At 38.4% G+C, this 144,179-nt stretch overlaps 1 protein-coding gene across 1 annotated transcript; it reads left to right on the top strand.

The window, feature by feature from the left end:
* The first annotated feature begins 38,296 nt into the window (after positions 1 to 38,296).
* On the top strand, positions 38,297 to 86,810 carry LOC131057369 (uncharacterized). The gene is made up of 6 exons (XM_057991519.2): positions 38,297 to 38,679; positions 39,533 to 39,607; positions 64,156 to 64,244; positions 64,475 to 64,559; positions 85,780 to 85,861; positions 86,511 to 86,810. Exons 1-6 carry the CDS (start codon positions 38,524 to 38,526, stop codon positions 86,597 to 86,599), a joined length of 576 nt encoding a protein of 191 aa, XP_057847502.1. The 5' UTR covers positions 38,297 to 38,523; the 3' UTR covers positions 86,600 to 86,810.
* Positions 86,811 to 144,179: the final 57,369 nt, after the last annotated feature.

Raw genomic sequence — 144,179 nt, 5'->3', positions numbered from 1 at the left:
TTTGCGTTTAGATTAGAGAGGAAGACAACCTTCCCTAAATATTTGACCTCATTTTGCAAGGGTCCCACACCTTGAGGTGATTTCCACTATATTGTTGGAATGTTGGACCTAGTTCAATAGGGTGAAATTTCACGTGACAATAGTTTTTTGCATGCCTAGTCAAAACCAGTTAGATAAGCTTCAATTTATCTATTAAGTTATCATGTGAATAGATACAAATTCAAATTTGGGTGACTCTATTGATATGTACTTGTAGTGTTGTAAATTGTACACCCTTGCTAGGGTGGTACAATTTAACACTTAGGTTAGCCCCCGCCTTAGTGTGTTTTGCATCTTGCATTTCTCATTCCCCTTTAATCATTTAATTAATTAATTTAATTAAATCAAAGGTTATATCTCATCACTTTACACATTACAAAGTTGGGCCCTTTACCCTAAGTGTGCCCCTTTTCATATTATTCCTCGAATTGATCATTTAATCATAAACCTTAATTATGTCTTATTTTGACCATTTAGGCCCGATTTCGCATATCAAAACATCTCCAAATTAGTTGTAACTTTGGGATGTGCTCTAATATCCTCATATCTAACGGCCCTGAAAATTTGGTGAAAAGTTGGTCAGATCGTGGCGGGAATGCACATGTTCCATGAATTTTTCCCTAAGATTTTGGGAGCACAATCCTATGATATAATAATGCTTAACCCCAAAATATCAGCAAGAAATTCAAATCCTAGGTCGGCCTAAACATGAAATTAAGATCTAGGGTTTCATACTTAAGAGCTCTCTTTCTTCATTTGAAGGGGTCTTCTAAGGATCTAAGAGCATGTTTTTGGAGTATTAGAGCCTTCTTTGTAGCGAAAGAGTAGATATTTGAAGTTTTCAACAACATTCAAAATTCATCCATCAAACATTCATCGAGAATAATTTTATCAATTGGGGGCTTTTGAAGATGTAGAAGAACAATAGGAGATCACCGACTAACGATTGGCTTGTACCTCTCCCTTGGGGTTGGGTATGGTTTCATGTTGTTTTCAAATCTTTGCATAAGATTCATTTTGATTCATATTCATTCTTTAGATAACTTTTCATTATGGATTTAGAGTATTTACTTTGTCCATTATAAGCAATTAGGGTTTACTCTTTAGGGTTGCTCTAGGTTGTTTACTTTCATTCTTAGGATCTTGCATATATACAAGGTTCTTGCACACACATTTTCACTACATTATCGTCTATGTGCGAAGGTGGAAATCACCAACATGGGGGTTTGACTAAGGAAAAACCCTATATAGCCACCCCAAACCTTCCCTTTTCAGTTGTAGGTGCAGAAACAAGAATCTAGAAGCAGTTACAGGTCTGGAATAGGCATCTACACCACCTATAAACCTTAGAAGTGCAGAAATCTATCAAGGACATGAGCGTGGCACCTTGGTAAGATAGGGGCATGGTGCCTTGGTCCTGCCCTCTGTCAGCAGGACTTGGTAGATCAACAACTTACAGATCTTAGAATCTCTCCTGTCAGTTGCAGCTCCAGAATTGTAGAATCAGGACAGTGGTGTGGCACCTTGGTCCCGAACATTTATGCTCAGATTTTAGACACAGGTGCACCTTGATTTTGCCTTCTGATCTATACTTTTCAGTAGTATATCAGTTGTTCTTTGATCTGCATTCTCAGATTAGGATTTGCTTGTTTATTTGCTTTCTAGGTTAGATTGCATTTTGCATCATTCCTCTCTCTCATTTACAACAGAGGAATAGAAAACCTAAGAGGTAATCCATGACTCTCTCTTTCTCATAATGAGTAGTCGACGTGTGTTACCTCCCTAGGCTCTTTCGTATTCCACAAGTGTATATGAGAGTGGGATTAGGGTTTCCATACTTAGTCTCACTTTTTCCCCTACACATCTTTGGTTAACCTGATGTGAGCACAAATTTTATTTTCATTGCATTGCATTGTTAGATCTAGATCTAGTTTTATTCATTCTCTTTCAAAACAAAACAAAACAAAAGAAAAAGAAAAAATAAAAGAGAAAAAGAAAAAGAAAATATAGGTTTCTTTCATTTTCCTTGCATTGTGTGTTTAAGTTTCCTGCAATTTTCATTTCAAAATGTCATATTTCTATTTGCAAGAAGTTCATGCTTTTGATGATGTATGCAATTTTGTTGATTGTGAGTTTAGTAAGGATGAATTAGATGAATATATAGATGATTTTTTGAACCCTAAGCCTTCTAAACCCTCATTTTGCCAAAAATTAATCAACCTTGTTACTATGCCATTCCGTGGTGACGAGAAAGATAAGTTGAATGATTCATCTCATGGGTTCATTCCTATCAACTCCTCCACTAGATCTAGCAACATAGTTGACTCCCATGATTCTCTCTATGATGTTATGTCTCCTTTTGAGTCTAAAGATAATCCTTTCAATCACTATGACCATGCTTTATTGGATGATGCCCTTGATGACTTTATGTCTTTGCTTGAACTTTTAAACAAGAATAATGCATCTAAAAAGTTAATCAACTTGATTAATGTGAATGAACATAGAAAACCACTTTTTATTGTCCAAGGTGCTTGTCCTTCTCCAACTTCACCTCTTCTTAATCAACCTCTTTTCATGGTTCAAGGTGGATATGGTCATGATTCCTTTATCACTCCAAACAAACCCATCATTACAGTTCAAGGAAGGAATCCCACTGAGAGTCCTTATAGCTATGCTAGACAACTTACTAAGGAGAGTTATAATGTAGTTGCCCATGCCTACAACATGGGAAACAATAGGCAACCTAACCCTCCTCCGGTTGTTCTGACTCCTCTACCTGATCCTCAACTCATTCTTCCTCAAGCACCTCGTATTTCACAAACTCTTGGTAAGGAATATGATCTTGTCGAACAACTTAAAGCTACTCCTGCAAAGATATCCCTTTGGGATTTGAATCAAACTTCGTCAACTCAGCATGGAATGCTACAAGATGCCTTGAAAACATTGAATGTCCCACCCACAGTGACATATAATAATATGGCTTCCTTGATGCACTCTATTACATCACCTAAGGCTCAGATTGTGTTTACACAAGATGAGTTGCCTTCTAGTGAAATTCAACAATAATACGATCCCTTAATAATTATGGTCATCATATATGATAGCGTGATAAGACAAACATCAGTGGATAATGGTTCTAGCCTTAATGTTTGTAGTGTTAACTTGTTGCATAAGATCAATGTTGATACATTTCTTATCAAACCTGATTCTCTCGCTATATGTGGCTTTGATAATGTTGCTAAATCTTCACCAGGTATCATCACCTTGCCTGTTAAGGTGGGTCCTCTTACTTTACCTACTCCTATCCATGTCATGTCTGGAGGGTTGACATACAACTTGTTGCTAGGAAGACCTTGGATTCATATCATGCAAGTTGTCTCCTCTACATTGCATAGGCAAATCAAATTCATTCACAACAATACAACATATACCTTCTTAGGAGACATGAGATTTCAGGCTTGTTTACAAACATCAAGTTCTAAATCCTCTTCAATCAATTCTTCCCCGACTATCTTAGACAATTCCTCTAAAGCTTTTACTCCGATTAGTGTGACCAGTTCATCAAACTTGTCTCATTTATCTGGATCAATCCCCAATACTTCCTCAAATGGACCTAAGGTTCTTGAGGAAGAATCTTCTCAGCCTGACTCTACAATTGAGAACACATTCTCTCCTGAGCAGATTCTTGCAAAAGATGATTGGGGATCCCTTGATTTCAATCCTACTTTCGTAGGGGAATACAAAATTCCCCCTAGAGAACCTAAGGTCGAGAAGAAGAAAGAAGAAGAACCTAAAAAGAAATCTACTTTGTCTGGGCCATTGAGTAATAACTTTGTGGCGGCTTCTCAGATTTCATCTCCCTTATTTTTTGGTCTAGAGGATTTTGATCCTTCACTTTTTGAAAATCCTCCTTCTTCTCCAGAAATGACTAACCTTTATGGTTTTGGTTTTCACATCCTAGCTAGGTGTGGATATAATGCAAATGGGTGTGATGCTCAAGAACAAGGGATCAAAGTTCCCTTGGAAAACAACTTTCGTGATATGACATTTGGGCTTGGTTATGATCCTTTCAAGCACACTAAAGCCTCTAAGAGACCATCTATTAGTGTTAATGTCATTTCTGCTTCTCTCTCATTAAAATATCCAAAATACATTGACTTTGACCCTTCTTGTGTCTTTGCTTTGGATGTTTTTTCTACCAATGATTCCTTAGTTGAATTCTTGGGAGCTTATGACAACCTTCCTCCTTATCACCACAATCGTAGTTTTCCCTATTATTTAAATGTGGAAGCTTACTTTGGGAAGGAAAGAAATAACGATGAGATAGTTAAAGAATTTCATCAATTGAGAGATGGTCCTCAACAAAGTAATCTCCTAACAAATGACACCATTGATATCAAGATGGATCCTTGTGTTGAAGATAAGATCATCAAGACAGGGAAATGTCTTGATGAAGAAGAGCAAAAGCAATATGTTGAGTTGTTACATGATTTTCCTAAGATCTTTGCTTGGATATATTTTAACATGCTTGGCATAGATCCTAAAATTGTCACTCATAACATTGTCCTAGTTCCTAATGCTAAAGTTGTGAAGCAAAAGATTAAAAAGATTCACCCTAAAGTGGCATAACTTGTTAAAGTTGAGATTGAAAAATTGTTGGATGCTGAATTCATTCATCCTATCAATTATTCCCCATGGATTTCAAACATTGTGGTGGTGGCTAAAGCTGAAAACAAGATTAGGATGTGTACTAGTTTTTCATGATTTGAACAAGGCCTCTCTAAAAGATGATTTTCCCCTCCCAAATATTGATATGGTAGTGGATTCGGTAGCAAGGCATGCTTTACTATCCTTTATGGATGGTTTCTCAGGATATAATCAAATTTTTTTCAATCCCCAAGATCAATATAAAACTGCTTTCACAACTCCTAGGGGTACGTTTTGTTGGATTGTGATGCCTTTTGGATTGAAAAACATAGGCGCAACCTATCAGCGTGCTATGACTCTCATTTTCCATGACTATATGAATAAGACCTTAGAAGATTACGTTGATGATATATTAGCCAAATTTGTCCTTCGTATAGACCATGTTAAGATCCTTCATCAAATCTTTGAGAGAGTTCGTAAATACAACATGTGTTTGAATCCCCGAAAAATGTGTTTTTGGTGTGGATAGTGGAAAACTATTAGGATTCATAGTTTCACATTGTGGCGTTGAGGTGGACACGAAAAAGATAGATGCTATTGTTAGCATGCCACCTCCTAAGAATGTTTCTCAACTAAAAATTCTGCAAGGAAAGATCCAAGCTATTTGTAGGTTTGTCTCTCAACTTGTGGATCGTACCTTTCTATTCACACAACTGCTTATAAAGAATATCACTTTCCAATGGAATGAAGATTGTCGTCAAGCATTTGAAGACCTAAAAAATTATTTGGCCAATCCTCCCATTCTTCAACCTGCTAATCCTACTAAGCCTTTTCTTCTATACACCACTGCTTTTGCTCAAGCACAACCTTATTGGCACAATGTGATAAGGATGGTAGAGAATTCCTGGTTTATTACATAAGTTGCACTCTACTCGATTACGAAGTCTGATATTCTATGATAGAGAGAGAGTGCCTTGCTTTAGTCTTTGCAACCTGTTGTCCTCAATTTCAGCATGGCCAAAATCATGAGGCAACCATACGAAATTGGTCCGTTTCGTACCTTATGGTCTCTGGGAGAGTTTAATCGACTTGGTCGGTTATTTCGTTTCGTTCTTTGCTTTTCATTTTTATTGTTTTCCTTATTTCTTAAGTTTGCAATTTTACCTGCAGTTCGGACTTTAAAGTCCAAACTGCAAGGTTCTTTTGGCCAAATACACTTTAGACTTTAAAGTTCGGTGTGTATTTGCAGGCTTTTTTGCCTGTAGTTCGGACTTTAAAGTCCAAACTGCAAGTGGTCTTTTCCTGCAGTTCGGACTTTACAGTCGGAACTATAGGTGGTCTTTGCCTGCAGTTCAGACTTTAAAGTCCGAACTGCGACTGCGAGTTGCATTAATGATGCATTTATTGCTAATTAGGATTTGTTTAAAAAAGCTTTTTAAGTTAATTTTTGCGTTTTTAAGTTTTCATTTCCGTTTGTCTTGCGCGTGCCCTCCTCTGTTTTCTCCATCACAGCTCGGATTTGCTCGCCTTGACTCGATCGAATTGCCCCCTTGTCGAATTTTTCAATCATCTTTCGAAAGAGGTAAGGTTTTATCTTGTCTTTTTCGGGTTTCTTCTTTGGGTTTGTGCTTTGTTTGTTTTCATTTTTTCTTTTCTTTTTCTTTTTGTTTGTCTTTTTTGGTTTTCTATCCGGAGGACAATCGGATTTTGAAGTCTGATTGCCTCCTTTGTTTCGGAGAACAATCAGACTTCAAAACCCGATTGTCCTCCAGATCCCCCTTTCTAAAGCTGCATACCGGACTTTAAAGTCTGGTGTGCAGCTGAAGATTTGTCCCTTTGCATATTAGACTTTAAAGTCCGATATGCGGCATATTAACCTTCGCATATCAGACTTTAAAATCCGATATGCAAAGGGGTATAGGTTGACATGTCGGGTTTTAAAACTCGACATGTCAACCAGTTATCCTTTCCCTTTTAAAAGCACATCAGACTTTAAAGTCCGATGTGCCTGTAATCTTTTCTAGATTGCACATTGGACTTTAAAGTCCGATGTGCTGATGTTTTTCCCAAGTCTGCACATCGGACTTTAAACTTCGGTGTGCAGGTTATTTTTTCTAGATTACACATCAAACTTTAAAGTCTGATGTGCTATTAGCCTGTCCCGAGTCTACACATCAGACTTTAAACTCCGATGTGCAAATTTTTGTTTGTAAAGAAGCAGGTCGAACTTTTTCCGTCGACCTGTTGTTTTTGGCAGTTTTACTCCTAAGCATGTTTTGAGTCCCGTTTTTCAATCTGTTTGAGAAAAATTGATTTTGATTATGATGAATAGCTAATCATCAGTGTTGAATGCAGTCATTGTGCACGAATGTCAAAGCTCTCTCACAACAAGCCTGAGTTTTCCTCAGGACAACCTTCTCCAAGTAAAGCATCATCAAAAAAGATGAAATACAAGTACGACAGGTACTTGAATATGTACCCAGAGAGTTCAGTAGACTCAAATATTAAGGAGATCAGGGACATCAAAATTGGGCATGTTGACATGCAAGAATTTGTTGACCGATTTCAAAAGGCTCCTGCACGTCTAACCAATTTAATCAAATCTAAGCTGCATAAGTATGCATCTTTCCCAGTTGCGGCTCACGATCCTGAATTTGTACTGGAAGTGGCTGATCACTTTGATCCAAGGATAAGGCAAGTAAAAGATGATGATCAGAATGTCATCATGACCCTAGACAGTATATTCTTCAATAGTGTCTTCAAAGGCTCATCAGCTAAAGAAGTAGCTGATATTTCTCAAGAGAGTGCTCAAGAGTACTATGAGAAACATGAGGATAAATGCAAAAAGGTGATCAATACTGTTTATCTCTCTACTACAAGAACTTCCCTCACCTCACGATGGCCTAAATCCTTCCACATGAGTGATTTTAATGAAGAATATAATGACATGGTTACTATGTTATCCAGAGTGAGAGGATTAAAAGACTCTCATTATTTCCAAAGCTGGATGACTTACTACATAAATATAATCTGAAAGGGAGCTGCAAGAATTGATTGGGGATAACAGATCAGTGATGCGCTTTGCACCCAATTGAAAGAGGTCAAGGTAACACTGAAGTTTTATATGACTTCGTACTTGGTTTACGCAGCTGCTTCAATGAGGCAATATCCAAGCTTGTCAACCAAGGGTGATAGAAGAGTGGTGCTCGTTTGGGAGTACTATGACTAGCTAACTATCAAAAATCAAAGTAATCATTACAGGAGGGTTCATGACGCCTTCTTTGTTGTATGGAAGTGCATTTTTGATAAATGCCTACAGAAGAGAAGAATATCAGAGCCTGCTTACAACAGGGTGTCTCGTTTTGGGTGTGTATTTCTACAATTTCCCACATTCACCTATATCCAAATTGGATGCTTCTCAGGTGATCCCTTCATCCTTCCAAGATTCCCTTCAGACAAAATCATCCTTATGGAGCTAAGCAGACAACTAATTAGTGTGCATGAGAAACAATCACAAGCACATAAGACTGGGCTAAAATTCCCAGAGTCAATTGGCAGGTATTCCGTGCTAACCAATCCCAAAGCCAAAAATATGGAGGAGGAAATGCAATGGAACACCATGAGAAGATTCAAGGCTCAGACTGATTTTGATTTTCAGGGTATAAAGAGCAAGCTCAAAAGGACTTACACTCATGTTTATAGGTTTGAGGATGTTTGGGCGTATTGTCAGAACGAGGAGGATATAAGAAGGATGGATTTTAGCTGCCTTACTCTAGAACAAATTGAAAATCTGGATCTAGCTAAGATCCCAATGACTATGGAAGACACGGATGACATAGTGGACCCTATTTATTATGAGAAGAAGATTGCTAACTCCCCACTTCCACTTGTGCAATGGTCAAAGAAGGAAAGCAAGTCCATTACGCAGAGGATCTCTCCCATCTTAGCAAACACCAATGCTTGGTTGCTATAAAAGAATTTTAGGATGAAACAGGTTCCCACTAGTTCAAGAGATGACGACAATAGTGATGGTCCATTGGGCAAGACAACAATAGCTGAAACAAGAGCCAAGAGCAAGGCAGACTCACAAGCACTATCCTCAGCTCCTACGGTACAATCAAAGGGTAAAGGGACCAAAATCAAACTTATAGTTAAAGGGTCAAAGAAGGGTGAATCATCATCCACATTACAAGAAGCACTAACGAAGGAGTCAGAACAACCGCTTGCCAGTGAAGCTGGAAAGGTAAAAGAGGTCGAAGAAGGTGAAATTCCTCAACAAGAGGAAGTACAAGTAGAAGAAGTATCGCGCCCAGCTGAAGTTGATGCCCCGATTACCTCACAAGTAATCATCCACTCTATTGACTCTGACTCTGACTCTGACCAAGAGGATGAAGATTTTCATGAGGATGGAGATCTAAGTATGGGCATGACGCAATCAGAGACTGTTGGTCAATTTTTTACAATAACCAACTTCTCTAGTTTAGATGATATCCCTTCATCTACTTTTGAGTCTACCATGATGGATTTTAATGAAACCTTGCAAGCTGCACTTGCAGAACAAGTTTCGATAGATTTACCCACCACTACTACCACTGTCACAACAATTCCTTTATTGGTAAGTGCTGAAGTTACACTCACGAAACCCTCAACTTTCCCACCTGTAACTGAAGAGGTAGTAGCAATAAATGTTCCACTAGATGCTTCAATATCAACACCATCAGTAACACTCACAACTGCTCCAAGTTCCAGTCAACCTGCTCCTAAATCTTTGATCCCAAGTCAGCAAGGAGCTACTACTCCATCATCCAATCCAGAACTACCCCCTTGGATGGAAGTAGTGGCCCCTGAGAGGAAAAAATAGGTAATATCTCCCGATGAATTTGACTTTGAACTTTTAGTTCCTCCAAAGCCTAAGGGAACGAAAAAGCCAAAGACAGTATCTCGGGTGGTAGTAGACCCAGCTTCCAAGAGAAAATACGTTGAAGTTATGGTGCCATCGTCAGACAAGGACAAAGGCAACATACAAGAGAAAATATGTTGAAGTTATGGTGCCATCGTCAGACAAGGACAAAGGCAACATACAATTAGAATATTATACCATGCAGGTTGTAAAGCTCGGGGTGGAAACACATGAAAGTGTGAAATTAGATTCTCAGACAGCCCTTAATTCTTTGTTGAGAAGATTGGATCAGGAGAGGGATGAGAAAAATATTTTGAAGCAGAAGTGTGAACAGCCAACCAACGTTCTTTTAAAGGTAACACAATCTTCTCAAGAGGTTGAACCTATAGGATCATCAATAGACACTGAAGCTCTCAAAAAGATTGAACAGGTAGGAGCTAAAGGTCAAGTCATGGACGAATGGATCTCGCGGCTAAGGTCAGAAGGCTCTCATCTTCTGAGCTCAACAGTAGAACTATTGTCTAATTATGAAGTGATCCAGAGTCGGATGCAAAGACTCAAAACCTCTTTATCACAGGAAATTGAGGAAGTTGTGAAAAGCACTACCTTGTGGAGTAAAATGGAGGATTTCAGGATAGATGTCGTGGTTGAGAACAAGGTAATTCCCACAAGGGATAAGTACATTCAGATCTTGTCATTATTGTCTCATAAACAAGAGAGAATGAAGTTAATGATTACAGAGCTGGACAGGGAAAAGAAAGAAGGTGATGATGAGGTTGACCTTATTTTTGCTAAAGTTGGTGATCTCCCTTGCTATTTGTATGATGGCGATCAAAATCTCATCACTGCTGAAGTCGTCACACAGGAATTCCTTTCCTTGATGGACCAATGCACGAGACAGGATTTCTCACTTGATACGTTTGATAAACTGTTAGAAATTCAGGTCAGCTTTGAAGTCCTCACATCCATGTTGAAGGATGTTAAAAAGAAATAGGTGAAGATTCAAGATGCAATGTCCTGCATCCAAATCATCACAAGTTCTACCTTGATGCCGAACGAAGCAGAGGTCAAAGCCATCCTTGCTAAGTTCGAAGGTTTCCAAAAATCCAATGAAGAAGAGAATCAAGAATGAAGTACCCCCTTTTGGCACTCTTTCTTCATGCACATGCATCGATAGATGTTGTCAATTTTTGTGCAGCTGCACATTTTCTTTATGTAGTAGTTGTAGTAAAATGGGACTGTGTGGTTGAACAAGTCAACCGTGCCCACCTTTTTCTCAACTTCTTTTCCTATATAAGGAGGACCTTTTTGTAAATATTTTATCTTTTTCATGCTTAGCAAAACTCTATTGGATTTTTATCCCAATTAAGACTTTGGGCTTTTATGGTGAAAATTCAATCAAACAAATAAAGAAAATAGTTTTGTTGATTGCAAACTTTGTGTTGTATCAAGAAAGTTGTTTATATTATTTAATGTTCCTATGTCCATTGAATACATATTACCTTTACTTCTTTGATCTTTAAGATATTGCTACGTGGTTAGAGAGCTCTCAAATCTTGCCAATAGACTTTGTGCTCTTAGCATACTTGAGAAATCAATTGATAAATTAAGTAACTTGTAGTAAGATTTGTATTGCTACGGTTATTAGTAGTTTAATGGATTAGAAATCTATACTTGAAGACTTTGGGCTTTACGTTGAGTTTCTAATTATTTAATTTGTAACAATCAGTGTGAATTAGTGTTACCTTAGGAGACTTTGTGCTGCTTAATAGTAACTCTTGGTGTAGTTTGTTAGATTAATAGTTCTTTTCTTTAAATATCTGAAGAGGTAGAGAAACTGTAACTAGGTGAAGGGAGAATACATAAACTCTGAAAAAGAGAGTTATATGCCCAACACCAACCCACAAATTTAATTTCTTATTAATTAGAGGAGAAATTTCATAGGGAAGCTCCCCTTGATTGGAGGAGAGATTAATTTCTCAGCATAGCGTTGTTTGAATTATATATTTTGTCATTAGTACCCTGGTGACAAAATATTCACCCAACACAACCCAAAAGTTGAGGCATTATCTCTTGAATGTTGAGATCCATGTTATCATTAAATTTGATCCTCTTAAACATATTTTCTCCAAAACTGATCTTTTCAGACGCTTAGCTAAGTGGGTTATAATGTTGACCGAGTTTGATCTTAAGTTTGTCTCACAAAAGGCAATAAAGGGTCAAGTGTTGACTGATCATTTAGTTGATGCTCCTTCATCCTTCTCCCTACCTAATCCATAATCTTTTCTCGATGAATACATTCTTTCCATTGAGGTTGATGAGATTTGGGAATTGTACTTTGACGGCTCTAAGTGTCGTATAGGATTGGAGGCAGGGGTGGTTTTAATTTCTCCTAAAAAAGAATCTTATTCCTTTATCGTATCGTCTCAATTTCTTATGTACCAACAACATTGCTAAATATGAAGCTCTTATAGATGGAATTAAAGTAGCCTTGGCGTTGAGAGTGAAAAATCTACATATTTATGGAGATTCTCAATTAATCATAAGACAAGTGACAGGAGTTTATCAAGCTAAGCAAGACAAACAATCACAATATAAAGATCTAGCTTTATCCTTGTTACAAAAATTTGATTCTTATACCATGGAGCATGTTCCTTGAAAAGATAATCGACATGCTGATGCGATGGCATGCGTTGCTTCTCTTGTGTCTCTAAAGGACCCCATGGCAGATCTTCAATTCACTATTCACAACCTTACTTCCCCGGCTATTGTTGATAACCCTAGTGATGTGACATATTATTGCATTATAGATTCTGACGAATGGTACTCGCATGTCGTAAGATATTTGGGTGATGGTACCTTTCCTGACTCTGCGAATAAGAATACTAGGGCTATGGTTCACAAATTGGCTGCTAGATACATTATCCTTTATAATATTCTCTATAGGAGGGGTTATAAGGGTCTTCTCCTTGGATGCTTAAACAAGGCTGAGGTCCCTATCGCTCTCGAAGAAGCACATTTAAGTTCTTGCGGGGGCCATTTTTGGGGTAGGTCTTTAGTTCAGAGATTTCTTCGAATGGGATATTATTGGCAAACCATGGAAAAAGATTCTTTTACGTTTGTTAAACGATGTCATCAGTGTCAGCAACATAGCAATTTGATCCATGCCTTTGCCCAAGAACTTCGATCATAGGTAGCATCTTGGCCCTTTTCTACATGGAGTTTGGATCTTGTCGGTAAAATATATCCTCCTTCATCTCAAGGACATACTTTCATTATAACTGCCACTGATTACTTTACGAAGTGGGTGGAAGTCGTTCCTCTTCGATCCACTACCGTTGAAGTAATTTGTCAATTCATTTTGGAAAACATTATTTCTCGATTTGGGTTACCTTCCGCCTTAGTTTCAGACAATGGAACGTCATTTAAAAATAAGGATGTGAAGAAGATTCTCAAGAAATGTCATAGTTAACGTAAATTTTCTACACCTTATTATCCTCAATCAATTGGTCAAGTTGAATCTTCTAATAGGATAATTGACCAAATTCTTCGAAAGATTGTAAACAAGCATGATAAGGATTGGCATACTCAATTAACCTATACTTTGTGGGCTTATCGCACAAGTGTATGTGTTTCTACGGGTTGTACCCCTTATAATCTTGTTTATGGTGGTGACGCCATTATGCCTTTGGAGTTAGAAATTCCTTCTTTGAGAGTTTCTCTAAGGGGTATAGTGGATGATGATTCCTATAAAGAGAAAAGACTTCAACAAATTGAGATGCTCGATGAACGGCGTATAAATGCCCTCTAACATATTCAAGCATATCATAAAACATTGCAACGAAGCTACAATGATAAGGGTATTCAATGTTCCTTCTCGATAGGGGATTTAGTCCTTTATGAGAATCAATGCAACGTGAATACCTTACCTGAGGAGAAAGGAAAGTTCAACCCTAATTGGCTTGGACCATACATCATTGTGGAGGTCTATGGATCATGTGCTTACAAGATAGCAAATGTGGAAGGTATGCCTCTCAAGGAACCCATACATGCTATGCACCTTCGTAGATACTATGCCTAGTTCTCTCTCTCTCTCTCTCTTTCTTCAAAATTGGGTAATATGTTAGCACATTTTCATTAAAGTATGTAAGATTAAATGATGTTATATTGTTTGGTCTACATTACTTCATTCTTGACAAGCATGTTTCATTACTGTATTATTCGTCTTGGATTCTTTTTATGTAAATTGTAGTGGATTTACATTTCGTATATGTTAGTATATTATACAATTTCTTATGTGTTAAGTAGAATTATATCATGTTGTGTTTAATTAGAATTAATTAAATCACATTAGTTATATAGTTCATAGGATTAATACATTCTTCTTTTACATCATCAAAGTAGCATTTAATTAAATCACACATGTATCAATTTAATCATGAAGTATTGAGAAATCAATCACATGGAAAATTAAATCAGATATACATGCTCATTACTCAATATGTTACTTGTAATCTAAGCAATGTGTACATTGTTTAAGCATTAAAAATAGCATAATCATGAGTGTCATCATATATACATCAATACATCAAAATCATCTCCTATCCCTGGGACTAGTAGCAGGAGGATGGTGGCTAGATGCCCCCTCTTGATCTAGCCGTGGGGGTGGCCCCATAGGGGTGTATCATGATACAGACCGTGAGTGACTCCACAAGGAGCTCCTGCAATCTCTCTCCATCATGATCCCTCGGTATCTGGCTGCCTCTATCTGCATCACCGCTAGGTTACACTATGTCTGTCATAATCTGTCCTGTAGGACCTCCACCTTCATCCGAATAGGGGAGAAAAGGTCCTCGCATCATCTGGTACTCCTCTGGGATCTGTGTGGAACTCAAAATGTGTGCAGTCACAATAATGTCTGTCACTGCATTTTGAATCAGAGAACAACACTCCTGGACGATAGCTGCAAGATAGAGAAATTTTTCATTAGCAACATTCTATATCATCAAATTTAAAGTAGGTAAGATGCATATGTTAATCAATAACAAAGCACATTACCTCGATCTCCCTCTCGCCAGTGAGGATCGTGGACAACGACTGCCTGAGATTGGGATCCGCTAGGCTCTCCCCGCTCGTACTATCTCCGTATAGTCGGTGTATGCTAATGAGGATAAGGATCAGGACCCCTTATGGGACCCCTTTGCCCATTGTGGAAGGCTCGATGGATCTAAGGATATGGTATCCTCTATGGAGTGATGAATTGTACCTTACTCATCCTCCTCATCCTCGTCCTCATCCTCCTAATCCTCATCCTCATCCTCATCATCATCTCCATCCTGATCTCCCTCTTCGGTATCAGGATCGCCTCCATCTCTGCCTGCCTCCTGCTCCTCTGTGTTGTCACCCTAATCATCTAAATCCCACTCAGATGCATCAGACCCCTCTTTGTTGCCTAACTGTCTCCATGATCCGGGGTTCCCTCTAGGGAAGTCTATCGGGAAAATGGCTCCAAGGTACGTTCTCCTCCACCATGTGATGTATCATCGATGCGTGTCTGAATCATCTCTATAATATACATCGCTATGTCCTGATCTAACCCATTTGAATTTGTGATGTTGATCTCATCACTCGTAGGCCTAGGAAGGGCTCCTAGCCTTGGCATCACTCTCGAGTGTCAGATGTATACATGCACGTCAGTAGGAACACACTGCTCAAACCCAAACTATCACTGAACTCGATTGAAGTAGAAAGGAATGACTATGTGGCTATACCGTTCCTCTAGTAGATGGTTCCTCTGCATGCTGAACATCTGCCTGTGTAGCCCTGCCCACATGGACATCCTGAGGCAAGGTCTCCATATAATCTCTCCCACTGTCAATCTATCCATGCTTAATCTCCAATACAAGAGATCATTGAATCGCCACTCATGGGTAAGAGGATAAGCATATACCCTAGGCTACTATGGGACTAGATCTATGGGGGCTCCACCAGGTCTAGTGCATGTGATATGCTCAAACATCCACACTTGTAGTAGTGTGCATGTCATAATCCTGCATCACTGTCTGAATACATACTTTCCAAGGTCGTGATAGAGATGTGCAAGCATTCTCCGACCCCAAGAGTATACTCTCTTGTGTCTCTCCATAGCTCATATGGCGTAGATGAGTCCTTCATGCATATGTGTGCCACGCCCATTAGGGCACACAACTAATGCAAGGGTCACAATCATGAGTCGTCTCACCAATGGAACCTTACCTGTAGAGTGTAGGAGCCAGCTGACCATAATGCGACCCCTCGTCTCACTATGTATCACTCTCCCCACAACATATACCTTCTCTCTCTGGTAATCCTCCTCTATGCGGTCAGATCGATATCTAACAATCTCTCCTCTAATGGGTAGTCACAAAATGCGGTATACATCCTCTAGGGTAACTGTCATCTCCCCCATAGGTAGTGAGAATGTTGAGGTATCTACATCCCACCTCTCCATCAACACCATTAGCATAGCAGAATGGAATCAGATGCCCGACATGGTCATTGCATCCCACAAATACATGACATGTAGCAAATACCTCTCTCATGTTGTCAGTCTCGGGATCTGCTCCCGAAGGCTCTGAAAGGTGAGACTGGTAGTATGCTCGCGGATGTACGGTAGTGTCTACAAAACACAAAGGAATCTCTCATCAGTAATCAATCTATCATCTATCATCATCTAATCGATGCAATCATTCTATCATTTCTAGCATTCATCACCTGATCTAGTATCGTCGTTGGTCACCCCGAACAGGGACTAGGGCACCCTGTATGGACCAAGGTGCCCTACTAGGGCCATGGCTCCCAGAGGGGACCATGGTGCCCTAGGACCCCTAGGTGTCCAAAGGGTGGGCCCCGAACAATATCAAGCTAGAAATGTTGTTGGTTTTACTTCACATAGCCCTATTACATATTGGTAGTTTCCTAGTGCTTGCCTCCCACCCACCCATTCTTATCCTTCTTGGCATCCTATATATGCTTACCAAGAACCCCAATATACTTATTCTATCTCCATTCAATATTCCCATCCTTCCACTCAACCTCATAACATGAACAACTTGCAAAATATTGGTATCAAATATATACTATTATATTTTGTAGAATAGTTTAAGGCTATTGAGAATGATCAAAACATCACCTATGATATGATATGATTGCTTATCAAGCTCATTTCTAACAACAACAAATGGAGGTACAAAGGAATCAACATGAGGAGTGTCTAACAAGGAAAACTATTATTATCGAGGAACAAAATAGGCAGCTGATAGCTACGGAAAAGCAACTCATGCAAGAGGATAAATCAACCCCTCAGGTCTCTTGCTTCAAAATTTCAAGTTTTTGAAGGTTTTCAATCCCTTGTGTTGGGAAAAAGGTGACTCGACCTTGAATTTACACAAGGTTACTATTTATAGTAATTTTTCATCTGGGCACGAAATGGTGCGAAATTCTCCCCGAAGCTTCTGGTCTCCAATATGAATTGTAATAGTTTTTGAATGAAATAACCAAGGGTTGTCGAGTTCTTCTTGCACATGTGTTGTACTGAGTTATTTTCTATGATTGCTTTTAGTATAAGGGGTAGAGCAAATGCTTTTAGGAAAATAATGAACTTGTTATGGGTTCAAAGGATTTACTAATTATAGTTGCATTGTTGGCTTTAGAAGGTCTTATTATCATAAGGTGATAACAAATAAACTAACTACCACAATGTGTTTAATATTAAGATATAAAATGCATAACACATGACTATGTTGCTCTAGAGTAGGTACCTATCTTTGTCTATAGTATCATAAATTGCAATCCTTTAATAATGGAGTCTAGTTTCACACTCTCCTAGCACTCAATTAAGTATTTCCCATTCCTCCGTGCATTATAGAACCTTTATTGTATTAAATTAATATTCAATTCAATATTATGAGTCCTATTTCACTTTAATATATTGACACTTTATTATTTGGGCCCTTATTTTAAGGTTGTAGCATCCTAAAATTGCGACACTTGCAATTTCGACTGCATTTGGGTCTTCACAATGGCGATGCAACACGGAACCTGAATGGAGACCCCGAAACTTGTTCATGACACCAAAAACTGCATTTCTCAGCACCCTGGCCTAATCCTCCTTGCACCCTGCTGCCCCTGGAGGTGGGAACATGCCGCCCAGCGCCCTAGTCCCTGGCCCTATTTTGGGCCCGGTCTCTTATGGGGCTTCGGGTCTTTAAGTTTGCAAATTGGAAAATAATGTTTCCTCGTCGGCCTAAGGTCGGGAAAATCAGTCTATCAGCCCTAATTGACAAGTATATAAACTACATTTCCTCTCCCATTTTGGTAGATGGAAAAAAGGCAGAAACGATATTCAAACATTCAAACATTCAAGCATTCAAGCATTCAAGCATTCCTTCAAGCAATTGATCATTCTAAGTCTCCATTCAAGGCTAAGTGTTGCATTCAAGACAAGGATTCAACCATTGAAGAGGAGATCACATACAACATACAACATACTACATACATTACACCTTTGCATATAAGAATACAAACATTCTTACAACAAGGTATCAATACTTGTTTACATTACAAACATTTACATTTACAGCATTCTCATTTCTTGGTTAATTCCAAAACTGGGGTTTGACCTAAAGGCAAACCCCTCATCCCTAACCCCCCCAATCGTCCTCTCTTTTCTGTGTGTAGGTTGCAGGTATGCGGCTGTAATTGAAGATCTGGAATCCTTGTGCAGAGACGAACAAATCCCCCTTCGTTTCACGGATTTTTCGGAGGACCGTGTGCACGTCGGGCGCCATCGTCCCGTCAACTTTCGCTCAAATTTGTAGAACAACACCGTCTCGACATTTTACTGCTAATTCCAGGTCCGTAGCTTCATCCCATATCCCTATCGAATATTTCCCACTTCAAATGCATTCCTAGTTCAATCTTTCTATCTACATTCTTTACAAAAGAGGGTATCCTTGATGTCTTAACCCTTGAAACTCATTTAGAATCCAATCTTGCATTGCGTGGGATTGGATCTTGTGGGTTTCAACCCCTCTTTTGAATGTAAAGTCCCTCCTAAGTGAAAACCATCAACCCTAGTGACCTCCCTTCTCATTCCTCGGAGTTGGGGAGGGGAGAACAACTAGGTTCGATTTTTCCGCTTTACATATTGGTGAACCCGACATGAACATCCTCATTCTGATTATTCATGGTTAGATCTGAAAATTTTGCTTCCTTAATTACATTTCCATGTTTGATCTTTTGCAAATTTTAGAGGCTAATTGCATAAAAACCCTAAAATTTTCTTTTTAGTAATTAAACTTGTGAAATGTTTAATTGTTAATGCTTGTTTCAGATCTACCCTTCTATTGCAAATTGTCAATTCATATTTGTGCTTTAATTCTGAAAATTAAGTGGTTAAATGTCAAAACCCTAATTTTTAAGACCTTCTTGATTCAACCTTTGACTGATAATTTCACTAATCAAAACACCTCCAAATTGGCTGTAACTTTGGATTCCGCAATAAAATCACAATATCTTTCATCCCTGAAAATTTGGAAAAAAGTTGCGAGGACCGTGTGCACCCCGAGCGCCATCGTCCCCGACATTTTTTCCGAAATTTCGGGAGCTAGATCTTACTGTATTTTTCTGCTAAAATCCAGAATTTTGGCTGATTTTATCAATTTTAACACCTTCAAAATTAAAGTCAAAGTTGGTCTAGTGATTGCTTGGATTGAGGCTTCTAATCATTCAAAAATCATTGAAATTGAAATTCATATCAAAATTGTGTTTCTTACAGTCCTAAATCTGAAAAGTGTGTTGGCATTCATTCGAAATTTCAGTGTTTTATTCAAATTTTTGCAGTTTGTGACTTTTGAAATTAAGTGTTTAATTGCAACAACCTTGATTTCCACTTTCAAATTCGAATTTTGCATGAAATCGAGTCAACTTACTTGCATTGCTTTTAGCATTCCCTCTAAAATCATAAAATTCAAAATTTCAGTTTCCCTCTCTTTTTCAAAATTCAAATTTTGCATTTTTTCAACAATCTTGGTAGGGTTCAATTTTGAGATTACAACTTTAATTTGGCCTATCTACAGATCGTAAAATCACTCAATTTTTTCAGATTAGCTTTAAAATCATCATAACTTTCATCCCTGAAAATTTCGAAAAAAGTTGCGAGGACCGTGTGCACTCCGTTCGCCACGGTCCCGGACATTTTTTCCGAAATTTCGGGAGATTGTCCTGATTGCATTTAACAGCTTAAATCTAGGAGATTGGCTGGTTTTATTGAAATTTTCTACCTCTAAAATTCAAAATCTTCTCTCTTTCTTTAGTGCATGAGTTTTACAACAATAAGCCCTACTTACACTATTCCCGTTAGACGAAGCCTTAGAATTAGGTCTTTCCAAGGTGTAATTACCGAAGAGATGGAACCTAATTTGAATGGCCTTTTTAACGAGGACATGGGTAATTCCTCTAATCCTCTTAATGATGAAGAAGCTCTCCATGAGGTTTCTGTAGAACAACTTTCAAAATTGGATAACCAATTTGATGATTTTCGACAATGGATGTCTCAAGAATACCCCGATAGTCAAGCTCTCTCATTAATTGAGGGTCTAAAACGTATGGTTCAAAGTGATAAGAATGGAATTGATATTTTGCGTGGTATTGCACACATTGTGGATTTGAATGTGATGCCGATGAAAAGTTGTGCCAAAACCTTAGGTTATACACAACCTCCTACTCAAGTTAATCATTCTATTCCTTTGACAACTCCTATTGCTAGTATACCTACTTTTACATCAAACATAATGACTACTTCAATACAAGACATTCCTCCTATGACCACTAGTCATGGGGGCAATCCCTCTTCTTCAATCAACCCTCTTCCTTCATTCAATCCGACTTCTTCATTCATTCCTTCAATAAGTGTTCCTATTGCATCTCCACAAATAAACATGACACAAGGGGGCAATTCATTTAACCCTTTTGTTCCTCCTTGTAGTGTTCCTCCTTTCCAATCATCTCCTATGACTAACTATCATAGTGTCCCACCACCTTACTTTCTACCTTCTTTCAATAAGATAACACCTCCATCACAATCTAACACGTCTAATATGAACTCTTCGACTGAAGCGACCATTAACAATCTTGCACAAACTGTTTCTTCTTTACAGCAACAAATTGCCTCTATGAATCAATCTAAGTTTAGTGTGCCCACATTTGATGTTGCGAGCCCACTTTCTCTTGACATTGTTCGAGCTATCCCCCCTAAACATGTTGAAATCCTGCATTTGGAGCTTTATAATGGTAAGGGTGATCCTCTAACACATGTTAAGACATTTCAAACAATATGTACTGATTTTGCTTATGACCAAAGGTTGCTTGCAAAACTGTTTACTAGAACATTAAGAGATAAAGCCCTACAATGGTATTGCTCATTGCCTTCCTATTCTATTACTTCTTTCGAACAACTTGCAAATGCTTTTATTCAACAATTTCAAAACAATATAAGTCCTAAAGTTACTCTGATTGATTTAATGCATTGTAAACAAGGTGTTAAAGAAAAAGTGACTGATTTCATTGGTAGATATAAGCATTTGTATGCTCAAATTTCTTTTCCAGTACCCGACAATGATATTCAAAGAATCTTTATTTCTAATTTACAAAAGGATATTAGAGAAAAACTCTTATTTTCTGAGTTTACTTCTTTCCAACAGTTGTGCGCAACTCTTCACAATTATCAACTGACTGTGAGTCAAATGGAACAAGCAAATCCTATGGCTCCGAGTGATAAGGGTGATAGTAGTCAACAACCATTTGGGAAGTTTAAACCGAATAGGGAGTCCATTAAATTCAATGAAAACATCATCAACAACAATGTGAATGCAGCATCAGGTGTGCCTCCTATTTCTAAGTTTTTCAAGAAAGAAAGAAAGTTTACTCCTTTGAATGAATCATTGCATAGTATTATGAATAAGTTATTGGAACAAAATGTGCTTACTCTCCCTCCTATAAAGCAAATTGATCCTGCAAAGATTAATTCGCCCTATTTTGATAACAAATCTTTTTGTCAATTTCATCATCAACCTGGGCATGATACTGAAAAATGTTTTGCTTTAAAGGGTAAAATTCAAGATCTGATTGATAATAATACTATCTCTGTTTCTGGTGTGAATGATAAAGGCAACACATCTGTAGCTCCTCCTAACCAAAATCTTCAGATTTTTACTGGTCCATTACCTTCTCATACCTCTAATGTGATTGATACTACTGATTCCTCTGTCTCACCTGATGATCTGGTGTCCATGACTCCGAATGTGATTAACTTTGTGGAACAGCAGAAAATCCCTAAAGAACCTTCCATCACATTTGATTCCAGTGAAACTATCAGGGCACCTGATGGTCCTTTATATATAGTTGCAAAAGTCAAGAATACACCTTGCCGTGGAGTGCTTATTGATCCTTCTTGTATGGTTAATATCATTACTGAAGAATTTCTTTTTACTTTGCAATTGAATCAAGTGATCTATGATGAAACAGATGTGGTTGTGAAACTATTTGATGCATTTTCTTCTCCTGCAATTGGTTCTATTACATTACCCATTGAGGTCCATAACAAATCCCTTGATGTGGACTTTGCTATTATTCCATCATCTGAACAATTTTGTGTGAAGCTAGGCTATCCTTGGCTATCTTCCATGAACGCTATTGCTTCTCCTATTCATAAGTGTTTGAAATTTCCCCATAATGGTGAAGTTGTTACTGTCAATCATAGTCTCTTTAAACCAGCTGAAAGAACTTCTAGCGTTCCTATTGATTACTTTTGGCCTAAACAATTCCAATCTCTTCCTCCGTGAAGTGATCATCTTTTTAAATCTTATCAAAAGTGGAAGAAAGATATGATCCTATCTCTAAGTGAACCTAGAACACCCAAACTTGACATTCCTATCGTTCTTGAGAAGGAAGTTCTTCCTTTGAAAGATAAAACTAATGTCTTTTCTCAAGAAGATTCCCAACCCATTCCTATGAATGTGACTATGCCTATATCTAATAAACTTCCTAAAAGTAGACCTATCCCTCCTCGTCATGATGGACTTGGTCTCCTTCCTAAACCAAATATTCCTCCCTTATATGGAGCAGTTCCTCCTCCTTCTTTTTATAGAGAGAAGAGACCTTCTTCTTCTCCTATTTTTCAACCTAAGAGACCACAACCTAAACACCCAAGTAAAAAGGATGAGAACATTCCTCCTCCTCAATCTTCTCAACGTCCTACTAAGACTAGACGAAATCGTTCTGCACGTGAACGCCGACGAAAGCGTCGTCTTAAAGCTCAGGTAGCTGCTTCTCAAACTTTGCAATCCCCAACAACACCTTCAACTAGTATTATTCCATTTTCTCCTCAGCCGAAAATTGAGCCAAAATCTCCTAAACATAAGATGCATGATGGTCTTGATCCTGTGCGAGTTAAAGATCCTATTTTTATAAATCTTGATGATGATATAGATGAAAATGTTAGTCATGATGAAAATGTTACTTCTATTCATTCTGATAGTGAATATGAATATGTTGATGTTGATAACCATCTATCTAATGAATTTTCTAAAGCACTTATCCTAGCTCCTAGACAAGAACAACGTGGCTCGGAACATGAACATAGCCCTTGTTTGGATCTTGTGATAGCTCCATCTGCTGTGTTGGATGTTCCTCCTCTAGCGTGTTTCCTACCTTCCCGAAATATTGATCAGCAAGATCGGGGGGTAGATGACGTGCTAGACTAGTTCATTAGCATAGCAGACTCTCTCCTCCTCCTTTTTGTTACTTCTTCTATGTGTTATTCTCATTCTTCTATTTGTTGTCCTTAGTGTTGTCTACTTGAGGATGATGCAAAGCATTGAGATCTCTTTTGGTCTCTCTCATGTTGACTCAAAAGACACATGTGTTCCCTTCTTCTAGGTGACCTTCCTTGACTGGGGAATGAAGAACAATTATGCATACATACATATGATATACATGAATGATCATACAGCATACTGACCCCAAGGAAAGCGAAGTCACCTCGTGCTTTGTGTTTTGTGTCTATTATCCTTGGGCTTATCTCACACTTGGGGGCTAAATCCTTGTGATAACGTGCTCCTTTCCCTTCTCATTTCCTATATGTATCACTACCTTAAAGCAATCACCCCCGGTGAGGCGTGTGCGATCGCTTTAACGTAGGGGGGCATACACCCTATTCATATCTTTTCAAGATACTTGAAAATTTCTTGACAAATTTAGCTTTGCCTTGAAAATTTTTGATATCTTTCTTGCATGACTCATAGTGAGGGAACCTTACTACTGATAGTCATGGTTCTCCCTCATGATCTTCCCTTTTACTTTGTCAATCGAAGTTGTAAGATCCTTAGTCCACTGGGGGCTTGGTTTATCTTGCCTCCTTGACGTGGTGAAAGTTTTTCAATGTTGTTTCCTTGTACTTTACCGAAAGTATTGGCGTACGCTTATACTCTCGCTAAAGTGGGGGCTAAATGTAGCGTCCTAAAATTGTGACACTTGCAATTTCAACTGCATTTGGGTCTTCATGATGGCGATGCAACACGAAACCTGAATGGAGACCCCGAAACTTGTTCATGACACCAAAAACTGCATTTCTCAGCACCCTGGCCTGATCCTCCTTGCACCCTGCTGCCCCTGGAGGTGGGACCATGGCGCCCAGCGCCCTGGTCCTTCAGGACGAGGGCGCCTAGCGCCCCGGTCCCCCAGGACCATGGCGCCCAGCGCCCTGGTCCCTGGCCCTATTTTGGGCCCGGTCTCTTATGGGGCTTCGGGTCTTTAAGTTTGCAAATTGGAAAATAATGTTTCCTCGTCGGCCTAAGGTCGGGAAAATCAGTCTATCAACCCTAATTGACAAGTATATAAACTACATTTCCTCTCCCATTTTGGTAGATGGAAAAAAGGCGGAAACGATATTCAAACATTCAAACATTCAAGCATTCAAGCATTCAAGCATTCCTTCAAGCAATTGATCATTCTAATTCTCCATTCAAGGCTAAGTGTTGCATTCAAGACAAGGATTCAACCATTGAAGAGGAGATCACATACAACATACAACATACAACATACTACATACATTACACCTTTGCATGTAAGAATACAAACATTCTTACAACAAGGTATCAGCACTTGTTTACATTACAAACATTTACATTTATAGCATTCTCATTTCTTGGTTAATTCCAAAACTGGGGTTTGACCTAAAGGCAAACCCCTCATCCCTGACCCCCCAATCGTCCTCTCTTTTCTATGTGTAGGTTGCAGGTATGCGGCTGTAATTGAAGATCTGGAATCCTTGTGCAGAGACGAACAAATCCCCCTTCATTTCATGGATTTTTCGGAGGACCGTGTGCACGCCGGGCACCATCGTCTCATCAACTTTCGCTCAAATTTGCAGAACAGCACCGTCTCGACATTTTACTACTAATTCTAGGTCCGTAGCTTCATCCCATATCCCTATCTCTGTTTATAAGCGAATATTTCCCACTTTACATGCATTCCTAGTTCAATCTTTCTATCTACATTCTTTACAAAAGAGGGTATCCTTGATGTCTTAACCCTTGAAACTCATTTAGAATCTAATCTTGCATTGCGTGGGATTGGATCTTGTGGGTTTCAACCCCTCTTTTGAATGTAAAGTCCCTCCTAAGTGAAAACCATCAACCCTAGTGACTCTCCCTTCTCTCTCCTTGGAGTTGGGGGAGGGGAGAACAACTAGGGTTCGATTTTTCCGCTTTACAAAGGTGTGCCCTTTATCTTATTTCATTTTAGGCTTATATGGGTCCTAGGCCATTTGAAAGTTCAATGCACCTTTTTCCCACTTAAGCATTGTAACTTTTCATATAAACTATAGTTACAAAATTAGGATCCTATAATCTTGCATCCCTAAAAGTTCAAGCCTATTTTGTTCGGACGATGGTGCTCACACACCATTCTCCAACGCTTTTCTGCCAAAATTCCAGGAGATTAAAGAGTCAATCTTTCCATTTCCATAACTATCTCCAATGCAAAAAAATGATTAATCTAAGTTGGCCAAAAGATGAATTAACCTTGAGATCCCTATATAAGACAACACTCCTAATTCATTTTATCATATTCGCGTCTCATTTTCCTACATCATCCTTTCACTTCAAGAGCATATCTGAGAAAAGCAATGCGCTACATCAGAATATCTTCAATTATGATTTCATGATGGATTTTATGATGATTTATCATGTTATTGCATCAACACATGGAGGACTTATCCCAAGAGCATTGCATCATCAATTGAAGGTATAAATATTTCCATTCAAGTATTTGAATTTATTTCTATTTCCAATTCATCATTTCTATATAGGTTTGATTCCCAACCTAGGGTTTGACAAAGGCAAACCCCTATATAACCCTAAAAACCATTTTTCTCCTTTTGTATGCAAATTCAGGTTTAGCTACAGGCTTTCAATAGAGACCAGAGATGGGAAAGTGCTCAAGACCTAGATACTGAGGACCTCTCTAGAGATCATCAAAAGTCATCTGGACAAGGGCATTTTTCTAGATAAGGGTGCTCAAATGCCCTTGTCCCTCTAGTTTTGGTTGAAATTTGGCAAAAAGTAGGCACACAGTCTTAGGGTTTTATATCCAGTTTGATGCTCATAAATTCACTTGTTAGACAATGGCTCTCGAGCACCATTGTACCGCTTTTATGAGTCCAAATTTTAGGCACATGTTTCTCTTTACTTCCCATTTCTAGATTTGTACTTTATGTTTGTGTATCTAATTTGAAACTGTCTATGTATGTTGATTATTATCAATTTTACATCATTAACCCTAGATCTTGCATTCAATTCATATCCTTTTGATTACTCATTTTCAACTCAATCAAGGAGTATTGAATTTACCTTGTGCTCAACCCTTTCCTAATAAGTTTTGGGTTGATCATGTTGAGTTAATTCTTCTTCTAAGTGTGATTGTTTTGAAATACGTTTAATTCCTAGCTTGCATACATAAACTAGTGAGCCCTGTTTCCACACATTACAATTCCAATATTGGAAAGAGCCACCAAAATATTAAAATTGAAGAACCATTTTATGTTTTATATTTTATTTTTGATTTTTGTTTCACTTCATACCAAAGTTTTAATGAGGACCAGAGAAATACTAGTCATGGGTGTAGCCATACAAACCCTTGTTGTTTTGTAAGAAGTTTATTTTTTGGGCATTATATTATACGAGTAGTTGAAAATATACATCTAATATCATTAAGGGTGACCTCCCTAAGGTTTTTTAGATCTTGAAGTGTAGTGGAGAAAGGACTAAAATTAATCTCTCGCTTGTTGGCCACTAATCTAGGGTTCTTGATAATAGGACATGACTAATAGTTAGAGAAATCTTAGCATTTAACAAAATAACACCAACACAATGGTCCAAGATCCTTCCATGTTTCTACTCCCCACTTTTCCTCCATCCTCGAGTTACTGTCATTGATGAGTTTTTATTTCTTTTCATCTTGTTATAGCTTTTGGTTTTGTAAAGACATTTGGACCAATTCCAATGGTTCACGAATGTTTTCTCTTTCCTCCAACCTAAGTTTTTAAATATACATGTTTGTATATGATTGAAAAACTAGGGTTTCTTTCCTATTCATGTGCCCTGTCTTCCTTAGGCACCCAACAAATGAATAAAAATTACTTTAGTGCTCATTGTTGTAGAAGTGGATGATCAACCACAGGAGCCAAGAATCATATGCGAGAAGAACATGTATCACAAAAAAGAGATCAAGCAAAGATTATATGCTCTATAACAACCAGTGAATTTTATATTATTGTACAAAATTTTATTGGAGGTACAATTACAATGAATGAAAGACGCTTTATAGAAAGCAAGAGATGCCTTGATCCTAAAATTAGAAGAACTAAAGCAATACAAATTAGGAGCTAAACTAAGCTCAACTACAAGATATAAAAACTAACTAGAAATGCCTCTAAGTGAACTCAAAGCAAAAAAGTGTAACACCTAGATAAAATAAAGCACCTATGTTTAGCTTAAGTGAAAAATAAATTAAAGGACCTAATTAATAAATAATTAGATAATTATCCTAAAATCACTCCAACAATTGTAAGGGTTCTTTTTTGATTATTTGTACATACATGCAATATTTGTACCTCTATTATTGTAACTTGGCCTATGCTTTTGTATTAATGAAACATATTATTTTCTACCTCAAGTATATGCATGTATATTATGTATTTCTTGTCACCTCTACACATATATAATGTTTGGCATCTTCATTAGAGCATACATGTTGTGTTAATTTGATGCAGGTGTCAATTGTGTGTTATTTATGCTCCTTTTGGTGTCTTATAGGACCTAACCTTCATGTTTAGTTTTATTAAGATTGTAAAATAGATGGTTGTGTATATCTTTTTAGTATTTTTATTGATTCTTTATATAAGAATAAGTAGAAATAAACACATTATGATCTTGTATCAACACCCCTTTATTTTTCAGCATTCTATCTTCCTTTTCTTTTGCAAGTTGATAAATTAGGATTAGCTACAAGGTTATAGGTGTTGAGTTGGATCAAAACCTCTACATCCAGATTAGAGAGGAATCCAAACTTCCATAGAGACTTGACCTCATTTCACAAGGGTCCCATGAATTGAGGTAATTTCCATTATGTCATTGAAATGATGGACCTAGTTCAACAAGCTGTAATTTTATGTGACAACAATATATTTTCCTCACAATTTTAAAATGCCTAAATATGACAAGTACAAAGGAAAAGGTGATCCACGAGAACATATTAGGAAATTTTATAAAGACTTTCTTGAGGTTTCTTACAATGACACATACTTAATGCACCTCTTCCCTCAAAGATTGGTAGGCCAAGTTATCAAATCTTTCCACGAGTTAGCTAAAAAATTGATTGCTCACTTTTCATACAACATCAAGCTTGAAATTATTATGGATGATCTAAAAAATACCATTTAACAAAGAACATGAATTATTACGATGATACAAATTGACAAGCAAATGCTCAGGGCCTATTCTTAGAAAACAACTTGCACAAATCATTGTTGAAGATCTAAATCACAAAGTGAGCTTCCACTTATAAATCCAATGTGTTAACACATTTGATGAAATCATTAAAAAATAATAACTATCAAAAAGGCTTTCATTGTTAAGGGTATTGTTAAAATTTGCAAAGAGAACAAAGACAATGGTATGTAATCTAATGACAAACCCTACTTTTGGGCAAATAATAAGAACATTATCGATGTTGGTGTGATAGATACAAAATTTGTTTAGAACATTAAACTATCCTTAAACATATAACCATCACTAAACATCCAATTGAATAATAAAACATGACCATTATTTGAGGACCACCAAGACAACATCAAGAAGAAAACACACTCCTCTGGAAGAACCAATTGAATTTTGTTTGATAAGATTGGTCCAATCTAACCTCATCACATTACTTGAGATTAGACATTAAAACCTCAGTTCACACCCTCTTGGTAGAACGAAAATGAATATTGTGAATACCATAAGCCCAAAGGACACGAGACTCCCGATTGCATGAAACTGAAAAACCTTATTTAGGATCTTGTAGCGTCCTAAAATTGCGACACTTGCAATTTCGACTGTATTTCGGTCTTCACGATGGCGACGCAACATGCAACCTGAATGGAGACCCCGAAACCTGATTATGACACTGAAAACTGCTTTTTCTTGCACCCTGGCCTGAACCTCCTTTGCACCCTACTGTCCCGAGAGGTGGGACCAGAGCGCCCAGCGCCCTGGTCCTTCAGGACTAGGGCGCCCAACGCCCTAGTCCCCAAGACCATGGCGCCCAGCGCCCTGGTCCTTGGGTCCTATTTTGGGCCCGGTCTCTTTTGGACTTCGGGTCTTTATGTTTGCAAATTGGAAAATTATCTTTCCTGGTCGGCCTAAGGTCGGGAAAATCAGTCTATCAGCCCTAATTGACAAGTATATAAACTACATTTTCCTCTCCCATTTGGGTAAGAAGGTCATATGGGTACAAGCGTGGAAACTATACTCAAGCATTCAAACATTCAAGCATTCTTTCAAGCAATTGATCATTCTAAGTCTCCATTCAAGGCTAAGTGTTGCATTCAAGACAAGGATTCAACCATTGAAGAGGAGATCACATACTACATGCTACATACAACATACAACATACAAACATACAACAAACAACAACATCTATACCTTCGCACATAAGGATACAAACATCCTTACAACAAGGTATTAGTACTTGTTTTACATTACATTTACAGCATTGCTCATTTCTTGGTTAATTCCAAAACTGGGGTTTGACCTAAAGGCAAACCCCTAATCCCTAACCCCCAATCGTCTTCGCTTTTCTGTGTGTAGGTTGCAGGTACGCGGCTGAAATTGAAGATCTGGAATCCTTGTGCAGAGACGAACAGATCCCCCTTCGTTTCGCGGATTTTTTGGAGGACCGTGGCGCTGGGCGCCATTGTCCCGACAACTTTTGCTCAAATTTGCAGGACAGCGCCGTATTGACATTTTACTGCTAATTCCAGGTCCGCAGCTTCATCCTATATCCCTATCTCAGTTTATAAGCGAACTTTGTCACTTTCTATGCATTCCTAGCTTAATTCTTCTATGCACATTCTTTACAAAAGAGGGTAGCCTTGCTTTCTTAACCCTTGAAACACATTTAGCATCCAATCTTGCATTGCGTGGGATTGGATCTTGTGGGTTTCAACCCCTCTTTTGAATGTAAAGTCTCTCCCCTAAGTGAAAACCATCAACCCTAGTGAATCTCCCTTCTCTCTCCTCGGAGTTGGAAGAGGGGAGAGCAACTAGGGTTCGATCGCGATTTTCCGCTTTATAGATCTTATCGATTGAGGCATTATTTATGTTAAATATTTCCCCAACTTATCCAATAATGACCTTAAGATATGAACGAATCCAATCCTTAACCATGGTAAAGGGAACACCTCTACTAAAGGTAATAGCTCAAAAAATACCAATTATACATCTTTTTCATATAAGTATATAGTGGCTCAAATAGAAGACACCAATAATTAAATTTCTACTATATCTATTAGAGGTAGAACTCAAGAATGCATCGCAACAACTTATCAAATAAAGGTGAACTTCCAAGGAACACAATCTACACCCTTTCCTTATTCATAATATAGCTTCCTAGATCATTTAGTAAAAACACTCACATGCATCTCCATCCTATAACTATTTCATATATCACCTATGCATAAATCAATTCTTGAGAAAGCACTTCAAGGGTATAATTTTGTACCAACAAACATAAATATTGATCAATTCCAAGCTAGGATTGGACACCTTACCTCTACTCACCACCTGCTATTTATTGAAAAAACCTTTGATCCACCAACATATCTCATAAGGATGCTTTGCACCTAGAAGTTTTCATCCATAAGTATAAAACTAAAAGAGTATTGGTAGATGGTGGAGTAGGCTTGAACATTTGTAGTTTCAAATTAATAACACAACTGGGATAATTTGATGATGTTATCAATTCACACAAAAGCATCACCATAAAGACATGATGAGGTTGAGAATGAATCAAAGGGAAAAGTGAAACTCCCCATACAAGTTGGTCCTGCTATAATGGATACTATATGTCAAAATTATTGGACCTAAATCTCCCACATAACATTCTTCTTGGTAGCCCGTTAATACATGTCATGAAATTCTTACCATCCATGTATTGCTAGTGCTTAAAATTCCCCTACAATGGTACTCAAAAACCATCTTTGGAGATCCTCACCCTTTCTAGTATTGTTGCAACATGGAAGAAAGATATCAATAATCTAACCAGATACCTATTAATTATTAAGCCCCATCTTTCTCATCTCATTTAGACCCATCCACCTAAGGTACACCATCCACTTATGACACCACCATTCTCAATATTAAGGTCTAAGTCCTTGATAAGGGTTGTAGATAGTATAACATGAAATGATCCTTCTATGTAGGACAACTTCTAGTTTCACCAAGATCTTATAGGAAACTCCAACCTAACCAAGCTACATCTACAATTGTAATCAAAGGTTAAGACCACCACATTGTCATTTTGGAGGGATTGAATATAGAAACTATAGAAGAAGACATCTCTACATGTTTATACAAAGTCATGGAAGAAGAACTATTCACATTACTAATTAAGAAGTATATGAAGGCTCTTTGTACAATCAACAATAAGAGCTACAAAGGTCAAGGTGGTCTTGGTCATCAAGAAATAATAATAATAGAGTCTATATATGCAACAAAGAGACAAAAGTATCTAGGGCTTGGGTATGAGACACAAGAAACTATGTCTCCAAAATATGATTTTATCTTTAATTAGGTAGCCAAGCTTTTTCTCATTGTGGAAACCTCTAATTAGGGTACCTATGATGACTCCTCTATGCATATCATTGAACTATTTCACGAACACTCCATTTTCACCTTTTCATCCACATCAAACTATCAAGACCTTCTCATCATTTATCCCCAACTCATAAATTGGGACCAAGAAGGATCACTAGTTCTAGGCACATTTCAAAATGATGAAGCTATCACACAGTTTATGGGACTTTGAGAGCATATAACATTAGGAGATCATATAGCTAGTTTTTTCATATAACTTGATGATGGGGCATACTTTGGTGAGAAGGCCAAATCCTCCAGTTACAAAATGTAGAGAAAAATAATAGTAAAATGATCTCCCAATGAAAATCACAGCATGGCACTATTAGACCAAGAAAAAGTTTTTAGAAAGCATGTATCCAAAGGTGAACCTCTTTGAGGTGCCCAAGGATGGAGGATTTGACCTTTCCACCCTTTCCAAATATCAAGATAGATCTCTACCATTGGTAGAATAACCACATGAAATAAACGTTGGTATAAAACAAAGTCTTGAGATCATATTTTACAACACTATTATCACCCCCCAAAAATAAAAATTCACTACATTTTGTTAGAATAGACTTATGAACTTTGCATGGTTTTATGTGGACATGCCTGGGCTTGATCCTTTGTTAGTGGTTCATCACTTAACAAATTTTCTAGATGCAAAACCAATCAAGCAGAAAATTCATAAGATCCATCCCCAAATTGTATTGATTATCCAGAGTGCGTATCTAATCTCATTCCTATTGCCAAGTGCACTAGGGAATGTACGTATGTAGTAACTTCGAAGATTTGTACAAAGTTTATCCCAAAGACTACTTCCCACTACCGAATACATGGACACGATTGTTGACTTGGCAATTAGACATGAAATTATTTCCTTAATGTATGTTTTTTTAAGGATACAATCAAATATGTCTTTCCCATGAAAATCAGCACAAGACAACCTTCGCATGTCCTTGGGTAAAATTCTACTTGACCATAATGCCTTTTAGTCAAAACAATGTTGGAGATATACATCAAAAAGAAATAACCATAATATTTTGTGACCTATTTCATACCATCATGGAAGAATATGTTGATGACCTAGTAGAAAATTCAATCATAAAAGAAGATCACCTAGATGTGTTTGATCAAATTTATGATAGGCTAGAAAAATACCAAGCGAGACTAAACCTAAAGAAGTGTGTCTTTGGTGTAACATCAAGAAAGTTCTTGGGACACATTGTTTCTCGTAGAGACATCAAAGTAGATCCAATCAAAGTGAAAGCAATAGTATAGATGCCTACACCCACAAATCTAAAATAGTTGTGAAGTATCTGAGGTAAACTACAAGAAATCGAGTGTTTCGTTACATGGTTGGTAGATAAGTGTCATCCCATCACTCACCTTCTACACAAGAATGTCACATTCAATGGGATGAAAACTGTTAACAAGCATTCCAACAGTTGAAGGATTATCTAACTTTGCATTTGGTATTGATGCCACCAATCCAAGGAAAACTATTGCTACTATTCATCTCTACCACTTTAGTTGCATTAGGATCCCTTCCTCCACATCGTAATGACACACAGAAAGAAAGAACAACCTACTATATTAGCAACAAATTGGTAGATATGAGCTCAACTACATTCTAATTTATAGGCATGCTTGGTTATCATTTTTACCTCATAGAAACTATAACACTACATGCTTAATCACTAAACAAAGCTCGTATCAAAGGTTGATCCATTAAAATACCTCTTGTCTAAGGCCACACTCACAAGATGTATGATGAAATGGGTCATGATATTGAGTAAATTTGACATAGAATTTGTGGATTGCAAGGCTATAATGAACAATTCATTGCTAATCAATTAGCGAACACACCAACAAATGTACATCATCATCTTCTTCCAAGATTCCAGATGAAACAATATTCATAGTCAATCCAAAACACCAATGAAAATTATAATTTGATGTTTTATACACCCAACATGGTTCGAAAGTAGGAATCCTTTTGTCACTTCACAAGTAAATTATATACCCAAAACATATCAACTAGCTTTCCCATGCACAAAAAAGCATTGTAAAATATGAAGCTCTAAACACAAGACTAAGGATGGATTTTCAATGGTATATTAAGGAGCTTCAAATCTACGGAGACTCGCAACTAGTCATATGTAAATGATGGCTACCAAACAAAAAAATGAGAAATTACTCCCTTACATTAGAATGGTTGATAGCTTTAAACATTACTTCTCAACTATCTTTTTTTAATAGATATTGACGTTGAGTAATAAAGCTACTGATACCATGGCCACTATCGGGTCTCTCTCAACACAATGTTAATAAGGGGTTATACCCTCATAACATTTATGTATTGTTTTAATATAAGGTTATAAAACCTTATGCTATAAATCACACACCATTTAATAATTAATAGCACAATAACCATTGCATTATTAATTTTTTTATGAATGGTTGCTTTGAACAAGTGTGACTAATACCCGTTAAGATATTTTGCTACCCTTTCTCCTATATCTAAGAAGGTTCTCTCTCATTTGTAAGTGTGTGAATTTGGATATTTTATTGTGAATTATATCACTATGCACAAAACATATTATTGACCATGTGAAAGTATGTGGAGAAGCCTCCCTAGATTTAGTCTATTTTTTATAAGTGTTTTAATAAAATGGTGCTTTATGAGATTTTTTACTTGAAAGGGTTTTTCTCATGTATATCTTATGTAATGTGTATAATCTATGCTTGTATGATTTTAATTTTTTTTTTTTTAATCTCTAATGATTACTATCTTAAGATCCTAATTTATAACATAATAGATTATCCCCACAAAGAGAAGAAGGCGCCCCTAAAGAACAGAGATAAAACCCCCTCCCAAAATATATAGAGAGAAAAGAACACCCAAGCAGAGAGAGTGAGCTATATACCCACCCCACCCCCAAAGATTGGGAAGGATAAAATCCCATGTGAGAATAAACTCCCTCCTAGAAGAGATAGAAGAAGAGAGACCATGCAACTCCCCCCGAAGGTGTACGAGCAACATTATTCAATATGAGGCAGAACTAATGGGGCTATGTAGTCTATACAACATGGTCATATGAAATGGTATGAGAGCATGGCCAAATTAAGGCAATATCACTTATAAAACTTACAATGGTCAGAGTGTTGTGGACTACGTTATTTGCTCACAAGACCACATCTTGAGAATGTTGGAGTTAGGGATAGGAGACTGCCCGATAGAACTAAAATCTGATCATAATCCAATATTTATTAAGTTGGCCATCAAGATCGACATGCAACAAAAGGAACAAAGCCAAACAAATAAGAAGAATGCATCTTCGCAGGGCAGAATTCTCATGACTCATGAAAATCAAAAACTCTTTAATGCTACTCTCAAACAAAATATTAAGGAACATGAGTATAGTTTGGGTTCTACAGAAAATCATTTTATAAATGAAGTTATGCTGGTCCACCTAATACACAAGGCTCTAGATGAATGCAAGAGGTCCAAACCTAGAAGAGAGACTAAAAATACTTTTTTGGCAAATCCTTGGTTTGACGAAGAATGCAAAATGGCAAAGAGAAAACTATGGGAAGGTGGGACAACCAAAGAAAATAAGAAAGCATACAAAAAACTGATAAGGGGTAAAAAAGAAAAATATGTGAACACTAGAAGAATGGAGTTGATAGCTCTTGGAAAGCAGAATCCAAAGAGATTTTGGAAAGAATTACAACAAAAGAGAGGACAAGTAGAAAACAACATCACAAATTGTCAGTGGCTTGAGTATGCAAAGTTGTTATATGAGCCTAATTAGGATAAACATAGCCCCCCAGTAGTCAAATAAGATACTAAACTTTTTACCATTGAGGATATCAATCAAGAAATAAAAAGGATGGCAGGTGGAAAAGCTCATGATATTGATGGGTTGCCAGCTGAGTACCTAAAATGGGGTAGAGTTGGTCTTGCACCTGATATAAAAAAAATCTTTAATAAGGTCAATCAAAGAAGGCTTCCCAAAAAATTGGACAACTAGTGTGGTGATTCCTCTTCATAAAAGCGATGATATCAATAACCCATCAAACTATCGCACCATAATGGTTAATCCTCTAATGGAGAAACTCTCTGGAAGCATGGTTGAACACAAGATTAGTAGTTGGGCAGAAAGAGAAGGAAAGAGAGCTAAAGGGCAAGCGGGTTTCAGACCAAAACACTCCACTATTGACCACAATGTCACTCTTAGATTCTTAGTCAAAAAATTATGGAACACCCAAGGTGGTGAAGCCTTTTGCTGTTTGTAGACTTTAGAAAGCTTTTGACACAGTATTCGTGACAAACTATGGAATAGAATGGAAGAATTGGGAGTGCCTAATGTGCTTAGAGCTACAGTGCATATACTATATGAGCAGGTAAAGGCTAAGATCAGAGCTGTAGAGGGAATGTCAGAATGTTTTGGTAGCGATATAGGTGTCAAACAAGGCTGCTCGCTCTCTCCAACCCTGCTTCGGTTATACATTGATAAGTTAGAAGAATGGTTAAATAAGACCAGCGGGGAAGGAATTTAGTTGGCTAGCTATGTAATAAAGTTATTGCTCTATGCTGATGATCTCATCCTAATTGCTAAGATTGCCCATGGCTTAAGGGAACACTTGAGGGAACTTGAAACCTTTTGTCATGACGTTGGGATACAAGTTAACACTTCCAAAACCAAAGTGATGATATTTTCTTTATGAAGAAATAACACGATACAAAACCAATTTCTTTTTGAAGGCAATTCGCTGGAGGTTGTGAATGAATACAAATATCTTGGGCTTGATTTCCACACCAAGCTTAATTGGGAAACATGTAGAGCTAAAAGAATCCAAGGGGGATGGAAAAATTTGTATTCACTACAAAATAGATGTAGGAATGCTGAACTATGGGATTGGAGAAACAAGAAACTGTTTTTTGGTTTGTTGGTCACCTCAGTGATCTTATATGGGGCAATAGCATGTCAAATAAAAAATGGAGGCAAGTAGAAAGAATTCAAAAACATCTTATCATAAGCAGCCTCAAAATTGAAATTGCAGTTCCATATGAAATCTTATTAGTTGAAACTGGCTTCTTCCCTTTGGAAGCATCAACAATGATTCGATTAGTAAGTTATTCAAGGAAAATTCAAAATATGGAAACGCACCGTTGGCCGAAGATGGTTGTAGAAGAAAAGCTAACCAGAAGGAAGAAGACATGGATGAAACAAAATGTCAAATGGATGAAGAAATGAGACATTAGCATGATAAAATGTCCAATCACTAATAAGGAAATAAAAAAAATATGTGATAGAAAAATTCAGACATGGTATATGGAATGAAGAAAACAGGGGAAAAAAAGATCATTATATCAAAGAATTCAACCCAATGAGAGATCACGAGGAAAAAGGCTACATAGGAGCCAATATCAAATGTAAAGCAAAAATGTTGATAGCCCAATTAAGGACAAGTTCTCGCTGCTTGAGATGTGAAACATGCGTATGGATGATACCTAAAGAGGAGTGGGGAAAAAGGTTATGTCTTTTTTTGCAATGTAGAAGTAGTTGAGACAAAATGGCATTTTATTATGGAATGCTCAACGTATAGCGATATTCGCATGAACTATGAAGACACCTTGAAAATTAACAAATTAAGCACATTATTTGAAAATGCCAGGTTGGAAAACACTGCAAATCTGTTGATTAACATCCACCATCAAAGAATTGATCTGGAAAAGAAGCTACAATTGCTTAACAACACTATGCCCTAGTGATGGGTCTTTGTCTTTCTACTGTTCGTGGGTTCCATAGGCTGCTTGGGCCTCGTGGACGTTATTAAAATATTTCATTCATTCATTCATTGCATTGATGGTGGATGACACTAAATACTAAAGGTGGTCTAGGATCATTCTCAAAAGGAATATAAGAAAAGAAAAATCAAATGATACAAAGAATAATTGTAGATTCATCTTCATCAAAAAGGGAGATAAAGCTCTCAAAGATATCATCTAGATCTAAGAAATGATAGATATTGAGAATAAATTATAAGAAAATATGAATTGAAATTACATATCAATAAAAATATGCCACTTGACCACACAAAATTTCAACTCTACTTTTATATTTCCCTCTAAATTGAACTTCCAAAATTTGTCTCATTGACATATCTGAATTAAAAAATAAATTATATAACTGAAAAATAATTACTTTTATTTCTTTAAAATAAGAAATACGAACAGTAATAGAGCCTGCTGCAAAAAAATGCCTAAAAACTTTGAGTAGTGATCGCTTACCAGTCGTTTGGGAACTTGCACTTGGGAAGGCAAAATATTAGCTCTATGCTAAGGCGGTGACATGATTTCCTGCGAATCCCAGCCATCTGTAAATAAGCTACATATAAACTTTTCCATTTGGAGCCAAAGATTTAGTTCGTAAGCACAGTAGTTGAAAAATGTCTACAGCAAACTATAAGACACCGGGAGAGATAGTGGGTAAATCATACGACTACATTGCAGGCCCTGGAACATATCTTAATAACAATACGATCTACGCCTGTGTTGTGGGCATAAGGCGCGTCATTCCCTCGCCACCAAAAGCTGAAGACAAGGTACCCTGCTTATGTTCCTTAGCTATTAATGGCATTTCTCAGTCTATTTGCAAAATTGATTTCTCTGTGGCTTCCACCGTTTAAGCAGTGATCGAGAAGGAACTATTTTTAGTTTTTTGAGAAAAATTGAGCTCTTTAGTTTCGGATTTGTGTTTGTGTCCGAAATTTATGCTTCTTTGGGTTTTCTCGGGCATCCATCATTGAGGTAACCCGGGAAGTAGTATTATTTCTCATTCTCTCTCAAAATTTAATCTATTTTATTTTTGAGTGTCCAAAAGCTATGTAGTTGTGGCGGGTCTTCTGAAAGTACCACTGTTCAGTTGGTGGAAGAGCAATAATACAATTTCTCATTTACTTTCTGACTTTGCATTCATTCTGTTTTTGGATGCCTGAAAAATATGTATTTGTGGGTTTCTTAAGAGACACCAATGAAGCGGTGAAAGAGAAGAATCTTATTTCTCAATTTCTTTGTAAAAAATATTTATATATTCTTATAGTTTTTGATTGTCGAAATTATGTATGTCGTGAAAGAGAAGGAATATTACTTATCATTCTCCTCTCAAAATTGAATTCATTTTGTTTTTAGTGTTTAAGTTATATGTATCTGTGGGTTTGAGCAGACTTATCAATGAAGAGGCGAAAGAGAAAGAAAGAAACTGTTTGTCATTCTATTGGGAAAATTTAATTATTTTTGCTTTCAAGTTTTTCAAACATATGCATTTGTGAGTTTTCAGTGTTCACAGCGATCCACCATTGAAGTGATGAAGAAGGAATACTATTTCTAAATCTTTCTGCAAACTCTAATTTATATATTTTTTGTATTTGATATACATACATCTGTGGATTTGCTCAGAGACCCACTGTTGAAGTAGTGAAAGAGAAGGAGCATGGGCCCGTGCCTGAACCAGGAGCCATTATTACTGCCAGAGTATGGTTCCTATCTGCATCATTTTTATTTTCGTGAAAATTTGATTTTAATTGTAATTTATGTTTTTGGCGCTTGTTAGGTTATGTGATAACTTTATTGTGGTTTGGATAAGTTGGATAACATTCATAAGCTTTGTAAACATGGATCACAGTTGAATGTACCTCCTAATCGCTGTAGAACCTTCACTACATGTCTCTTAGAGTTATTGTTGAAGAGATTTCAACCTGGGTCACTCTATTACAAATGTCGGCAAGAACCATTATCGCACAGCGCAAAAGAATGCGAAAGGTCCAAAATAATATGTTCTAGCAAAAATATTTCAGGGAAAAGACCAGGGAATAAAACATATAGAAATTTGCAAACAAATATCTCAAAGTATGTAATATCTAAATAACTCCAATAATACAGAAATTATATTCAGCCATTAGGACAAGAGAATAGGAAATATATGCTAACCAAAGTTGGAGGTAAAATAGTTCAATCATGCCAATCCACTTTATTTAAAAAAAACAAGGGTTTAAATAAAGGAGAAAAACTGTTTTTTGTGATTTTCTTATAATATTTAGTTTTTTTTTTGGTGCCTCAATGTTACAGCCCCTTGGACAATATATTATTGTTAGAGGCTTCGAGCTTTCACAATCCATAATGTTCAGAACATAGATTTTCCAGAAAAATTATGTACAAGGATTGGATAATTGACATTTAGAAACACACTTTGTGTTTCATCATCTTTAAAATTGTAATTTTTGTTTCACCTGATAATGGGTTTTGTGGGAATAGGTTGAAAAATCTTAAGGAGCTGTAAATGAACATTCAACAGCTGAGGTCATGAGTTTGAATCTCTGTAATGTCTTCGTCCGGATTGACCTTAAAATTTGCCCTAGAATCACAAATGCAATAGAGCGAGAGATGAGTTAGGGTTAGGGTTATATCTTTTCCAAGTAAAATATTCTTTTTAACAAGATGAGCCTTGATTTAAATCTGTTGGTATGAGAAATCTGGATCTGATCTATTACAGGTCCGATCTTTTGCTTGTATCTGCTGTTCAAAATAATCTTCACTTTATTTGGATGATTACTGTAGATGCTTGGTTCTATGGATGTTCTTCTCCAATTGATTTCTTGATCTCTTTCGATGCCCTTGATGCCAACATGGATCTGTCTTATATACCCCTCTATTGCAATGAAGGGTCACGTCTTTTTCCCATGTACGCAACCTTCTCCAAAGGTGTATCTCTTCACATCTGTCTTGCGCTTCTTGTTTAGACTTTGTTAATTTGCTTAAGTCAATGCCTTAACTTGCTTAGACAAATCGCCAATTACATGAAGAGAATTTGCTTGGACAAATTGCTGATTTAATGAAAGAGAAGTCGATTTGATTTGCTGTTCTTTAACCGACGTCTTAGCTGTTAGTTTGCTGATTAAGGGAGCGAATACTTACAGGCTGCTGATTAGAAAATTGTGAAGTTTTATTTAATAGGGCAATTTTCTGAATGTATAGATATATTGCATTTATCTATTATTTATTTGTTTTTATTTAAGGTAGGTTGTCATGGCAGGGGCATGACAGTCCACCCTTCCCAAAATAGTTGAATGATCATGGAGTCTAATTTGTGATCCACCTTTTGCTGCGCTGCTCTTATATTATAGCCAGTTATATTTTAAGACTAGTTTTCTCTCATCTTTCGTTTCTCATCATTTGAAATGTAAAGGCTTGATTTGATTTGACCCAACGTATGCACAATATCTTGGATACCTCTTTGTGTTAACACAAGAACTTAATATATATTAAGATGAGGATTAGAAGCATGACACACATCTATGTAATGTACCCATTTTGAAATAGGATTTAATAATAAATGCTAATAATAAAATAAAAATATAACAGAATAAAAATAAAATTAAAACGAAAATATAAAATAATAAAATTTAGTTTAGTTTAATGAATGGTCAGAAGGCCTGAATTGAAAAGTTGCGACTCCCTCAAACTTGAGATATAAAAGGGAGAAGAGAACTTCATTTGAAGGGGGAGATATGGAGAAAGGAAGAAAGAATGGAACATGTGAATCAAGGAAGGATTAAGGGAAGAAGAAAGGAATGGGAAGTGAGTCTTTCAAAAGGTGCTAATTGTGAAAGGTTGCGACTCTTGCCAAAAGGCAGACATGATGAAAATGTGTGATCTATTATCCGGATCCCTCACATTGGAAGATATAAAGGGGAAGAAGAATCAAATGGAATGGAGGGGAATAAGGTGGATTTAGAGGAGATCTAGAGCAGATTCAGAGCAGAAGTATATAGAGGGGTCTGAAATAAGATTTGAGAAGGGAAGAAGAAAATAGGAATTGCAGATCTAGAAGAAGAAGATATGCATATCTTAAATCTTAATATGCAGATTTGAAAAGCAGTAAAGACAGACTTGAGAAGTGAGAGATAGGTGAAGATTAAATAAGAAGTGAAAGGGCAGCAGTTGTTTCCAAACAGATGTATCTTTTCATAACCAAAGGATGTGACCCTTTTTCTCCATGAAGGGTATAAAGTGAAGGTGACAATATTTGAAGAAGGATGGAACCAATAAGTAGATGAATAGATCCATTCAAGGAAGCATCGAACTTCATAACTGATTTCAGAATAATAAAGAGAGGAAGCCAGCAGACTTGATAATAGTAAGGGCAAGATTTAGGGCATTCCCAAAGGGGACATTACAATCTATGACCTTACATGCAATGCTCTTTTCTAAATAAATTCATATCTTTTTGGAATAGATACACATGGAGGAACACATCAGGTATGAACCAAACACGGAGCATACACATAAAAACATGTAGCATACACATGAATATATGCAGACACGGAGAATACACACAAATAAACTTATTTTTAGATACCCATTGATTTTGTATACTTTGTAGGCTGGCTAGATTAAGGAAGAAATAAAGAAGTATTTGGATTTGGAAAAGGTCAGTGCATTGAAGGGTTTGTTAGGAGCTAGGAAGGGGGCCTAACCCCGCCTTACTACTCCCATGAGCTAGGAAGGGGGCCTAACTCCACCTTGCTGCTTGCAATCTACGTAGAGTCAGAAAGAGAGCTTAACCCCACCTTTCTACTTCCATGAGCTGGGAAGGGGGCCTATCCCCACCTTGGCACTCATAAGCCACTTAGAGCTAGAAAGAGGGCGTAATCCCACCCTTTTGCTTCCATGAGCTAGGAAGGGGACCTATCTCCACCTTGTCGCTTATAAGCCACTTAGAGCCTGAAAGAGGGTCTAACCCCACCCTTCTACTCCCATGAGTCGGGAAGGGGGCCTATCCCCACCTTGCCTCTCATAAGCCACTTAGATCCAAAAAGAGGGCCTAACCCCACCTTTCTGCTCCCACAGAGGTCCTTAATTTGTTGACCATTTGTTCACTCATTTTGGATTTAACCTAGAATTTTGCCCTAGTATTCAATCACACATTAGGATTTGGAGGAGGAAGCATGATAGGTCATCTCGAAGCCATCCCTGCACTAAGCCCAAGAGTGGACACACCCTCTTAGCCCCAATGGCAGACACATTGGACATCTGCTCGGGGTGGTCTACCTAGTGGGGCGCTTGTATCTGCTTTCCCCATTCATGCTTCATCCCTTTAAGTCAATAGTCAATCCTTGTAGAGATGGGAGAGGAGATTGTAATACGGCCCCCGTAATCTACCTATCTAAGCTCAAGAGTGGACTGTCATCCTCTTGGCCCCAACGGCAGGCACATTGGACATACACTGGGGGTGGTCTACCTAGATGGCGATTTTATAATTGCTCCCCTTCCTTACCCCTCCTTCCCTCCCCACAATATTAATTATTAAAGCTATCTATTTGATATAGTGAATCTAGATCCGATTTGTTACAGGTCTGATCCCAGTTTGCCTTTGCTGCTCACAATGATCTTTCCTTGATCTATATTCTCTGTAATGGTCACTGCAGATGCTTCAATCTTCCTTGATCGCTTATATATATTAGCAGTTAATCTGCTCTTGTGAGTGCTGATGGTGATTGGTCTCCTCTGTGTGATAATTTCTGCTCATAAGGTCTGCAATAAGTTACCAATTTGGCTTTGGGTATATGTCAAATTGGGTAGTAGTAGCAACCAAGTCAAGTTGTTTTTCTCTACATTCCAGATTTAAGTTGCCCTTCTTTGTAGTCATTTTTGCAATGCAAGTTGAAATGCACGTAAACTAACTCCTTTGTAGCATATTTATTGTCTTGTGCAAAACTAGTGTTAACAACATCTTTTTGGCATCTCGATCGTATATTCTTTGTGCAGGTTGTATGTAGGTCTGTGTCACCTAGTACGCCCACACTAGCATTCGTCAAGCTTACATTGATTGGTACAAATTATTTTTGACATTTTAAATTTTTATTTTAAATTTTTTATTTCGTTGATGATTATTTGCTAGCCCTTAATCTTGTTTGTCTGCCTTTTATGGTCACTTTGTAAGTGCTTGACTTTTAAGCCTTCAGTGGCATGTGATGCCACTATTGTGCATTGCCCGCCTGTTGCTTGCTTGGTGGCGGGCCCTTTTTAACCATTTGCAAGCAATGTGGTCACATTGTTGGCCAACAACTAGCCCCTAGGGGCCAAAGTTTGCCCCCCAAGAGCCCTAATAGGGCATTTTTTTCTTCAGACCATAACTTCTCATTGCGGTGTTGGTTTTTTGCAAGTGAGATATTGACAAAAAGTTGGTTCCATGTACTTTGCAATGGTGTAGGTCACTTCGCTAGATTTCGCTTTAGGTACCTTTTATTGCTGATTGAAGTCAATTTTACCTTTTGGACCTCCAAGCTCATAAATATTAGCTAGTTTATCTGATTTTCATGATTCCAACACAATTGAAAGGTATTTAGGAGCTCTATAATTTTGTCCATACACTTTTTCCAGATTTAGCCCTAGGTATATTTTATTCAATTTTTGCAACTTTGGCATAATCATTGTTTGCATAGACATATGGTCTCCTAGAGAAGTTTTGTTTTGTGGTTGGGAGGGGGGGGGGGGGCGCTTCATTCTCACTCTCAAAGAGGTTTCACATCAGATTTTTGTCTATTTTGCTCGCTTGGTGCTTGTTGCCCTAATGGTTGAACCAAGGTTTGAGGTCCTTACTCATAATTATCACACATGGAAGTTAAGAATTCAGTGGTTACTTTGGTCTAAGGCTTTGTGGTTTACCTTGGGTGACCATCAAACTGATTTTTCTAGAGAATATGAGAGATTTGCTCATAGGAACAAATTTGATGAGGCTATGGGCTTGATTGCTATGCATGTTTCTGATAGCTTGTTCTTCCACATTGAGTGTACTACACCCAAGCAAGTATGGTATAGGTACAAGGATTTGTTCGGTTCATCTAGTGAGGTTTGTGCTATGATTTTTAAGGCATAATTGGCATTACTTTTGTTGATTCTTTTCCTACCATTGAAGATTGTTAATCTTTAAGATCTCAATTGGCTGGTTGTGGAAAGGATAAAAATGATAAGGAATGTATATTCTTGATTTTTTCTAAGTTGAAAGGTTCATTTGCATACTTCTCTACTTCCTTTCATTCTACCATGGATGGATTAGGTGATTCATTTGTTATGCCTTCTTTTGAGACATTTTGTGATAGATTGACTAGAGAACAAGCTAAGCTTTGTCAACTTGATGCATTTCCAAATAATTAGGCATTAATTGCACAATCACCTAAGGTTAAAGGAAAGAAGAAATCTAAACCTAAGACAAAATCTAGTGATACTCCCACCTCTTCTAAAGGGGACAATCTTAAGAAAGAGAACCTAAGTGTGGACATTGTAATAAACCTGGGCATGGTGAACATAATTGTTATAAGAAACAGTTAGAAGAGATGAAGCAACTCCTCAAGGAGCATAATATTGCATTGCCTTATCAGTCTTCAAGTTCACCCTCTTCTTCACAACCTTCATCTTCCACACACTCAGGATCAGCAGGTCTTGCTAATGGAGATAATAAGATGAAATATCATGCTCTTGTTGTAACTGATGTTGTTCGGTCTATAGGATAGATACTTGACTTTGGTGCTAAAGATCATATGACAGGATTAATTGACCAGCTCTTGTCACTTAGGCCTTCATGGGTAGCTAAGATCTTAATGGCTAATAGTGGTTATGTTGATGTTTATGCTAGGGGGGATATTGATATGGGATGTTGATGATGTTCCTTTCATACCTGATATTTTCCATAATCTTCTTTCATTATGTCAGATAGTTCAGAGTGGTACGTCCATTGAGTTCACTCCAGATTTGGTGTTCATTTGTGATTTGCATAACAAACAACTTGTTGCAATAATCATGATAATCAAATTTACACCTTTTCCCATTTTGTTTATGATGGTGAATGTTCTAAGGTGGATTCTTCTAGATCCAGTGTGGGTAGTTCTTCAAGGGCTGTGTTGGTCATTTTAATCTTGTTCTTCTTCTGTCTTATGATGAAGTTCCATCATTTCCCGCTTCTTTATACTTCAGTGTTGACTTGGTTTTTAGGACTTCAATTAAGCAGGATACTTTTTGTTTTCTAGATTTGGCTTTGTGGGATGGCTACATGGCAAGTATATTAGATTTGTTTTGTCAATCTTCTTTTGCAGATTTGGAGGACATGTTTGAGGGACCTCTCTCCTCTTTGACTACACATCTTCTTTGGAGATTGCTCTTGAGTTTCCACATTTGTTATCCTCTTTATTGATTGGGATAACACCTGATTTTGCTGAGACATACGTGGATGCACTTGATCAGTTTTTAGAGACACTTTTTGAGGCTTCTTCCCTCTTGCTTCTTCCCTCTTGCTTCTTCATGAAGATGGAGTTTCTTTAGCATTCGCTAGTGGATTTCTTTCTTCCCAAGGGGAGACTTGTTGTTTGTAGGCATTGGATTCTCTTTTGTCTTCAAACATTTTTTAGTGGCTTTGGAGACATTGAATTATGGGTGGGGGGTGGGCGCTACGTAGTCTCTATCTTTCCCTCTTATGGGGGGGCTTTTGTATTGCATCTTTGTGATGGATGCAGTTTTTGGGGGTATTGACAAGTCCTCCATACATCTCTCATTCCATCCCATATACATGATTGCTTTTCTGCATTCTCTCTTTTGGAGAGCAGTTTTTTCCCAAGTGGGTTTTCTCTTTTACTCCGTTTGTGAGAGATCTTTTGTACATGGGTATCTAAAATGGCCTTGTAGCCGGGACCCATCTTGCATCAAATGCATTGGTTTCTTTCCTCCCTAAGTTGCACCTAAGGGGGGGTCTATTGTCGGCATAAATTGTCTGTTGTTATGTTTGATAATATTTGTTATCTAACAACGTATTAATTAATTGTATTGAGTGGGTTGTCAGTCTCGGGTAGTTATGTGCGGTTGGTTGACGGTTGTGTACCTCTCGGCAACTGTCGGGTCCTTTAAATATGTCGTGTATTGCCAAGGAAGGGGCATGGTATTGTCGGATCTATTGTAATCTTTGGCCGACCATCTTTGGTCTCTTCTCTATAATAATTGAATGTGCCTATATTTAATTTACTAGTTGTAGCGGTAAACATTTTGGTGCCGTTGCCTTAAAAGAAATCGGGTCAGCCTTGAGTGATTCATGTCCGTAGATCCCATCAAAGGTGAGAAGAGGCCACACGGTGGTCAAGACCAAGTGATTAGGTGATTCGCCGACCCTCGGCCCGACGGAGCACAAAGACGAGTCGACACCTGGAAGTACTCGAAGTGTTGGGGACGTTGAAGGTGGATGTGTAGAGGACGCCTGCGTGGTCGAGAGTGTAGGGAAAGCATTGGAACGTAGCGGTCGAAACAGTTCACCCAGGTCCGGCACACAAGGCGAATACACACCTACCTTCCGAGTGAAAACAATGTTGAACACCCAGGAGAAGCAGAAACTGCCGAAGTTCATGGGAGATGGGTCGGAGGACTTGGTACGGCATTGCAAAACATGCATGACCATTTGGGAGGCAAATGGCCAAGATGACAGGGACTACTGGTTGAAGGCATTTCCCGCCCCCCTTCGGGGGATCGCCATTGACTAGTACATAGACCTCGACGCCCAACACAAGACGAGATGGAGTGATTTGAAGAGGGTATTCTAGGAGGAATTCAAACTCTTGAGGGATGATAATGAGATCATGGCCAAAACCTATAATACTAAGCAAGGGAAAAATGAGAATGTACACGCTTACAACCGTAGGCTCAAAGAACTGTGGAACAAGATGGAGAACCGGCCAGCCGACAAATTGAAGAAGAGGTGGTTCACGGAGGGATTGATACCCTCACTACGCAAGAAGATGAAAGTAGTGCCTTCGTCCTCATACGTCGATGTGTACAATCGAGCGATGGACATCGAGAGTGAAAATAAAACCTCCTCCCGAGAGAAGAGGAAGACCGATGATGATGAGAGCATCGAAGGTGGTAGTGACGAAGAATCCAAAACTGTACGAGCCCTTCGACGGGATATGTTGAGAATGATGAAAGAATTGAAGGCTGAGAAAGGAACTGACAAAGAAGGTAGTGAACTATGGTGTATTGAGTGCAAAAGGGAGGGGCACACGAAAGGTAATTGTCCTAGAAATATGTTTTGTGAAATTTGCCAAGTGCTGGGGCATTCAATCAAGGAGTGCCTGTACAATTTGAAGATGAGAAGTACACAAGTACTCTTCACATAGGGAGAGTCCAGCCCATCGAAATCATATAATCTATCGCCAAGTGGTTATGGAAATCAGCGAGGGTGAAACCAAATACAGTACGACTCCAGAGGATGTCCTATCATACAATGCCGACAATGTAGTGAATGGGGACACTTTGCGAGAGACTGCCATAACAATAAAGGCAACATACAATTATTGTTCAAATGGTGTGGACCGGGTGACCATGAAGACACCAACTGCCCGAATCAGAAGGGTATTGATATGCTGGACGTGGAGGAACAAGAGGCCGCAGTTTTAGCAATCACAAGAGCACAAACAAAGAAGGCGATTTATTCAAACTCCGGTACGGAAAAGGAACGAGACGAAGTAGAACAAGTGTTGGCGAAGGAACGAGTAACTTCCAATGGAACTGCAAGTATGTCATTGCGGGAGTCAGAGAAGAACATAGTTCGGCAGGTGCTACAAACAACCGTACCCATCAAGGTGGTAGACCTTCTTCAAACTATGCCGCAACTGAGAATGGCAATTGCCAATACAGTTAGTGACGACATAGTTACCCAGAAACAATGTAAGCTGCACGAGGAGGAACTGACGAGAAAACCATCACCCGAAGGGAATGAGTCTAGTGATCCAATGTTGCTGACGATGAGCATCGGGAGGAAGCTGGCGGTCGTCGAGATGGAAATAATGGGGAGGAAGTTGACTATTGTCAGGTAATTAAGCAATAAGACATTTAATGTAATTAGAGTTAATGACGGCAGTTAACCCGTCGGTTGTCGACAGTTGACACCGGGTAACTGACCGGTCACCTTTATATATTAGCGAGTCCTTGGTCATGGATACAGAGTTAGTATGGTCATTGTCATTGTACTGACATTATTATGAATCAATGAAGATCCGAGTTTCTTTATATTCTGTCATGATGTATTCTGTCATGTCTATTATTTCTGCAATGCATTGAATTACACTTTATTGGCAAAACATTTGGCGCCGCTGCCTAGACGTACTCGGGAACGGAAGATGCAGATGGCACACGGACACGATGGGCCTACCCGTTGGTGAAATAAACCTAGAGTCCGACGACGCCCAAACAAAACTTTACACAGGAGAAGACACCGTGACGAGAGAATTTTCAATTCTGCTCTAGGTAGCCATCCAGACCTACGTCCGACGAGAGGCGGCTGAGGTGGAAATTCCACCAAGTGCTGTGTGGACAGCGTTGGAGGTGAGCCCGACAGTAAACTGGTTGATGAACCATCTTCCCCGGTTGCTTGCACAGGCATCGCTGGCACAACAAGCTCGCCTGGAGGAGATTGCCTAGGAAGAGCGACGCCAACAAATCCTGCAACAGTACGAGGACAGCAACCGACGGGAAGCGGAACGGGATGGCGCCAGGCCAGGAGGGAATTGAAACTTGAACTTTATATATTTAAATAAAAGTGTCATTGACACAAGATTGTATCCGACAAATGAATTAATAAAGAAGTGTGTTGATTTATGTATTGCGAATTTTGGAAATGTGCGGCAATTAATGCCCAACCTATTGAATAAAGATAGAAATAAAAAAGCAGAAACGAACGAGTGGGAGGCCGCGCAGAGGGCCTTGATTATGGAACAACGTGTAGAACGGAGACGGAGGCTGAGGCAACTTGCAAAAGGACGACCTGCTGAAGGGTTGCTCGAAGGGAACCAAGGAGGTGTCACAGAGGGTGCAGAAGCCGAGGGGAATTTCTACGCGTCGCCAGACCACCGTAGGGTGAGAAGCCACGAAGAGTTTCTGGAGGAAACAAGGTTACGGAGAGATCTAGTCGAGGAGACTCGAGATCGGTTTAGAAACTTATCCCTTACACCACAAAGCGAGGATCACCAAAGGGAGCGAGTAGTGGGCGCAGGTGACAGCGAAGGGGAGGATAACCGTACGGTAGGTGCCACACTCGGCAGGCAAAACACCGTACCTCCAGTCACCCCCGCGGGACACACCACTAGCACCGGAGGGACCGACACAAGGGCGCAGACACAGGCACAGCCAACCCCAGGAAGACAACCAGGGATGGCGAGTAAACAAAAATTGCCAAAGTTCACAGGGGATGGCAAGGAAGACCCTTTACGGCACTACCGTACATGTGAAACCATTTGGTCCGCCAACGGAGTGACAGACTAGGATGACTGGGTACAACAGTTCCCAGCCACGTTACGTGGAGTTGCCATAGATTGGTACTCCGATGTAGATAAGCAAAAAGTGGCCACGTGGGCCAACCTACAGAAGGAATTCACGGAGGAGTTTCGGTTGCTCCGTGATGACAACGAAATTGTAACGAAGATATACAGTACCAAACAAGGTACCAAGGAGACAGTATGGGCATACAACAGGAGACTGAAGGAGCTGCTAGGAAAGATGGAGAACCAGCCCGCAGACGGACTGAAAAAACGGTGGTTCGTGGAAGGTCTGAAGACGTCTCTTAGACGGAAAATGAAGATCGTACCTCCCTCTTCATATATCGACGCCTATAATAGGGCAATGGATTTAGAAAGCGAGCAAAAGACGTCCAAGAAAAAGAAAAAGAAATCCTCGTCAGACGACGATTCCTCTTCTGACAAAAGTAGTAGCAGTGATGACGAGTCTAATTGGAAGGTACGGGCTCTCCAGAAAGATATGGAGCGAATGATGAGAGAGATGAAGGCAACCAAAGGAAGCACAAGCAAAGCCAACGAAGGGGATTTATGGTGCATGGACTGCCGCAGCGACGGACACACCAAGGGGTCTTGTCCGAAGAAAGCATTTTGTGATATTTGTCAGATTGTCAGACACCTTACCAAGGAGTGTCCGTACAATATGAGGACCCGTAACCAACAGGTTCTCTTTACGGAACCGTCTGCGCTAGTCGGCACGTCCTAGCCTGCGATCAACAACGCGTTGTCTGGCGGCTATCGGAACAACAGGTGAGGAGGAAGAGGCAATAATAATAATACTAATAATAAAAGCCGAATCCAATACGACGCTAAAGGGCGGCCGATGATACAATGTCGGGCTTGCAACCAATGGGGGCATTTTGCCAGGGACTGTACGGCGGAGGAAGTGCCACAAAAACTTTGCAAGTGGTGTGGTCCGGGGGACCATGACGATGGCAACTGTCCGAAATTTGGAGTGAATTTGTTGAATGTAGAAACGGAGGATGTGCTCGCCATAACAAGATCCAAGACGAAAGCGGCCACTTACCCAGATCCTCGTACGGAAAAACGAAAGGCACTGGAGGCACGAGTGGAACTGGAGAAGGAGATGTCGACGAACAAGGACGCACACGGGCTTGCAGGTACTTCTCGCTCTGAAGCAGAAACAAATATTATAAACCAACTGCTACAGGTCGAGATACCTGTCAAAATGAAGGATCTCCTGGAAAGTATGCCACACTTGCGGATGACACTTCTTCAATCCGTACTGATAACCCCAGTCAGCCGACCAACACATGGAAGGGACAACCTTGGCGAGACGGTGACAGACCCATTAGCCCTCACGATCAACAATGGTAGACACCTAGCAGTGGTGGAAATGGGTATACTGGGCACCATCTTGACCGACACCATTGTCGACGACGGGTCGGAGTAAATGTCTTGCCAGAGGAAACATGGAAAAAATTGGGCAAACCTACTCTTTGGCTGTCCACCTTTAATTTATTGGGAGCAGACCAACACGGCATCAAGCCGCTTGGCACACTCATGGCGCAGCCAGTGACGATCGGAACACAGCCGTTCGTCTTGAACTTTGTGGTCATCCCATTGAAGAAGAAGGGATATGATGCCATCCTTGGCAGAGGTTGGCTGGTGGTGGCAAAAGCAAACCACAATTGGAAAAAGAACACCTTGTCCATGGAAAAGGCCGGCAGAAGATATATCATTGACCTCAAAACTCAACTAGTCAGTGAAGAGTTGGCACCAGAGTCAGAGTCCGACGGGGACTACGGTACGGACGAAGGGAAGGATGGCAGGGAACCAAATGATGAAGGCATCTTAGGAATTCAAGCCTGTTCTGAGGACAAGACGGATTCTTTGAGAGGGCTCTTCCATTGGCAAATGGAAGACTATGAATTATTGTACGGGTGCAATATGCTGGAGATCAAAGAAGAACCTGACGAGAACGAGTTCCCGCTAGAGTACGGACAATACAAGGAAGGGGATGCCCCTGTGGATGACGCACCAGCGCACCAGTTCGACAAGAGTAAGCCCAGAAGGTACGAGGAATCCGCACTTAAAATTACAAATCTTGGAGAAAATTCAGAACAGAAAAATATTCTGGTTGGCGAGGACTGGAATCGGGTCTTGAAGACGGCGGCGTTCAAAATTTTCACAGAGTACAAGGATGTGTTCGCTTGGACGTATAAAGACCTCAAAGGGGTACCATAAGAACTGTGTGTACACTGGATCCCTCTGGTTCCCGGAGCCGTGCCTGTACGGAAGCGGCCATACAGGATGAACAAAAATTATGCCGCTAGGGTAAATGACGAAATTGACCGCATGCTCGAAGGAGGAATCATCTTCAAGGTCCAGACCAGCGAATGGGTATCACCCATTGTGATATCCTTGAAAAAGGAGGCCGGTCAGATAAGAATTTGTGTAGACTTCAGGTGTTTGAATGCTGTCACAATTAAAGATCCATTTCCCATACCATTCACAGACACCATCCTCGAGGAAGTAGCGGGCCATGAAATTTATTCATTTATGGATGGATTCTCCGGATATAATCAAATTTCCATTGCAGAGGAGGACAAATTGAAGACCACCTTTGTCGTAGAAGATGGCGTCTATGCATACAACCGGATGCCATTTAGGTTGTGCAACGCGCCAGCTACCTTCCAACGGATAATCCTCCATATTTTCGACAAAATGTGCGTAGGAAACTTCAAAGCATTCTTGGATGACTGGTCCATTTACAGCACGGAAGAGGCACATCTCGCCGCACTTGGCGAATGCATGGAAAGATGCCGATGAGCCCGCCTCGCCCTAAATCCCAAGAAATGCAGATTTATGGTGCCTCAAGGCAAGTTACTAGGGCACATCGTCTGCAAGGCCGGACTGAAGACTGACCCTGACAAGGTACGGGTCATTGTGGAGATGGAGGCGCCCGACGATGTCACTGGCGTCAAGTCATTTCTTGGACACATTGGGTATTATAGGCGGTTTATTAAGAACTTTGCCCAAGTATCATACCCACTTGATATGCTGACACGAAGGGGGGAGCCGTACATCTGGGGGACGACCCAAGAAGAGGCTTTCCAGGAGTTAAAGTCACGGTTGGTAGGTGCGCCAATCCTGACATATCCAGACTGGGACAAAGAGTTCCATGTACACGTCGACGCATCCAACTTTGCCATAGGGGCCACACTGGCGCAGGTTGGCAGCCACGGGCTGGACCACCCAGTGTATTTTGCAAGCCGACTCTTGTCAAAAGCAGAGAAGAATTACAGCACGACGGAGTGAGTAGCCCTCGGGATGGTATACTCCGTCCAGAAATTCCGACATTACCTATTGGCGACACCATTCACATTTTATGTGGATCACCAGGTGTTGATGTACCTGTTGAACAAGCCAATCATCCAGGGGCGGATTAGCCGATGGCTGTTGCTATTACAAGAATTTACATTCAACATCATTGTCAGACCTGGCAAGAGCCATGTCATCGCTGACCAGCTATCACGGATCAAGTCTGGAGAGCCGGCCGAAGGTGTTAACGAGGATTTTTCGGAAGCCCATCTCTTCCGCATTGCCATCCTTCCTGCCTGGTACACGAGTGTGGGCAAATACCTGTCAACTTCAAAATTTCCTAAGGAAATGTCATTAGGGGAAAGACGAAAACTTGTGCTAAGAAGCATAACGTTCCAACTTATAAATGGCCTTCTCTACAAGATGGGACCTGACAAGATCCTACGACGATGCGTCTTGGAAGAGGAAGTCCCAGGAGTCCTGAGAGAAGCACATGAAGGGGTCGCAGGGGGACACATGGGACTGGACACGATGGCAAGGAAAGTCTTACTAGCAGGCTTATGGTGGCCGACAGTGCATAATGACGCTAGAGAATGGGTGACAAGTTGTGATACATGTCAACGCGCTGGACGACCGTTAAAGAGGGATTTTATGCCACTCAACCCGTCGAATGCTCAAGAACTGTTCGAAAGATGGGGGTTAGACTTCATTGGTTCGTTGAAACCAAGCCGGGCCCGATGATGTAGATACATTGTCGTGGCGACTGAATACTTGACCAAATGGGTTGAAGCGAGGGCCTTGGCAGACAACTTCGCCGTTAGTACGGCGAGATTCATTTATGAACAGATTATCACCCGGTACGGAATACCTATACAGTTGACAAGTGATAGAGGAGGGCACTTTGTAAACCACATTATTCGGCTGTTGACAACCGAATTCAAAATTTTCCATTCTCTATCAAGTCCGTACTATCCTCGGGCAAACGGCCAGGCTGAGGCGACCAACAAAATCATGGTGTCAGTAATTTATAAGTCCTGCGGGGTTGAGAAGGAAGACTGGGAGGAGCGTCTACTGTCGGTACTTTGGGCGTATCGAACAACTTACAAGGTAACCACTGGGCAGACACCATTCCAATTAATGTATGGCCAAGAGGCTGTGGTGCCAGTGGAATTCATGGTGCCAAGTCTCAGAACTGCCATTGACAACAGGTTAGGCGACATGGAAAGCCTCTGGGAGAGACTATACGCCTTGAATAAGTTGGATGAAAGACGGACGATGGCACAGTGGGCGACAGAGACAGCTCAGCAACGATGGAAAGCCTGGCACGACAAACATTTAAGAAGGATGCAGTTCACCTCGAGGCAATTGGTATTGAAGTTTAATGGTCGAAACGAAATTAAGCCAGGCAAGTTCAGGGTAAAATGGCTAGGTCCCTTTAAGATTCGCGAAGTTGGCGCGAACGGAGCCATCAAACTGTGGACGATGGACGGGATGGAGGTGCCTGATGCTATAAATGGCTCCAAGTTGAAAATCTATCACCAACAGAGGCAAGAGACGAGGTCCGCCCAGGCGGACAAGTAAGTGCGGTCGTATGGAAATGACCGTATGGTAGGTCCGTACGACCCCGTACGGTGCCATAGGAAAAAAAAAATGGAAAATTAAAAAAAAAAATTAAAAAATATATATATATATATATATATATATATATATATATATATATATATATATATATATATATATATATATATATATAAATGCTGTCATACGGAAATAACAGTACAATGGGTTCGTATGGCCGTACGGTACAGAATTTAAAAAAAATTATTTTATAAAAAAAAAATCAGTACGGTCGTACGGAATTGAGTAAAATTTTTTTTTTTAAAAAAATAATTTAAAAAAACAAAAAACAAAACCGTACGGTCCTATGGAAAAGGCCGTACGGAATTGAGTTAAAAAAAGAAAAAAGAAAAAAGAAAAAAGGGACATACAGAAAAAAGTTAAGTTATTTTTTTTTTGTCATTAAGTGTTTTATATGGCATGAATACTCAGGAAATTGCCAAGTTAGAAAATTGTCGGGTGATAGCCGTACAATCAAATCAGCCGTACCACATTAGCAAGGCAAATCCGTACAAAATGAAAGACAGTTAAGACTCGAAACAGTTACAAATCGAACCCCAGACAAGGAATTTTTATTTTATTTTGATTAATGGCGATTGAACCTAGGGGATTGAAAAAGCTAGACTGGAGGAAGAAATTGCAGGAAAGAGAAGAGCAAACCAAGAAGGAAGCCAAAAAGAAACCTGCTGTAGCAATGGGCGACCAAGACAAGGGCAAAGTAATTGCACAGGATGCAGGAAAGGGAAGAGTTACGCAGGTCACCGCAGATACAATTCTATTCGAGGGTTTGGCTGGAACGGTGTGCAGCCAATGGTGGGAAAATGCCACGAGCCCGTCAGATATTGAGGTAAAAATTGAATTAACAAAAGCTAGGGTCCATGATGCTATTCGGATGCCCATTTTTAATATTAAGGAATTCAAACCCTGCCTACGACAAATGATTAAAACATATGATCTTGAACTTCGCACATCGTCATTCAATTTCCAGCACACTGACATCATTGTTTCATTTAACTCTGATGATTTTGAGAGAGTATTTGGCATTCCTGACAAAGGTAAAAAGACTGACAAAAAGGTAACAAAGTTGTCCGAGGAAAGAACCCAGCTATTAAAAGAAATGTGTAGGGACAACTTGACTACAGAAGAATGGAGTCGCATCCTGGATCCGAAGGGAAGAGGTCTGAAGAAGACATTTTTAAAATCTGGCATCTAGCAATGTTTACTTGACGTAGTACAGAGTAGGCTGATTGGCGCCAGCAGAGCGTCGAACGCGGTAGTACCTATGATCGCATTGATGGCAGGACTCAGAAAGGGCACGGTGTATGATTGGGCCAATCTATTGTCAGATAGAACCCATGACTGTATGATGTTGAAACATAAAGTATTTTATATGTCACATCACGCTATCGGATTATTTTTAGATTCCGTGCGGGTACAAGTGCCACCACACCGTAGAGGATGGCAGCCGCGGGATAGCATCGACTCCCTTAAGCCAGCTATATTTTATTGGTCAGAGCTGGATATTTTGACTACCGTCGAGGGACAGACGAGCAGGAAGAGGAGGAGACTGGTCCACGTAGTGGTGTCGGCCAGTGACACGGATTCAGGACGACATAGCACTAGTGAGGAGGAAAGTGAGGGGTCGGATGATTCAGAGGAAGATAGCACCTTCAAGCTTTCATAGATTGAGTAGCTAGTGCCGCCGCAGGAGACCCCCACCACTCAGACAGTATCGTTGGCAAGTGTACCGAGGGGGCATCGTGGAATGCCTGGAGGGGGAGCTGGCAGGACCGGCCAGGTGGTATTTACTCCAGCATTCCTGACCGTCGGAGGAGAGGGAGGACCATTGGCATCATCTGGAGTCACAGTGGGTACCATCTCTACCATCCCCATACCTGGGTTTGGTCAGATGCATCCTCGGCCTCCACCAGTCCAGCCATCGCCAGTCATAGCCAAGATGACGACACCAGCGAGTGCACCAGTACGCATGCCCAAAGGACGGTTGAGGAGAGGTCGGGGGGGGGGGGGGGGGACGATGTTGATTCATGGCTAGATAGATATGCGGCTCTACCTTCATCTCCACGCAGGCAGGCACCACCCACACCTTCCTACCCTTGTATTCCTTCACCTCCGGGGGTTATCGACTTGGACAGTGGCACTAGAAAGTAGGGCGATAGAAAGACACTGCTGGTGGAGGAGGGGGCGGTATCACCGCAGCAGCAGCATCAGGTTGGACGGATTGGAGAGGGGAGACCTACTGCCATGGTGCAGTTCTTAGCCAGGATGGAGGAGGAGGTTCAGTTACTGGTTGCCTCGACGGTAGAGGAGTCTGTCGGACAACTCACTTTGCGGAGACTCCTTGCATTTGCTACATCTGTAGTAGCAGTGGCATTTCAACAGTGTTTTGAGCAGCATGGATGGCCGACGCTTGATCTTCCAGAGATGCGAGTAGAGTGGCAGAGCTAGGAGGTGGCCGGAGGGAGTCAGACACAGTCTGTGGTCAGACGGATTGAGCAGGGTGTACGAGATTGGTATCTCGAGCTTCGAGAGACTCAACTCAGGGCGGATAGGGCTCAGAAGGAGTTGGCCACTCGCATCCCTGCATTGGAGACAGAGTTAGAGCAGCAACGCACCCATGCTAGGAGTATAGATGAGATCCTTGCCACCGTGAGAGGAGAATTGAGTGCCATGAGGGCAGAGTTGGCAGTGCAGTCAAATGAGAGAGCCTTAGCAGAATCGAGAGTTGCTACCCTGGCAGTCGAGTTGGAGGCGAAGCATCAGGAATTGATGGAGGCAGTGTTTCGAGTGAGGAGTTCTCGGGAGCGGTAGTTGCAGGCTGAGCAGGACCTCCGATACTGGACCGACCAGGTGGTATAGCTTCGGGAGCAGTTGGCAGTAGCAGCCCCAGCCCCTCCACCATCAGGGATGCCCCCCTTACCCCCTCAGTAGTCTGTGTGTAGTTGTTATTTTGTGGGGTTTGTAGTTGTTATTTATTGTAGGCATATCATTCCCATTTTGTTGTCTGTCGTCCGGAGACGACATTTCTTTTTGGGGGGGATGATGTTGTCGGGTAATTAAGCAATAAGACATTTAATGTAATTAAAGTTAATGACGGCAGTTAACCCGTTGGTTGTTGACAGTTGACACCGGGTAACTGACCAGTCACCTTTATATATTAGCGAGTCCTTGGTCATGGAGACAGAGTTAGTATGGTCATTGTCATTGTACTGACATTATTATGAATCAATGAAGATCTGAGTTTCTTTATATTCTGTCATGATGTATTCTGTCATGTCCATTATTTTTGCAATGCATTGAATTACACTTTATTGGCAAAACATTGACAAAAACCATTGTCGACGGAGGCTCGGGAGTAAATGTACTACCAAAAGACACGTGGAAATGTTTGGGGAAGCCGAATCTTTGGCCGCCAAGCTTCCACTTGGTAGGTGCCGACTAGCACGACATTCAGCCTTTGGGAACATTGATGGCACAAAAAGTAATGATTGGGACACAAATTTTTTTCTTGGACTTTGTAGTCATCCGGTTACAGAAGAAGGCGTATGATGCACTCCTCGGGAGGGGATGGTTGGTTACTGCCATGGCGAATCATAATTGGAAGCGAAAAACACTCTCGATTGAGAGTGATGGGAGGAAGCACGTCATTGACTTGAGGAACCAGGCGGTGAGTGAAGAACTGGCACCCTCGGACTCTGAGTCTGAGGGTGGAGAGTTAGGTATGGACGGAGGAAGGAAAGGCATGAAACCCAACGATGAAGGGGTGCTCAAACTAGAAGATTGCTTTGAGGATGAGACGAGTTCTCTTAATGGATTATTTCACTGGCAGATGGAGGATTATGAAGTCTTCCACCCCGATTGTAACATGCTACAAATTGGCGAAATTGAGGAAGTACAAAGTCCGTCGTACGATATTCATCTGTGCACATTCGACGTTGGTGTGTCTGGGCTGTACGAACAATTGCCAAGTGAGCCTGTACCGTATGAGTAGAGGCCACCGAGTGGGAATGGAAAAGTATCTAAGGTGTACGAAGAAGATTCACAGGGCGAGGATCTGAAATTGGATGCTGTAGAGCCTGGTGGAGTTGCCCCGAAGAAGTTAATACTATACGCTAAACGGTTCACATCAGCTGAAAGTAATTCAGCCGTATGGTTCAAATCAACCGAGAGCAAGTTGACCATACAACCCATAAGAGCCGAGAGTACATGGAGCGTACGGTCCACAGGAACTAGGAGTGAAGTTGTCGAAGGATTGTCACTGTATGCCAAGAGTAAACTTTTTGAAGAATTGTCATCGTACGTGGAGAGTAAAGTTGCTGAATGATTGACTAAGTCCATATCATACGCCGTACGGTTCAGAGCAGACAAGAGAAAGTTGGCTCCTGAGAGTGCAGGTTGCGTTGACGTGATGAGGTTACCAAACGAAGCTAAGAGCCCCAGCTACACCGTACAAACTAGAGAAGCCGAGTGCTGGAGATTTGTACGGTCAAGGGAGAGCCGGGGAAGTAGACTTGACAGCAGGACAAAATCGAGAGGGGGAATGAACATTCCCTTCTAGCTACAGGAGAAGTCGAATCCGTACGGTGCAGGTGAAGAAGCAGAAATACCGTACAGTGTACGATTGACACATAGGCGTAGAGCAAGGCGAGGAGTCCGTACGACGTACCTCGTTCAATCAACCCGTATGGCGTAGCTCATCCACCCATTCCGTACGGCGTAGTCCATTCATTCGACTTGTACGATGTACGACATAAATTGCATAGAGAACAGGGTATGGTAAAACCGTACGACGGATATCGCATGAGACATCGTACGACATACATGGAAGCCGTACGAACATCGTACATGAGGCATCGTACGGTATACAGGGAAGCAATCAGGGAGAGGTCGTTCGACCACGCTACAGGTACGACAACCAAAGGTGGAGGCCATACGACAACCAAGAGAAATCCGTACGGACCACAGGAGGAATACCGTACGGTCAAGGAAGCAGTATATAAAAAACTTGAAGGCATCGACCTTGAGTTGGATGAAGGGAGTCTCAAGCCACACACCTATGCATCGTACAACCAAGAGAGAAGTACAAACCTGTATGAAAGAACAAGTCTATACGCAAGGAGGATAAGCCCATATGGAAGGAGAACAAGTCAGAAAACACAATACCCGTATGGGAGAATGCACCTTGATCAAAATTTTGACTTCATTGGCCTCGTTCTTGATGTCTTAAAAAAACAGAAAATTGATGCATGCCATGGAGTTCCGTGTGGGTGCTGCCACGGGACCTTGCGAGGGGCGCTGCCCCTCGACCCCGCAAGGGGCTCTGCCCCTTGACCCTGTTGGGGGCGTTGCCCCCAGACTCCCATTGGGGGTGTTGCCCCTTGACCCCGTTGGAGGCGTTGCCCCAAATCCCCATTTGATTTGGTAGGTACACTACAAGTTGGGGGTGTCCAGTTGAAGTCACTATCTGTTGTTAATCTTTCCGAATATCACTTGATGTTTGCTTGTCATCTGGAAGACGACTTTTCTTTTTGGAGGGGATGATGTTGTCGGCATAAATTGCCTGTTGTTATGTTTGATAATATTTGTTATTTGACAACGTATTAATTAATTGTATTGAGTGGGTTGTCAGTCTCGGGTAGTTATGTGTCAATTGGTTGACGGTTGTGTACCTCTCGACAACCGTTGGGTCCTTTAAATATGTCGTGTACTGCCAAGGAAGGGGCATGGTATTGTCGGATCTATTGTAATCCTTGGCCGACTATCTTTGGTCTCTTCTCTGTAATAATTGAATGTGCGAATAAAGATATATTTTACTGCCATGTCTGGTATGCATTGTCATGTACATTATTATTTCCTGTATTTGATTTACCAATTGTAGCGGTAAACAGGGTCTTAGTGTGAATAGGTTGTTCTACCTAATTAATTCCTTAGTGGGGTCCTATTCACATGTTAACTTAGGTCCTAGGTGTGTTTCCAGAAGTCTTACTTGTTTGTGGGATTTTATCTCATTTTATTCTTGTGTCCTAGGTCATTTAGTATTTGTTGGAGTTAGTTGTCTCATGTCATAGGATTACAACATGTCAACATCATGTTTAATCCTATCACTCACGTTGCCTATATAAGCAAGATTATTGTACACTTTGTAATATATCTCATAGATCTTAATATCAAGCAAGGTCATTTCTTGCATACTCTTTTTTGGAAGGCTATCATTGTTTTTGCAAGTGATCCTAAAGTGTTGAGCTAATCTTCAGCTCCTACAGTATGTATTCCAATATTGCTTAGAAGATGAATTGGCAACCTATTAAGGTAAAGTCAAAGAGTTAAGAGATGTAATGTCCCCACTTTGAAATACATTTTAATGGCAAATAATAATAAAATTAAAATTCACAAGAATACAAATAAAATTAAAATTAAAATATAAAAGAATATAATTAAATATAATTAAATTTTAATAAAGTAAATGAATGGTCAAAAGACATCGAATGAAAAGTTGTGACTCCCTCAAACATGAGATATAAAAGGGAGAAGAGTACCTCATTTGAGAGGGAATAGTTTTTGGGAAGCAGAAGTGCAGATCTGATTTAAATAAGTGCAGATCTGATTGTGAAAGGTTGTGTCCTTTTCAAAGCGCAGAAATAATGAAGAGTTGCACTCTTTCAAATGGTGCTAATCGTGAAAGGGTGTGTCTCTTTCCAAAGGGCATACACAATGAAGAGGTGCAACCTCTCCCTCACGTTAAGTGATATAAAGGAAATGAATCAAAAGCCTCCAGCAATATCACCATCGATCAGATCAGATCAGAACTGTTATTAAGTTACAGGCACACACAATAATGTTGTCTAACAATTATTAATGATATTAATTGATTCATATTATTTATATTCTGATTATTTAGTGATCTTTATTATTATTAGTGTATTCACATTAAGACAATTATTAATATTCATGATTTATGAAGGGTTGCTGTGGTTGAGAAAAGCGATGAAAGTGATTTCAAAGGGGTCGCTACCTCTAAAGGACGTGACCATTGATGGTGGTCTTACCACCATGATGGAGGAGGTAATCAAAAGAAAAAAAGGAAGAAGTAAAATAGTGAGACAAAAGCCTAATACCTGCAAAAATATACTCAGCCAGATATCCGAACTGGTATGAATTCCAGGAATTATATATAGCAAACTGTAGATGCATTACATGGTGATTTTTGCATGATAATATCTGTATATTCACAGTATTGATACCCTGCATATTTATGACTGATGCTGATAACTTTCTGCATATTTGATTGTCAATATATTCTTGTTTATGAGTCTGATCTATGATACTGTGGAACATCATCTCTGGAGGGAGAACTGCTATTAAGGCACCCTCTCAGACAGAGGGAGAACCGCTATAAATGCACCCTCTCAGATAGGGGGAGAACCGCCATTAAGGCACCCTCTCAGACAGAAGGAGAACTGTTATTAAGGCACCCTCACAAAATGACTTGATTAGGGAGAACCGTTGCTAAGGCACCCTATCAAGATAATTAGGATTCTTATGGTTATGACCCAGGACTTCTGATCTTTACATTGCAGTGCTGTTTGCAACATTATTTTAGTTTCATCATAGTAATTCTTAAAATTATAGTCTTTCTAATTCACGAATCATAGTTAGTTTTTCTATATCCTATTTCTGTTGTATGGTTCATATGAGGAAGTGAGCAAGAAATTATGTATCCTTCATTTGATTCTCACAACCCATGACTTTAAAAAGCATTGGCCCTTCAGGCATACTACAATCACATTTATGAAGGGCCAATTTTTGGCATCCTTCCGTTGATCAGAAACAATGGACATATCCATCTTGATTCTATCAACCTGACAGGTACTTATCTCCTTAACTAGTTGTATGTTTTTTATCACAAGCTCATAATAGAAATTCAAACTAAATTGCACAATAAGAAATTACCCTCCTAGAATTTTGTCATGGGCTGTCACCTGGATCGGACCTTTTGTTACATTTGTTTTCCACCGTACTCCCTCTTTTCATCTTCTTGAATTGGAAATTGAGCTTTATTCCGTACGACTGAGTTTATGGGATTCTTGCACCCAACTCATTGTTATTTTCACTTTGTTTCCCCATATTCTAAAGTTGTGCAAGTCCTGTTATTTGATAAACTCATCAATCTGTTTTTGGATTTCCCCTCCTCTCCTTGCTGTGATCTATCATCAGTCTCTATAATCTCTTGCTCTAGCACATTCACTCTTTATATCTCTCATCTCTAGTATAGATTACAGTGACAGATCCCATAATAATTACATCTCAGGCACACCAAAAAAACGTAATTCTCTAATCTTCACCATACCCAAACCTGCTATACTAGATGCAGAGATCTCAAAGCACAAAGTGGCAAGAGCTGAAGGAAGGCAATAGATTGGAAAAATATATGATTACCATGAGAGGAGGGCAAGAATGAAATAGGAAACAACATGGCTTTCAGTCAACCAAGATAGCCAATTTCACTGGACTGATAAAGGGCTCTAAAGGTGAATGTGACTGTCGTCTTGTGTTGGTTAAGGGAATGGGAGAATGCTCCTTGCTGGATGGTTGGTGGAGTGATTGATGGATTGAGTAAGTTTAGTTTGACAGGGTCATTTATTCTTAATAATTAGAGTACTTTAAAAGCTTGTTAATCTGCTGAACTGTGTAGTAATCTTGCATGTAAGTTGATGGAAATGCACTCGATATTAATTTTCCACCTTTCAAGTTGAGATTGAACTGAAGCGATGTTGCCAGATTACAAAGGTGATGGTTAGAATGGCTTCAGCGGATGTTATCTGTGTTGGGACAAGGGCAGTCAAAGAAAAGTTTACAGGCATTGTGAGGTCAGTTTTGTCATGCTGTTCACTTCAATTTTAATTAGTATTCTCTTCCTTTTTCTTATATCAGAAGTCTAGAATTTTGTGTGCAGTGACTATCTATCAACTTTATTTGCTTCTAATGTATGTATTTCCTCTTTGTATAACTAAAAACTGGTAAAAATATCAAAAAGGTGCAGTTTAAGCTGTTTCTAAGTAAGGAAATTTGTGTCTAAATTTTTACTGCCCCCTGACAGGCACCAAGATGTACGGGCGACAGAAATTGACAAGGTTGATTTGCATACATCATTTCGCCCAGGGGACATAGTCCGAGCAGAAGTTGTATCCCTTTCATATATCTAGAATGAAAACTTTGCATTTCTTTTCATTATGATTTGTCTTAATAATGCTTCTTGTATTTAAATTAGCAGGTTATCTAATCAACCTCAGATAGTGAATGCCAAGGAAGTTTAATCCTCCTTGCTTTACTACTTCTGTTTGTTCTTCTTAATTCCCCATTGTTATTTGGATCTGGTAGGGAAAATACAATTGTTTTCTTCATAATTTGAAAGTGGTTTCAGACAATGGATATTATAAAACACTCTGCATGTTTTGTGCCATTCTAATATCAATGTAATGGACTTTAAGTTCTAACTGATAGATCCATGTTCCTACAGTCTTTATTACTTTGGTTGAGATCACAATAGGTGGGCAATTGTATATGGTCGTTTTGATAAATACTTAATCTTTTGAAGGACAAATTTTGTTGGCAGGTAAAGAAGGTAAAGCCATCTATATGATGACATTTACCCGATGCAATGCCATGCAATTAAATGACATCCAAGTTGCCTCCATTTTTCTTATGTAGAACAATTTCTCAGTGTAGTTGGGCTATATTCAACAGATTGATCTGAAGATAAGATTTGGATGAACATGGTAGGCTATACATGATATGATATCTACCTGCATGAATAATTAGCCTCTGATGATCAACATCTGCTTCATCATATTAATTGTCATCTAGTCCTGGCTTCTGAAAGTTGTGATAATTTATCATCAGTATCAAGCTAAAGCTTCATTGCATGCTCTTTATTTTTTAGCAAGAAAAAACAGTGTCTAATTCAACACCGAGGGGCAGTTGCACTCTCATTTCTTCTTTAGGTTGTACCAAAGTAAAAGGTGATGGTCATTATTTCCAAGCAGGAAGCACTTTGCCTGAAAAAAAAATCTTTGGCTTGTTAGACTTTCTCAATTGGTGCTGCAGAAATTTTTTTCCCCCACAAAGTAATTTGCATCATCTCTAATGATCGCCTTGGTAAGTCCATCTTCCAGAGTTCATAAGAATTGAAATTTTACTAATGCCTTTCAGATGACCAAAGACAGTCAAAGAGGCTGAAAGACATATCGGCATGTAGAAATGTGACAAATGATGGAGTTCCTATAACATCACCTAAGGTTAATGCCTCATGTAATTATGCTTCAGCCTTCATCTTATTACACAATTTGAATATCCCTAATTACTATCAGGACCATACATCACACGATGGGGCTTGCTTCAGAACTTCATCTTATTACATAATATGAATATCCCTAATTACTATCAGGGCCATACATCACACGATGGGGCTTTTATTGGCATATTATACTATACCCTTATTCGCCCAGAACCACCATGTACTCTAGTTACCTGGAGACTTGTATCTTGACCCCTGATACCTGTCTCCCATCTTGAAAACATGTCCCTATCTTAGACACAATTATGGGGATGTTTCCAGACAACAAAACACCTGAGCTGATGTCTTTAGATGTCTCTTGAAAATCAGGAATCCTCCTACATACAAGATTCTTAAATGTTTTTTAATGCTCTGTTTTGCTTTCTTCTAATAATTTCTTTCAAGAGAATGAAGAAAAAAAAAAATAGTTGTATATTTTGCTTAAAAAAGTACAGGCATATTTTGTATTAGAGAAATTTGTCATGCATGTCCAAAGCGATATTAGTAAGAAGATAAAACAATAAGGGTTAGGATGTCCTTGAATAGAATTTTTATCAAGTGATTGCATTGCAAAATAGCAGTTTCCATGCTAGTTGCTTGCGCTGCTAAACTATATTGCTGGGCAATATGTATTTGCAATTTATTTTAAATAACAAATACAAGATAAAGCATTTTGCAAAAATGCCCCAAAGATAATTCATCCATTTTCAAGGATTTCAAGATTATCCATCTATTGTTGGCAATAAAGGTTAAGTAGGTCTGTCCCATATGACGAAGTGTGGAAGCACATGCTAAATTACTGCTTTGAATAATCATGGGCATATGATCTCTAAAACTATGGATTACAGTTGTCTCTGGAAATTTTGTAGAGAAAGTTTTTTTCTTGATGTTGTTTGAGAGTCATTGATCAACTAGTTTTTTCACTTTTCCCCATTCGTATGTTGGGTTCTCTGGTTTTTAAATTATTTCAAACTTATGAATTTGATTTGTAAATCCTGTAAATATTTTCAGTTTATTAAATTTTATATACATGTAAAAGTTTTGTATTGTGGTGCTTCCCTATAGTGTCCTGTTTTTTGGAAAATGACGCTCCTATGCTTGTATCCTGTACTGGAAGTGTCACCTTCCAAGTGACTATGTTACTTACTGTACACATTTTAGTTTATGAAAGAAAAACTCATTATTTAAGAAAACAAAATAGTTGTGTTTAGGTACACAATATACCCTCTCTTCTTGATCCAAGTGGCATTTATCACCAGCAATACTACCCAGTCCATTTTTATGGACAACAGTGCTACAAACTCATTTTCTGTGGTCTATGGTAATGTACAATGGTACAACCACCTCCCCTGGTTGGTGGTGCCAACACCAATACAATATCACTTCAACCAAATATTATGCCCACAGTTCCAGACTGCAGTTATGCAGCATTCTTGGAAGATTGAATGTAGCACTATCCAAGTGCACGCCAAATCTCATGTGGCACATGCCATTGAGACATCATGATCTCAGCTAACCTTGATTGAAGCTGCTGTGCCCAACTCTACATGTGGTACCATTGAGTGATGACAATGTTACTGTTAAGAACATGTCTTCATTGTCCATGAAAACATGAGAAGAAAACTTTTGGAAAAATTCTGTAGAATATTTCAACATCAACAATGTTACTGTTCCCATCTTTCGTGATGAGCAAGATTTGGCCATTACATTTTGAAGGGGCTCAGTCTAACTAATGTAAGATTAAGAGTCACCTGTGGAAGAGCAACTGTTTCATCTTCCAAAATGGATCTCTGTTTTTTCCAGCATTGTATAGTTATGCTACATATCTACATAGATAGATAGCACAAGAAGACTGAGCTAGAGTAAGACATCCACACATCTCTTCAAGAGTATGTCTTGTGCAGGTTCAGATTAATGCAATTTATGTTACAGTTCTCATAATGTTACTGTGCATTATTCCATGAATGAACAACTCTTCTATTATTTGTTTATGCTTATAGTACATTTAGGTTAAAGCAATTTAGAGTGTTACCCCTTAGATATCAATTGAGATCTGGATTGCTTTTGCGATCATTTGTCTCCAGAGCAAGAGGATCTCACCACTGAACTGTGTGAGAGATTTGAGGTCGGTAGACTGAACTAGAAAGCAGCATAGATGTTGCAAACTTCGCAATATACACCCAAACTACTCAATATCATTGCTCAACATTGAACGACTGAAAAAAGTGCCTGCTAATCTTAACCGAAGGTTGGATTACTGAAAATCTTCCCTGCCTCACCATATGGCCTTCCAACAGCTTTCAACCTCAAATGAATGAAATGCAATAGAGTGATTGATCTGGAGAAAATAGGGTGTGCAGACTGGTCCTGGTATCAGGAATATCTGAGCAAGAATGCTACAGAACCAATAGTCACTCTGGTTCAAATTATAACAACGAGAATGGAGAATATTGGAAGACCAAATCCTGTGTGGACAATCATAGGTATTATTGAATACCTTTAGCGTTTAATTCTTCGAATATTATGAGCTCAAATTATTTTAGAGCTTTCTACTTTTGCCACCACTGAGGAGCTTCTTAAGCAGCTCACAACAAAAGACTGGAAAGTGTTGCTTTCCTATTCTGAACTGTATTCAGGGTAGATATTCTACAGCTTGATTAAACAATTTGAATCCTTTTCTTCCCTAACGTATCTTGATTGCATGGGTTGCTGTTTCTAATGCATAAATAAGAAAAAGCAGTCTCTATAATTGTATCTTAGAGCATAGAATAAGACAATAAGTACATAACTATAAACGGAGAGGATAAACAGCAATAAGAATGATAAAAACTTTCAGTACAAGAGCTGCACATTGTTTTTTGGGTCTTCAAGGATTTCCTCTTTCCTACAATAGCATTGTCTTGCTTGATGTGACTCTCTACTGCTCTCACAAACTCCCTAAATCTACGCTGTACTCTCAAAGACTCATTAGCTGCAAGCAACAGTGCTTTACAACCAGTTTTCTCTAAAAACCACTAATGAGTTGATTTCTTAAAATGACCTCTCTTGGAGGTTTAATAGTAAAAAGAAATATAAATGAGTCAAAGAAGTTCAGTGCCATAGCTACCAAAGGAATCTTTGGACATGTTTCAGAGCTCTCAGACACCATACAGGTTGCTGTTGTCGCATCTTCAATGTGTTCAACTGTGGTCAAACCTGCTTTGCTTGTCTGTTTTTAGACAGGAACAGTTTTGACTGCTATCAGACAAGTTAGATGTGGTCGACTGGGGTCGAAACTGTCAGATTATCTTCATTCTGTCAAGTTCCCTTGTGTGTTCAGGTCCTTTGGTTACTTCTTCCTTTTTGTTTTTCAAACATCGGCTTCTGATTTGACTTATGTGTCATCTTTTTCAGTAATGAGCCTTCATGTTGTGCTAGACATATGGATTAGCCTCAATGAGACTATGAGTGAATAAACTAACTGCTTTGACTAACTTAACTGATTCAGTTTTGGATCATTACCGAGTGTTGTGACCAAATCACACATCGCCCCATTGCAAATGGGGACCCCCACTTTTTTTCTGCTTTCTAGGTTAGTTGTTGAGTCTTTTAGCTATTAGCCTTGCATTTCGGAAGAAGTGTAGTATCTCAGGTGGCTAAGATGTAATCAAGACAAGTCTCTCTCCTCAGGATGAAGTTGAGCACAGCACCTCCTTTGCCCAACCAAGCTACCGACCCAACCAAGCTACTGACCTGCCTCTCCCAGCATTGACAGTGGGTGCCCAAACCTGATCGCTTCCCATCCATCTCCCCTTTTCATTCCACCTCACCTTCTCCTATTCTCAATCTATCTTATATTTCATACTTGCCTCTCCTTCATCTTTTACCCCTTCCCCCATTTCACCTCTTCCATTTCCCTTTCCTACCCTTCTCTACCTTCACTTATCATTATCATCTCACCTATCTCCACTATCTTTTTATCTCCCACTTCCCTCAACCTCCTACCCACCTACCTATCCTCTATTCTATCCTACCTTACTTACACCTCTCACCTACCACTTAGCCCCTTCATTGCCCTTTATCCTACCCGTATCCCTTCCTTCCCCGTGGCACTTTCTTATCACTTCCCCTCACCTTTCCTTGCCACAGCATCTCTTCTACCGTATTTCCTTATAACTCCCTTCTATTACCACGCCATTACTTGGGCCCCACCACAAAATTCAAACATGGAGATTTTAAAAGTTTTTTTTAAAAGCATTATAATTTCCTTTGATTCCTCCACTTACATGGCATTGCCGGCGCCCACTAGCATGGAGAATTAAAAGCTTTTCTAAGAACTTTTTTCTGCTGGACCCAACCAAACTTCTAGCTTGGAAATTTAAATGTTTTTTTTAGGCATTGCAATTGCTTTCCTTCATACCACCGTGGCATGCTGGCCCCACAAGGCATTATGGAGCAGATTGAAAATGTTTTCTAAGGCATTAATAATGCCGCTTCAGCATAGAGTAAGGGTTATTTTAAGTCAAAAATTAAAAAAATAAAATATTTCAAAAAATGAAAAAAATGAAAAAAATGAAAAAAATGAAAAAAATGAAAAAAATGAAAAAAATTCAAAAAAATTCAAAAATTGAAAAAATAATTTTTTTTGGCCAAGGCATGGAAAAAGTTGAGGCGTTCTAAGCCAAGGACCTTGTCCTTTGAACGAACCCCTCGTCCTTTGAACGGACCCCTCGTCCTTTGAACATGACCCTCGTCCCTCGAACAAGAGCCTTGTCCTTTGAATGGGAGCCTCGTCCTTTGAACGGACCCCTCGTCCTTTGAATGGGAGCCTCGTCCTTTGAACATGATCCTCATCCCTTGAACATGAGCTTTGTCGTTTGAACAAGAGCTCCGTCGTTTGAACAAGAGCTCCATCCTTTGACCAAGAGACTCGTCCTTTGACTGTGATGATTTTCCACTTATCAAATTTCCATGATCAAGTTCAAGATCGAATGAGATGAGTTCAAGGTGGCACTGTTTTGATCAACATGATGTAAGCCATTCAATGAACATAGAAAATGAAGAACAAGGCACGTGCAATGCTTAGACAATCAATAATGCTACCTCAAGATTTGGAATCTCCATGATGCCACTCATTCAATGCGAGTTGTAAGTGCAATGAAGAGTTCAAGAGACCGATGCAAGACTATTTGCACTAGGTGCCTCGAGTTGCAAGACTCGAAGCATTTTATCAAACATCATTGAATTGCATTCAATGACAGGCATTTACCTTTAAATGATGATTGGAGGGCGATTAAAATTCAAAAGGCAAAGTTTGGGATTATAATGCAACGTATTTAATCGATGTTATCTTGCCTATTAAAAATTAATTATGAACGAGAGAGTTTGAATTTCCAAGGCACCATGATTTGAAGCATCAAGATTGCAATCGATATTGAATGAAGGTATTATCCCAATCAAAATGCATTTAATGTGAATCGCCAATACCTGTGATGAGGTACCAGCTGAGATCAAATTTGATCATTTCATTTGATCAAATTAAGATTGATATTGCTTCATGTCTGCAATTTAATCTACTGATTACCAGCAAATTAGTAGGACAACGACTTTCAATCTTTGTGGGGTAGGGAATTCATTTCTTGTCACTGCAAAGCTAGGTTATCAGGTTCGCCTCTAGGCCCCCCTGGTACGGGTCTGGGTTCGATCGGGTCCGTGGTACGGGTCCGGTTCGACCAGGGTTCGAAAAACCCACAGTGGGTTCGACCCTGGTCGAACCTGGCGTCGAACCCAGTTGAACCCGGGCGGACCCAGTCGAACCCGGGCGGCTGGGCGGCCCGTAAAGTACAATGCAAATTTAATTTTTTTTTCAATTCCGCCTTGTAAAAAGTGAAAGTTATAACCTAAAAAAGCAGAAAATTAGATGTCTCAAAAAAGCAGAAAATTGATGCACTCCATGGAGTTTCGTGTGGGTTTGAAGGTTGTGATTTGGTGTTGGCAGCGGGGGCGCTGCCCCTTGACCCCGCCCTGTACCGCTACAGGGAGCGCGCCCTGGGCGCTGCCCTGGGGCCCTGCGAGGGGCGTTGCCCCTCAACCCCGCAAGGGGCTCTGCCCCCAGACCCCCGCAAGGGGCGCTGCCCCTTGACCCCATTGGAGGCGTTGCCCCAAACCCCCATTGGGGGCGTTGCCCCAAACCCCCATTAGAGAATCCATTTAATGATCAAACTTTAAATTGTTGAAAGTTGAAACAATGATACTTGAATATTTTATCATTTTGATATTAAACTTGATGTATATGATGCTGTTATGGTATGATCATGATGCTATGATTACAAGTTTATGTTGGTTTTGTTGTTTATATGATGCTATGTGACATGCTAATCTTAATTCATGCTTATAGGCTGCATATATATATAATTTACATGTTTTTGTACTAACGAACCCAAACCCCTTTTCAAAATTTTGCCGTACTGGCGTACTGGGTTCTTCGAACCCGAACCAATGCCCGAACCTGAACCGGTAACTTAGCTGCAAAGTAATTATATTTTGATCTATAGCGACTCATGTTGGCGGCATTATTATACACGGGAATAACATTAGTTAATTATGTGTAATTGTTTTGGTTAGTTGGCAACCGAGGGGTGGAAGTTGCGGTGCGACGGTTGGCGCTCGCACCCCCTCGGTACCCTTTTATACTTCGGAATGTAACTTGTAAAATACACTTATTATGAATAGAACATCTGATATACTTTGTTTGATATTTACGGCATTATTCTGCATTATGTTCTTTATGTCTTAAGTTATTCACCTGAGAGGGCAAACATTTGGCGCCGCTGCCTAGACGAACTCGGGAACGGAAGACATGGATGGCGCACAGACACAATGGGCCTACCTGTTGGTGAAGTAAACCCGGAGGCCGACGACACGCGGACAGAACTTTACACAGGAGAAGACACGACAACGCGAGAATTTTCAATTTTGCTCTAGGTAGCCATTCAGACATACGTTCGACGAGAAGCGGCGGAGGCAGAAATCCCACCAAGTGCCGTGTGGACAACGCTGGAGGTTAGCCCGACAGTAAACCGTTTAATGAACCACCTCCCCCGGCTGCTTGCACATGCATCGTTGGCACAACAGGCCCACCTGGAGGAGATTGCCTAGGAAGAGCGACGACAACAAATCCTGCAACGCTACGAAGAGAATAGCTGACGGGAAACGGAAAGGGATGGCGCCAGGCCAGGAGGGAATTGAACCGTGAACTTCTTATTTTCAAATAAAAGTGTCATTGACACGAGTTGTACTTGAGCAGATGAATTAATAAAGACATGTTTTGATTTAAGAATTGAGAGTTATGGAAATGTGCGACAATTAATGCCAAACCTATTGAATAAAGATAGAAATAAAAAACCAGAAACGAACGAGTGGGAGGCCGTGCAGAGGGCTTTGATTCTGGAGCAGCAAGTAGAACGTAGACGGAGGCTGAGGCTGAGGCAACTTGCCGAAGGATGACTTGCCGAAGGGGGGCCCGAGGGGAACCAAGGAGGTGTCATGGAAGGTGCAGAGGCCGACGGAAATTTCTACGCGTCGCCAGATCATCGTAGGATGCGGAGCCACGAAGAATTTCTAGAAAAAACAAGGTTACGGCGAAATCTAGTCGAGGAGACTCGGGATCAGTTTAGGAACTTATCCCTTACGCCACGGAGTGAAGATCACCAATGGGAAGCAGGAGTAGGAGCGTGTCAGAGCGAAAGGGAGGGCAACAGTACGGGTGTAGGTTCCACACGCGATAGGCAAAACACCGTACCTCCAGGACACACCACCAACGCCACCGGAGGAAGCAGTGCAGGGCCACAGACACAGACACAACTGCCCCCAGGAAGAGGACCAGGGATGGCGAGTAAACAAAAATTGCCAAAGTTCACAGGGGACGACTAGGAAGACCCCTTACGGCACTGCCGTACATGTGAAACCATTTGGTCTGCCAACGGAGTGACAGACCAGAATGACTGGGTACAGCAGTTCCCAACCACGTTACGTGGAGTTGCCATAGATTGGTACTCCAATGTAGATAAGCAAAAAGTGGCCACATGGGCTAACCTACAGAAGGAATTCACGGAGGAGTTTTAGTTGCTTCGTGATGACAACGAAATTGTAACAGAGATATACAGTACCAAGCAAGGTACTAAGGAGACAGTACGGGCATACAGCAGGAGACTAAAGGAATTGTTGGGTAAAATGGAGAGCCAGTCGACTGAGGGCTTAAAAAAACGATGGTTTGTGGAAGGATTGAAATCCTCCCTACAGAAAAAAAAGAAGATTGTAACCTCGACGTCATATGACGACGCCTATAACAGGGCGATGGATCTAGAAAGCGAATACAAAACATCAAGGAAGAAGAAAAGTAATAAATATTCATTTGACGATGATGAAGATTCTGACGGGGAGAGCAGTAGCGGTGGCGAATCGAGTAAAAAGGTACACGCGCTCCAGAAGGACATGGAACGAATGCTGAAAGAATTCAAAGCCATGAAAGGGAGTACAAGTAAGACGGAAGAAAATGAAGTGTGGTGTACAGACTGTAGGAGTGACGGACACACAAAGGGTACTTGCCTGAAGAAGGCATTCTGTGAGATTTGCCAAGTGATGGGACACTCCACCAAGGAGTGCCCATACAACATGAAAACCCGAAGCACGAACCAGGTGCTGTTCACTGAGCAGGCCACAACATCCGCACCAGCGGGTACGGGCCAGCAGACTAACACAACGGCATCATCTGGAGGATACCGGGATAATAGACGCGGCAGCGGAAGAAATAATAACAATAACAACAACAAAAATCGGATCCAGTATGATGCCAAGGGATGGCCAATGATTCAATGTAGGGCCTGCAATCAGTGGGGACACTTCACCCGCGATTGCACGAAGGAAGCCAACCCTCAGCACCTCTGCCGATGGTGCGGGCCAGGAGACCATGAGGACGCAAATTGCCTGAAGCCTGGTGTAAACCTTCTAAACATAGAACCTACGAAGGCAGAAGCGTTGGCAATCAGAAGGGCACAGGCTAAAAAGATTGCCTACCCAAATCCCCACACGGAGATCGAGAGAGTGTGGGAGGCCAGAGACGAGATCACAAAGGAAATGGCCGCACAAGGACAGAACAGTCACCAGACAGCAAGTCCACCACGAACGAAGGGAGAAGAGGAAATCTTACGGCAAATATTGTAGGTAGAGGTACCCGTGAGAATTCAAGACCTCCTGGAGACTATGTTGCAGCTAAAAACGGCTATTTTAAACTCTGTAGCCCCACAAGTAAAAACGAGGGAGGTCGTGAGCCCCGTGGTCGACCCCATGTTGTTGGTAGTCAACAGTGGACGCCACCCGGCGGTGGTAGAAATGGGTATACTAGGGACTACCTTAATAGACACTATTGTGGACGGAGGGTCAGGAGTAAATGTACTCCCAGAAGCGACATGGAAAAAATTGGGAAAGCCTACGTTGTGGCCCCCTACGTTCAACTTGCTAGGGGCAGACCAACATGGAATTAAACCCCTTGGTACCCTCATGGGCCAGCAGGTGATGGTCGGCACGCAGCCATTCTTGCTGGATTTTGTGGTAATCCCCTTGAAGCAGAAAGGATATGACGCCATCCTTGGGCGGGGGTGGCTCATTGCAACAAAAGCGAACCATAACTGGAAGCGGAATACCGTTTCTTTGGAAAACGTCGAGAGGAAGTACGTAATCGATCTCCGTACGCAGATGGTGAGTGAGGAGTTAGCCTCCTCCTCCGACTTGGAATCTGAGGGAGTCCAGTTAGCGGAGGGTGGAAATGGATGCTGCATGGAGCCTAGTGACGAAGGGGTGTTAGAACTGGAGGCATGCTCAGGGGACGATGGGGACTCCTTGAATGGCCTCTTCCATTGGCAAATGGGAGATTATGAACTATTTACACCCTCGTGCAACATATTGAGCATCGAAGAAGAACCAGATATATTTCCCCCAGAATATGGCGAGTATAAGGAAGGGGAGGCAACAGTGAATGAGACGCCGGCACACCAATTCCTGAAGGGGGAGCCCATTAAGTATCAGGAAGCCAAGTTAAAGGAAACGAATCTCGGGGAGACAAGTGACCCCAAGATCATCCTAGTCGGAGATGACTGGAATCCAGTGTTGAAGGCCGCAGCCTTCAAAATTTTCCTTGAATACAAGGATGTCTTTGCATGGACATACAAGGACTTGAAGGGCGTGCCCCCAGAGTTATGTGTGCACCGAATAACATTGGTACCGGGAGCCCAGCCAGTGAGGAAGCGGCCGTACCGAATGAACAAAAATTATGCTGTACGAGTGAATGACGAAATTGAGCGGATGTTGGAAGCGGGCATAATCTTCAGAGTGTAGACAAGCGAATGGGTGTCCCCCATTGTGATTTCCCTCAAGAAAGAGGCCAATCAGATCCGGATTTGTGTAGACTTCCGGTGCTTGAATGCGGTCACTATTAAAGACCCGTTTCCCATACCCTTCACCAACAACATCTTGGAGGAAGTAGCTGGACATGAAATCTATTCCTTCATGGATGGGTTCTCTGGTTACAACCAGATATGCATCGCGGAGGAAGATAAGCTGAAAACAACCTTCGTGGTGGAGGACGGTGTGTACGCATACAACCGAATGCCCTTCGGTCTATGCAATGCGCCTGCCACCTTTCAGCGCATCATCTTGCACATCTTCGACAAGATGTCGGTGGGGAACTTCAAAGCATTCCTGGATGATTGGTTTATTTACAGCGAACGGGACATCCACTTAAAAACTCTCGGGGAGTGCCTAGAGAGGTGTCAGAGGGCACGGTTGGCCCTCAACCCGAAGAAATGTAGATTCATGGTACCACAGGGAAGATTGCTGGGACACATTGTGTGTAAAGAGGGATTGAAAATGGACTCGGACAAGATTCGGGTAATAGTAGAAATGGAACCTCCTACGGACGTCACGGGGATAAAGTCCTTCCTTGGTCATGTGGGGTACTACAGGAGGTTCATCAAGAACTTCGCTGAGGTGTCCCACCCGTTGGATAAGTTAACAAGGAAAGGGGAACCATACATTTGGGTAGAGCCACAGAGCAAGGCCTTTGAAGAGTTGAAGACAAGGTTGATGGGAGTGCCCATACTGGCATACCCGAATTAGGATAAGGAATTCCACGTTCACGTGGATGCCTCAAACTATGCCATCGGGGCTATGTTAGCCCAAGTAGGAGGACACGGGCTGGACCACCCCGTTTATTTTGCTAGCAGGTTGCTCTCGAAGGCAGAAAAGAACTACAGTACCACAGAACGTGAAGCACTCGGTATGGTCTATGCCGTATAGAAATTCCGTCATTACCTCTTGGCCACACCATTCACATTTTACGTAGACCACCAGGCACTCATGTATTTAGTAAACAAGCCCATTATCCAGGGGAGGATAAGTCGTTGGCTATTGCTACTACAGGAGTTCACATTTTTAATTGTGGTAAGACCAGGGCGAAGCCATGTCATAGCCGACCAGCTGTCCCGGATTAAGTCGGGGGAACCTCCAGAGGGAGTAAATGATGATTTTTCGGATGCACACTTGTTCCAAATAGCCGTACTCCCTTCGTGGTACAGGAAGATTGGAGAGTACCTATCGACGTCCCGATTTCCGAAGGGTATGCCTCCAGGGGAACGAAGAAAGCTCGTATCAAGGAGCAGGACTTTTTCGCTCATCAACAGGTTACTCTACAAAATGGGGCCGGACCAGATATTAAGGCGTTATGTCATGGAGGAAGAAGTCTCGAGTGTATTAAGGGAGGCACACGAAGGGCCCGCAGGTGGACATATGGGCCTAGACACTATAGCCGGCAAGGTGCTTCTCGCAGGACTATGGTGGCCAATGGTACATCACGACGCCAGGGAGTGGGTCGTGGGGTGCAACACTTGCCAATGGACGGGCAAACCTCTGAAGCGGGACTTCATGCCCCTCAACCCGTCGCATGCACAAGAACTCTTTGAATGATGGGGACTCGACTTTGTGGGTCCTCTTAAGGCCAGCCGCACACGACGGTGCCGGTACATTATAGTTGCGACAGAATACTTGACCAAGTGGGTGGAGGCAAGGGCTCTCCAGGATAATTCGGCAATAAGCACAGCGAAATTTATTTATGAACAAATCATTACGTGATATGGTATACCTATTCAGTTGACCAGTGACCGGGGAGGCCACTTCGTGAACCATGTCATACGGCGGTTGACATCAGACTTCAAGATTTTTCACTCATTATCAAGCCCGTACTACCCACGTGCCAATGGCCAGGCGGAGGCCACAAATAAAATAATAATGTCGGTGATATATAAGTCTTGCGGAGTGGAGAAGGATGACTGGGAGGAGCGCCTACCGTCAGTACTTTGGGCATACCGAACAACTTACAAGGTAACTATTGGACAGACTCCCTTCCAGCTAATGTATGGACAAGAAGCCGTGGTGCCAGTTGAATTCATGGTGTCGAGTCTACGGATTGCCATCGATAATCGCCTTGGCGACATGGAAAGCCTGAGGGAGAGGCTGTACGCTTTGAACAAATTGGACGAACGAAGGATGATGGCTCAGTGGGTGATAGAAACAGCCCAGCAAAGACGGAAGGTGTGGCACGACAAGCATCTCCGGCGAATGAAGTTTACTCCCGAACAACTGGTGTTAAAATTCAACGGGAAGAACGAAATTAAACCTGGGAAATTCAAAGTCCGATGGTTAGGGCCCTTCCGGATATGTGAGGTCAATACGAACGGGGCGATAAAGTTGTGGACGTTGGATGGGAAGGAGATACCAGACGCAGTCAACGGGTCGAAATTAAAGATCTATCACGAACGGAGGGAACCAGGACCCTCCAGTCAATTAGTCCGCTAAATTATTAAATTAAAAAAAAAAGAAAAAAAAAGAAGAGAGGCCACCGTACGATGGGACCACCAAGGTGACAACACAAAAAAAAAAGAAGAAAAAAAGAGGAAAATGGCCACCGTGCAGTGGGAGCCATCGAAGGTTGTTGCCGCGACATGAACCCACCGCACACCGCACCGAACAAACCCTTTCGCGCCTTGGCAATAAAACCCCTCGCGGAGGAAGAAGACGCCACACACCGCACAGCCCGACCACCATGCCACCATGCGACGCGAAGGATAAAGGAAGAGGAAGACGCACCGCACAGTCCGACCACCACACAACGCACAACCTGACCATCGCGTAACGCCTAGCAAGGAAAAAAAAAAAAAAAGCATGCCGCACAACAAGGGAAGAGAAACACGCTGTAAAAAGACACCACATAGGCCACGCACAGGGGATAAAAAGAAGAAGCAGCCGCACAGCGGCAGCCAAAAAAAAAGAGGGCCATTACGAAGGTGTACGGTTTAAAAAAACAAAACAAAACAGGCAATCAGTTACACGGAGATTGATGGATTCAGCAGGGAAAAGGAGTTGGAAGAAACAGCTGCACGCTTCTTCCAGTAGCAGCCAGAGGGATAGGGATAGCAATATCAAGGTTTAGCATCGGGAGTACGTGTTGCAGGCGGCACCATGGATGCCAGCGCCCGACAAAAACAAAAACAGAAGGCACCACACGCTGCCATAAGTGCGAAAAACATAGTGATGCCACGGAATGTTACTTTTGAAGGCCTGAATGGATTGGAATGCCGAAAATGGTGGCAGGACACCCCCGATAATGACCTGGTAAAGCAAAACCTCCGTAAGGCACAAGTAGAGTGGGCTATTCGGATGCCCGTGTTCCCTATCCGGGAGTACAAGGGTGCCCTACGCTTCATGGTGGACACCTTCGACAGGCATACATGCACCAACACGTTTGAATACCTCCGGAGGGATGTCACTATATCCTTCAAAGCAAGGGATTTCACGAGGGTATTCGACATTCCGGGCAGCCAGGGCAAGAAAATAGACTTGAAGGCCAAAAAGATGACACGGGAGGAGAAGGAGCGGTGGATTAAATTAGCTTCCTGGAACTTGACGACAGCGGAGTTGGACAGCGTGGCTAGAGCCACGAAGGGTCGCGGAATCCGTAAGACCTTTGTTGCAGAGGGCCACTGGAGATGCATTATGGATGTCATCAAGAGCAGATTGACAGGGTCGGGAAGGGCGTCGGACATTGCCCTCCCTCAGATTATGCTGATGAATGGGCTGATGAATGGCATCGTATATGACTGGGCCGCGTTACTGGTAGAGCGTATGTATGAGTTTTTGACGCTCCAGCATCGCACATTCTATATGCCTCATTACGCTATAGGGTTATTCCTGGAGGCCACGCGGGAAGCAGTGCTGGAGGACGAGTTGGAGGTACGGCCGCAGGGACCGTTGACAGCAGGAGAGGCTCCAATAATGTATTGGAGGCACTTGGACATTGGGCACTCTTCCGCGAAGCGGAAACGGGCGGTAGATAGGGCCTCGGCCTCAGGGGAGCCTGACAGCGAGAGGGATTCCAGCAGCGCGGAGGATTCGGAGGCGGAAGATGAGGAGGACGATAGCAGTCAGGCAACGGAGGAGCCTGTACGAGTCCGGTTTGCCCCACCTCTGTTATCGATGGGCACACCTGTGCCAGCATCTGGAGTAGGCGGCACCTGTATTCCGGCCTTCGGGCAGAGCCATACGCCTGTTACACTTGGTCCCCTCCAGCACGAGCACCTGGGAGCACCGTCGGGCCCAACCACAGCGGCACTTACCGAGGACATGGCAGAGTCTGGGACGGAGGAGTCACCGCATCGGGTAGTGGTTGTTGAGGAGCAGGGGCTGACGGAGGTGGAGGATACCGAGCCTCACGTGTGGTTGGACGTCGTGGGTAGTGACGCTGTGGTGACTGTTTCTGCTTCGTTGTTGGAGGAGCCGACGACAGCGAACCATCCCCCGGTCACGGAGATGCGTGCTGACCTCGAGGCTATGCAGAGCTAGCTCACACAATGGTTTCAGATGACACTGGCACAGCTGGAGGGAGCTGTTGTATTCTCACCGTGTCGAGAGACTAGAGCGGAGGTAGTCGACTTGGATGACTCGTCAGGGGAGGCACATGGACTCACAGTTGGGAACGAGGCGGGGGAGGTCGCCTCTGTTGGGCAGGCACCAAGAGATGGTGCACCTTCAGTGGCAGAGGCAGTACCTTCATAGCAGGATACAGTAGTGACCGTTCCACCAGGGACTTCACAGCCTTTGGCACAGACAGGGGAGGATGTTGAGACCTATCTAGCTGACATGGCTGATATGGTGACGAGGGGTAGGCGGGTGGTGGCCGCTGCCTAGACGCAAGCATTGCAGCAGGTGGTGGTGGAGCTAGAGTAGGTCTTACAGTTTATGCGGGTGGGCTGCCTGATAGCCTTTGCTACTTGCTTTGAGTCTCAGGGGTGGCCGACTGCGGAGACAGAGGAGATGCTCCAGGCTTGGAGGCTGCGTCAGCCCGTTGTGGAGAGTCGGGTGACGGCAGTTGTTCGTGAGATCGAGCAGGTCTATCGAGATGCCTATTATACATTGAGGCGAACACAACAGGAGTCTGCAATCAGGGAGGCTGCCCGAGTAGCGTTGGAGAAGGAGGTGGCTAGTCAGCAGGCCTCATGGGCAGCCGAGAGGGCGTAGTTGTTGGCACAACTAGAGATGGCCCGCACAGAGACGGCTGAGACCCGGGCAGCGAAGGCCGAGGTAGAGACTCGTCTGGTAGCCGAGTAGACTCGGTTGGTCTGTGCAACGGAGGCAGTGGATACAAAAGAGGAGGAGTTGCTGGAAGCAGCACACATGGTGAAGACAGCTTTAGAGAAGGTATTGGTGGCGGAACGGGATGTGGCTGCACGTACTCAGCAGGTGTATGAGCTCCGCGCCCGCTTGGCGGCCCAGACACCGACATCTCACACTTCTGCTTCAGGGACGCTTTCTCAGCCCCCTCCCTAGTCTTTCAGATATATTGTATAGGTTGCATTATCCCCATTTTTGTAAGTCGCCTGGAGACGACTTTTCTTTTTTGGGGGGATGATGTTGGCGGCATTATTATACACGGGAATAACATTAGTTAATTATGTGTAATTGTTTTGGTTAGTTGGCAACCGAGTGGTGGAAGTTGCGGTGCGACGGTTGGCGCTCGCACCCCCTTGGTACCCTTTTATACTTCGGAATGTAACTTGTAAAATACACTTATTATGAATAGAACATCTGATATACTTTGTCTGATATTTACGGCATTATTTTGCGTTATGTTCTTTATGTCTTAAGTTATTCACCCGAGAGGGCAAACAACTCACAACAATCAATTTGAGATGCCACGAATTACATCTGATTTGGGACAGTGAATTTCTTCACAACTTTCGATTTGATTATCAGACTTGAGGGGAGACCGATCTGATTTGATGTCTTCAGTGATCAGTGTGATCAGCGACTTCCCTGCGAACTTTTCACCAGCAAATTTGGCTTTCCTTGGTGGCGAACTGGTCATTGTGCGAATTCATTTATACACTGAGATTCTCCTCAAGGTGGTGGCATTGAACCACAGTGATTTCAAAAACAAAAAAAAGAAGACACAGGCTAATTTGATGTTCAAAAAGTTGACTGTGATTAGCAAGTTTGGAAGGCTACTGCTGCGTCCTCAGCAAGTCCATTTGATCAGCAAATATACCACAGCAAACTCCCTTTGATTAGTGAAATAGCATTTTGGGGTGGTGATTTAGATTTTGTTACTGTGCCACAGTGAATCGCATGCACAACGACTTCATTTAGAGAAGGCAGATTCAAGCCTTTTTGCAAATGATTTCATCTTTCATCACAGTGAAATGATTACACTTTGATCAGCGACTCCACCTTACTAATGCCAGTTCATCAAGGGTGTCGATTTGTGTCTAAGGCAGTATTTAAAGAGTGAAGTCAATAATCACAACAACAATTTCATCTCAACAGCAATATAAGATCATCACTTCCAACTTACAGTGATTACATCTTGAGCAATAGCAAAACTGCGAATTTGTATCTATTTTGATCACTGTGTTTGATCAAAATATTCAAAGTGGGCAGCCAAATCAGTATATTTGCTTACTTTGGAGAGGATCATGGGCCTGAGATAGGTTTGTTCAATCATTTGTGACAGAGGATTAGATTATGTCTCGTGCTGGTTATGTTATGACTTGACCAATTTCATATGATCATTGATTGTGAGAGCTTTCTTTATTATATTCTGATCATCTTAGAGGCTTTTGTAAGCAATTATTGTTAGCTTAAAGAGATCATGCTCAACGAAGGGTTAGAAAGTGTAACCTAGGGTTTCAAGCTTTGTTCTAAGATTAGGGCTCCCTAGCCTAGATGATTGATTTCTTGTTTGCTAGCAATCAACTATCATTTCCCAAAACTAATTTGAACATCTCTCGCAGGTGAAGGATGGCAGTGAATGCAAGGTGCATGCTGGTACACCTCAATGCTTTGGGTCTCAAGAACACACAAGGAGAAGTAGGATCATCATCAAGGCGTCCAAGGCAGTGACACAATTTGTCCAAGGCAATAACATCATCCGTCCTAAGCAAAGAAAAGGACCAAGAGCGTGATCAGCATGATGATTCATTGCAACACTTCAAGTCTTAGAAGGATACAACGTAGCTGATAGCAATCAACATCAAGCATTCAAGGATGAAATTTTCACAATCTTGAATTTCCTTTGGAAATCCAAGAATCATTGCTAGTATAGTCAGATGAAAGCTCAGGGATGCAAGTGATCAAGATGAGATGTTTCAGAAGAGTTAATCAAAGTTAGAAGATCAAATTGAGCAAAGTCATCATCACATCAGGAGCCTCGACATGTTGAGTATCAAGTGATATGCCTCATACATTCACACACTTGTGATGAGTTACAAAGAGCGAGATGAGGTGGCACCTAGTCATCATTTATCCAATCATATCATTTCATGATAAGGCATCCAGATTCAATGAACCTAATTCATCCTACAAAGAAGATAACTACCACATGGGCAGAGAGTTCGATGTACCTACCATCACCATCTATTGGTTGAATTTTCAAAGGACATGTGTCCCATCAAATGTAATTGTATCTTTGGTCAAGCATTAAATGCTTTGCAATAGGTTTCTATATTTCGATCTTGGCCATTGATCTCAAATCAATTTGAGCCACTAAATTGTAATGAGAGCACTATATAAGGTCTCACTTCTTCATTTGTAAAGTTAATAGTGAATAGTGAATAGAGAATAGTAGTAGTTCAAGAAAGTAGATAGTAAATAGTTAAAGTAGGGAGAGAAGGCGAAGATTGTTGCCAAGATATTGTTGCAAAAGACATGTAAACTTCATTGAAGATATGGTGAAATTGATATGTTAATTCAACAATTTGCATGGCCTCTACTTCTCAATTTGATTTCATGTTGTTTAAATGAATGGAAGACTTTGTGTATGATCAATGGTGAAATTCTTATATCCACATTACTAACACCTTGCCGATGGTAAAGTGCCTTGTGTGGTCAACTGAAATCATTCAGCTAAAGCTTAACTTCAATTATCACTTCATTGATATGCATCAACTTGATGGTGTCTATGCTTGTAGTGATGATTTGAAAATCATAATGCTATCCTTAGAAGATCGCACTAGCCTTGTGGAGATGTTCGCTGCATGTCAAAGCAAGACTTAGTTGAATTTTACCAAAGATTGTCCATTGCTCTTATGTTCCTAGGAGTAGATTAGCTTCTAAACCCTATCCTTTTTCCTTTTTTAAATCAAGTTAATCCTACATTCCAACATCATTCGAGCATTCAGGCATTCAACGTAAGTCCACCTTTTGATACCGACAAAATCACATCATACACCATTGAAGCTATCCAACAAGTCAAGACCTGACATAAAAGAACCTTGAAGTCATCTCAAGTGATCCTTATGCGAATCTTCAGCATTTGAGAGTCTTTACTCAAGAGAGGATAGAGTATTCAATACTTTATTTTGTGGTCGATAGTGCATCAAAATACCATCAACACCGAGAAACAAAATCTTCAAAATAAGTTCTTAAAAGTAAGGACTTTATTTATTCATGCAGAAGATTAATTTCATTCCTCAGATGACAAGAAAGTAATGTTTACACAGTCTATATTGGGAAGAATAGTGATACTCGTTGCAATATGGTGCTTGCATCCGTTCCTTTGCATCCCTGCTAGGGTCATGAATGGTACTTGGATGCATTATTTATTTATTATATCTAGTTTTTTTTTTTTTTTAAAGAGGGGTAAATGCTTTTATGACCCAGAGCTATGAACCGCTGAGGTCACAAATGGTGGGCCTCATACCCAATATAACCATTCAACAATTACACCCTAATGGGGTTTGAACCTTGGTGGCAAGAACAACAACACTACAACTTAACCATCACACCATGCCGATATCGGCTATTAATTATATCTAGTTTAATTTCTACATTTTCTTTACATTTTATTTTTATTGGATGCAATTTGCCACACCTCATACCTGTGCACTCAGATTTCAGAATTACAGCACTTGGTGACTGCAACCGCAACCCCATTGAAAATGTGCCCACACCCTTAAAACCCATTTACTCTGTTTACAAATTGCAATAAGTTTTAAAATCAGAAAGATATGAATATTCTCTTAGAATGTTACAGGGAGTGCATTAGAAATGGTTTCCTGCTCTAGGAAATTCGTTGTTTTGCAGTGTGCACCTTCAAGTTTAATGCTGCATGTAAGAAACGCTTTAGAAAGTCTTTTCTTCTCTTTCTAGATAATGATAATACTTTCATTGAATTTGGCGATTCCTTTAAAGTATTTAACTATTGAAAAGAACTCAATTATTTTAAGTGCAAAAAATCTCAAAATCTTGATCTTTTGTAGCCTTTTCTTTTTACCTACTGATTTTCTGACAGAGTATGAGGTAAATATTTGGAAATGGCAATTATGATGAGTCTAATTTATATCTCTAGTGGTAGGAACCTGCCTTTTTGGAAAGCAAGATTATGGCATCTTTCTTAATACCAACTCAAATGCAGTAGTCATATTTCCTTACCCATTCTGAACTAGCTCCTTATGCGGAGGTATTGGATCCTTAATCCTAAACATTAGCTCTCTCTCGGGGATGCGCGTGCATATTATCTCTCCACGGCTAAGAATGAGCTGGGTGTTGTATCTGCTGAAAGCATTTCAGGTAAGATACATATTTCTTTGTTATATGTGTCTGCTCTATCGATAAAGAAAATTTTAAATTAGTTACTATCCTGGCTGTTTCATACTTTCGTCTTCTCTTTGTGGAATTGAGGTGTTCTTGTTTTGCTTAGCAGAGAATATTTCCACAGAAAGTCTTTTTGCATGGTCTAGTTCCTTATTTAACTTGTCCAGATTATAAAATAATTTGTTGTTATTCCGAGTCATATTTTTGCATTTCTTGAAAGCTATCTATCAAATTTAGATTTTGAAGAGCTACGTTTTGGTTTGCAGAAAATAAATTCTTTTGGCCTTGGGCCTGTTACGATGTTACCTGAAAAATTTGGTTATATTCTAATTTCTGTTTGCTTTGTGATATATACTGGCAGTAAGGATCTATTGTGCATACAGCATCTTTAATAACATAGGTTCCCAATAGAACATGCAGTTCACTACATTTTATGTTGTGTACAATTATTTTTCCGGACAGTCTTGTTTAGGGATCTGTCTCGTGATTCTCGGAAGTAGCCGGATGTAACTTACCATCATTTTCCCCTGCCATGTTAACGTAGATAAGAAAGAATCGTTTACTTGTTTGTACTTGGAACATCATTCCTTAAAAGGTACCAAGCAATTTCTCTGAAATGTTTCAGGTACAACAATGGTTCCACTCAGCCTTACAGAGATGCAGTGCCCTTTGACAGGTCAAATAGAGCGGCGAAAGGTTGCTAAAGTGGTCTGATTTGTAACAAGGATTTTCATTCCTTTTCCTACACAGTTCAGTGGATTTGTTATTTTATCCAATTTCATACCTTCGTATCCATGTGGGCCTGCACTCATTTCAGTATGAGAGGATGGATTTTTGAATGTTGGACGTTACACATTTAAAGTCTAGATGGTTCAAATTGTTTATTTTGGAGTTGAAAAATTAATTGAGACATGAGATTCGGATCTGGTTTCTGGCAGTTAATGTTGTTTATTTAGTTATGTATTGATGTTGATATCATGTCTCTTATTGCTAGATGACATTAGATGACTGTAATTAATTCATAGTATTCAACTAGAAAATGGAATGAAATCTGTGTACAGTCTTTGCTACTCAGAGAATATTATTTGCTTGCTCTGTGACTGTATTTTCGCTTGAGTCATGCTTTTTGACGGATAGACACAATGCACGTGTCTCATTACACTTAGTTTTATGAATCACTGTTTTGGAATTTTCATTTACGTTAGAATGTTGCATGTTGTGACAAACACAATCGAGGTGGTTAAAACGTCCTATGAATTTTGGATATTACTTTGGGGTTCCATTTAGTTGCGTTTGATATCTATAACTTTAGTGAACAAATTGCAATGGGTCCAACTATAACTGTGCATCCAACTATATAGCTGAAATAGTGTTTTCAATTTTATTTTTTTGTTTGATGTTGAATCGATGATGCAAGCCAATACTTGGATGGCCACCAAGTAGGACCTCTCATGGAACATTGTATTTATTTAGTGGCTCCATAAGTTTTTCCATAAGAACTCCAGAAAAGACAAGGATACAAGATAAGGTTTCTAATGCTACCCTAAGCAGCGTCGGGAGGTGTACCATAAGCATCTATCAATCCGGATATGCATGTCTGTAATAGGTATGGCGGCCGGCATGGCAATTAAGTCATCAACTGCCATCATTACTCAAACAAATTAAAATCGCACTTGGACACACATCATATTATATTTTATGAAAAAGATTCTATTTATTTTCATTGTAGAATTACTATTGTTGGTTTTTTTTTTCTTGTTCACTACAATCTCTAGGGTCTGCCAAGTCTTTAAGCAGCAAACACAAGCTTCAATGATCAAATGGAATAAAAACATGGCCAACTTATGAGAGAGGGTTCATTTCTCTCCCTTGAGTTTTGCTGAGTTCAAAGGAGTTTTTCCTTTCAGATCCAACAACAATCATAGGGTTTTTAAATATGTTTGGAAGGATTAAAACATCACAGATAGGGGAAGAGCACCAGTAGCCGTCATAGCTAACTTTGCGCACCCACAAATCCTAAACGGTATATCGGATTTTGATTTTTTTAAAGGTTGTCTTCGTATGCGACTTAACTGCTTATAGCTATTGATCTGGCTTCTGGGTAGTAACGATGCACGTTGTGGAATCAATTATGCACACAAAGGTCAAAAAATGCACATTTCAAAGTGTCGTATGATACCTAACTAAAGATGTTCCAGTAACCGTCAACTCAAAATTGCTAGTACTTGTTGACAAATGTCCCAATAGTGGTGCACAAATGTTCCAATAGTGGTACACAAATGTTCCAATAGTTGTGCACAAATGGGCCAATTAATTACAAAAAATGATCGACTATTGGTACAAAACAAATTTATTAGTGGTGTTTTCACTATGACGGCTATTGGGGGGTCAACATGACAATAAGGTGACGGTTATTGGAACTATGTTATCTATTGGTGCTCTTCCCCTAAGTCAATTTTGTATCTTCTTCTAAACTATTGATGCAGTTATAACCGGTAAGAACCCTCAAAAGAGTCAACCGGCTTATGCAGCAAGAGAAACACAACGAAAGTAGTAAGGAAACATAACAAACACATAAACAAATCAGATTACAGCCTTAGAACTTTCGACAATCATCCGACAATCTTCATATTATCATCAAAGAACATCCGGTAGTTAACCGGTTACATGCAGGCTTCAAGCCCGATTCAATCCAACCGGGGCTCTAAGAATCAGTCGGATCACAACATGCGAATCTCAATCCTTATTCTCAATTCTACTTCCTTTGCCCCTACAAATAATTACATAACATCATATTTATACCCATTGGAACATATCCGGGTCGGCCTCAAAAGATTACATTCACCAATGCAGGAAAATGAAATGTGTAATTAGGTAGGCCCTAAGATTTAAGAAATATTTCCGGAAAATAACAACCAAGTGATGCGGTTCAGCAGGAAGGTTGGCCACACGCCAAAGAACATCGGACAAGATCCAAAATGGATCCACACGCCAAGAATCGCGCCGGTAATGAAGGAAAACCAATCGGTAAGCACAAGAATTGTCCCAAGAACCCAGAAACAGCCAACCAGAAGTGATAACTAATTGGAGAAGATCCTAAATGAACTATAAATCTGGAATCAACCATATGAAACCGCCAGGAAACTGCAAACAAGATCTGCCACGAAGAACAAGCAACTACCGATACATACTGGTAAGAATAAAGAAAACCGTACAAGGAACTAAACAATAACAAAATTGAAAGGAAATATTTTTGGTTGATACAAGATTCCTTATCGATCGGGGATGCTCCTGCATCAACTATCTATCAATGTAGCTAAGTCTTTTTAGACATAATTACCTCGAAGGTGTATTACACTCACATAATGGATGCAAAAACGTTCGTAAATAAAAACTAGAAGCATTTAATTTGACGTGTTTGTGGCACTATGTATGAAAAGCAAAAAAATAATTATTTATTTTATCCTTTTAACTATCACTCACTCTTGAGTCCAACTGATCAATCAATTATGTCTATCTTCATTATGCAATTAGTTAACTTCGTAATTATCTTAATTGTGTTGAACTCACGACAAGATTGAGAGGTGGGGTGAATTAGTCTGAATCCTCAAAACAAAACAATTATAAACAACATTTAACCATTCTAAAATACTATTGAGAAAGCATCAACCATCAACACATGAACACCAAATTTACGTGGAAAACCCAAATAGGGAAAAATCACGATGAGAATCAAACTCGTAGTATGAATAAAATGATTACAATGTTTAAGGCTTATTGTTGAAGAGCAAAATTGCATTTGATGGATTTGCAAGACTAAGACACACTATCTTAGGGCAAGATACATGGACTTGCACAACTAAGGCACATTGCTTTAGGGGCAAGATACATGGACTTGCACAACTAAGGCACATTGCTTTAGGGGCAAGATACAAAGTGTTGTCGAAGGACCCACTATCAATCAACAACAAAGGAAATAATATAATTGATATGAGAAGAATCTCCTGATCATGGAATTGTCCTTGAACATTTGTATCAAGTGACCAACATCATGACAAATATCTCTGACAATCACCACTGTCTCACAGAATGTATCACTTTCAAAGCTCTTCACAAACTGACTTTTATATACCTGCAATCTCAAATCTGCTTACACATCATTCAAATTTGCTTCTCATTAATCCACATTCTATCCCATACACATCACCACTCAACTTATACATTCACACTCGTTAAATATAAGATAGATTATCAAAAACCTAATCGAGGGTCAACCACAATTGGAATAAACATTATTGCACAAAATAAGCGACCTAGACCAAAAATACTCAAGGCGGTCCTCTCTAGGAGAAAAAGGTGACCCAAAATTCATCACAACACATTCTTCCAAGTCGAATCCAATGATCTACATACGCCAACACAACCACCAAAGATGCTACCAAACGTAATGTGTAGATCAACAATAGAACTTAGCAATCAGTCGACAAAAATACATCTTCCAATGAAAATTGTTTCACATGGATCTCTACACACCATGGTGAGATGCATAATAACATTAATTCATCCTCCAATGCATATCCAGACAAAAAAGAATGATCCAAACAATATAATCCAATCGGACACACTGAACTACAACACAACTAAATATACCAAGCATAAATAAACAAAACTCACTTGTGGAACAAAAACACCACTAGAGAATCACATTGAAAGTACTACATGAGCCACATAACCATGTCCACTAAATTGCAACATAAAATTCAACATATTTGGAGGCCACCAAGCACTTCCCGGGCCAGTTTGATAGATGCTCTTACTATCAAAGAATAGTAACAACCAACTTCTGCAATCCACAAACTAGAAAACTAATTGATGCAACATCCATAGAACATAATCTTTACCATCCAAAGGAATGCAAATCATTCTACTAATGAGGCATTAAATATTATTTCCTACATACATTAAGAACTCTTTCCTGCATATTGAACTTGCCACAACCAAAACCAATACATCAAACTCAACAACAACCCCAAACACAAGACAAAGAAACTTGCAACAATACAAGATCATATCTAGATAAGACTTCATTTACACAACCAAGTTTGACATCAATGACAACCACACAAACTCAAATTGCCAACAACCTCCTCATTTGTTATTGATGGCGAAACAAAAAATTTCTTTTCTCAACAACAATTCTCTCCCCCTTTGACATTAAAGACAAAGGGCACAACATGATATATTGATACCACATACTTCACCGCTCCCCCTGAGAACAACAACAACATCAATCCAAGAGATAAATAATAAGCTTTGAATTCCCCCTGGAAAGATGCACTTCTTCTATGAATCTAGTTAGAGAAAGAAAGGGCAATAACTTCTAGTTTCAACCTAAGATGCTCAAAAGTATTCTTTGACAAAGCCTTAGTGAAAATGCCTGCAACCTGTTTCTTACCTGTTTCTTTTGTAGAAACATACTCCAATTTGACTTCCTTTACTACAAACTTCTCTCTTAAGAAATGACACTGGATTGAGATATGTTTAGTTCTTGAATGCATTACCAGATTCTTTGAAATGTTTATAGCATTGGTATTATCACACATAATGGGAATAGCTTCATCATATACTACTATGATATCTTTAAGAGTTTGTTTCATCCACATAACCTAAAACATTACAAATTAATTTTGTTTGAATTACGAATACAAATAACATCATATAAATATAATTACAAACATAGGAACAACAACATAATTCTGAAACTTATTAACAAGACCCAACACAACAAGAAATCCACACACTATGCTTGAAAACAACACGAAGAAAACGAAAGCGTGATGAAGAAACCTTATCTTGATTTTGAAGAACAATGAAAGAAGAAAAGAGAAAATAAACTTGAAATTAAATCTCCAATCCAAAATCCACTCTTAACAACAACAAAATCCACAAGAATCCATAAACAAAACTTTTGCAATCAAAGCCAAATCGATTCCAAAATTATATTCAAATCGGATTTCAAAATCTCTAAACAATTCGATTAATATTTCTCCCACCAATCTTCTCCAAAACCCCCAATAATTCCAGCAATAATTCCAATCAGCAACAAGCCAAAATCAACCACAAAAACTCTAGCAAATAACCAAAGAAATCTTCAACTCAATCCTCCAAAAACTTTTCAACAATCTCACACAAATAGCAATTCGATAACATAATCAATCTTCCCCAATATCCTTCACCAAGCAAGCCAGTTCCTTCCCCAAAATTTCCAACAATAACTCCCATCAAGAATCCCCTCCAAACTCAAAATAAAAGAATAAAAAGACTCATAACTCCCCACTTGAAACCAAAAGTCACAATAAAAGAGAGAATAAAATGGAAACCCTTCAATTCTCAACAATAATTAATTTCCCTCTTGACACACAAAATTAAATAAACATATGGAATAATTTATAAAGGGGTAAATGCAACATAGGAAATAAATAAAACATAGGAGATAATAAACTCATAATAACATACCATAACATAAGATCTCTAATTAAATCACAAAACACATTAAATATCTTAAACATAATCCATAGGAAAAATAATTACATAAAAAGGATAATAATCATAGAACATTAAAATTGCTAACAATAACATAACTATAGAACATAAATATACACCACCACATAAATCACTTAAACAAGGACACATGAAATAAATAAGGGAACACATCACTCATCCCATACTCATAACCACTGATGAAGGGAAATCAAATATTGCTTATGTGGTAATTTGAATGGGTAAACACATGACCAAAGATAATTGTCCTAGTACAGGACAATGGTTAGGGCTAAGTCAATTGGGGACCTATATGCTACCTTCATTACCACCATTGGGGATTGTTAGGCACGCTCAGACCTGTGAAGCTAAATGGAGTTGATGCCTGGTACCCACAACAAACAAAACACAAAACGCCTACACACATACATATCCATGTATACATTTGACAAATAGGATTAGTAATAATAAACATTCCTCAAATACAATCGTCTGAACACATGGTAATAGTTAATAAACCATCATAGGCATAAAACATCATCTAACATATAGCCATCTAAGATTATAGCATAAAACCCTAATAACATCATAAGTCCTCGTGAGCATAAAACATCATAACCATAATACTTCATCTCATGTTTAATCATCAAGTTACCGTAAATATTATACCCTAATATTTCATTGTTATACCCTCAACATATAAAAATTACTAGAAAAACATAGTTATAACCATCACCCTAATATTACCAATCGGTCCTAAAATATAAATCCATTATACATACACAACCCTTCTATAAATCAACTGACTATGCCTACCCTAATAGACAATATGCAACTAAAGCCAACATGAGTCCAAAAGATCATAGTCAAGAACAAACATAGAAGGGGTTACCCTAGAACATAGTTCATTTCCCAAAAGAGATCACAAAGAAAACATGATTAGAAAATCCACTTATCAACTATTCATTATAACAATAAAGTAGTATCATAACGGGTCACCTCCTAATTAGCACAATCAAGATATTAATGCATTAAACTTAAGCACCCTCATATACATATAAGCAACCAAATATTAAACTCATTAGAAGGGGATTTAAACATCACACACATTCTCCAATGATGTGATATCACCCCTTTGCATCTAATCTACATTGATTCCCATTTCATAACTTGCTTTCTCTACATTAAGAGTAGGTTCAGTATCATAATCCCCGCCTTATCATGTGAGGGTTAGAGGGGTATTACACTTTGGATTGTATTTTGTAGCTATTTGCTCTTGCATTCTCCAAACACTATTTTTCGTCTTCAACATTTACATTTCTCTCTTAGAGACTAACTTTTTGTTGTTATTTTTATCTGGTATTCATTCATAGTTTTATTTCTATTTGTTTCTAATTTATATTCTAAATTATTCATATTTTTAAACGCTAACTTGGTAACAAAGCATTTCTATTGCAAGAATAGATTTTATTGTCCTTATTTGAGAGTTTCAAGAGAGGGCTAATAATATCACCAGGTTTCCTAAAAATATAGTATGATCTTCTCTTGCATCTTTGAGTAAATTGGATAATTATTACATTTTGACAAAAACAATGTGCAAATATTTTTTGAAATTATGGTCTTTGCAACATTTTGGTAATCCTAGTGGCATTTTTGACTATTCCATAGTGTTTAAAAGACTCAAAAAGCTAGGTTTGGCTTTTGTTTCACCAAAATTGAAGCATAAAAAATCAATAGTAAGGGTTTGAATTTGTTTTTTTTAGGCATTTTCAAATTTGCATCATATTTCTATATTTTTCAAGTCAAATAGAAAAAATGTTTTTGGTTTTTATTCTTAGCAACAACAAACCATCTACGTATGAGTTAGATTTTGTAGATCTTGCAAAAATAATTGTCAAAAAATGTCATGTGTCTATTTCTCTATAGGTTGAAAATGAATTTACTTCAAAGTTTTATCTTCTACTTGTTGCAAAGAAAAATGATTTTGGATTTTGTTCTTTCCATCAATATATTTCTGGGTTTTTATCATTTTTTGTACTCACTGAATATATTTTCTAAAAATTAAATCAAAAGCAAAACTTTTTTGCTTGAAAGGTCGTTCTTGTAAGACAAATTCAAAATTTTCAAGAATTCATATATTTTGCCTTGAGTATCATATTTCAATGAACACAATACCTCTAGAAAGATATAGACAATAAATTTTCATCCATATTGGTCTTGATCAATTTTTTTCCCTTATTTTCTAGGTATTGCAAGTTAATTAAGGCTATATTTTTTTTTCCAAATTTTGCACCGAATTCTTTTTGTTTCAAGAGTAGTACTTGTGGCCATTGTGGGCCCTAAGACTATTGTAATTTGAGAAAACCTTTGTAAGCGTACTAAACAATAAAGTGCAAACATTGTAATATTTGAGGAGGTTGATTTCTAAGACTAGTGAAAAGGGTGGGGGTGTATCGATGTTCTTGTGCCATCTTTCTTTCAACACTTTGTTTTTTCGCATTTTCGCATCATAGATCAAACAATAGTTCTTATTCTAACTCCTTAAAACTATTTTCATTGGAAATCATGTATGATAATCTACTTAAGAAAAACTGGTTTGCATAGAATAACAATGGGATTGGAAACTAAACTTGGTCTAGATATGGAAAAGCCTAAGTGGTTTAATAAATGTGATGAAGCATATTAAACTTTGTGCTTCTTCATTTCTCCCTATTTTCTCTTTCATATTGAATCCTTAAGTACCCCTGATGAATTCTAGACAAAGTTAAAAACTGTATTTGGAACTTAAGATCCAATGAGGGGTCATATGTTGGAAAATGAACTCATAAATCTAAGTTCAGACAATTTTAATACAATCCAATATTTCTTCACAAAATTGAAATTAATAAGGTTGCAACAAAAACAATGTGGAATTGAAAAGAAACACGATGATGAACAACTGATTTTTATTATTCTCTTTAACCTAAGTTCTAAAAATTATGTATTTGTTTCTACCTTCTATTCTACTAGTGGTACACTTGGGACTCACTTCACCATACCATCCTTGGATGATTTTTCTATTTCTCTCACACAGGAACAAGATAAGCTAATCCAAATGGGCACTCCACAATCCTCTAAGACACATGTACTAGTTGCCAACCAAAACATAAAAGAATAGAAATGACAAAGCAATGACAATAAGGATGAAAAAATAAAAGAATGGTGAGGAGACGAAGGATTAGAAACCAACCACCCTAAAAGAAACTAATGAGACCTAATCTTCTAATAGTGAAAAGACTAAGAAAGAGAAGGTCAAATGTGCCCAATGTAAAAGAAATTGGCATGATGAGCATAATTATTTGAAGAAAAAAAATCATCACTTAACCCACATTCTTGAAAACAATAATATTGGTGTTCTGGAATCCATAAAAATAATTCAAGTGACATACCAAACAAGGATAAAGAAAACAATGAGGGGAAAGGAAAGATAAAGGCCTTTGTAGTAGTTTCTTCACCACCATTCACATGGGTTGTTGATTCGAGTGCCTCGCACTACATGGCTTGATCAAAGGATGAACTTGTATCTTTGGAGCAATGTTTTGTGCCTTCTATTTTGATGGGTGATGACACTCCTATTAAGGTGTGTGGGAGAGGGTCTCTTGATGTGGGGGATGACACATTACATGATGTTCTTTGTGTGCCCTCACTATCAACTAATGTCTTATCGATATATTATAGGTTCAGGTTAGCGAGTTGAGTTCTCTCCTAATTTAGTGGTAACTCATGAGTTGCACAATGATTCTACAAGTGTTGTTGGAAGGGATAATCATTAATAATGACTTTATTTTTTTTCTCACTTTGTTCATGATCCTCCTTCGTTAAATTTTCTCACTCATTCCAATGAAGTGAGTAACTTGTGGCATTATAATTTGGCAACTTGAACTACCACTACTTGTAGTAGCTTTGTCAAGATGAAATGGTTACATGATTGCCTCCAATTCACTTTTATGATGATGTTTGTTAGGCATGCATTCTTGGAAAGCATCCATAAGAGAAATTTAATAAAGGCAAAGTTTGGAGAGCTTCACATCCTGGAGTTGGTACATGATGATTTGGTTGGACCATTTTCACATCCATATTTTAGTAGAGGCTGATATGTTTTGATCTTAATTGATGATTTTCTACATACACTCTTGTATATTTTCTCAAAAAATAAATCTAAAGACTTTGATTCATTTTTATTCTTGAAAGCATTTGTAGAGAAACAATATGGGATCTCTATCAAAGTTTTGCTTATAGATAATGTGAGGGAATAAGTCAGTGACATATTTGAGTATTTTTGTTCTTTAGAGGGCTTTGACTTGTAGCATACCATCCCCTACAGTCCCCAACAAAACAAAGTTGTAGAACGAAATAATTAGTCCTTGAAAGAAATGGTCAATTGTATGATATGTACTCCAAATATTTGGCACCACCATATTGGACAAAATCCATTAACCATGCATGTTATGTCTATAATGGATAGAAATAAGGTTCACTAATTCATGCATGCAAACTAGGAACTAAACCTATTTCATAATGATTACATTAGAAGGAGAATGAACTCAATAGGCTCAACCTCAAACTTATTAGGAAACGGCTAAGCACAAGGTGAATTTAGTATTCTTTGATTGAGTTGAAAATGAGTTATGGAAAATATATCAATTGAATGAAAGTTCTAGTGTTAATGATGTGAAATTGACAATAATCAACATTCATAGGCAGTTTTAGATCAGATATGTAGAATGAAAGGATAGATCTAGAAAGAGGATGCAAAGATGAACCGCATTCGAAAGCAGGACACTAACGCATGGGACAATTTTTCTTTGGGTGCTCCTATCCAGGAAAAGTGCCCCCATCCTAGATTGTTGGATGTAGATAACAAATATATTTTTGAGTTTGTGAGGTCATTCTGAGTGTTTCCCTAAAGTTTAGTAAAAAAAGTGTGAAAATATTTCCTAGGGATCCTTGTCCTTTAATTTCTAAACCTCTGCAAAAGTTGGATCTTTGCATCTCTATTTTCTCTTCAGGAATATGTAACCTTGTCTTTTGAATCTGTCACCTACACACAATAGAAAGAAAATTGTGTTGTTGATAGGGGTTTGCCTAGGTTGAACCCTGGGGTTGGAATTAACCCTATGATCAAATTGAAATCAAAATGGAATGAGCACCTTGAAAGGGAAGATGTTAGATCTAAAATTGGAATGCTTGAATGAAAATTGCTTAATTAAAATGATTATATCTTCAATTGATGATGCAATGTTCGTAGGATAAGTCATCCATGTGTTGATGCAATAACATGATAAATTATCATAAAATCCATCATGAAATCATAATTGAAGATGTACTGATGTAGCTTGTTGCTCCTTGGACTCAAATCTACTCTTGAAGTAGGATAGTTGCTCTTGGAATGAAACTTGTAGATGTAATAATGAGATGTTTAAATGAATTAGGAAGGATGCCTTATATAGGGATCTCAAAGTAAAATAACCTTTTAGTCAACTTAGAATTATCATATTTTTGCATCAGGGATAGTTTTGGAAATGGTAAGACCAACATATTATCCTCCCAAAATTGTAGCCAAAAAGTGTCAAACAATCTCATCCCAACTGAAATCGTCCAAACAATTTTGTTCGACCCAAATTTTTAAGGATGCGAGATAATAGGGTTTTAATACCAAGATTATAATTCATATGAAGAGTTATAATATTTAGATGAGGGAAAAGGTGCATTGAACTTTGAAATGACATATGACCCATATAAGGGTGAAATGAAATAAGGGGGAACACTTAAAATAAGGGCCCAAATAATAAAGTGTTGATGTATAAAAGTGAAATAGGACTTTGAATATTGAATTGGATATTAATTTAATACAATAAAGGTCCTATAATGCATAAAGGAATGAGAAATACTAAAATGAGTGGTAAGGGAGTGTGAAATTGGACACCCTTATTAAAGGTGTACAATTTACGACACTACAATATCTAGAGCAAAGTTCTTCACAAAACCTGTGAAGTGGGTAAGTCTATTTAAAGCTTGGACTAGTAAAAAACCATCAGTTAAGCACCTTTGAGTGTTTATTTTTCATACATGGGCCCACATTCAAGTAAATAAATTCAGTTTCATTGGTCCTATAGAGTAAGAGTTGCATATTTGTTGGATACTTAGATGATGACAAAGGCTACATGCTTCTAGATCCTACCACTCGTGAGTTGTTTATTAAGAGGAGTGTTCATTTTGAGGAGATTCATTCTAGTTCTTCTTATACCACTTATCCATCCACTATCACATTGGAGACATTGCATCAGGATGATAGTTCTTTTTGATGATCTTAATCCTTTTGGATTTGATGATGTGTCTTCTTTCTCCACTACATATGATGACTGTGATGATGAGGATTCACATTCCTCCCATAGTCATCATTTAAAGGATGATGATTCTCCTCAAGGCTCTCTAGCCTTAGAACTTCTTTGGGCTTGTCAAATAGTAGAGTTAGTAGGCAATTAGGTTGGTGATCCTTCAGATACTAAAAGAAGAAGGTCACAATTTCAGTAGGCTCCACATCTCTATTTTGCTTCAACTTCTAATCCACAATTGTTTCAGGAAGCTTTAGGTATCCCCAAGTGGGATGCAACTATGCAAGAAGAATTTAGTTCCTTGGAGAGGAACCACACTTTGGATAAAATCCCTCTTCCCAAGGAAAAAAAACATTTTTGATGTAAGTGGATCTATTAGACAAAATTTACTTCAGATGTGTTAATTGATAAACATAAGGTTCGCTTGGTTGCTAAAGGATTCTCCTAGTTTCTTAGGATTAACTACTCTGAGAATTTGCATGTTAATTGGCTAAAAAGGGTTCATCACCAAGTGAGTTGGGTGCCTTCAGAGCAAGGATGGATTAAGGTAAATTTTGATGGTGGTGCAAGAGGTAATCTAGGCCCATCAAGAACGACATGCATAGTTAGAGATTTTTAGGGGCACATTATTGCTAAGTGTAGTCAACGCTTAGGAGTGGGCAGAGGCTAGTGTGGCCAAACTAGCGGTTCAAGTGACGATTAAGCTATGAGTGTAGAATTTACACTTGGAAGGTGATTCACAAATCATAGTGCATGTTATATCAAAAGGAAAGATAGAGTTGGAAATTGGATAAAGATTTTCAAAGCATCAAACTCCTTTTATCAAATTTTCAATGCTATAAGTTGTGACATGTGAAAAGGGATGGAAACACTGAAGTTGATGTGTAGGCAAATGTGACCTTTGATCTCCAAGTTGGTGAGATAAGATGGTTCAGTAATTCCATCAACAATCAAATTGGTGTTGGGGATTGTTAGCCATGATGGAAAGAGTTGGCAGATGTAAGATGTCGAGTTGGCAAGATTTTCTCAAAATTGAAGGGTTTAAAGAGGTGGCAAGATTTGTTGTTAGAAGTGATATTAGTTTTGTTTTACGGGTAAATTAACCATATTTAATTAGAATACTCGAGCTAACCACTAAAACTCAATCTTAATTAAGAAAACTGTAAATATCAATGAAATGTATGCTAAAATCAATTGAACATAGAAAATTCAATTAAAACTCCCTCAATTGATTTCTTTGATGGCTTCCATTGCTCTTCTTCATCATTATGTTGACGTGGCTCTCAATAGTGCGTTGGAGTACCTACATAAGTTAGACACAATAATTCTGAATATAGTGGTATTAGATGGCTTACTAGTAAATTGACCATATTTAATCAAAATAAATGAAGAAACCACCAATATTCAATTCTAATTAAACAATTTCATAGATAGCAATGAAATGTTAGAAATCAAAGAAGCATAAAATCTAAATCAAAAATCCCTCAATTGATTTCTTTCATGGCTTCCATTGCTCTTCTTCATCATCGTGTTGGCATGGCTCTCAGTACTGCACTAGAGTACCTACATAAGCTAGACACAATAATTTTGAAGATAGTGGTTAAGGAAAATTGAGGAGAAATGGGCTAAATTTAAAGATTATGGAGGATGAGAATGGACGATTGAGATTCATTCTAGAACAAAATTGATCAATGGCTGAGATTATTGAGAAAAAATTGATTGGGAGTTTAACTCATTTGATTAATGAGTCAGCTGAATTGATTGATCAGTGAACTAATTAGATTGATCAGATGACTGAGTTGATTGGTCTGTTAACTGAATTGATTTCTTTATTCCAAAAAGTTAATTGAGAGTTGAAATAGGTGATTGATGAGTTAACTAAGTTAACTGGGGAGATGACTAAATAGATTACTCAGTTTACTGAATTGATTGCCCAGTCAAACTTAGAGTGAGTGGGAGTTAGAATTTCAACATGTGCTATAGGATTTTGAGATGAAATTCACATTTCATTTTTATTTCAATTTCAATTTGAATATTTGAAAAGTGAAATGCACATGTAATTAATTGAAATTTGGTGAAATTGGAATTTGGGGAAATTTGAATTTGAATTTTGAATATTTGAAAAGAATAGGTTAATTAAATAGTTTAAAGAAATTATTTAAATAATTAAATAATAAAGACTATTTAATTAAAGGATTAAGATTGTAATTGATGCACGCTAAAAAAGACACAAAAGACACACAAGTTCAAATCGTTAATATGTTAGTGACAATTGAAAACGAAAGACAAATGAACCTATGATCCTTAACATGCATATCAAGAGAGATATAAAGCAGACAATGAGAAGCATACAAAAACAGAAAAGGGAAAGAAAACTCCCCAAGATGCTCCTCACAATGCTCATAGTTGCTCCTCCCTTGTTCCTCTCCTTTCCAAGTTCCACATGCATGTAGCCCTCAACTTTTTGCACTATTCATGGATGTCTTATGAAGATTCAAGATGATTATGAAAATAAGAACAAATGCCTTTGCAAGTGTAAGTAAGCTGTTATGAGAAATCACCTAATTAAATTTGTGTTAATTTTAGCAAAATAACAAAGCAAATGCTCCTAAATGCTCTCTTAAAATGACTATAAGTTTGATGCATAAATATTTCTAGATCTTTGAAAATGAAGAATGAGAGCTCTATTTATAGGAAAAATGGAGAAATAGATGGTTGAGATTGAGTAATCTCAACAAGGGCGAGGATTGATGGGTTTATGATCCATGTGAGGGCTTTCAACCCAATCCCATGATGACAAATGTCAACATGAGATGGCTTGAGAGGAGAGGGAAGAAGCATTAAATGCTTGAGATGACATGAAGGTTACCTTGGGAGGGTTTGGTTAGGCTTGAGTTAGTGAATAAAACATTTATCCAATGAATAATGCCTTTATCTAATGGACAAACTCTTGTGCAAGAGTTAGTGGGGATAACCATGGTCAAAACAACAAATGCTTGAAGAGACCCATGAGTTAAATGGGGGTTGAGTTAGAGGGAAAGCCTCTAACCATGTGGACAAGTTGAATTAACCATTAATGGTTATGTAAGAGCCATAAATGGTTATGTAAGAACCATAAATGGTTTGGAAGACTTTAGGGGTTAACTTGTTGGAGAGAGAAAAGCCTTTAATGCTTTTCAAAGACTTTGGAGGCTTTGAGAAGTGACTTCTCTTTGCTTAGGAATGTGACAATAATTATGGGATAAGATTAAACTAATTAGGAATGGTTTAGAAGAATCTAGAAGGGGATTTAGGATGCAAGTGGGTTTGGTGGGTGAGAGAAAATAGGATTTTAATTAAAGTAAAATTCATTTATTTCAACTAAAATTGTGCAACTTGCATTTGTAGGAGAATGCAAGTTGGGGGGGGGGGGGTTTAGAGATTTAAATAAATATTTATTTTATTTATTTAAATGAGGAAAGGGGTTGAATTAAACAAATATGTTTTATTCATTTAATTGATTGTTAGAGTATGGTTTAATGAATTAATTTAAATAAATTGAATAATTTATTTAGTTATTAGGAGAAGAGGTTGAGGATGAATTAATTAAATATTCATTTAATTAATTGTTGACTGATGGTTAAATAATCAAATAAATTCTAAATATTCATTTAATTAAGTGGACAAATTTATGTGTCTACAGTAATTAATTAAATAATAAATAATTAATTAATTGTATTGAAAGGGTTAAATGATTAAATTGACCAAGAGGATAGAAAGGAATAATTAGTAATGTTGAAGAAATAATAAAATTAATTTAGAAGATTACAATTAGTTTAATCAAATAAATAAAGAATTATTTAATTAATAAGTTGAATAATTATCATGTTAGCGATGAGAAATTTTTAGGTGTCTACAAGTTTGAGGGGAGGTGATTCGAAATTGAGGTGGGTTTATCCTTGAAAGATGTTCTTACAATACATCAACATGGGCTAGCGATTTGTTTACCTCGAGTTGGCAGTGGAAGGCATAAACCATGTATTGCATTTAGTTTGAAAATCCTTTGGAGGTGGACAAATTTATTTCGGCTCTCCTTGCCTATCAAAATCATTTATTAGAAACTTCCTTCTATTGGGACAGGATGTTATGGATTTGCTAGTGGTTGTGATCAAAAAGATCTGCAATGATGCCCCTTTTAATTCATCTTTTAGATGAAGGGTGTTATTGTGTCATTAAAAAGCTTTGTGCACTCTGGTGTGATCTAGTGAATTGGAAGCTTTCTAGTGGAAAGAGTGTCGTTGATTGCTCTCATGGATGCAAATTTCTCCTTGAATGCTTAAAAAATGATGGTGGCCTTTTGGGGACGCATAACATTGCTGTTAGTTAGATGAGAGGGGGGGGGGGGGGGGGGTGAATCATATAAACACATAATTCAATATATTCTTCATATTCAATCTCGGTAGTCTCTATTTCAATATGCAACAAAGACTGTAAAACATTCAAACTCATAAACAGATACACTTGAAACATCATCTGTTAATTCTTCAAGAAAATAGACTGCGTTGTGAAGTTTCTTCTTTTCCATAATGCTAAATTCCAGTTTAATCTTCTTATCCTTCCTACAGAACAAACTCAACTGGGAATGGATTACAAGAGACCCTAGGTCTTCAATTTTATAGTCTATGTAATCGGAAATGCCTTCCTCCACTATAAATCCAATGGGTACTAGGGATAGGGCATTGTATTTTGCCTTTCGTTTGATGAAATCTACAGAATCAACAAGTGCACTAGAACTAGCATGTGATGCGGAAGCCATGATAAACAGAGAATTTTGAAAAATACCTTCGTAAATCGAGATTTAGGGCTTCGCAACTTGAACTTCGCCACACACTCCTTCGGTTGCAGAAATACCGCTTTGCATTCTACACTTCTCCAACAGATGATTGCTTCAGATTCTTCTTCAAGATTATGATAATTTCTTTAAATCACAATGCAAATTGCTTTTCTTCGCTTTGCACTTGAAAAACTTCTTCACTTGAAAAGTGATAAGTAAGAAATGATTTGAAAATTCCTTTTAAATAGGTTCTCCACCTACCATAATAAATGCTCCACTATTAGGGTGTAAACCCTAATTTGCCTTTTATCGTTTCCGGTCTTCTGCCGACTGACAGGCATCTCATACCGGTTAAGGTCTTTTACTGGTAGCAACCAGGGGTTCGAGATATTTTACCGTTTGCTCCCCCTAAGCTTTTAGTAGCTTAGTTTGCCAGTTCCAAAATTTCCACACTAGGTACAGAAACCGGTTCTTCTTGCAACACTCCTAGTTTCTTTTTGCAGGTTTTGTTCATATCCACTTGAATAGCTTCAACATCAATCTTTCCTTCCAGAGTGACCGATATGTCATCCGATATGTTCTTTCTTGTTCTGCAGAATCTAGCAATGTGACTCGGTTTGTTGCAATGATAGCAGACCATTCTAGGTGCTCTCCATGGTCCATTATTCATGTTACCATTCTTCCTCCTACATGTTGTAGCAGTGTGACCATGACAATGACAAATCAAACAGTTTGCTCTCGATCCGGTTGTCGCTTGATAGCCACCGCTACCTGACTGATGATTATAGGTATTAAATCGGTTGGGATTCCGGTTCACAAAAGGTTCCGGACCAAGTCCTTGAGTCCTTTGAGGATATCTTCTAGTGTTGTTCATTACAAACCTGCATTCAGATGCTCTATGCCCAAACTTCTTGCATGCTTAACAATTACCATTGAACTTATTGGATCTAGGTACATTTTTCATAAAGTAAGGAAAATTATTGTAGGCTTTGCTCCTACACACATTAGCAGTATGTCCTTTTTTAAGACAGTTAAAGAAAACAGGTTTGAACTTTTGCTTACCTTTACCTTTGAATATCGGTTGCTTCTTCGATGCTTCAACATTTGCACTAGAGGTCTCACCTTCCTCATCACCGGAATAACCAAGTCCATCAGTATTCTTGACAGGTTTGGCCGATTCAAGCTTTTGCTCTAGCTTAACAATACTCTTGTTGAACTTAGCAAGTATTCCCTTTGACTCAGAGAGTTCTTTGGAAATAGCAACATTTGTTTCCATCAAGTTTGCATTCTCGGAGATGGCTATGTTCAGTTATCCTTGCATGTCTTCCTTTTCCACTTTGCTCACATGGAGTTGAGCGGTTAGGGCACTGATTTCTTGTTTTAACTTGGAGATCTCATGATCTCTATCTTTTACAAGATCTTCAACTTTCCTCCGGTTCTCAAGCTCTTGACACATTCAGATAGTCAGTCCTTCCAACTCCTTTCTTAGGTTGGAATTGGATTCATTCAACTTTTCTACTTCTTGAATTAGGGCTTCCATGTTCGCTTCATCAGAGGAACTGTTTTCATTTAACTCCATCAGTTTTTCAGCATGTTCTCTCCTTTTTGCCTGAGAGGCCTTATATTTGACCATAAGTTCATCATAGGCTTGCTCAGACTGAGTGAGCCGATGAGTAAGTTTCCTCACAGTGTATTCCCCCATATCTCTTTCCAAGTGGTTAAACTTATAGAAAGGTTGGCTCTGATACCAATTGATGAATACTAAGAAGGGGGGTGAATTAGTATACCAATAATTACTATACTTAAACACCTTAACAATCTAGCAGAAAACTGGTAAAACAATTTTACAAACAAACAATAAGTAGTCATAGGAGTACTTACAGGTTTAGAATCCTCCATTCCAAATTTCTTCAAGATTTCCTTTATATACTTGGATTGAGTAATGAAAATCTCATTTTTCATTTGCAGTATTTGTAAACCTATAAAATACTTTATTTCACCGATTAATGACATCTCAAATTCTTTGCACATTTCATTTCCAAAGTTCTTGCATAAAGAGTCATTTCCACAAAAAATAATATCATCATAAAATATGACTGAAATCAGTATTCCATTGTCCTTATCATTCTTCATATACATGTTGTTTTCACTTGTCCTCATAAATCCAATCTTGATTAAATAAGAGTGCAATATTTTATACCATGCTCTAGGTGCTTGCTTTAGGCCATATAATGCTTTGTTCAACTTACATACCTGATCTTTGTTCTTGTCTTCAATAAATCCTTCAGGTTGTTCAATATAAACTTCTTCTTCTAGTATACCATTCAGAAATGCAGATTTAACATCCATTTGATATACCTTGAAATTTTTGTAAGCAGCATATGCCAACAATGTTCTTACTCCCTCAAGTCTTTCCATAGGTGCAAAAGTCTCACCATAGTCTATTCCTTCTTCTTGAGCATAACCTTTGTAAACTAGTCTTGCTTTATTCCGAATGACCTCACCTTTTTCATTTAGCTTGTTTCTGAAAATCCACTTTGTACCGATTACATTTTTCTCTTTTGGTATTGGGACTAGTGTCCATGTTTCATTTTTCTTAATTTGTTCAATCTCTTCTATCATAGCATTTACCCAATCTTCATTGCTAAAAGCCTCTTTTACTATTCTTGGTTCAAATTCAGATATCAGACATGTGTTCTGTCTCAGTTTGTTCCTTGTCATCACTAGATCATCCTTATCTCCTATAATCTGATTTGATGCATGATTTCTTCTGAAATAGTTGGCTAATATAGGCTCGAAAGGCTCTGTATGATCTTCTTCATCACTCAGTAATTGAGTATTTTCTTCATCAGCTTTCTTGGTAAAACTTCTCGGTTGTACATATACAAACTCTTCACAATCTTCTAGTTCTTTGGAATTTCCTTCACCATTTCTTTCTACAAATTCATCAATTTTCACATTTGCACTTTCCACTATTTTTTTAGATGATTTGATCAGACATTTAAATGTTTTACTTCTAGAAGAATAACCAAGAAATGTTCCTTCCTCGCTTTTCTGATCAAACTTTCCATTTTTGTCATCTTTGTGAACATAGCATCTACTTCCAAATATTTTAAAATAACTTACATTAGGTTTCTTGTCATACCGGATTTCATATGGTGTCTTCAAGTTCCTTTCTTCAGTTGTACTCGGTTTAGGGTGTAAACCACAGTGTTGATTGCTTCTCTCCAAAATGTTTGAGGTACCCTCTTTTCTATCATCAGGGTTCTGGCACAATCTACAATAGATCTGTTTCTTCTTTCAACTATCCCATTTTGCTATGGTGTTCTCGGTGTAGACATCTGTCTCTTTATACCATGATCATTGCAAAATAGGTTAAACTCATCAGAAATGAACTCTCCTCCTCTATCTAATCTTAGACATTTCAACTGTCTTCTTGTAAAGCTTGATTTTGTCATCTTACCCATTTGGCATCCTTGGCACATTGCATTCTCCGGTTTTTTTAAGCTCGGTAAACCTCTTACTCGGTGCTTCTTACGTATTTTGATCAGATTATCAAAATTTACATGACAAAACCTTTTATGCCATAACCAGGTATCTTCTATTTTTGCATACAGACAATTGTTTAGAGTTGAGTCAAGATGAAATGTATTACCTTTTGTTTGAGTCCCGGTAGCAGCCAACTTTCCATGTTTGTCATGAACTTTGACAATTCCATTCTGAAATTCTATTCTGTATCTTGTATTGTTTAGCTGTGCTACACTCAACAAATTGTATTTCAAACCTTCAACCCAATATACATCATCACATTTAGCATTTTCAAGAAGTGTGATAGAACCTTTACCTTTCACCGGACATCGTGCATCATTACCAAATCTTACATAACCTCCATCATAGTCTTCTAATTTGACAAACTTGTGTTTATCACATGTCATGTGATGTGAGCATCCACTATCTATGATCCAAGAATCATTATTATTTATGTGAGATATTAGGGATTTTTCTTCATACCTTTCTTCATTTGATCCATCTTTGATAGCCATATAAACAACTTCCTTTGTCTCAAACCCATCAGATTTATCATCGTTGGATTCCTCATCAGCTACTAGGCATGTCTTTCATTCTCTCCTTCTGAAGTCTCGGTGTCCTCTGTAATGGTTGTCTTTCTGTCTGTCATCTCGGTATTCTCTCTTTTTACTAGAATCTTTGTCAGGACAGTTAGAAGCCATATGTCCTATTTTATCACAGTTAAAACATTTCAAAGGCAACTTTCCTTTATACTTACCTTTGCCTCTCGGTAACCTTCTGGCTAATAATGCTTCGAACTCTTCTTGCTTTCTGATTTCCTCATATAGTTTGTGTACTTCTTCCATGTTTTTGCAAAATCTCTCACTTGCTCCACTGTGCATACTTATACATTCTATCATTGTAATCATCAGATTCACCAAGATGAAAAGAACTAAATGCAGATTCAATTTTGTTTACCGAAGACCCACTGTTATCAAAATTACTTAAATGAATGTAGCTTATCGATAGTAGCATCCAAAGAGACTGGCATATTTGGTACAGACCTTAATTCATTAATTGCAGAGACTCGAATGGCATAAGCAAGTAGAAGTGTTCTTAGCAACTTACTTGTTACATCCTTTTCTTCAATAGTTCCTCCTGCTCCTTTGATTTGATTGACAGTTTCCTTTAACCTTGTACTGTATTGGATTATGTTCTCACCTTCATTCATTCTCATGGATTCAAGTTGACCTCTTAGACTATCTACTTTTTCTCTCTGAACATGTTCATCACCACCATACACAGATATAAGCTTATTCCACATCGCTTTGGCATCATTGCATCTTTCTAGGTCATTAAACTCTGAGTCGGTCAATGCTGATGTTATTTCAATCATAGCTTGAATATGTTCTTGCTTTTCCTTTATCTCTTCCATTGTCATCGAGTAGGTGCTAGGTGCAGTGTAATCATTCTCCAAATAATATGTTGCATATTCTCCGATTCCTGATAAGTGCAGCTTCATCCTTTTCTGCCATGTGGAGAAACTAGATTTGTTCAGCTTTGGTGCATCCCTCTTATACATCTTTGGATCTTGCCTCAAGTTCCTTTAAAATTTTCTTCTGGAGTCCAAAGCTCTGATACCAATTGTTAGTTAGATGAGAGGGGGGGGGGTGAATCATATAAACACACAATTCAATATATTCTTCATATTCAACCTCGGTAGTCTCTATTTCACTATGCAACAAAGACTGTAAAACATTCAAACTCATAAACAGATACACTTGAAACATCACAACACATTTAACACCATATTTAACATGGAAACCCAAATAGGGAAAAACCACTGTGGGATTTCGGACCCACTAAGAAATATACCCTTCTAGAGTATGCTCGGTTAAAAGCCAATCCTGTTACAGATTACATAAACACATTGCTAGATGTGACTCGGTTAAGGGATTTCCCTCAGATCTGTTAGAATCTTGCACTTTGTTAGAAGTGACCTTGTCAAAGGATTTCAAACACTCATTCAGAATGTTACCTTGCTAGAGGATTTACAAATAAGACTGTTAGGTCCACTCGGTTAAGAGATTTCCTATCACTTACAAAATAAATAACAGTAATAAAATATATCTGCAACTTCACATCTGAAATGCTAAAGCAGACTTTGTGTGCTCAAAGTAATCTTGTCATAAGACTTATCTTGCTCCTTGCTGGGCTTCTCAATCTGTTCTACAATCAGATCTTCAATCTTCTGTGCTCGGTGATCACTACAACAACATCACTGTTCTTCTATTTTCCTGCATCATTGTTCATCAACAATTCCTTAGATATAAGCAATTCTAACTGCTTAATCTCCTTGATCACATTTCCCATGATCAATCTTAGCCATCAGATCATCATACTTGACTAGGTTCATTGAATCCTTCGATCTAAAAAATGTTTTATCTCACCTTGGAACTTGTATTCCTTCCTTGGTACTTGTGCTAGGTTATGACCGTTCAATCTGCGCTGTAGATCTAACCCTTGCATTTTCACTATCGTAGATCCTCAACAAACTTCTTGCATGACATACCAATCATCTATACATCTCTAGCTCATTGGCATCCTTCATTTAATAATGCTCTTATTCATTCAATGCGTTCTGTTACTACTCAGTTGTTACTCGGTTAATACTGAACTTTACTCGGTAGACATTTTGTCTTCTTTAATCGATATCGATATCCTCAGTGTTTACCGACTAGCTTCTTGCTCGGTAACATAGAACAATATCAAACCTTTACTCATTCTATTGCTTGAAATCTTTTCTCCTTCTTGTTCAGTCTTTGAATATTCATATATAGGATATCAAAACAATCAAAACAACAAAATCTCATCACTGTCTAACTCAGTAATAGTTTCCCATTGAATAACATATTATTCCCCTTCATTCTCATGCTTTCTGTGTCACTTACTGACATCTTTATACTCATCAAAACATACTCATTAAGATATGGCAACATCATACTGAATCAGAAAATCAATTGCTTGACATCAATGACAAAATAATATTATTAAGACAATAATCATCCTTTATCAGTTATATCAACAATCTCCAACAACCTTCTCAATATCCTCATAACCAACTTATTGAAAATGCCAACAATCACTCCTTGTGAAATGCCAACAATTGCATCTTGGTTTATGGCTTGGTGCCCTGAACTTGAAATGACGGATTTATTGTAATGGTTGATGTATAATTGGTCAGACCAGAATGGTGTTTGGGGATGGAGTGGTTTCTTGGGATGGCAAGAAATGGGGATGGTTTTGTCTGCCCTGGCGGTGTCTAGCTTCACTTGAGTGAGTTTACTCCTTCGTTGAGGCCTTTCCTACTTTGGAGTGCAAATAGCATCAAGGAGGTTCGCAGGGCCTTTGCCCAAATAGGCACAAATGGTGTGATGGATTTCCTAAGAACATTGAATGCTCACAGTGTCATGGTTGATCTTGTGAAATGGGAACCATATGTTGAGGTTGCTCTGTAGGGAAATGCTGGTGGAATGCCAAAGTGTAGGAGTGGATGCATTGTAAGCTCTAAGAAAGTAAAAAGAATGCACTCAATGTTGATTGGGAAGTCATCTCAGGCCTTAGAGAAAGTCCAGAACCTAGCGAACACATGGATGCACCTGTGGGACCTAAGGACAATAGAGGCAAAGCAATGATGGTGGCAGGTGATTAGGTTGGTCAAACTATAGATTTTTTATATGTATAAGAGTTAATCCTTTGTAATGGGACTCGTCTTGGGAAGGGTTGGGTACAAAGATAAATTTTGAGGATGGATGTAGCAAGGTTAGGTTGAATGTGTTTGTTTTAATGAAATTTATAGACAATATATTATCTTTTTTTCTATATCAATATAAAGCAATGATTATTGATTAAAAAAAAACTACGAGAATTTTGCACTAGTCATCAAAATGAATTCTATCTGATTTTTCCTTGCTATTGTTGTACATTATACATGGGAAGTTTATTATATGGATGTGAAGTGTGCTTTTCTTCATAGTGACCTTCAAGAAGAGATATACATGGAGCAACCACAAGGATTTGTACACTTGATCCTTCACTTGGTTTTCATCTTCAGAAGTCTCTCTATGACCTCAAATAGGGCCTTTGAGATTTTTATGCCAAGATGGACTCCCTTATGACAACTAGGTTCACCTATTTAAATTCTAATATGAATGTCCACATTCTGCAGCAGGATACATTTGTGACCTGTCTATCCCAAGGAGTCACTTATCCACCATATAGGGACTGAAAAATTCTCTTCATGATCATTTCTTGATGTCAAACTTATGCCTATTATACTATTTGGGGATTGAGATCACTTAATCTTCTTCATGGATATTTTGTGCACAATTTAAGTACACTCTTGATATGCTCTCTACATTTCGCATGGGTGACTGTATGCCTAAACTGACTCCATTTTTGTTTGGGCTCAAACTTGAGGCTAATTGTTCTGCACCTTTGGTGGATGGCACTTTGTATCAACAACATGTTTAAATTTTCATATGCTTGACTCACACAAGACCTAATATTTAATATGTTGTAGGCATGGTCTTTTGACTCATGCAAGAGCCCCATCAATGGCATTGGAAAGAAGCTAAGTGGATTCTTCACTACATTTAGGCTACTCATAGTTATGAGATTCACTATGTAACAAGAATGGATTTTGACTTGGTGGGATACACAAATTTAGTTTGGGCAAGTTCTTAGGATCATAAGTCTACTTTATGATATTCCTTCTCTCTTGGTTCCAATATAGTTTGTTGGTCATGCAAAAAGTAGTCTACGATCTTTCTTTCCTCTACAAAGGTTAAATATTAAAGAGTAGTTAATGCTACTTCTGAGGCTATTTAGCTTCAAAATATTCTCACTGAGTGTAGTATTTCCTTTCAGAATCCTACAATCATCTTTTTGTGATAACTATAGTGCAATATTGATTTCATCTAGGATTAACCATCAATATAGATCTCATCTAGGAACACATTGCTAGTGTAGATGCTTATGAAAAATGAATAAAATACTAAACCTTGAGTCATTCTACTTTGGTAATTGAAGAGTCATTTTTTTTTTCAAAAATCACCATCTTTTCCTTCTATTTTAAGCACCTAAATTGTAAGAATAAGACAAGAATGAAATACCAAAAGTAACTTGTCTTATGAACAATTTTCTAGGCATCAAAATTATAAATATTAAATGACGTAGTTCTCTTTGATTCTTGAAATGGAAGCCAAGTCTTGATGAATAGAAATTTTATCATTACAATGCTTCAACAAATACTCTCGAGGCTCAAACCTACACCAAAAATACAAAAAATAACCAATAAAAATATTTTTTTTGGTGATGCAAGATTGCTTGTGAGTTTGACTACTCTTGCATCACTAGTAATTATATAAGTGGTGTTGCATTCTCTTTGGTCTTTCAAGGAGTTTGACAAGTGGGAGATTGTTGGGAAAGATGTCTCAACCTTGTTTATCATTTTAATATTACAAAAGGTGTATTTTTAGGCATAAAATGAAAAAAAAACCACATTTTTGAGCAATAGACTTAGTTTTTGACCAAAATAATTTGTTTTAACTGTTCAACATTATTTACATGGGTGTACATTGTGTAGATTATATTAAGTAGTTAAATTTTGGCCCACCAAATGAAAATTTATGGTCCTCAAAAGCTTGCTTAAGAAATGTAAAAAAGTTTTGGATGCATAAAAGAGTTGTAAAGGGGAGTTACACCTATTGACTAATTTATGATATGTATTATGACATATCATACGATTTATTTTATTGGGGGATAATTTGGATACTACTTCAAATGTGTTCATGCTATCTGTATTGTTAAAATTTTATAATTTGCACAACATCTCTTCATAATATTATAATAGGAAGTGCTTCCATGTACAAATTGCTTCAATTCATCCATGGAGCAAAAAAAGATTAAATGATTTGTTGTAATCTTTTCTTGATTGATACGAACCCCTATTTATTATTTTGTAGATTATGATCATGTGTATTTGGAATGGGTATAGAAGTCTTCCCACCAACTTGGAATTTATTTCTATGACTTATCAATCATTCATAGTTTTTAGATTCTGGCCAGTTAATCTAGGAATTTTTTTGGAGTGAACTTTATCTCTTTATATTTTTTAGTCTATTTGTTTACAAATCAATATTTATTCTTAGTTAAATATAATAGGTAACAATCTTCTTTTTTTCAAATAGATAAGTGTTACCAAAAGTGAGCAACTCCCAATAAAAGAGAGAGTTTACATATCATAAGTTGGGATCAACTTAGTGATCACACAGTTGCATCAAATACATCATTCCATAAGCAAACTCAAAGGCCCTTTTAATTTGGATTGAGAGAGAGTAAATCTCCATGTGTCTTTAAGGCATGACCAAAAGTTCCTAAGAACTTCCTTTCTAGTCCTTCTCTATATAGGACCAATGCTTGACCAGTTATAGAGTTCTTCTTCACCACAACCACCATGTCAAATATTTCTGCAATGAACTTGTAAGATGCACATAACTCCACTGTATCTACGAAAAGATCCAACTATCTGCATATTGTTGAACACCCAATAGGACTGAGAGGGGGGGTGAATCAGTCTGGAACTTCAAAAAAAATTATTATTCAACTTATTTAACAATAACACATTAACCATCAACACATCAAGCATAAACACATAAACATATGGACATCATATTTACGTGTAAAATCCAAATAGGAAAAAACCATGGTGAGAATCTAACTCACAATATGAATAACAATGTTTACAACATTTTAGGCATGCAGCCAAGGAGCACCAACACCTGGAGGATTTGTAGAACTAAGGTGCACAACCTTAGGCAAGATACAAAGACAACTTGCACAACTGAGGAACACTACTTCAGGACAAGATACAAACTATTGTGAAAGGATTCACTGTCAATCAACAATAAATGAGATAGTTGAACTGAAATTGAGAATGATTGTCTTGATCATGAAATTATCCTTTAACAACTAAATCAAGCAACCAACATCATGGCAAACATCTCTGATAATCTTGGCTGAAACAATACACTATCTTGCAGAATATATCACCTTCAAAGATCTTCTCAAATTGACTTTCGCATCACCACAAACTCAAATCTTCTTGCAAATCATTCACATAAACACTTCTCACACAATTCACTTCTCATTCACACTCAATTCATCCATCCACACATCTTAAATATTAGATACAACATTGAAAACCTATTTGAGGGTCAACCAAAACCAAATAAGCAATATTACATAAAATAAGCCACTTAGACATAAAATACTTAGATTAGTCCACTCCAAGAGAAAGAGGGAACCAAAACATATCACAATTCATCATTCCACGAATGTTTCAAAAATCCACACATGCTAATGCATACTCCAAAGGACGTTACAAAGTATAGCATGCAGATCTAATTAACCAGTTGGTCATATAACCATTTCTAATACAAAATACTCCATGTGAATCTCCACACACCAAGGTGAGACACAAATAAACATCTCAACACTTCTTCTAACACATATCTAAACCAAAAGAATATGATGGACACTAATATTGTTAATCCTACGAGGATCCGGTTAATACTGAGAGGGGGGGGGTGAATCAGTATTAATACCAATTTACAAGATTAAAACAAAATCAAACTTATATCAGATTTGAAATCATTTATCAAATATCTCAGCTTATTTTATCAGATCTAACAACCTCTTTATCATATTTGCTAACACATTAATCATATCATTTACCACATCTATCAATTCTTTCACCACTGAAGCAATCATACAAATTTGATCATTTACCAACTCATTATCCTCAACTATCAGATCAAACACTTTCTCTACCAATTCTTATCAGTATCGGTAACCTTTGATAAACCTTTGATAAAACATCATAACTGGTGTACTCAGAAATAGTGCATGAAATGTAACATAAACAAGAACACATGAAAAACATTCCACACATGAACACCATAATTTTGATGTGGAAACCCAAATAGGGAGAAACCACGGTGGGAGTTGGCACCCACAAATATTTGTACTCTTTTGAAGTACACCTTGTTAGGAGCTTACAATACGCCTGCTAGGAGCAGACCCTGTTAGGAGTCACCCGGTTAAGGGATTTGCCTAGCAACCTGGTTACGAGCTTGATGATTTGTTAGGATCAACCTCGTGAGAGGATTTACCACTGTTTTGAGAGCTGCCCTGTTAGAGGACTTAAATATTTAAGGCCTGTTAGGACCTACCCGGTTAAGGGATTTAACTTGATGCAACTGTTAGGGAACAACAGTGAAAAAATGATCTGTTACTTCCACTTCTCAGCTTGCTAAATCAGATCCAGTTATGCTCAACACTCTACAACTCTCAGGTAGATCTCACACTTCTCTTGGATGGCTCAACACATTCTCTTAAGACCAACGACACCATAAACATCAACTATGCCATCCTAAAAAGCCATTTCAACTAGGTCAGCCACTAAACCCCAATTACATCATGAAATTACAATACAAATCATAAGAGAACATCACAGATCAATATACAGATCATTACATCAAATTATAATGCAATATCAACCATTGTTTGATCGAAACCTATCACGAAAAATCCGATTTGTACCAAAGTCAAAACCTCAAAACACTCCACTAAGCGTTTCATTATTTCCCAAGAAATTCTTCTTTGAATCACACTAAAACAACAATCAAACATTTCACATGGGTTGTGCCATGTTACCACCTTCATGTATACTCATCATCTAACAAAATCATTACCGGTTTGATGATTTCTTCACCAGTCCTTAAACCCTATTAAAACCTTAGCAAAACTTCATCATAAATTTGAAACAAGCCTCTCGGTAGTCATCACAAGTTTTGATTCCTGTTAGATACTCCTTTCCATGATACAAGCTCACATTCCAAACCGCAAATCACCAATCACCGTCGATTGCCCAATTCAACCAAAACATCTCTGCTTTACTGGTTAAAGTCCTATTTCACAGACTTCAATTCTTTGTCGATAAACCCTGTCTTTCGGTAAACCAAATCACTTAGATGACAAAATAAAATATCAGGAACATCAGTAATCATCATTTGACATCAGTTGCCATCAATGACAACACAAATAACTGATCAAGTCATCTAATCACAAAATCTCAATCTCTTAATCACAAATATTCTTCTATCCTCTACTGGTGCAGTCATCCATCTTCAACTGCATCACTTGCATCATATCATTTTGCATTAGTTATCCCAAATGCCAACAAATATCCAGAGGGCATCAAAATCATTTTGGACCACCCTAAATACAGGATGACACAACCAATACCAAAAGAATATGTGGACCAACATCCGTCTAGATAACAAAGGTCTGACAAAGCATATACGAACCAACATCCATCCAGATAACAAAGCATATATCGACCAACATTCATCCAAATTACTAGGTTTGACATCAATGACAACCATACAAGCTCATCCCATCAACAATCTCCAACAATTTCCCCCTTTGTCATTGATGGCAACACCAAAATAACAACAGTAATGAAAAATCTCTCTCTCCAACAATAATCTCACAACTCTCTCTCCAAATCTTACACCAATTCTCTCTCTGCCTTTGACAACAATGACATTGAGCACTGAAAAACTGTACTAATCAACTCACACCATTTATCCCCTTGAGAGAAACATCAACATCAACATCAATCCAAGAGACAAGGATAAGCGCTAAGACTCCCCTTAGAAAGATGCACCATTGAAAATGCATCTAGTTAGAAAAAATAGGGTTAATAACCCCTAACTTTTGCCTGAGATAGTCAAAAGTATCCTTTGCTAATGCCTTAGTAAAAATGTTTGCTATTTGCTCTTATGTAGAAATGTATTCCAGTTTGACTTCCTTTTTTGCAACCTTCTCTCTCTAGAAATGATAACGAATTGAAATATGTTTAGTTCTTGAATGCATAGCTAGATTCTTTGAAATGTTTATAGCACTGGTATTATCACACATGATAGGAATAGCTTCATCATACACTAATTTGATATCCTTAAGAGTCTTCTTTATCCATAAAAGTTGAGTACGACAAGATATTGCGACAACATATTTAGCTTCTATTATTGATAATGTACAGATTCTTGTTTCTTACTTATCCATGAAACCAATCTATCTCCCAAAAACAATGCACTATCACTGGTAATTTTCCTTTCATCAACATTTTTGGTCCAATCAGCATCTGTATATGTCTTCAACATGAAATCTCCATCTTTCTTGTACTATAGCCCAAAATCTTGAGTTCCTTTCAAATATCTGAAAAATCCTCTTCACTGCTTGATCATGAGTTTTCTTCGAACTATCTTGAAATCTTACAACCAAACATACAATATCCGAAGATGTATCATCTTTTCCTAACTTGCATCCAATAGCTAAAGGGGTAGTAACAGGTTTATAATTCTCCATGCCAAACTTATTTAACATCTCTTTAAAATACTTATCTCAAGAGATAAATATTCTATCATCCAATTGAGTAACTTGAAGACCAAAAAAAAATGACATTTCTCCAAACATAAACATCTCAATTTCTTTTTGCATCTCTTTTGCAATTTCTTTACACAAGCCATCACTTCCTCCAAAGATAATATCATTAACATAAACAATGACAATCAACAACTTAATCCTTTAAACCTTGAAATAGAGATTATTGTATGTAGTACCTTTCCTGAAATTTTGTTGTAACAAATATATGTTCAGTCTTGCATACCACACCCTAGGTGCCTGTTTGAGTCCATATAATGCCTTCTTTAATCTACAAACCATGTCTGGATCATTCGACAATCTGAATCCATTCAGTTGTTCAATGTATACTTCTTCCAATTCTTCATTCAAAAATGTTGAGTTAACATCCATTTGATATACTCTAAAGTTCTTGTAGGCAGAAAATGCAATAAACATTCTAATAGCTTCCATCTTAGCAACTGGAGAAATTTTTTCTTCAAAATCAATACCTTCTACCTAAGAGTACCCTTTACATACCAATCTTGCCTTGTTTCTTGTGACTTGTCCTTGTTTGTTTAGTTTGTTTCAGAACAAACACCTTGTCCCAATCACATTTTTATCCACCGATCTAGGTACTAGCTCCCAAGTCCGATTCTTTTGTATTTGATTTAGTTCTTCTTCCATTGCTTTTACCCAATTTTTTTCTTTGCTTGCCTCTTCACATGATTTAGGTTCAATGAGTGAGAGAAAACTACAATTAGTTTCCTCATTTACCTCTATAATGCTTCTTATTTGAACTCCTTTATTTTTGTCTATGATTATTTGATCTTCTGAATGATTCCTCTGCACATATTTTAGGGTTTTGATTGATTGCTCTAGTTCTTCTTTGTCTTCTTATTGTACTTCATCTCATTTCTCTTCATTGCTTCCTTCTAAAGTTGTCTTTTCTTCTACAACAATAGGAATGATCTCAAATTCAGTCTCTTGAGCGGGTTCAAGGGTAGTTTGATCCCATGCCTCACATACTTTCACATTTTTACCCTCCACTATCTTGTTAATCTTTTATTGTGACACTGATACACTTTTTGTTTATAGCATATCCCAAGAATATTCCTTCATCAGCTCTAGTATCAAACTTTTTGAGGTCATTCTCATCTCTTATGATATAGCACTTACTTCAAAAGATTCTAAAATATTTCACAGTAGGTGGTCTTCCATATCACAACTCATAAGGTGTCTTTATATGATTTATTCTTATCTAAACCTTGTTAAGACTGTAAACAACAGTATGCACAACTTCTTTCTAATAAAAATTAGCTAATTTAGCATCTTTCATCATAGTTCTAGCCATCTCAATATTAGTTCTATTCTTTCATTCTACCACGCTATTCTACTAAGGAGTTCTTGAAACAGAAAGGTATCTCCTAATATCATATTTCTTACAGAAATTGTCAAATTCATATGAAGTAAATTCTCCACCTCTATCAAATCTCAAAGACTTGATCTTAACATCAACTTGATTCTCTACCATTGAATTGAAAACTTTAAATCTTTCAAAAGCTTCAGATTTCTCTCTTATAAATGTAACCCATGTCATTCTAGAATAACCATCAATGAGTAACACAGTACATTTCACCATTAAGTCTTCTTGTCCTTGTAGGGCCACATAAATCTGTATGAATTATTTCCAATGGATATGACCTAGAATACTGCTTGTTCTTCGAACTTCTCCTTGTTTGCTTTCTTAACTGACATTCCCTACATGTAGTGTCAATAGGCCTGATAATCCCTGGTAAATCTCTTACTACCTTAAAGTTACCGATCTTTATCATGTTATAAAATTAGTATTCATTACTCTAACTCAGATAACATCTACTTCCACTTTTGTCCTTTAAGTAATATACATTTCCACTTGTTTGGACTCCTTCTGCTACCAACTTTTTGATTCTTCCTTTTCTAATCATACATCTAGTTTTTGTAAACACAACTTCATAACCTCCATTGTACATTTGACCAACACTCAATAGATGATGTCTCAAACCTTATACACGATAAATACCATCAATTTTATGCTTCTTATTCTACATATAAGTGTACCGTCCTCTCCTATAAATTTCACAAATCCACCTTCATATTTCTTCGAAGTGGTAAATTTTTCTTTGTCTCCAAAATCAATGATCCATGATCTTGGTTCAACTTTAGCATGCAATGAAATCTTCTCTTCTAGTTTTCTGGATCTTTCTTGATACTTCTCCTCTATAGCCAAAAATAAACATTCTTCATTCGATTTTTCAACATCTTCTTCTTCAAATGAATGTGTCTCCATATAACAAAAACTCCTTTCCCTTTATCTCTATCATTTGTTCTTTTAATTTCTTAAAAGCATTTCTTCTATATTTACATTTGTTTTCATCATCATTAGACTTTTTGAAATCTTCTTTGTATATACATTTACAAGCATAATGACCAATTCTTCCACAATTAAAGAATTTCAAGGGTAACTTACCTGTGTCCTTTCTAGTTCCTCTCTTTAGTTTTCTTACAAATTTTTCTTCAATTTCATCCAGGTTGTCACTTGTTTTTGGTTCACCTCCTGGTATCCTTGAAACAATGAATGCAACTTCTCATCGATATGGTTTTATATCTTCAACCACTCCGATTTCATAGGTAGACAACGTACCAATAAGCTAATCGATTGTGTAGTTGTTCAAATCATGACATTTTCAATAGCACACTTGTTTGGTTTGTAGGGTTTTGTCAATATAAACATGATCTTTTTTATAACATTGCTTTCTTCAAGCACTCCACCAACAACTCAGATGTCTTCCGTTGTATCGTTCACTCTATGTATGTAGCTTTCAACACTTTCATCATCAGCCATTCTAAAACCTTCAAATTTCTGCTTCAAGTTCAAAAGTCTTCCTTGTTAAGTCTTCAAATTGTTGGAATCCAAGAACACTAAGAGGGGGGGGAGTGGGGGTGAATCAATGTTCTACTGGATTGAACAATTTTAACCTTATTAAAACATGCATACACCAACTGGTATACGGGTACATATAGAATTGAAAGAAGTAAAGCAACCAATAAGCCAATCACATAAATTAATACCATAACACACAGAGTTATACATGGAAAACCTCAAAGAGGAAAAACCACGGTGGGATTTGTGACCCACAATATAAATCCATTGGCCATATGAAGAGATATTACAAAATATAGGGGCATGCACTTGCAGGAAGGCTTATAGCCTAGAGCACACTGCTCAATCACAAAAGGAGCCTCACTTACTACATACAAATCCAAACTACAATCCGGAGAAATGATCGAACTGCTAAGATAACATCTTCTATGCCAGAATATAGGTCCGGTTAGGCTCTGTATGTTTCGGTTTGAAACCCTAAACTCTTTACCGGAATACCCCTTACATAAATATCCTCACATACATGATCTCTCTCATATGTTTCGCATTACATAACATCATCATATTCTCCTATCAATCCATTACACAAAATGATCTAACCAACTGACCTATATACCCTTTACAATTCATCATGCCTTATATCGGCTTACAAAGATAAATATAATATCAATATACATGTAGGCTAGATAACATAAATACATGAATACCAAAAACAATTGTCGATGCCGGATCCAAAAGATGTCAGCCTCCAATACCGATAACCTAATTCTAAACCATGTCAGTTTGCATTGCTTGTAACCAAAGAATTCCTTTCAACCTGCCGATGTCGGTGTCGGTGTCGGTGAAGTGTCTGTGAAGTGCCTGCCAGTACACAATTAACCCAAAATATGTAGCCAAAATAAATTGTCATTTTGCCATCAATGACAACATAGCGAAACCAACCAATTGAGTGTCAATTGCCAACAATCTCCCCCTTTGGCATTGATGGCAACACTCATGTGAAAAATGATCATGTTTCATCTGTCTGTTTCATCCTGAACCTGCTCCCCCTGAGCTGAATATTCATCTATGATCATAATAAAAAATATTCCATATCTCCATATTTTTCCATCTATACTCCCCCTAATGTATACAACTCCCTTTTTCTTTTTCACATCTATATCACTCCCCCTTTATCATCAATGCCATCCAAAAATACCAGAATGAAAGATATTGTACAGTGAATATCCCAAAAATACCTTATCGGAGCTTAATATATTTGAAAATTTCCAGATAGGCCTTCTCCAAAAGCTCTAGATAAGTATCCCAACCAGATTTGAAAGTGTCGGAAATAGATACAAGTCCATTTAGCATATGGGTAAATGACTCTTTCTCATTTAACACTGTCGGTGTGGGATTACCAACCATATCTATACACTCCTTATGTGCACTAAGTGAATCCAACCGGGGACTCACCAAACCTCTAAGACTTTTGTCTCTTCTTATGATTTTGTCTTTTTATTTCTCAAGAGCAGAAACTTGGGCTTCCAAAACCAAAATCAGACCATCAATGGATGTAGTCAATGAATTCAATCCATCAAAAGAATTGGCTATACCTGCAATTTTCTCTCGAGATTCCTTAATCCTCTTATCCAAATTAATTGTAAGTAAATTTGTGTTACAACATACTTTGTAAATATTTGTATATTGCTTTAAAGAATTGTCTATCAATTTCAACTTATCATTGATCTTCTTCCTCACAGACTCAATCACTTGATCAAATGTAGCTCTCTTTGCCTGTGTGAACCTCTCCAGCGCTTGTCGGTTTGATATCTACTGCAAGGATTGAAAATCCTTTGAAATATGTTTAGTGATTATCTTAAGCTTGTCAGATGCTTCTCTGGGAAACTTGCACTTTGGGACTAGTCTATGCAAAACAGTGATAGACTTATCAATAACACCTTTATCCATAGATCCCTCCATCATTTTTTGTGCAGCCATCATCATGAGTTCAGTAGAACTCATCTCGGTTATGCTTTTCTTTTCAACCTGCGAGGTGTCAATTGACAACAATGATGGACTCACTACTGGTTCACTGTCAGATTCCTCTTTCTTCTCCTCTGATGATTTAACCTTTATACTTTCCTCACTTGCATCGGTGGCTTCGCCACTTGGTGCAGTCTCAGTAACTGTCGGTTCCTCCATAGGAACTGTAACCTCATCATGTACATCTATATTTGGAGGACTGTTGTCCTCAACATTAGTAACCTATACATTATCAACCTTTACACTCTCTATATTTGCTGGTATCTCAATATTTGTTTGTACATTTGTATCTACCGGGGGCTTAATATCCACTATCTTGATGTTTTTCAAAATTGAGGGTGAAGTGCCCATAATACCCTTTCCTTTCCCTTCAACCGAGATGTCTGCAGTATCTGTCTTAGTTTCTGGTGAAGTATAAAAACTGCGGTTCTCTTCAAAGAACTTAACCCCTGCCTTGTGGGTCTCCTTGATTATCTCATTTACTCTTCCTAACATAAGACTGATTATTCTATGTTTGATGTTAAATATTTTCCTATCTGCAACCTCAAGTGTTTTATCCATCTCCTCTGGAGCAATAGAAACACAAACAAATAACAACTCTTGTATCTTAATATGCTTGTCCTCTTGCATTGCAGATAGTCTTCTAGGATCTAGCATATCATACAATTGTGCCAGTATTTGGTTTTCAATTTCTATCAAGGCTTTCTTATAAATATCCAAATATAAAAAAATTGCTTCCTCTACTTCTCTTTGTTCATCATCCTCTAAATGTTCATAATAAAACCGTACATTCTTTAACATACCATGTTTAGTAATCTCGTCAACTAACTCTGCACAAGTCTTTGGTGGAATGATAGTTAGATTACCAGATTCAATCACCAGATCAATGTCATCCTTCTTCTTTCTCCTTCCAGTACCGGATGGGGTTCAAGGTGTCACTTTTGGTGCTTTCTTCTGTGTCGGTACCCTGATAGTAACTTTCCTAACCGGTTGGTTCTTATCCTCTACCTTAGTTTCTTCAGTTTTCTTCCTTATTACCCTTTTGAATGCCAGGGTTGTGTCATCTTCAGATGTAGACTCTATTGCAATAGGCTCAATGAATACTTCTGGTTCTTTTCTCTTCCTGCCTTTATCCGGGACAACATCAATGAATTCTTTGATGTCCTGAGAAACCTTTTCTACAAAGTTACTTGTCTTTCCTTCCTACTTCTCTCTCTTCTTTCGGTTGAACTCAGTTTCAACCTCTTGTGTCTTCTGCTTAGCAGTACCAAAGGTTTTTACAGTTTCATCTATCTGCGCATCAATTAGCATATGTGCATATGCATCAAGAATTTGAGCATCAACTTCATAACCCATCTCCTCAATCTAGATCTTCTGGGGTTTGACCGCTTCCATGAGTGTTTCATCTTTCTTAACCATGAAGCATATGTTAGTTGAGTATTTCTCAACAATGTGCTTAGGAACCCTTATCCTATAATTCATAGCCTTTTTAAATGCTTTAAAATATCCCCATACTTTGTCATCTCTTTGACTACCTAATGTAGCAATAGATTGTTTCAATTGCTTCCCTACCAGGATATCAATTGCCCATTGTCTCTTCCCAAAACCGGGAGTCTCATTGATGAAAAATAGCATTAAACAAACAATTAGGTTACCATACCGGAAAGTCCACTTCTTTTCTCCTTTAATCTTTCCTAGGTTCATCAATAGTTCATCTAACATCCAACCACATAGATCTATCTTCTCATTCTCCCTCATCATTTTATAAGTTGCATAAATGCAGGAGCTAGAAATATAATTCAGTCAGTTTGATTGTGTTACCTTGTAACCAATGACCATGCTTCTGAATTTGATGTCTGTGTCGGTGATAGTACTGATTCTCATTGACCGCCTGTCTGATGTTGCACTGGTAATCTTGTTAACCTGACCATTTGAAATTTTCTTCTTTGGATGTTGTCCAACCAGTGGTAAATCGGTGATTGCCATGATGGCCTCCTTTGTAATCTTATATGGTCTATCCAGCCAGATAAACTCTCCATGTACTCATCTCAAAACATACCTAACAATTTTATCTTTGAATTCTAGAATATCCACAATGTTGGTAAACCCTAGATCAACAATATGATGGTATTCAGGTTTAATCTCTCCATAATCTCCTATTAGCTCATTCATGTACATGCTCTTGATATCAATCATTCCCAAATCCTCAATATGACAGTGGATGTAAGCTCTTACATCTTCAACATATACGACTCCTTCCGGGACATGGGAAAAAGCTCCAACTAAATCGTCCAGGGTAGCCACATGCGGATATCACTTGAAAATCAGCCTGGGATGGTCCTTGAACTCAACTACAGTCAAATTTGCAACAAAGATAGGTACACATGATGATCTCGCTTCCATGATTGAAGATAAATACCTGTGAATCATTGCCGGTGAAAAACCCAAAAGACCTCTTCCAATCGTCGGTGAAATCGCTCAAGAAGATATCCAATCGCACTGAATAGCTCTTAATCGCTCTGAATGCAAGGTGATAAAAAATGAAGTAGATTCAACCTTTTATCCTCCAAAAAAAACCATAATCTTTGATTGATATCAATGACTTTCGGTGAAAGATACCAAATCTCGAACAAACATCTCCATGCCGGATAAGCATCTCCAATGTCTGGAACATCTTCCAGAACCTCTTCCAGGGGCATATGCGGCATCTTCATGAATTTTGCCTACCCCTAAGGTATCTACCTTAGTTAACAGTTAAGCTACCTGCTGGCGGGAGAAACCTCCTCTATCAGATAAGTAACCAGAGCATTCCCATCTACAGATTGATCTTCTGACTTCCTAACCCATCTTTGGGTATGATCTTTGTCAAATTTCATTAACCTTTTCTTTCTCTTTCTCATTTGATCCTCCATTACCAACTGGTGGATTTTTGCTTCTACAAAATTTAGCAATATGTCCAACCTCATTACATGCATAACATGTAACATTGTTCTTTTGAATTGCTTTGCTAAAATCAGTATAATTTCTTGACCTGCACTGATTAGCCATATGTCCAAATTTTCCACATGCATAACAGTTTACACTCATTCTGCAATCTTTTGTCTTATGACCATACTTATTACATTTAGAACATTGACCAAGAGCAGAATCAAGTTTCTAATTTGCTCTATTTCTACATTATCTAGCCATGTGACCAAATTTATTACAAATAAAACATCTACCATTAAATTTATAAGCATTAAACTGTCTTATCGGTGCCTTATAGTTTTGATCTTCATTTGTAGTACTCTGTCCTTGTTCAAATCCAAGTCCACTGGAATCACCATTCTACCTTTGTCTCTTCAATAACTCATGTAGCTGTGTTGAACTAATCTTGAATTTTTCTTTATACTCACTTGCAATAGTCAGATGATCTCTCAGAATTATCATTTGTCTCTCAAGCTCTTGTTCATTACTCTAAGATTGTACTAAATTAGTTCTCAACATATCATTCTCATGAACCAACCTACCACATTCTTCAAATTCGTTCTTCAGAGATACAACAAGATTTTCTTCCTTTTTCTTTCGGTCCTCAATCTATTTAGACATCCTCATAGTTATATCTTTTATTTCATTTCTCGTAACCATGTTTTCCTAACTCAACTTCTGACATTGTTCCTTAAGTGCATCTTTCTCTTCATCATCCTGATTTTGCAAAAGTTCCTTCCTCCTAGCTTGAACAAATGACAACCTCTCCTGTAGGACAAGAATGAATTCCCTAGAAGAATTCAATTCATCTTGTAGCTTTAAGTTCTTCATCCTTTCAACATCATAATCTTCAAGTGCCACCTCAAGTTGCTTCTCCAAACTCATATCCTTGGATTCCGGATTCAAGATCTTCCTCAAGTTATTAAACTTCCTCCAAGGCACAAAGCTCTGATACCAATTGTTGGAATCCAAGAACATTGAGAGGTGGGGGGGAGGGGCGGGGGGTGAATCAGTGTTCTACCATATTGACTAATTTTAACCTTATTAAAACATGCATATACCAACCGGTATACCGGTACATATAGAATTGAAAGAAGTAAAGCAACCAATAAGCCAATCACATAAATGAATACCATAACACACAGAGTTATACGCGGAAAACATCAAAGAGGAAAAACCACGGTGGGATTTGTGACCCACAATATCAATCCACTGGCCATATGAAGAGATATTACAAAATATAGGGGCCTGCACTTGCCAGAAGGCTTACAACCTAGAGTACACTGCTCAATCACAAAAGGAGCCTTACTGACTACATACAAATCCAGACTAAAATCCGGAGAAATGATTGAACTACTAAGATAGCGTCTTCTATGCTAGAATACAGTTTCGGTTAAGCTCTGTCTGTTCTGGTCTGAAACCCTAAACCCTTTACCAGAATACCCCTTACATAAATATCCTCACATATATGATCTCTCTCATATGTTTCGCATTACATAAAATCATCCTATTCTCCTATCAATCCATTACACAAAATGATCTAACCAATTGACCTATATACCCTCTACAATTCATCATGCCTTATGTCGGCTTACAAAGATAAATACAATATCAATATACATGTCAGCTAGATAACATAAATACATGAATATCAAAAATAATTGTTGATGCCGGATCCAAAAGATGTCGGCCTTCAATACCGATAACCTGATTCTAAACCATGTCGGCCTTCATTTCCAGTAACCAAAGAATTCCTTTCAACCTGCCAGTGTCGGTGAAGTGTCTGTGAAGTGCCTGCTGGTACACAATTAACCCAAAATATGAAGTTGAACTAAATTGCCATGTTGCCATCAATGACAATATAGTGAAACCAACCAATTGAGTGTCAATTTCCAACACAAATCACCTTCATATGCATATCACAACGTGTTCTAGATTCCCTTAGCTTATTTCATTCCTTTAACCTTGCCAAATACTTCATCACTAAGGTAGCTAATAAGAATTGTTCTAGCCTTTGCATTCATCCCCTAAGATTTAACCTCATTCGGATTTGATGGTCCATTTTGAGAGCATTGATAACTTGTTTGGATGATCTCCCATATTCCATTTTGTAATGCTTCCAAGTAAGACTCTATTATTTCCTTCCAATAATTAATCTTTGTTCCATCAAACATCAGAGCTTTAACATGAAGGTCTTGCACCATCTCTAGATCTACCTCAAGTGGTTAAGATTTCCAAAGATGAACCTTATTTAACCAGCTTATTATTAATCAAATTATTTAAAAATAACACATTAACCATCAACACATCAAGCATAAACACATGGACATCGAATTTACATGGAAAACCCAAACAGGGAAAAACCATGGTGAGAATCTAACTCACAATATGAATAAAAATGTTTACAGTATTTTAGGCATGCAACCAAGGAGCACCAACACCTGAAGGACTTGTAGAAATATAGCGCACAACCTTAGGCAAGATACAAAGAGGACTTGCACAACTAAAGAACACTTCTTCAAGACAAGATACAAATTGTTGCCAAATGACGAATGAAATAGCTTAACTGAAATCGAGAAGGTTTATCTTGATCATAAAATTATGCTTGAACAAATAAATCAAGTGACCAACATCATGACAAACATCTCTGATAATATTCGCTTACACAATACACTATCTTGTAGAATATATCACCTTCAAAGCTCTTCTCAAACTAACTTTCACATCACCACAAACTCAAATCTGCTTGCAAATCATTTGCATACACTTGTCACCCAATTAACTTCTCATTCACACTCAATTCATCCATCCACACATCATAAATATGAGATAAAACATTGAAAACTTGATTGAGGGTCGGCCAAAATAGAATAAGCAATATTACATAAAATAAGCCATCGAGACCTAAAATACTTAGATCGGTCCACTCCAAGAGAAAAAGGGAACCAAAACATATCACAATGCATCATTCCACAAATGATCCAACAATCGGCACATTCTAACACATAATCTAAAGGATGTTACAAAGTGTAATGTGTATATCTAATCAACTAGTTGGCCATATAAACATTTCTAATGCAAAATACTCCATGTGAATCTTCACATGCCAAGGTGAGATCCAAATAAAAATCTTGACACATCTTCCAACACATATCCAGACCAAAATAATATAATCCACTACATTGCAATGCAATGAGAAACATATCTGAAGGGCACCAAAAGCCTTCTGGACCACCTTGGATATAGGATAACACAACCAACACCAAAAGAATATCTAGATAACCAAGGTTTGACAAATCATATCCGAACCAACATCCATCTAGATAACTAAGTTTGACATCAATAACAACCATACAAGATTGTGCTATAAACAATCTCCAACACATACTTCTTCAAGGACAAAGTTTAGCAAGACAAGTCTCCAAGAGTCATGACCCATTATTTGAATCACATCCTCAAACATGATATGGTATATTGTTTCATCTTGCACATGACCAAAGTTCCAAAGGTCCTTCCCTATTTTGGCTATTAACACATCAACTGTCTCTTGTTTATCTTGATTGATAAACAACCTCTTCACCTACAAATGCCTGTCTTCCTGCATGATATCCTCCATGCCTTCCTTCATACATTGGTATTCTATATTTTCTTCCTCTTCCATCATGCAACTTGTGGGGAAATACCCACCAATGTCCCTTTTTATAATCCTTCATCAAAAAGTCTAGAGATTGGCATTTTTGGAAACAAAGTAACCTTGAGTTTGATTTTTAGCTTTTGGAAATCTAAATCCACACAATGAAATCCATTAATTGCAAACAAGGACTATGATTTTTTGATAAACAAACAACTCTAATCGAAAGGAGGAGCAAGAATCAAACCATAAATCTTTGAACAATTTTTTTTTGTCCTCAAGCTATATTCATATTTACATGTGAACTATTTGTCTTTATTTGGACATTTCATTGTGTATGCTAAAAACATTTTATCAAGCGGCATGTATGTTGTGCCCCATCTAATCAAGGAGGATGATCCAAGTTGATTATATATTCTAATCTCAGCTAGGGTACAACCTCCCCGCCCAAAATGTCTATCAAAGTTTGAGAGATTCCCATGTTTTCTAGAAAGTCTGCAACCCTATTTGCTTCTCAAAAAATGTGCTTGATTGATAATTCCTCAAAATCCTCTAGGTCCTTTTAGATTTTCTCAATCCATCCCTTTAATTCCCAATTCAAAATGTTTTTCTTGTTCATTGCATTAATAATTATTTGGGAATCTCTCTTGATCTCAATTTTGGTTAAGCCTTTCAGTTTACAAAGACACACCCCTTGCTAAAGCTTCAAATTCTACTTCATTGTTAGTAGCTTGACCTATCTTCCTTTAGTACGCCCAAACCAATGAACCAACCTTGTTATGAATAATGCAACCCACCCCAAACTCCTTTGGGTTTCCTTTTGAAGCCCCGACGAAATTAACTTTGTATGTTTCTTTAGATGGAGCATGGCATCTAGCTTCATTCCTCTTATTATCTTTGACCGCAAAACCTAATTTATTTGGAATTTTCAACCTAGATCATTTCTTCACTAAATCATTGTCCCAGTTTGTGAAAGTCCATGAGTTGGACAATCCACATGTAGTGTATATACGTAAAATTATCATTGCTTAACTGGAAATAATAAGGAAAACATGAATCCCTATTCTAGCTAAAGAATTCTAACAAATATCAATATAATAATGCAAACAAAATAATAAGGATGTATAATATTAATCAAAACTCCCTATTACATGATCGCATATAACTTCCATTGTTCTTGTGCTTCTTGTGGTATGATGGCTCTCAGATATTGTGCGGGTAACTTGCAAATGACACAAGATTTTGTTGGCATTGCATTGATGAAGTATAGTGTCATCATTGATGTCAATAGTAACCAGTAATGAAGATGTATTGCAACCAGTAATGATGCAGTAAAGCAACCGGTAGTAAAGCAGTGCAGGCAACCAGTATTATTATTGAAGCAGAGAGATCAATCGGTAACCCTAACCAGTTGATAAGCAAAACCCTAACCGATGGACCTTGGAGAATCAGTTGCGATGATCTATGTGTTGGCATTTTTGATGATTATGTTGTGATTGTCATTGATGGACACACACTTGCATTGAGATCTCCTTTATATGTATGAGTTAGAGCACAATTGGTATTTGTTCCAACCGGTATGTTGTATTATAGTCTTTAGACTATTAATGTTTTGCAAAATGTGTTTCCTGGTCTGAAGCGGCATGACGACCCCAAGCGGTTCATGGATCCCAAGCGATACGAGGAATCAAAGCGGCATAACACATTTTTACCAGTCTTCATTATTGACAAACTGGCAACCGGTATTTTGTATGAACCGGCATTTTGTGATGGTTACCATCCACTGATTGTTTGACGGTGTCGACACTTAAATGGTGCTTTTTGTGTCATGTTACCAGAATATGTCTAGATGCATTGAACCTAGGAAATTGTATTGTAATCCTATTGGACCAACATGAAATCAGATTCCTTTATAAGGACATCATGTCTAGGGTTTTAGGTTGTTGAAGCTACAGTTGAGGTTATTGTGATATAGTTGTTGTGGTCAATGCTATTGCTAGGGTTTAAGGTGATTGATGAGATAGAGAGAGTCTGAATGTGTAGAAGACTGAAGTAATGTTGGAATGCATTAGAAGCGAGCTATCAAGGATCTAACCAAGCAAACTGTGCTATCTAATAGATCATATACTTTTTGATTACTCACATCTTTGACAAGTCTATAGCCCTTAATCGAGTGGGCCCAAAAGCCTTTTGTAAATCCTCTAACAAGGTGGTTCACATCTGTGGATCTAAAATCCTCTAGCAAGGTAGTCTTTAATCGAACTTATCTCCTAATAGAGATTGAGATTCCTAACATGATCTATTCTGGTAAAGAACATTGTAAGACCTTAACCGGTCTGGTTCCTATTCTGCAGATAGTTACTTGTGAGTTCCATCTCACCGTGGTTTTTTCCATTTGGGTTTCCACGTCAAAATTCTTTGTGTTATGGTGTTTGTTCTTTTGTGGGTAAATGCACTATTTTCTATTTGGTTTGCATGTGTACTAACCGGTTTGTCTGCTAAACTGTTTTACCGGTTTACAATTTGTCTTGCAAAGTGTTTAAGTGTGAAAAGTTTTGGCATACTAATTCACCCCCCCCTCTTAGTATTCATCACTATGATCGTATGGTGATCGGAGATGAAGATGCCACATAAGCATGTTGCACATGATGAGTATTGAAGCGGATTTGGTGAGAAGAGATAACAGTTTATCTTGGGAATGATCAAATGCATAGCATGAAGTGAAAAATGTGTGATGGGCTACAAGATCCAATGTGAGGTGATCCACGAGCGGTTGAAGTTGTCTAGAAGTAGTTGATTGCTATGTAATCTAATGGTCAAGATTAAACCAATATGTTTGTAATCTCTATGAGATTTGTAGGGTTTGTGTTTTGTTACCGACCTATTGTATTTGTTTTTAAGGTCGATGAGTTGTTTGTAATTGTGTTGGCAAATTTGGTTAAGTGTGATTGTTGTCGAACCAGAAGGTGTGTCTGAAGAATGTTGTGAAGGCAGATAGGAGCAGAAAAGGATTTGATTAAGAAAGGAAGTGCTATTACCAGATCAACTAAGAACTTCTTGTTCTCTAACCATTACAATAGTTAAATCCCTTAACCGGGTAAGATTTAATAGGCTTGTTGTTGAAATCCTCTAACTAGGTGATCCATTAGCTTGGATTTGAAATCCTCCACCAAGGTTACCTCTAACAAGGTATTGTCTTTAATAGGGTATTGTAGTCAATCCCTTAACTGGGTGGTCCTTAACCAGATCTGTTCTTAACATGACATTATTGTATAAGCTTCTAACAAGGCTTGGCTCCTAACAAGGTGAACTTCAAAAGAGTTTAGAATACTTGTGGGTATTCATCCCCACCGTGGTTTTTCCCATTTGGATTTCCACATGAAAAATCTTTGTGTCAAGTGGTGAATGATTTTGTGGATGTGTTTTTGATATGGTTGATATGAATGATTGGTAAATCCACTTAGATATGTTTAGATGACTGGAAATGATCTGAAATGAGCTATTGTTGATATTAGTGAAGTGGTTTAATGTTTTGGTTAAATGGTATTTGAGTTTCAGATATGTTGCATTATATCATTGATGTTTTGGTCAACTGGTAAAGTTTGACAGTGCAGTTGTGGTTTTTGATACAGTGACTAAACCAGTAAGTTTAGTGATTGGATTCTGAGTTGAAAGTTTGTTTGGTGAAAGTTTAGTTTATTTTCTATCTACTGATTCACCCCCCCCCCCCCCCCCCCCCGCTCTCAGTAGTTGATCGAATCCTTAAAGTTTCATCATATTATCAATTGGTATCAGAGCCAATCCAAATCCTCTTGAAGAAAGAAGGTCTAAAGTTCAATAGGGAAAACTACAGAATCTAGAGTGATAGGATGAAGATCTATATCAAGAGCTTAGGAAGTCAATATTGGGAACATGTTGTTACTAAATATAACTTGCCTAGTGGGATTCTGACAGATGATCAAAAGAAGGAGCAATAGGAGAAAAATCAAGCATTGGAGGCCATCATCAGTTCCTTGTCCAATTCAGAATATGTTGATGTTCATGGAATGGAGATTGCATATGAAGTATGGAAGAAACTGGAAGAAATCTATAGTGGTGATGAGCATGTTAATATTGCCAAGGAAGAGAGTCTGAGAGGAAAATTTGATGATATGTGGATGGATGAAGGAGAAAACATTCAACAGTATGGTCAGAGGATCAAGGAGATAGTCGGAGAAATCAAAAGTGTTGGAGGTACAGTGGAGGATACCATTGTGGTTAGCAAGGTGTTGAGAACCCTTCTACTGGTCTACGCTATCCAAGTTGCAGCCATTCAGGAACTCAAATCTATTGATAAGATAAAGATAAACCTTGACTCTGTCATTGGTAAATTTATTGCATTTGAATTAAATGGTTTTGATGGAAGTGTTTAGAGATCGGAATCTACATTTAGAGCCTCAGTCTCAACCCCATCGGTAAGGAAAAGTAGAGAAGTGAGCTACAATCATGAGTCTAGATCCAACAGAGAGGTAGTTGATGAAGATAGTCTGATTGAGCTTGAAGCATTGTTGGCCAAAAGATTACCTAGAGGTACCGATAAGTACAGAGGTAAACTACCTTTGAAGTGTTTTGCATGTAACCGGATTGGACATATTGTTGCTAATTGTCCAAATGGAGATAATGAGGAAAAACGTGAGAAGTATAGGAAGTATAAAGGCAAAGGTAAAACAAATTGTCTCATTGTAGTGGATGGAGGAATTATAGATGAAGAATTTGAGGAAGATGCAAATGAGGACATTGTCTTTGGTTCTATTAAAGAAGAGATATTAGATCAGAAGGCATTGATCACTCACATGGATAGTTCAGATGACCGGATTATAGATAGTGGTTGTTCACACCACATGACCGGTGACTAGAGTAAGTTTCTTACTTTCAGGGAATTTGATGGAGGTGTTGTGATATTTGGGAATGACTCACCCTGCATGGTGAAAGGGAAAGGATCCATCTCCCTGAATGGTAAGAGCAGTGCAGATGATGTCTACTGGGTTGAAGGACTGAAAGGCAATCTTTTGAGTGTTGTTCAACTCAATGACAAAGGTTACCCACTGGAATTAAAGAATGGAGTGTGCAAGATTTATGGAAGCAAAGGTGAACTAATTGTAACCAGCAAACAAACCAGAGGTAACTTGTTTCATTTAAACTCTGAAGTCAACAGTTGTTTAATTGCAAAAGTAGAAGATAGTTGGATTTGGCATCAAAGATTTTGTCATGTAAATTTTGATAAAATTTTAAGAGTAAGTAAGTCCAAATCAGTAAGAGGTTTGCCACGGTTGGACAAACTGGTGAATTCTTTGTGTAAGGAATGTCAGTTAGGGAAAATGACATCCTCAACCTTGAAGAGAAAATATTTCTCAGCTGATCATTTGCTAGATTTGGTTCATACTGACCTTTGTGGACCAATGAGGAGTAGGAGTATTCAAGGTGATCAGTACTTCATGATATTTATCGATGACTGCTCAAGGATGATGTGGGTCACATTATCGAAAGATAAGACATAAGAATTTAGCAAGTTTAAGGCATTCAAAGCCCTAGTTGAAAATGAAAGTGGAAGAAAGATTAAGTGCTTAAGAACCGATCAAGGTGGTGAATTTACTTCAGAGGAATTTAGTAGATATTGTGAAAACAATGGAATTAAGAGGCGGCTTTTTGCACCAAGGACACCACAGCAGAACGGTATTGCAGAAAGGAACAACTAGTCAGTAGTTGAAGCTGCTAGGACTATGCTAATTCAAGGAGGTGTAGCTAAGACATTCTGGAGAGAAGTTGTCAGTACAGTTGTTTATAGAATGAACCAGATGTTGGTTAAAAGAGGTAAGGACAAAACACCCTATGAGTACTAGTATGGTAGATCACCAATTGTCAGTTACTTCAAAAAATTTGGTAGAAGATGTTTTATCAAAAGAGGTGATTATATTGGTAAGTTTGATGCCAAGAGTGATGAAGGCACATTTATTGGTTACTCCACCAAGAGAAAAGCTTACAAGTGTTACAACAACTAGACTAAGAAGATCATTGAAAGTGTAAATGTTCGAGTAGATGAGTTTCCCAAAAGTTCAGATGAAACCAGCAAGGAGAAGGAAGAAGAAGAACCTTACACACTATTTTTGGAACCAAAACTAGTAAAGCCAAAAGTTGGTGAACTAAACAGAGAAGCCCCAGTTCAACCAGAGTCGGAAGGTCCAGCAAAGGATGAAGAAAGTAAAGAAGAAGAAGAACCTAAAAACCAAGATCATGTTATTCCAAGGTATATTAGACTCAATCATAGCCCCGATCAGATTATTGGAGACATGAATGTAGGTGTGTTAACTAGAAGAGAGATAAGAGAGAACTCTTGTATGATCTCCACCATTTAGCCTAGAAGTGCAAAAGAAACCTTTGGAGATGAACACTGGATCAAGAAAATGGAAGAAGAACTTGACTAGATAGAGAAGAATAATACATGGTCACTGGTACCCAAACCAGAGAACAAGAATGTAATAGGTACGAAATGGGTATTCAGGAACAAACTAAATGAAGATGGAGTAGTGGTCAGGAATAAAGCCAGACTGGTATGCAAAGGATATGCACAAGAAGAAGGTGAAGATTATGGTGAGACATTTGCACCAGTTGCAAGATTGGAAGGAGTAAGGACTCTACTTGCATTTGCAGCATACAGAGGATTCAAAGTACATCAGATGGATGTGAAATCAACATTCCTAAATGGAATATTGGAAGAGGAAGTCTACATTGAACAACCAGATGGTTATGCTTTAACTGTAGAAAAGGATATGGTGTGCAAATTAAATAAGGCATTATATGGATTGAAGCAAGCACCAAGAGCATGGTATGAAAGATTGCACTCTCACTTAGTGAAGATAGGTTTTCAAAGAACCAGTGAAGACAGTAACATATATCTCAAGATAGAAGGAGATAAGATACTGGTAAGTGAGGTATTTGTGGATGATATCATTTTTGGAGGAAATTGATGATATGTGTCATGATTTTGCTAATGAAATGAAGAATGAATTTGAGATGTCACTGGTAGGTGAGATATAATTTTTCATAGGTTTGCAAATCCAACAGATGAAGGAAGTAATTTTTATCACACAATCCAAATATGTGAAAGAAGTGTTGAAGACTTTTGGAATGGGAGACTATAAACCAGTTGGAACACCAATGGTTACAGGCTGTAAATTGTCTAAGGAAGATGATTATACATCAGTTGATGAAAAGGAGTACATGTCCATGATAGGTAAACTACATTATGGTGTCCACAATAGACTGAACATTACTCATGCAGGAGGATTGGTTGTCAGACTTCAAAAAAGTCCGAAGGAGACACACATGGTTGCAACCAAAAGAATTTTCAGATGCTTGAAAGGCACAATTGATTATGGATTATGGTATCCATATGCAGGAGACGTTGATTTAAAAGTCTATACATATGTAGATTGGGCAGACAATGTTGATGATAGGAAGAGTACAACCAGAGGAGCATTTTTTCTTGGAGGCAGACTAGTGTCTTGGAGCAGCAAGAAACAGAGTTGTATCTCTCAATCAACAGTAGAAGTTGAATATGTTGCAACATATATGAATTGTACCCAAACAATTTGGATGAAACACATTTTGGAAGGTTTCAAGTTAAAGATATCATAACCAGTAATATTTTTTTGTGATAACACAAGTGCTATAAACATTTCTAAGAACCCGGTGTTGCATGCTAGGACAAAGCATATTTAGCTAAAGTATCATTTCCTAAGAGAGAAAGTGCAAAGTAAAGATGTGTCACTGGAGCATGTATATACTAAAGAACAACTAGCAGATATCTTTACTAAACCTATACCTAAGACTACATTTGAGTATCTTAGAGGTAAGTTAGGGGTTGTACCCCTACTTGAAGTCAATTAAGTAGATGGTGAAGCCATCAATCTTGGAGCCTATTGAAAATCTTGAAGCAGGATTGGTGTAGAGTGGAGCTACTCCATAGGGGGAGCAACTAGTTGCAGATCGGTGAAGCATGAAATTGTATGGTTTACCTTGACTTTTGCATTGTTGTCAAAGGGGGAGAAGGACTGTATATGATTGATAGCTAGTTACTAGTTGAAGACATGAAGATACAGTTGAAGGAGAGTATATGGAAAAATGTAAACTAGGATTCATATACCTGTGTATATGCTTTACTCTCAATCATCACAATCAATGGGTATTGATGTTCGTATTGCCATCAATGCCAAAGGGAGAGAATGTTGGCATTGCATGAAGATTGCATTGATGAAGTATAGTGTTGTCATTGATGTCAATAGTAATCGGTAGTGAAGATGTATTGCAACCAGTACTGATATCGTAAAGCAACTGGTAGTAAAGCAGTGTAGGCAACCGATATTATTATTGAAGCAGGGAGATCAACCGATAACCCTAACCAGTTGATAAGTAGAACCCTAATTGATGGACCTTGGAGAATCGGTTGTGATGATCTATGACTGAATGGTGATCAGAGATGAAGATGCCACATAAGCATGTTGCACATGATGAGTTTTGAAGTGGATTTGGTGCGAAGAGATAACAATTTATCTTGGGAATGATCAAATGCATAGCATGAAGTGAAAAACGTGTGATGAGCTACAAGATCCAATGTGCGGTGATCCAGGAGCAGTTGAAGTTGTCTAGAACAATGTGTATTTGATTGCTATGTAATTGTGGCATTTGTGCAGAGTATGTTGACATGATGATATTATGTTGTCATTGATGTCAATATGTTGAAGAGTGAACCGACAATATGCTGAAGAGTGAATCGGTTAAGAAACTACCGGTTAAGCAACTGGCAAAGTGAACCGGTATAATGTTGTGAACCGGTATATATGCAAAAGGTGAAGCAGTATGCTTGTTCAGGTGAACCGGTATGATGCAATGTGAACTGGCATATGGAATGTTTTTTATTAAGGTTTAATATGGTATGACTACTGGTTGGTAGTCTTAGCCTTAGGGTTTCCGGTTGGAGTGTCTTGAGCCTGTGTGACTCAACCGATGACATTGTGTGATGAGTTAGCATTGTGATAGTGATCAGATCATGTTGCCATGTCAGCCTCATGCACATGAAGGATCTTGCATGAAGAGGATTGATCCTATCTACCTCGAGAATGTGCAAAGTCTCTGCAAACGGGGGAGAATGCATGATGGGTTATCACCTCAATGAAGCGGTGAAGAATGAATGATGGAGATTGTCTTGAGATCTATTCAAGACCATTGTATTCAAATGCAAAGTGTTCAATGGTCAGGATTGAACCAACTGAATTACTCAACCTAAATGTTTAGGGTTTTGGGTTTTTCCTTCTGACCTATCTATTTCCTATAAGGTCGATGTTGAGTTTCATGTTGAGGTTGTTGGCAAATGTTGTGTGTGTATCTAAGTGCAGAGATACGTGATTCTTGCCAGACTAAATAAGAGACTTGATACCTGCAAAGTGTGTGTGCAGAAGGAAGGAACTAGACTGGATCTACATTGGCATTGTGTGTTGTTACCAGATCATTGTAATACCTGTTGATCTTTAACCACTTCAACAGTTGGAAAATCCCTTAACAGGATAGCTTTAACTAGCTTGTTGTAAATCCTTTGACAGGGTGACTCAAAGCCATTGAGTTCAGAAAATCCTCTAATAAGGTAACCTCTAATAGGGTTTAACCCTTAACCGGGTGATCCCTAATAGGATCAGTTCCTAACAGAACCTGTTGTAATAGTCTTTAACTGGACTAGGCTCCTAACAGAGCGAACTTCTAAAGAGTTCTAAAACAGCTTGTGGGTATTCATCCCCACCGTGGTTTTTCCCAATTGTGTTTCCATGTGAAAAATATGTGTGTCATGTGTGATGCCTCTTTCATGTGATGTTTTGTTATTTCCTATTTAGTGGTGAATCATGTTGATCTAGCAAGTTTTTATACATTTCTGATGGTAGATTACTTGTTTATGCACAAGGATAAAATGGAGATAAAGGTGTAAGTTGTGTGGAAAGACAAGTGTTTCTGGTTTATGTCTTTCATAGTTGCATTGTGTTTAACTGGCGGTAATTTGGTTCAGACTGGTGTTAGTGATTGTCAGTCAAGTTCACTGTCTGCAGTCAAACCGGTTCAAGAAAAGATTTTGTGCCTGTACTAATTCACCCCCCCTCTTAGTACCGGTTTGGTACTCACTGTTCATCATCAACTTATCAATTTGTATCAGAGCATCCTCCAGGTCCTCTGTGTTGTAAGCTTAACTGCTTGAGGGAAAGATCCTACTGTAATGATGAAGAGGGAAGGTCTAAAGTTCAACAAAGACAATTTCAAAATATGGAAGGATAGAATGAAGATATACATCAGAAGCATGGGTGCTAAACACTAGAGCTATGTTGAGAATGCTTTTGTTATTCCTGTCGGTACTCTCACCGATGATCAAAAGAGAGAGATACAGGTGAATGGGCAAGTCATGGAAGCCCTAATCAGCAACTTATCTGACATTGAGTTTATTGATGTCCAGGATAAAGATAATCCCAAAGAAGTATGGGATACTCTTGAGAATATCTATGGCAGTGATGAGCATGTAAAACAAGCTAAGGAAGAAAGCCTTAGGGGAAAGTTTGAAGACATGCAGATGGTTGAAGGAGAGACCATTCAACAATATGGAATAAGAATCAAAACTGTTGTTGGAGATATCAAGAGTGCAAGTGGTAAAATGGAAGATTCTATTGTTATTAGTAAAGTCTTGAGGTCCTTGTTACTAGTCTATGCAATAAGGGTTGTTGCTATTCAGGAGTTGAGGTCAATAGACAATGCTAAGGTATCCCTAGACTCCATCATTGCAAAATTGACAGTCTATGAGCTAAATAGTTTTGATGGCAATGTTCAAAAGACTGAATCAGCTTTTAGAGCTTCTGTTGCACCATCCAGAAAAGGAAAAGAAACAAGCACCAATGGTGAACCAATGTAGAGCAGAGAAATGGATGATGAGGAGATTCAGATGGAATTTGAAGCTCTTCTTGCCAAGAGACTTCCTAAGGGAACCGGCAAATACAGAGGTAAGCTCCCTTTGAAATGCTTTTCTTGCAACTGGATAGGACATATTGTTATAAACTGTCCTAATGGTGACAACAAGGACAAACCGGAAAGGTTCAATAAATTCAAAGGAGGAAACTGGAGAAACTGTTTTGTAGCAGTTGATGAAGGTGTCACAGATGAGGAATCAGAAGATGAAGAAAATGAAGATGTTATGTTTGTTGTAGTCAAGGAAGATGTGTCAGACAAGAAGGCTCTTGTCTCCCGCTTTGATAATTCCAATGAGTGGATTATTGATAGTGGATGTTCTCACCATATGACTGGTGACTGGAGCAAGTTTCTATCTTTGGAAGAATATGATGGTGGTGTGGTTCGTTTTGGTAATGATGCACCATGTATGGTCAAAGGAAGAGGGTCCATCTCTCTGAATGGAAAGAGCAGTGCTGACAATGTGTATTGGGTGGAAGGTCTCAGACACAACTTATTAAGTGTTGCCCAGCTGAATTATAGTGGACTCACTCTGGAATTCAAAAATAGAGTGTGCAAAATCAAAGGAAAGAATGGTGAACTGATGGCCACCGGTATGCAGACCAAAGGTAACCTATTTCAGCTAAATGAAAATGTCAGTACATGTTTTATGGCTAAGTTTGATGATAGTTGGATATGGCATAGGAGACTCTGCCATGTTAACTTTGATAACATTGTGAAGGCCAGTAAGATCAAGGTAGTTAGAGGATTGTCAGTGCTGAGCAAACTGGAAAATCCTTTGTGCAGAGAATGTCAACTGGGGAAAATGTCTTCCTCAACTTTCAAAGGTAAATCTTTCACAGCAGACAATTTACTTGATCTTGTGCATACTGATTTGTGTGGTCCTATGAAAACTAGGAGTGTGTAGGGAGATAGGTATTTTATGATTCTTATAGATGATTGCTCAAGAATGATGTGGGTCACATTCTTGAATGACAAGTCTAAAGCCTTTGGAAAGTTCAAAGCTTTCAAAGCACCTGTTGTTCTCTAACCATTACAAGAGTTAAATCCCTTAATCAGGTAAGCTTTAACAGGCTTGTTGTTGAAATCCTCTAACCAGGTGATCCATTAGCTTGGATTCCAAATCCTCCACTGAGGTTACCTCTAACAAGGTATTGCCTTTAACAGGTTATTGTAGTCAATTCCTTAACCGGGTGGTCCTTAATCGGATCTATTCTTAACAGGACATTATTGTATAAGCTTCTAACAAGGCTTGGCTCCTAACAGGGTGAACTTCAGAAGAGTTCAGAATACTTGTGGATATTCATCCCCACCATGGTTTTTCCCATTTGGGTTTCCATGTGAAAAATCATTATGTCAAGTGGTGAATGATTTGGTGGATGTGTTTTTTATATGGTTGATATGAATGACTGGTAAATCCACTTAGATATGTTTAGATGACCGAAAATGATCTAAAATGAGTTATTATTGATATTAGTGAAGTGGTTTAATGTTTTGGTTAAATGGTATTTGAGTTTCAGATCTGTTGCATTGTATTATTGATGTTTTGGTCAACCAGTAAAGTTTGACAGTGCAGTTGCAATTTTTGATACAGTGACTAAACCAGTTAGTTTAGTGATTGGATTCTGAGTTGAAAGTTTGTTTGGTGAAAGATTAGCTTATTTTATATCTACTAATTCAACCCTCGCCTCTCAGTAGTTGACTGGATCCTTATAGCTTCATCATATTATCAAATTTTGAAGGTCGTGATTGTTGAAAATGGAGAATTGATCCTGAATTTATAGATTTTTGGAGATGATTGATTGAGAGGAGGAAAAAAATGATTAAGAGGTGGAACTTAGGTGAGCTCACATGTTGATTGATAGTTAAACTACTGATTTGGAGGTGGAACATAATAGATTAAATAGATGAATGAGTTAACTGATTGAGAAAAAAGTTGACTGAAAGATGAAAAAGAATGATTGGAGGAAATTGAGAAAATGATTTAATTAATCAATTAATTGAATTGATCAATTAAATAGATGGGATTGTTAAGGTGATCCATTAGCTTGGATTTGAAATCCTCCACTGAGGTTACCTCTAACAAGGTATTGCCTTTAACAAGTTATTGTAGTCAATTCCTTAACCAGGTGGTTTTTAACTAGATCTGTTCTTAACAGGACATTATTGTATAATCTTCTAACAAGACTTGGCTCCTAATAGGGCAAACTTCAGAAGAGTTCAGAATACTTGTGGATATTCATCCCCACCGTGGTTTTTCCCATTTGGGTTTCCACTTGAAAAATCATTATGTCAAGTGGTGAATGATTTGGTGGATGTGTTTTTTATATGGTTGATATGAATGACTGGTAAATCCACTTAGATATGTTTAGATGACTGAAAATGATCTGAAATGAGTTATTACTGATATTAGTGAAGTGGTTTAATGTTTTGGTTAAATGGTATTTGAGTTTCAGATCTGTTGCATTGTATTATTGATGTTTTGGTCAACCGGTAAAGTTTGACAGTGCAGTTGCAATTTTTGATACAGTGACTAAACCAGTTAGTTTAGTGATTGGATTCTGAGTTGAAAGTTTGTTTGGTGAAAGATTGGCTTATTTTATATCTACTGATTCAACGTCCCTCACCTCTCAGTAGTTGACCAGATCCTTATAGCTTCATCATATTATCAGATTTTGAAGGTCGTGATTATTGAAAATGGAGAATTGATTATGAATTTATAGAATTTTGGAGATGATTGATTGAGAGGAGGAACAAAATGATTAAGAGGTGGAATTTAGGTGAGCTCACATGTTGATTGATAGTTAAACTACTAATTTGGAGGTGGAACATAATAGATTAAATAGATGAATGAGTTAACTGATTGAGAAAAAAGTTGATTGAAAGATGAAAAAGAATGATTGGAGGAAATTGAGAAAATGATTTAATTAATCAATTAATTGAATTGATCAATTAAATAGATGGAATGGTTAACTGATTGATGATTGATTGAAAGTTTTTTGGAAAAAAGCAAAGTGGAAGATAGAAATAAATGATTGGAGAGAATCTGAAGGAATGATTTAATTAATCAATTGATGGAAATGATCAATTAAATAGATTGAATTGTTAACTAGAGATGACTGATTGAATGTTTTTTGGAAAAAAGCAAAGTGGAAAATAGAAATAGAGATTGAAAAGATAATTGATTTAATTAATGAATTAATTTAATAGATTAATTTAGCATGTGTTGTAGAATTTTTATTGAAATTCAATTCCTTGTTTGCATGCTTTTGAACTTGATTTAGAAATTCGATTTAATCTTTGCATGATAATGAATTCTCATAATTTAATTTAATATTTGAATATATTTAGAACTTGACTTGGAAATTCAATTTTGATTTTTGAGTGTTCATTGAATTTTGATTTTATTTAAATTCAACTTGATCTTTGAATTCATGCTATCTTGATTTAGGAATTCAATTTGATTTTTCAAATAATGAAATTGAAATGCACATGTAACGGAATTAGATGAAATTAGAAGAATATGAATTTGAATTTGAATTAGAAGAATTAATGAAATTAAACAAAATTAGAATTTGGGGATTTAAAATTAGAATTTGAATTAGCTAATAAAATAATTTAAAGAAACTATTTAATTATTTAGAAATTGAATTTAATTAAATAATCTTTATTATTTAAATTAAAGGATTAAAATCACAATTAATTAAATAATTAATATTAAGAAAAGGGTTAAATGATTAATTGATTAGGATTGAATAGAAATTGAATTTAGACAAACAAGATTAATTAATTTAATTAAAAAATTAAAGAATTATTTAATCAATTAGATGAATAATTAGTATGCAATTAATGAGACATTTTTAGGTGTCTACATTTGCCCCTCTTTAAGACTATGTCGGAACGATGTTGTTTCAAAGAAAAGAAAAAAAAAAATTGCCCCAGTGATGCTTACGGTG

The sequence above is a fragment of the Cryptomeria japonica genome, chromosome 5 (assembly GCF_030272615.1).
Source record: "Cryptomeria japonica chromosome 5, Sugi_1.0, whole genome shotgun sequence".
NCBI classification, from domain to species: domain Eukaryota; kingdom Viridiplantae; phylum Streptophyta; class Pinopsida; order Cupressales; family Cupressaceae; genus Cryptomeria; species Cryptomeria japonica.
The sequence above is the reverse complement of the archived record's forward strand: the minus strand, read 5'-3'. Positions and strand labels throughout refer to the sequence as shown.

Bases quoted from the DNA above. Each gene is read 5' to 3' on its own strand.
- LOC131057369 (XM_057991519.2), top strand. From the start codon at position 38,524: ATGTCTACAGCAAACTATAAGACACCGGGAGAGATAGTGGGTAAATCA. The intron at 64,560-85,779 runs GTATCCCTTTCA...CCTAAACATTAG, and splicing joins ACATAGTCCGAGCAGAAGTT to CTCTCTCTCGGGGATGCGCG. The intron at 85,862-86,510 runs GTAAGATACATA...GAAATGTTTCAG, and splicing joins ATCTGCTGAAAGCATTTCAG to GTACAACAATGGTTCCACTC.